Below are 144,179 nucleotides of genomic sequence, written 5' to 3' on the forward strand. Positions count from 1 at the left end.
GAGGCATTCTAGGGTCAAGTAGCAGCCAAAGCTAAAGACCGATACTCTTTTAAAAATAAAATAGGTTTTATTGATATCTTTTATTTTTACATTGCCAAGATTTCTGAATCCATACTCCTTCCCCTTTCCCTTCTAGAGAGCCATCTCTAAAACAAGAGTTTTACTTTACATATAAAGAAAAAAGAGAAAAAAGAAAAAAATCAAAACATTATACATAAATTAGAGATAAGCTTTATATAGTACTTATTAAATGCCAGGAACTATGGTATGTATCATAAACATTATTTGATTTGATACAACATTCCTGCCTGAAAGACAGGTACTATATCTATCCCCATTTTAGAGTTGAGGAAATTGAGGGAGGTAGAAGTTAAATAACCTCCTTAGGGTCACAAAGGCTGAAGTCAGAATTGTCTTCCTGATTTAATACTCTGTTCACAGTGCTACTAGTTGCCTTATCAAAAAAAATCTGACAGGCATAGTTTCACCTCCATGGATTCCTCATTTCCGCAATGCCCTGGAGGGAGAAAGAGCTTCTCGTTTCTCTTTTGGGGAGGTGAAGCTCCTTTATACTTTCCCAATGTTCAGTTTTGATTATTTTGTGGTTGTTATTCCTTCCATTTGTATTGTTACATTCATTGTACATTTTGTTTCCCTGGTTTTGCTGTTTCACTTTGCATCAATTGATGGAAGTCTTTTCATGATTCTCTGAATTTATCACATTTATTATTTCTTACAAGAAATATAATATTCAGCACAGAAATATCCCATTACACTCATATGCCATAATTTCTTTAACCATTTTCAAGGTTATGAATATTTACCTTGTTTCCAGTTCTTTACTGGAAATAGAAATAAAATAAAATAAATATGAATAAAATTTATGTTAATAAAAAGTGTTGTTATAAATATTTTGGTTCATATAGGGATTATTTTTCTACCAATGACATTGCTGGTATCTTTACTTAGCAGTGGAATATCTTTGTGCAAAGATATTGACATAGTCACTCTTGTATAATTTCAAATTGATTTTCAGAATGGGTATACAAAATTTCATCAATAATACATTGGGTGGGTGGGGGACTGACTTTCATATCCCCTCCATCATAGACTGTTCCTGTAGTTTGCAATATTCTGGGTAGGGTGAAATTCCAGGAGTATTTTAATTTGAATTTCTGTTATTATTCGTGATTTGGAACATTTTAAAAATTTTGTTATAGTTTACAATTCTACTTTTCAGAATGATTTCTTGAAATATTTCAACCACATGCCTATATATGTTTTATACTTTATATATTTTTAAATTTATATTAATTGCCTAGGTACGTTAGATTCATAGGTATATTTGATTCAAAGATATAAGACCAAATCTATTTTTTTTAGGTTTTTGTAAGTCAAATGGGGTTAAGTGGCTTGCCCAAAGCCACACAGCTAGGTAATTATTAAGTGTCTGAGACCGGATTTGAACCCAGGTACTCCTGACTCCAAGGCTGGTGCTTTATCCACTGTGCCACCTAGCTGCCCCCAAATCTATTTTCAATAGACACCCGAACAAGAGAATTGAAGAAATCATTCTCAAAAGAAGAAATGATTACTTCCCTTCTTATCCTAAATGCAAAGCTTTTCAATTTTATGTAATCCAACTATCTGCTTTATTTTTTGTAACTGACTTTATTTCTTGTTTGTTTGGAGATTTATCTCCTGCTCATAGAAGGAAAAGCATATATAATTTGCTTTTCTTCTAAATCTCATAATCCTTAATCCATTCCATAGTTATATATTCCTTTCCATAGTTTATAATTGTTATTGTTGTTTAGTCCTTTCAGTTGTGTCTGATTCTTCAGGAGGATTTGGGCTTTTCTTGGCAAGATTACTGTAGTGCTTTGCCATTTCCTTCACCAGTTCATTTTATAGATGAGAAACTGAGGCAGACAGGGTGAAGCGACTTGCCTAGGGTCTAGCAGGTATAAAGCATCTGAGTTCAGATAGGAACTTCTACTCCAAGCCCAGCACTCCATCCACTGAACCACCTGACTGCCAGTCTACACATTGATTTGAGCTTTATTTCTTCAGATTGCTTTCCAGTTTTCTCAGCAGTTCTTATCAAATGGTAAGTTCTTTCCTAATTAATTTGTGATTCCAGGTTTATTGAACACTCGACTACTGAATTCTATTTCTGATTCTTATTTTTTGAACCTTACTCTTCAGGTATGTAGGTGACACAGTGGACACAGCACTGGACCTGGAGGCAGGAATACCCGAGTTCAAATTTGTCCTCTGATACTTATTGGCCATGTGACCCTGGGCAAGTCGCTTCACCCTGTCTGCCTCAGTTTCCTCATCTGTAAAATGAGCTGGAGAAGGAAATGGCACTTCACTCCAGTACCTTTGGCAAGAAAACCCCAAATGAGGTCACAAGGAGTTGGACACTACTGAAATGACAGAACAGTGGACAAATCAACAAATCATACTCTTAATGAATATTGTTAAATTAAATGGACTATGTGGGAAAGGTGGTGAACTCTAGATAATGAGTCCTTTTTCCCTGTTTTTGAGGACATAAAGTTAATGCTATAAGTTTTAAAGACTGTCTAGGTCCTTGGTAAAGTAAGGTTCACCCTCTGACTTCCCTAGAGACCCCAAGTTTTTTCCCCCCTTTTTATAGGTAAGAAATCAACCCTTGCATAAACTCTGGCATAAAATGGATACCCACCAGAAAGGAAATTAAATGGTTTTCCCCTCGTGTTTATGGACTTGAGTATGAGTATTTCATGGTTTCTAATTTTCATTTAAGTTAAATAAGCCTGTTTTATACTTAATTCATTGTTAGATTTAATGCTTACATGGTAGCTGAGAGCCCTTTTTACCTTCATGACAGACTTAGACTTAAGCTAAATGTTTGTTGTTCTCATGTGAGACCCTTTGTGGATGGAGAATACCCGGAAGAAAACCAAGGTTGGGGCATAAGCCAAAGATGGAACAATTTGTGAGATGCTCCCAAAGTTGAACCTTGTCTATGTAATTTCAGAACTGCAACTCTAGACTGGGGTGAAAGCTGAAAAGGGAAAGGCTAATTAAATTATCCTTCATCCCTAACTACTCTTTTTAGACTAGAATTATTTGGCACAGTTATGTTAGAGCTATCTGAAATTCTGTACATATTACTAAGAGAAATTCCTCTAATGATTTTAAATTGCACATATATGGAAGACCTGAATAGTGAGATAAAATAAGCAGACACTTAAAAGCTCTGCTGTCCTTGGATTTATAGAGGCATGTTATAAAAGATGGATTTTGCTTTTAAGGGCCTGCCAGTAATCAGAAGAGCCAAGAATAGACCTTGAAGTTATTTATCTGAGGTCATGGCCTACCCTGCTGTTCTGGGTTTCAACAAACAGCCCCAAAATGACCTTTGAAAATGAACAACATTTACAAATGTTCATCCTTTTCTGTTTTTCTCTGAAAACCATTACTCAAGGTATACTTCATTGGGAAAGCACTGAAAACAAGGTTGGACTTCCTGAAGTTTTAAGGGTTTTTTAAAATGCTTAACCTTGAAATTGAACTTGAAAACCACAAATTTGGAAGCAGAATCAGACTGTATTTCTCTAAATCCACTTTTCCTATAGCTTTCTTCTTTCCTGGTCACCATTCGCACAAAGCAGAGAATTAAATTTCAAGAAGAAAATCAAATTCAGAAAAAACCATGTGAACATATTAAGGTGATTTCTCCTTAGAGAAAGATGACTTCAAGATGGTCACATTAGTTTACACACATACACCCACACATACAAGTATGATCCTGACATATCTGACTTTAAAAGGATGTGGGATAATTTAGGATTCAGCTCTTGTTTATGGAAGAACTGCCAGAGATTTAAAGAATGTTTTAAAATATTATGAAAAATCTGTAAATAATTCTGTCAAAGCAAGATGGCAAAAAAATTTAAAGCATAGTTTATGGACTTTTACTATCAGAGTAGAATAAACAAGTATTTTATATCTGTTTTTTTCTATCTGATCCCTACTATTTGCTGAAAGCTGAAGAATAATTCAGACTCCAGTAATGAAACATCATGTCTCTTGGAATTGTGGGAATATTGGGGATGGGGGATACCACCAAATAGGCCAAATGGATTAATAGCTATGAGAAGACTGACTAATATGATTAGATAAAGGACCCGTACCTTGGGACTGAACTTCCTTATTAAGCTCAGTCTTGTGTTATGGGACCAGCTAGATATAGTTAACCAGTCAAATTTGTCATTAGTCACCATGCCTAAGCAACAAAGTACAGAGGGGCCTGGGGAGGAGAGTTACAAAACACAATAAACTTCCTTAGGGAGTGGGTCCAGGGATTTTGGAGTTTTTCCGTTCATGTTAGGAAAAGCAGCAGGAGAGTAGATGGCAAGATGGCCAAGGGATGCCGCTAGATAGAGGATAGGCACAATGTCTATAATTTCATTGGCATAAGGAATTTGAAAATCCCTTCTGCTAAATTCTTGGCAATTTATCATCTTGGGGACTTTTCTAGAGGTGTCCTTTAAACTCCGTCTCAGTGGTCTCAATGGTGGAATGGGAATAATAACAGTACCTACCTCATAAAATAGCTGTGAGGACAAAATGAGATATTATTTATAAATGCTTAGCACATAGCAGATGTTCTATAAATGCTTATTCTCTCCCACTGAGAGGGAGTAGAACAACCAAGATATGTTAGAGGCAATAGTTGAATCTAGTTCTTCCTGACTCTGAGGCCAACTCTCTGTCCACTATTCTCTTTCCTCCCTGAGTTAAATATATAACAATAAATACTAGGGAATTTTGATGGGGAAGTTAAATATATATCAATAAATACAAGATAAATTTGATGGGGAAGGCAATAGTATATTGCGAGGGAAGAGATTAGTAAAGACTTTAAATCGAATTCTACTCTTGACTGAATGTCAAGAAAACTGGACACACTAGGAGATGGAGGGGAGGAGAGAGTGTGTTCCAGGCCTTGCGGTCAGTGAGGGGAAAACTATGGAAAAGGAAGGTTATAAAAAAGGTTATAAAAGGAAGGTTATAAAAAAAGCAGGTTATACCTGAGCAGCTGTAACAAAGACAATTTGACTAGACCATGGAATATATGAGGGGGAGCAATGTACAAAATTGGAAAGGGCATTTGAATTTAGATTGTGAAGAACGTTAAATACCAAACAGAGTTTATATTTGATCCTAGAGGGAAAAGGAAGCCATTGGAGTTTACTGTATATGATATATGACCAAGCTCACATCCTTTGAAGGGATGGTTCTAGGACCTTGACATCTATACCTACCCTCTCTCTCTCTCTGTCTCTCTCTCTCTCTCTCTCTCACACACACACACACACACACACACACACACACACACACACACACACACACACCCTCTTACCCAAAGCACTGAAGTAAAAAAAAAGAAGTTGGATTTAGGACTACAGGGATCCTAGGAGACATTAAGAGGCCCACCTCCACCATCATTGTATTGAACCCTTCCCATGTGGCATCATTGACTTGGGCCCTTCACTTTTATGTTCTACAATATGTGTTTTGCAAATGGTTCTTTTGCTAAATCTAATTTGCTGGCAATGTACTGTGTAAACAGTCTTCCTTCCTCCCCTACTTTATTTGAGTTATCACCAGTTCTCAATTTTATTTCTTTAGGCAAAATACATTCAATTTTCCTAATCTTTCCTTTAAAATTTAATTCTTAACTCCCAGAACTACTGTGGCTCTATATATAGAACAGAGAGAGGGTGAGGGAGAAGATTGCAAGAACTCTCCAATTATATAGAGCAATGCAGGAGTGAGCTTTTTACTGTAATTCATAGTATAGAATTCACAATGATACCTCCATCTATGCCCCACCCTTTCCACAAAATACTTCCTCAAATGCTTCAACTCACACTGGTCTCTCTAAACTATGTTGCTCATAAACTGCCTCTACCACTCAAACTGGACCATGCCTTTTGATTTCCTGATTTTATACTTTATGATTGTTTTTAGATCGATTTTTTAGGCCCTTTTCAATCAAATCATAATCTCCACAAGAACAGGTAATGGGTCTCTTATTTCTATAACATTGTATATTTAGAACTAGAAGGGACTTTAAAGATTATTGAGTCCAATCCCTTTATTTTATAGGTGAGGTGAATGAAAAGTGACATGTTTTGCTTCAGATGACATAGGGAGTAAGTGACAGGGCCATAACTTGAATGCAGCACTATTGACTCCAAACTCGATTTACCTCATTCTTTTTATTCCTCATTCTGCTGGGTACTGTTACGATGCTTAATTAAATTTTAAAATTATTTCAAAACAAAAGCATCCTATGTCATTGGAATGGATGCAGTGGATTAGCTGACAAAGACCAGTGGGACCAAAATTTCCAATTACTTAATCACATTATCCTTGCTCGAGACTTTTTTGAAATATTAATACTTTATTAAAACTATGGTAGTATTTTAGGTTAATTGCATTTATGCTATATTTAGTCAACTGCTCTTAAATGTAGAAGAAGGATTAAATTTCCTTGGCCCCACAGGGCAAAACAAGGAGCTGGGAGAGAAATAGAGAAGCACATTTAGGCCTAAATTTAGTCAGTTTTATATTAGAAAAAACAAGCAAATTTCTAGAAGTTAGAGGGTTTCTCAGTAGTAGAATGGACAGCTTCAGGAGATTGATAGAGGGCTTCAAATTTAGGTTACTTGATTACTTGTTGATTGAATATGTACTTAGATCTAGAGATGAAAGGAGCTTCAAAGACAACTTAGTCCAGTCCCCTTATTAAATAAGAGAGGAAATTGAAGCCCAGGAGGGTTGTGACTTATTTGCCCAATGCAGTTTATCTAGTAAGTGCTAGAGGCAGAATTTAAAGCCAGATCTCCTAACTTTACAGGTATACTTGGGGGATGCATGATTAGAAGCAATTTTCTAGAAAATATATGGAGATTCTAGTATTCATTTAATTCAGCTAGTCAATCGAATGCGATCTTAACTGGCATTAAGAAAGGATAACTGGGGGCAGCTAGGTGGCGTAGTGGATAAAGCACCGGCCCTGGAGTCAGGAGTACCTGGGTTCAAATCCAGTCTCAGACACTTAAAAATTACCTAGCTGTGTGGCCTTGGGCAAGCCACTTAACCCTGTTTGCCTTGCAAAAACCTAAAAAAAAAAAGGATAATTGGAAATGAGAAGCTATTGTCCTTGTTTTCTACCTTGCTAAGACTACACCTGTAGTTAGGAATATCATAAGACATTTAAAAATTATGGAACATTCAGAAAAAGATAACTAAGTTGATGAAGAATTTGAACTAGATGTCATATGATCCTTAGTTGAAGGAGATGGGTATGTTTAATATGTAAAACATTTAGGGGTCACAAAATAGATGTATACAAGCATTTGGAAATTTATCCTATGAAAGAAAGTTTGTATCTTTTCCATTTTGCCCCAGAGGGTAGAACCAGGAACAATGGGATGAACTTGCAAATGAGCAAATTTTGATAAAGCCAGGGAAAAAATAAGAACTGCCCATGGTACAACAGTAGGTAGTGGGTTTCACTAAAGTAGAGTTCTTCAAATGGGACTGGATAAATATTTGTCAGGCATACTGGATCAAAGTATATACATCTACATACATACATATTTATATATATACACACACACACACACACACATATATATGTGTATATATACATATACACATATATATGAGAGGGGTGGACTAGTTTGGAATTCTGTGTTTTTTTCCCCACTGATTTTTCTCTCAACCAATTATACACACAAACCTTGCTATGATGTTGTTCATGTGGCCTACACCCTGGGAATTCCAAACCTGGATACGATGCATTGTGGGAGTTGCTTCTTTTTTGTACTTGAATAACTTAACTCCTTAGTGTTGGGTCCTGGATGGTTCCTCCTTAAACTGAATTGAGAATCACACTCCAGAACTCAAAGAGACCAACCTGGATGGTGAGAGGTAATATGAAAATCAATTAATCTGAGAATGCTTAGCTTGATGAAGAAATGACTTAGAAGAAACAAGATAGTTGTCTTCCTGTATTGGAAGGGATTAAACTTGGTCTGCTTGACTCCAGTTATTACAAAATATTACAAAATAGCTGAAAGAAGCCACACAGTATGGAAATGTATAGAAGGGCTATAATTTGAATTTTTAAAAAATATTCAAATTGAGGACATCACATTTGAATTTGAGAGGTGGATGTGTGTGTGTATATGTGCAAACAAAATGATCTTTTCACATTTACAGTGTAAAGAACTATCCTGTGATTGAATGTTGGGGGAAGGAGTGAGATAGATTGGAGAATACAATTGAATCTGCAGTGTAATCAAGTATCAGATTTCATGCTTTATGCCAATTATACTGATAATGATGATGACAGCTATCCTTGTTTGATGATATATATATATATATACATATATATATATATATATCCCTGTTTTTCAATACTGAATAGGTATTTCAGAAATGTTTATTGAACTGAATCGTTATCTATGAACCTCAGTTTCCTTATCTTATTGAGTTACCTATGAAGAAAGCAGTTCATAATCCTTAAGACATTCTAAAAATATGGGTTAATGTGTTATTATTGTTTTTGGCCTGACACTGTCAGTTTTAGGACCTAAAGAAACTCCTCCCTCTGCACCTTCATTTTCCCCTCGTGTCACTAGGAGCATTCTCCTCCTGCTTGCTCTTCTCCCAAAAGAGCATTCTCAGAGTCACTATTCCTATTTTACTTGAGTATAGAAACTTGGGGGTAATGAACTATTTAGAAAGATGTATGATCGGGATTGGACCCAGGTCATAATACCTGCCTGGGGTCAAGAGTTGGTTAGGAATAGGGGTGAGTAAGTACAACAATCCCTTGTACACAATAGTAGTTCCTCAATGTTAGAATTGTTAAGTGAAGGGTTTGGAAGAGGTGATCTTTAAGATCTCTCAGTTTTAAAATTCTAAAGTCCTTTTATTCTGTCTCTCAATAAGACCTGATGAAACACATGAATTAATTGTAAAAGATTTTCTTAGTAAAGGTCAATATTTGCCCTAGGAAGGACTGTCCTAGTCAGTACTGGGAAGTAGGTAATGCTTTTGTTTGGGCATCCCTCTCTTTTCCCTTATCTCTAACACTTAGCCTGGATACCCCATCACTATTTAGGCTTACTCTTCCTGGTCTGCTATTCATTTTTCTCAGAACACCCAAACCTGGATCAAGAGGTCAATCAATGCCTTACCCTTACCAAATGACTGTGAAAGTAAAACATTCATTAATCACTTTTTTTAGGTTTTTGCAAGGCAATGGTGTTAAAAGGCTTGCCCAAGGCCACACAGCTAGGTAATTATTAAGTGTCTGAGGCTGGATTTGAACTCAGGTCCTCCTGACTCCAGGGCTGGTGCTCTATCCACTGCACCACCTAGCTGCCCCCATTAATCACTTTTTGATGTTCAGTTGTTTTAATGCTGTCTGACTCCTCATGAGTCAGACCATTTGTGGTTTTCTTGGCAAAGACAATGTAGTCGGTTTTTCATTTCCTTCTCTGTCTCATTTTATAGGTGAGAAAGCTGAGGCTAAAAAGGGTTAAGTGACTTGCTGTGCTCACAAAGCTAATAAATATCTGAGCCTTGATTAGAACTCAGGACTTCTGATCCCAGATCCTCCATCTATTCACTGTACCATTTAGCTGCCAACTAAGTATTTAGTATATGTTAACTCCTGTGCTAAATACTAAGGGAAAGAATTTGGAAGGAGATCTCTGCCCTCAAGGAAATCACATTCTAATGAAAGAGATCACACATATAGGGAAGTAGAGGCTGGGGAAGACCTGGAAAGTTATTAAATTGATGAATGGAACAGTAATGTAATCAATGGACACACCATTTCCTATGGTTGTTAGAGAACTGGCCTCAGAACCAAAATGACCTAGGAAGCTCCTAGATTTCTGGAGTTGTAGTGTTGATGTGATCATAATTCTTAGAAGAGGTGAAGATCAGAGGATGGGTCCATGTGGCTGGGTGTTCCCTTGAGAGAACCGAATCTCTTGACTTTTCCCACGCACTGTTTCTCAGGACTCAGTAGAAACAATGGATCTCATGTTGCCTAGAGGATTCCGGCATTTTTCCTACACATGAGGGTAATAAATTGCCAATTGGGTATAGCATACATTCCTAAAATGTAGGAAAACACTATGTTCACTATATTTCCCAGAATGCTGTAGGCTGAAAGTGCAAGATAGAAAGTGGTAAATCAGAGATGCCAGGTAAAGGAACTGTGAAGAAGGAAGAAGTTAGTGGAACTATGAGGACAGAAAGAGAAGAATCACTGTCCTCTGACTTGGGTATAACATTGGCTTGTTAAAGCTGGAATCCTGTAGAGTTGGGGTAGCTATTATCCCTTCCCCACTACCATATATATATATATATATATATATATATATATATATATATATATATGTAAAGAGAGAGAGAGAGAGACATAAAAGATCACATAGTAGGTTTATATATATATATATATATATATATATATATATATATATGTATATAGATGATAATGACTTTTGCTCTTGATGAATACCAGGAAGGTGGTGCCATGACAAGCAAGGATTTGAGTGATAGGGTGCTGTGCGAGGTCACAGCCTCACTTTCTTTTCCAGAAACATATGTTTCCAGGGGACAGATTTGGGCAACTGGGTGGCACTGGCCCTAGAGTCAGGAGGACTTGAGTTCAAATTTGACCTCAGACATGTGACACTTACTAGCTGTGTGACTTTGGACAAGTCATTTAACCCTGATTGCCTCTCATCCAGTCATCTCTCCAATCATTCTGATTCATGTGTATATATGCATATATGTGCATATTATCTAAATAGATTTAGATGTGTTTTCTCCAGATAGAATGTAAGCTCCATGACAGCGGGGCGATTTCATTTTTATTGTATCCTTAGCATCTGACCCAGTACACATGGTAGGAGTTTAATGATTGGTGGCAGCAATAGCAGGAGCAGCTATGAAAGATAGCTGCAGGGGTCGCTAGGTGGCACAGTGGATAGAGCACTGGCCTTGGAGTCAGGAGTAACTGAGTTCAAATCCGGCTTCAGACACTTAATAATTACCTAGCCGTGTGGCCTTGGGCAAGCCACTTAACCCCCTTGCCATGCAAAAAAAAACTAAAAAAAAAAGATAGCTGCAGAAGCAATGACAGCTTCTCAAAGGTGACCTAGATGGCCTATGGGGATGTAGACCCTCCATTTGCCATGGCCTCTTGCATTCAGGTTGCTGAGACTTTCCTATTAAAGCTATAAACTTGTTCTTTGCTACCTGACTCAGGTCAGAATACTATTTATGTCCCTGTCTTATTTTGTTTATTTATAATAAAATCTATTTAAGCACTCAAATGCTTATTGGTTACCTTAGATGTTGGAAGGTGAGCTGACTCATACATACTAGTTTTGAGCCAAATTCAGATATCTCCAGGGGAAACTTTAGGTGGGGACAAACATGAACCATTTAGAGATATTTTTACTAAAACACCTTCAAGATGGAACCTTTCTGTTTGTCCTTAAGAGAATACACTCAGAAATTAATCCCACTGAGGGACTAGAGAAGGATCTCTAATCAGGAGTCTTTGAGGATCATATGTGTTTTGCAACTGTATCTTCATAGAAGATCTGTTTTATGTTGTCTCACTTCAGATTCCTTCCAAAAATGGGAATCTCAGAAGCTGAAGAGAGGCAGGGTCATGACAGACAGGTGGGAGGATAGCTTGGTGATTTACCCATCAAATTTTATCATCTAGGAGAAGGCCAATTCTAACTGTGAATGGAACTAGACTTTGGGAGTAAGGTTCTGATTTGTTTATAGGGGCAGAAAACAGAACAATTCGACATTCTGACCTCTGAGCAGAAGGATTAATAAATTTTATTGTCTTAACTTTAAAGGGATAGACTGTTATAAGAGTACAGTTTTCAAAGAGTATTCTTTGCAACAACCTTATGATATTGGGAAGCTGAATACTCTTTTTCCCCATTTGAAAGATTGGAAGACTGAAACTCAAAGAGATCTAAGTGACTTGGTTTATGGTCATGCAGCTAGTAGATATTGGATGTAGGATTTGAAAGCAAATTTCAAGTGATCCCTTAGATAAGCACTGTCCAGTGCTTACAACATTGTGGGCATTCAATGCAAAATTAAACAACCACAGATCATGAAACAGACTTGTCCAAACAGATGTCTGTGATGGGCTTGCCTTCACAAAGTTGGCTGGTTTCCTTGGACACAGCCCATAATGCCAGAACAGGATACAGAATTTCTAGGAAGTATGAAAATTCAATTCAAATCAACTCCATTGCACACCACTCTAATGGCCTCTTACAGACTGCCCTCTGCAGTGATTAGCTTCTGGGAAAGTTTATTGGCCATGGTACTTAAGAACTATTTGGATACTGCATGGAAAATTTTTGCCCAAATGTGATTTGTTTGGTGATGTGGACAAAAAGCCAATGATGACATTCATGTCACAGAAGCTAGGAGCTAGGGCGGCTCTTCAATGTCATCTAGTTTGATCTGACAGTAGCCTCCTAGTTCAATCTTTCCGCCTCTTCTTCCTTCCACTCCTTTTTATGTGAAGTCTTCCCCATTGGATGTCAGTTTCTTGAGAGCTGGAACAATCTTTCTTTTCCCTTGTATTTGTATCTCCAGTACTCCTCCAGTGTTTGCCAATTCGATCCCAGTTTGCCTCCTACTTGTCCAAGACATCATCCTACAACATACTCAATAGTCATTGAGCCTATCCTTGGAAATCTCCAATGAAGTGGTACCGTTGCCTTGCAGGGCAGCCATTCTCTTTTTGAATAGTTCTAATTGTTAAGAGTTTATTCCTAATATTGAACCAAAATTTGCCTTTCAGTAATGTCTACCCATTGCTTTTAGTTCTGTCTCCATGGACAAAGAACAAATCTATTCCCTTTTCTACCAAACAGACCATCAATCGCTTCTCTTTTCTTGGCGTATCATCCAGTCTTCTGACTATCCGGGTTGCCTCTTCTAGAATGCTCTACTTTTTCTTTTTTTTTTTAAAAATATTATATAAATATTTTCCTTGTTTTCTGATTATATACAATAGTTGTTTCTATCTATCAGTTTTGTAAGGTTTTGGATTTTACAATTTTACAATCCTTCCCTCCCACCCCCCTCCCCACAGAAAGCAGTCTGATAATCTTTACATTGTCTCCATGATATGCATTGATCAAAATTGAATGCGTTAATAGAAAGAAAGAACATATCTTTTAGGGAGAAGAAATACAATATTAGAGATGTCCTCTAGTTTTTCAACAGCTTCAATAGATTCTTCAGCAGAATGGAATAGAGTATTCCATATGCAATCTTATTGGGGCAGGCACAATATAAGGGGAGAAGTATTGCCACATTCATTCAGCACACTATACCTTTGATCCTCAATCATGTTAGCCTTTGGGCATGCTATGTCACACCATTGATTAAGAGTGAGCTTTTAGTCATTAAAATTCAATTTTAAAATTAGAAACTGTTATCTAGTCATATCTCCCCATCATGTATTTATAAAATTGATTTTTGGAACCTGAATAGGACTTCATATTTGTACCTATCAATCACTTTCACTTTATTTGATTCAGTCCACTTTCCAAGTTTGGGGAAATATTTTCAGATACAAAGTCCATTATCTAGTGCATTAGCTATTCCTTCTCTTACTGCTCAATTATCTGCATATGGTTTATCTACTTTGTGAGGCATTTGTGACCAATAATGAATCTTAATTCATCACTACCTTGCCTTTCAACACATTTATGATTTCTTATCATTTGGTGTGTGCTCAGGAAATGTTAACTGTTTCTTTTATTAAATTATTATAAATTTTGTTTGGATCTGTTATTTTGTCAGCATGATTAACTCCTGTATTGTAAATTGACTCTAATGATGTAAATTAACCAACTGCCTTCAGAATCCCAAAGTTATCTTGGAGCACATTGAGAGATTCAGTGGCCTCCCATGGTTACCCATCTATGGATTAGAGATAGATATTGAATTCATGTTTTTTTTTAATTTCAAGGACAATCCTCTCTTCATCATGCTACATGGCTTCTTCAATGTATTAGTCAAAATCAAATATACGGAAAAAAACTAAATTTGCTAGTACTTAAAAAAATATTCAGTCCAAAGAGGACATTGGTATGCAAATCAGGAGATATGACATCTAATCCCACTCTTGAACACATCATTTCCCCTCTCTTGGAATTTAGTTTCCTCATTTGTAAAAGAAAATAGGAGACTGTAATCAGTGACTTCCAAAATCATTTCCATCTTTAGCATGTTATGGATGGCTTTTTGGATCATCCAAGGTTTAGAATTATCCATAACACTGTTCTTCCGCCAGTTATTCAGATTATAACAGAGATAGAGTTCATGAGAGACAAAAAGGTATAGTGTATGAAGTATTAGTCTGGAAGTCAGGAAGATGTGGGTTTAACTTCTCTGTCTTTTACTAGCTGAGTCTCTATAAGCCTGTCACAATTTCTTAGGGTCTTCCTTTACTTATTTGTAAAGATAGATATTAATAAAATTGTCTTAACTGGCATGGTATAAACATACAAAATGAGGGCATAGAGTAGATGATTTCTGAAGTCCCTTATATTTCTAAAACTATAATCCTCTGCAACATCAGTTTCATTGATCTTGCTAAGGAAATAAAAATGTTATTACTGTGTCTTGGAGACAGAATAAAATTTCAGGGGAGTTTAATTGTCATCTGGAGAGAACTAACTGTCATGGTGAGAGAGACTGAAGAGATTTTTTGAGATAGTCGAGTTTTGCTCTTATCTTGTAAAGACGATATTCTGAAGAGAATTCTTGAGAGATTTTTGTCATTCTGAGATAACTCTGGTTTGTGTGTGGGGGGAAAGTCAGCAGCTGCAGTCAGTGGTCAGAGGTGACTCTGCCTATGATCTTTCTCAAGTTGTTTAAATACTGGAATATATCTGATGGTTTATTACACTGTTATAAATCATAGAAGTAGTAACATTGATATATATATATATAACATTGATATATATATATCAATGTTACTACTTCTATTATATATATATATATACATATATATATATATATATTTAAGTCTGTGGGGGAGTGGGAAAAAGTGAGATAAAGAGGGGAGACAGAGACAGATAGAGAGGGTGGGGGGAGAGGGAGGGAAATGGAGAGAGAGAGAGAGAGAGAGAGAGAGAGAGAGAGAGAACACTGTGGTTCATTTATAGGTTGTGGACTCAGAGTTAATGAAGAGATTCTACATTCTTACCAATCAATATCAGACTAGAGTCTTTGACTATCACAGAACCCAGAATGAGTATTAATAAGGAAGTCAGAGAGAAGTTAGAAAGTTAACATGTTATTAGCAGTATAGTGTACCACACAGCCCACCAGAACACAGAAGGCTTCATTCTCTACAGCTAATATGTAAGGTGCTTTGTAAACTTTAAAGCATTCTATAACATGAGCTGTGGAGTTTTCAACCCATGGGGCAAGTCATAATCAAAGTCACTCTCAGATGACCAAGTAAATTCTTCACTCTCACAGAACTATACAACATAATTTGAGCTCTTGAAGCTAAAATTTATCTTAATGGGATTAGAACAAGCCATTTTTCTTTTTTAAAAGGCAATAGATGTGCCTTTAATGGCAGATATGGGAAAACCAGTGGATGACTCCGCTAGTGATCACCTACGTCCCCTTGAACAAGTCAGTCTTGGTCATCCCTGGGGCTCCTCTGATAATGAAATAGTGTGGGGCATTGGAATAGGAGCTGGTTCAAATTCTATCCATTTTTAATAAATTAAAAATAATAATTAAATTAAATGAATAATTAAGTTATTATTTAATTTCTTTTTTGTTGTTTTAGTTTCCAACTTGGGAATTGAATCAGCTAAGTCCTGAAGCTGAAATTCTCATGATGAGATCCTGTGTCTACGAGTCAACTCTGTCCTATAATGCTCCTGTCCTGTGTTACTAGAAAGGCTGTGTTGCCGAAGAGTCAGCAACTGCAGTCAGTGGTTAAGGCTGATTCTGCCCATAAGCTTTCTCAAATTGTTAAAGTGTTGAAATATGGAAACATATCTGTATTTACTTATTGCACTGTTAAAATCATACAACCAGTAACACTGATATTTATTTAGGTCTATATGGGAGGGAAAGGGGGGGAAGTGAGGGGGGGGAGAGAGAGAGACAGAGACAGAGGAAGGGAGGGAAGGAATAATGCAATGTCTTTAAATCTATCAAGGTTTCCATTGTACTATAATTTCTGCCTTTTAATGTGAACTATTGTTACTGCTTTGGGTACTGATGGGTGATGGGTGAAGGATGGGATGGATGCTTAATAATGTGATGTTCCCCCCCCCCCCCAGAGATGTTGAGATGCTAATATATATATATATATATGTATATATATATATATGTATACATGTATATATATATGTGTATGTATATATGTATATAAACCCAATCCTCAAATATATAAGTAACTAGTGCAGGGGGTGGGGGGAAATCCCATTTTTTTTAGTTATAGAGCAGACAAGAGGCAAGGAGCAGGCAGATTAATGTGGGCTTTAAAACCTCATAGAATGGGTTTTAATTTTCCAGAACAACATGCATTTCCTATTTCCTTGACACTGTACCCTACCACGCCAAAAAGATGTGTCTTCTAACTGCAGGCCCCTGCCTGGAGCAGTCTGAAGTAATTAGTACAATCTTCCATCTGTTTGGTTATTAGTGTGAGGGAATATAAGGACAGCTGAGATTCCAAATTGAGGCCCTAGGGGTTAGGGAGGGTTCTGAATTTGCTCTCCTAAGAGCAAGGCCTTTTGGATCTCAGCAGGAAGCCCCTCTTAGAAGTGATTACATGGAGTGGCACAAAATTTGAAGCCATCCAACAATAAGAAATTTCATCTGGGGGCCCCAGGCTAGCTCAGTTGCTTTGCCTCCTCCTGGGATCCCACCCATCCTTTTGAGGTTTTTAAACAAACTTGCTTCAGGTCTCCATGATCTCCCCCCCACCCCCAGCTAATTGCTTCCTTCCAAGCGAAAGTTCGCATTTGCAAATAATCCTCTAATAAGGGATGGATCACCAGCATCTGATGGCTCTGCCAGGAGTCACCTATGTCATCTGGAGCAAGTCAGTCTTTTTCATCTCTGAACCTCAATTTCCTTCTCTGATAATGAAAGGGTGGTGCATTAGAATAGGAAGTGCTTCAGATTCTATCTTTGTGATGTGTGTGGGCAAATCATCTCAGTTTCCTCATCTGTAAAATGAAGAAAGTTCGTATAGATGGTCTCCAAAATTATTTTCTGATGTAGACCAGTGATCATATGAATAGCTGGGACTACAGACCATCCAGTTTTAAATCTGATGATGTCATGAACAACGATATTGTCTTTACTAAACCATCCCCCATCACAGCTCAAACTGCATAGTCTTTTTTCACAGTGAGGCATCAGACAGGGAGACATGTGCTCATCAAAAGTTAACACAGTGGAATGAATCCTGGATTTGGAGTCTGAAGACCTGGGCTCAAATAACAGTTACATGATCTGTGTGACATTCAGGAAGTCACTTTTCTCTAGGCTTATTTCCTCAACTGTAAAATGAGGGTATAAAATAGAAAATCTCTAATATCCTGTTTAGCTCACAAATCTATGATTCACAAAGGTTCATGGACTCTTCCACAAGAATTTTGTTGACAATAAATGGGTCATTGCTTTAATCATTATTATTTTGTTTGATCAATATATGAAACTGGTTAGATTAGGGGTTCTTAACATATTTTTGCATCATGTACCCCTATGATGAAGGATGTGGGCCCTTCTCAGAATACTGTTTTTAAATGCACATCCATGTCACATATACACACACACAGACACAAATTATATATATATATATATATGTATATATATATATACATATATATATATATATGATACAAAGGATTGCAAAAAATCAATTATGTTTAAATACAATCATTAAAGGAAAAAAAACAAAGTCATGAAATCTAGGTTAAGAATTTGGAAAATTGTTGTATTTAATTAACACTCCTTCCTTCCTTCCTTCCTTCCTTCCTTCCTTCCTTCCTTCCTTCCTTCCTTCCTTCCTTCCTTCCTTCCTTCCTTCCTTCCTTCCCTCCCTCCCTCCCTCCTTCCTTCCTTCCTTTCCTTCCTCCCTCCCTTTATTCCTTTGTTTTCTTTATCTGCACATAGTGTATCACACCCTTACCTGCCAATGCTGTGCCAAAAGGAATATAAATTTTGATCTCTGAAACCTGTCAAGACATTTTAGGGTTTAAAGACCCCAAATCACTCTGAATCTCATTAACTGGTCAACAAATAGGTCCAAGGCCAAACCTTAGTCATTATTTGGGTCCTGATTGGCTCAATGATGACTTTTGTCTTTCATTTTTGAAGAAGACCATGACATCAGGGGAGGTGATGCCATGACAAGCACATGAATTGGATTGGAGTGAGGGGGTGCTGTGCTGAATCACCAGCCTCACTTTCTCCTTGAGAGCTCTCAGGGTCCAGTGGCCAGATAGGAATCAGGGTGAATTGAGATGGCCCTAGAGTTGAGGCAGTCAGGGTTAAGTGACTTGCCCAAGGTCACACAGGCAGTTAGTGGCAAGTATCTGAGACTGGATTTGAACTCCCGTCTTCCTGACTCTAAGGCCAGTGCTCTAGCCCCTTCAATATCTAGTGAATGTCAATAACAATTGTTTCAGTTTTCACCCCTGAAGGTTCCCCTCTCAGACTGATATTTTTTGACTTGATCAAAAAGGTCATTTTGGTATAGATCATTGAGTGGGCATTGCCTCAAGGAAGCTGCGGCTTGTTAAAGAACCTTGCTTAAAAAGACCAACATCTCCCTCTAAATCCAGGGCCAACTCCAGTCTTCATGATCCATTTCTGATCATTGGTTTTAAATGGCTCTGAAGACGTGCGGCTGCTTACTTTGCACCAATCTCCCTCACTTAAATCCAATTCACTTGTTTGTCCTGGCACCACCTTCCAGATGTCATGATCCTCTTGGAGACTGAAGGACAAACAACAATATATCATCCCATTCTAGGACTTCAGCTCTGTCTACGTAGTCCTTGTGAACAAGGTAGAAAGTCAAATGGATTATTGCCGGCCCTAAAAGAATCTTTGATATTTTTAATCTGCTCAGATTAATTAACTAGATCCATGTAGGTTTAGATGTAGTTAAATAAATGGAGATATAGATAAATAAAATTACTTAAGGGCTGGACCCAGCTTATATTGACTTGAAAAACCAATTGTGAAATTTTCAATATGATTATTGATGGCTTGGTATTATAAATGAAAGTTAGGTATATTGTTTTCTTGATTATCTAAATTTAAGAAAGTGATAAAATATTAATAATGAAGATTAACATTAAAACTGAAACATGGAAACATATCTGTATTTACTTATTACACTGTTAAAATCATACAACTAGTAATACTGATATTTATTTAGGTCTATATGGGAGGGAAAGGGGGGAAGTGAGGGGGGAGAGAGACACAGAGACAGAGACAGAGGAAGGGAGGGAAGGAGGGAAGGAATGATGCAATGTCTTTAAATCTATCAAGGTTTCCATTGTACTATAATCCCTGCCTTTTAATGTGAACTACTGTTACTGCTTTGGGTACTGATGGGTGATGGGTGAAGGATGGGACGGATGCTTAATCATGTGATGTTATTTGTATAGTTACCCTCCCTCCCCTCCCACATCATTTGCCAGCACACTTTTAGGCACATCACATCAATGCTGGCTTCCAAATAATCCCATGAGATTTTTTTTTTAATCACAAATTTAGGAACTCCCTGGTCCCGATGTACTTTTTTTTTTATAGCTATGCTCAGAGTAGAGGTCCCTTCTTTCTAATGAGCAGAAGAGAAGATAAGGGAGGTTTAAATGTCATTCATTCTTTCTGAAGGTGATTTCTAGGTGATAACTGATTCTGTTTTTGGGAATCATATTTTTATAAAAATGATGGATGTTATAGAACACCAACATCTTCTATACACATAAATCATTGTTGAGGCATTTTATATAGAATCAGGGAATTTCTGAGTTGAATCCTTAGACTAGTATTCAGAGCCCCATCATAATCTGACTCCTTACTTTTCTAGTCTTATTTCTCTATTACTTCCTTTCACATATTCACATTTCTCTCACATATCCACATATTCTCTGTTCCAGTCCCAACTGGTTTACTGTTTCTCAGGCTGAGAAACCTATGAGCCTTTGTGTCTTTGCATAGGTGGCCCTCAATTTGAGGGATACATGCTTGGGGTGCCATCCCTTCTCATCTCCACTCCACAGGCTCCCTAGTTCTCTTCAAAACACAGTTCTCGTGCTGTCCATTAGTTTAAGCCTTCATTGCCTCTCTTCTGGATCTTTTCAGTAGCCTCTTAATTAGTGTTCCTGTTCCTGTCTCAAACCTCTCCCCACTCAAGTTTATCTCATCTCAACTATCAAACAGACATTCCTGTGGCAGAGGTCTGACTATGTCATGAACTTTCAATAAACTCCAGTTTATCACCTCTAGGATTAATTGTTATTTCTTCTTCATCTCACTCCTTTATTGTTTCTTCTACTGGCTGTTTTAAATTATGCAGTTATTAATATAGTCTCTCATGGATATAGCATAAAAATGAGCAAATATATATATATATATATATATATATATATATATTTGGGGCACATTTTTTTAAATCAATAGTGTTATATGATAAAAAAAAAAGCTAGGAGACTACTGTTATAACCAATCATTTTACTTTGGGTGGAAGCTTTTGTATAATATGCTTGAGAGATGGTCACAGATTTTCTCATCTTGAACTTCCAAGATAGGGCACTAGATCCATCATAAGTTAAACTGCTATTCTACTGGATAACTCTATTTGCTAGAAAACATTTCTGAGTATATGGCTAGTTTAAGTGTGGGGTTGACTTCTTTGTAATTCTCATTCACTTGGTTTTGTAGGTAACTATTTTTTAATAATTTTATTTATTTATGACAATGAGGTTTAAATAACTTGCCCAAGGTCACACAGCTGGGCAATTATTAAGAGACTGTGGCTGAACTTGAACTCAGGTCCTCCTTACTCCAGAGTCAGTGCTATATCTACTGCATCGCCTAGCTGCTCCTTGTATGTAACTATTGAGAGCAAGTCTACTAAATTTTTAACATGGAAATCCTTGGGATATTTAGGGAGGAAGCATGATTCAGTTGAAAAAATGTTGACAGAAACTGGGCAAATCATTTAACTTCTATGTATCTCAATTTTCTCATCTCTTAAATGGGCAGATTGAAAAAAGTTCTTTCTGGAGTCTTTAATAGCTTTTACACTTGTGATTCTGTCCTTATGCAGGATGACAGATCCCAGAATTGGGAGATGATCACTTATTACACTGTAACTAGAAATGCTTCCCCATCTTTTCTTTTGGCAGAGAGAATTATGAAAGATTGTCCTAGGGTGTTGGCAACCTTAGATAATTTAAATGCAAATTAAACATGCAAATTAAAATCATGAAGGGCAATGTTGTGTAGTGGATAGAATCAGCTTAGGAGTCAAGAAAGACATAGCCTGTGGATCTGTTTCTGACATATTGGCTCTATGATGTTGATCAAGTCACCTATCCTCAGTTTCCCAGGCAACAATATAAGTTGAAGAACCACTGAGGATCTGTAATGGTTTGAGACTTTCTTTACCAGAATTACAGGGTTGAACAAGAAAAGAAATTCATACCATCTTCTTTCCATTTATATTTTATGTTGAAGCTAAAAATGTGTATGAGCCATGGACCATGGTTATGGGATGAAAATAGTCTTGCAATGGTGTAAAATCACTCCCTTGTGCTCCATGCATCTGCTTCTAGCTAAATGCTAAATTGGTTCATTGGTAGTTTGATGGATTTAAAGTCAGGAAGACCTGCATTTGACTCTTGCTACATCAATTATTAGCTGTGACAATGAACAAGTCTCTACCTGTAAAATGGGTATAATATTATGAATAGTACTTACCTCACATTGGTGTTGAAAAGCTAAAATATTTTCACTAAGCATATAGTGTAAGATGTATCTATTATCCATCAATCAAGATTCAGAAAAAACCAAAATAACAAACCAAGATAGAGGAGTAAAGGCAAAGGTTCAAGATTTCCCCCAAACCACTCCAAATACCTTTTAATAGTGATTCTAACCAAATTTTAGAGTGGCAGAACCCACAAAAAGACCAAGTGAAACCATTTTCCAGCTTAGGAAACCTTGGAAGATTGGCAGGAAGAGTCTCCTGCACTGGGGTCAGAGAAGAGTGCCACTCAGGTCACCTTGGAACAAACTGGCCCCAGTCATTCAGGAGCAGGAAACTGAGTGAATGGTTCAGTAGCAGTCATGGTGCTCTCCAGAACTCTCAGCTCGGGGATCACCAAGGACAACTTGGAAGGTCAGCAGGAAATCTCCACCACACCAGGGTGAGGTTGGAGCATAGTCCAGTGCAGACCTCATCAGTACAGATCTGACAGATTAGAAGCAGACCTCAGGAGTCATTAAATCATCATCAGCTCCCTCTGGAGCTCTTAGTCCACAGACAATAAGGGGCTGGAAGAACATTATAGGGGTCTCTTTGCTATCCCTGAGGCAGGACTCCGTTGTTTTGTCCATACTCAGATCTGGGTCACAGTTTTGGATCCCAGTTCAATAAAGAGGAGCATTTCTCCAACAGAGATTATTGCCACAGTAGAACAAGGATTCTCCTCAGAGTTTGTGTAGTTTGCAGTCACCCACAGAACAGAGCACAGGACAAGAGAGTGGACATAACCTCTCATAAGACCTTAGGAGAATTGAAAACTTAAAAGTTTCAAACAGTGCATCCCCTCACCCTGAAAGCAGAGTCCCACCTTAATAAAGCATTAAAATCAAGTTATAGACTAGGGAATTGAGCAAGAGAACAAAAAATAAAATCTAACTATAGACAGAAGATAAAAATACACTTAGAATAAATAACAAAGTCAAAGTATCTACATGCAAAGCCTCAGAAAAATATGAAATGGGCTCAGGCTGTGGAAGAGGTCAAGAAAAAAATTTGAAAATCAAGTAAAGGAGTTAGAGGAAGGAAATGAGAGGGAAAAGCAGCTTGGTGAAAGGAGATACCAAAAATACTGAAGAAAATAACATCTTAAAAAACCAGACTGGGCCAAATAGAAAAACAGGTTCACTGAGGAGAAGATTAACTTAAAAAGCAGAATTGTTAAAATGAAAAAGGAGATACAAAAGCTCACTGAAGAAAATAATTCCTTAAAATTTAGAATGGAACAAAGAGAGCTGATATCTTGTGAAAAATCAAGAAACAATAAAACACAGCCAAAAGAATGAAAAACTAGAAAAAAATGTGAAATATGTCATTGGAAAACAGATCCAGAGAGAGAGAATTTAAAAATTATTGGACTATATGAAAAAGCCTAGATATCATTTTTCAAGAAATTATCCAAGAAAATTGCCTTGATATCCTAGAAGCAGAGGGTAAAATAGAAAATTGAAAGAGTCCACAAATCATCTCCTGAAAGAGATCTTAAAGTGAAAACTGCTAGGAATATTAGTGAAATTTCAGGAGAAAACATTGCATGCATCCTGAAAGAAACAATTCAAATGTCACACAGAGGCACAGTTTCAGCAATTTCTGCATTAAGGAATTGTGTGATCTGGAATATGATATTCTAGAAGGTGAAAGAGCTTGGATTATAACCAAGAATCAACTACCCAGCAAAACTGAATACACTCTTTCAGGGAAAAGATGGACAATCAATGAAATAGGGGTCTTTTAAACTTTCCTGATGAAATGACCAGAGCTGAACAGAAAATGTGATCTTCAAATACAAGACTCAAGGGATGCATAAGAAAATAAAAAGGAAAAGCAAATCACAAGGGACTTAATGATGTTGAACTGAACTGATTATATGCCTACATAGGAAGCTGATACTGACAACTCAAATGAGCTTTCTCATTTATTAGGGCAGTTAGAAGGAATATATATATATATATATATATATATATATATATATATATATACATACATACATACATATATATATATATTTATATATATATGGCACAGGTGGAAGTTGAATTTGAAGGGATAATATATTAAAAAGATGGAATTAATGAATGTGAAAAGAATGTGAGGAGAAAGGGAAAGGGGGGAGGTAGAATGGGTTAAATTATTTCACATAAAAGAAGAAAGAAAAAAGCTTTTTTAGGAGTTGGGGGTGGTGAATAAGCCTTACTCTCATTGGAATTGACTCAGAGAGGGAATTAAATGTACTCATCTGGATAGAGAAATCTGTCTAGAAAGAGGAGAAAGGGATGGAAGAAGGGACTGGGGAGAGGATAAGTGACAGAAGGGAAGGAAAGTTGTAGGAGAGGGTAGACAGATGCAAAACACTTCTGAGGAGGGAATGAGTGAAAGGAAAAAGAGAATAGAATAAATGGGGAGGGTGGGAATAGGATAGAGGGAAATACAGTCAGCAATTGTAACTCTGGGGAAAATATTGAAAATATTCAATAAAAACCACACTTCTCAGACACAAAGAATTGAATCAAATTTGTAAAAAATAAGAGCCATTTCCCATATGATGAATTATCAAGAGATATGAACAGTTTTCAGATAAGGATATCAATGCTATCTATTTAAATCATTTTTAAATGTCCTCACTATTGAAAGGAGAAATAAAATTCTGAGGTACTACTTTATACATACTGGATTGGCTCAAGGGGATGTAGGGAAGATGAGACATTAATGCCCTGTTAGAAGAGTTGTGAAAGAATTCAACAATTCTGTAGGGCAATTTGGAACTATGCCTAAAGGGTTATAAAACTATGCCCACCCTTTGATCTAGCAATGCCAGTACCATATCTATATTCCAGAAGAGACAAAAAGAGAAAGGAAAAAGACCTATATATAAAAGGATATTTATAGTAGTTCTTTTCCTGTGGTAAGGAACTGGAAATTGAGGAGATGCCCAGCAGTTGGGGAATGGCTGAATAAGTCATCGTATGAAGATGAAATACTATTCTATTATAAGAAATGATAAACAGGATGCTCTCAGAAAAAAAAAAGACTTGCATGAGTGGATTCAATGGTAACTGTATACAAAGCAATAACAATTTTGTAGGATGATCAACTATAAATGACTTACCTTTTCTCAGCAATACCATGACATAAGACAACTGTGAAAGACTTATAAAGAATACCAAACATCTCAAAGATAGAGCTGATGGTGTCTGAATATAGATTTAAGCATACTTTCTAAAAATATTTTTCTTGAGGTTTCTTGTTTTTTGGAAGGGAGTTGTATTTACTTTTACAATATGACTATTGTGGTAATGTTTTTCATGATTACACAATTTTAACCTACATCAAATGACTTGTTTTCTCAATAAGGGGGATTGGGGTGGGAGGAAGGGAAAGAATTTGGAGCTCAAGCTTTTTAAAAATGAATGTTGAAGATTGTTTTTGCATATAACTGGGGAAAATGAAATATTTGGATACAGAAAAAAACATTTTTGTACTTCTCTCATTAACTATGGCTGTCTGTCTGTAGCATTTTGAAAAATTTAAAAGAGCTGTTCAAATGACAGTTGTTATCAATTTTATTAACTGAAAGTGAACTTCTTTCCTATTTTCAAGATTCTCTGGGATGCCATAGCTGAGGTCATGTAATTGTAGTCTCAAATGCCCATCAGTACTGAACCTTTTCAGAATCATACTGAGAGTATGCATTGTCCATGATCTTTTCTCTCTCTCTTTTTTTAGGGTTTTTTTTGCAAGGCAAATGGGGTTAAGTGGGTTGCCAAGGCCACACAGCTAAGCAATTATTAAGTGTCTGAGGCTGGATTTGAACTCAGGTACTCCTGACTCCAGGGCTGGTGCTCTATCCATTGCACCACCTAGCTGCCCCCATGATCTTTTCTCATTAAACAAATTGATGGTTTAGGTACCCAGTTCTCCTATTTTACCGAAAGTCAACTGAGCAGTCCCTCCCCAAGAAGGGTGCAAAATTAACTTGTGAACAGCTGACTCAAGTCCAAGATGGGAAGATTTCATGGAAAACCCATTGTGTTTGATAGCTTAAAGCCATTTAGGGTTTGGGAAGAAAATTTTGCTAGAAGTTTATTAATTGATCATATTTTCCTTTGCTCTACTCTTGATGATGATGTGAGCTCTGATGTAAACTTCACAAGAAGTAAGGGCTGTTTTATTCTTTTTTTGGTCTTTGTATTTCCAGTGTACAATGCCTGGCAGTGGATCAATGCTTGTTGAATATTGTGGAATGAATGTTAAGGATTCTAGGACTATGTAAAGGTAATAGCTGATCATAATTTTATAACTTATCTCAAGAGGCGGTATAGGAAGGAAAAATAAGTGCATCATCAAGAATTTATCGAAATCAATGGATAAGAGAGCCACGTATGCCCACACCTGATGGTTACAGGAAAACAACTTTTACTTTTCAGGGTAAATCCCTTTGGGCATTTGTTGGGCTGAATGGATCCCAGCATGGCAATTCTTATACTCTAGATTTCTCATATTTTTATATGTAGAATTTTCTGAAATTTAAAAATGAACTATCACCCAATAAATTGAAGTCTATAAAGATCTGAGGTTATGGAATATCCAGAGGACAATGGAAGCACACCAAGAAGGCAAGAATAGGCTGCAATACATTTCAAACTAGAATTTATAAAAGATAAAGCATATAATGAAAGAAGTGCATGATTGAAAAAAGATGAAACAGTCTTACCCTAAGGATTCTTATTAGACACTATATATATATTCAACCTCAAGATAATATGAGGGAAGTCCCTTGCCCCTTTGGTAGACCTCCTCTTGGTTAAGTTATTGGAGTATATAGAAAAGAATAACATAACATGGACAGTAGTGGATACATTGCACTGTGATTTGCATGATTGGAAAGAATATCTACCTTGATGAAATCCACACTGATCTATAGACATAGAGAAAATTTTTAAGCAATAATATACTATATGTCCCAAGAATCTTAATGCAGTTCAAAGCTTTTAAAATTTAAAACAGTGCTAAGATATTTGGGACATCCTATATTAATATATTTTATCAGTTCTGGAAATATAATGAACATTATTAGTGACTCTTGATGGAACTTCTATATAATTACAGGTCAAATCCCCTGGAAAGGGCCTTATTCATGCTATTGGATTTGAATTTTGTTGTTTTATATTAATTTTTCTTTTAATTAGTAATTCTTTCATTTGTAAATCCTGGGGAATCTACGAGATTTGAGATCTTTTGGGAATTTATTACCCTGTAGCTATCCAGGGTGCTGAATTAATCACCTGAGTAAGCTTTAAAGTAAAGTAGTTCCATCAGAAACTTAGTATGTTATTACATGTCACAGGTGACAAAGAAATTAGCTGTTCTATTTCCTTTAGACAACTATAAATAATGAATGATAGGCGCAAGTTCGGCGTGGATATTTGAGGGCTTTTTCACAGGCTTGATCAAACAAAGTAGTTTCTACACTGATTAAAGACAAGGTCTTTTGTTAAGAACATAGAACTGTGTTTGTTTCAGGTCAAGAGTCATTATGGTAGTCAAGAAATAAACTATTATTGAATCAACTAAGATATAGCAGAACAACTTTTCAGCATCCATTTGCTAAAGGAAATTTATTGTTTTCCCAAGGAGTGTTGCAAAGGGCGGCTATTTTAAGATCCTGGAAAATAGGCCAACAGAGCACATTTAAGCATTGGATTGTAGAATGCAGTTTTAAAGGTATGAAATGAGGTTAAGATGTGAGAATTATCTTTTTTTCCTTTTTCTCAGCCCCTCCTTTGTTCCTTCACTCTTAATTATATACTGGTAAATCTATTCCTGAGCTCATTCTTAAGCTCATAGGATCACACATTTAGAACTGAACACTGGTGAGCATCTAATCCAACCTCATCCTCTTACATATTAGGAAATGGAGACCCTTATGAAGTTAAGTGACTTAACTAAGGTCTCAGGTCCCAGGTACTCTCTGCCCATATCCATTGCTTTTAATTGAAAACTAAAATTGAACATGGAAATTTGGAAAGATCCAAAATCATCAATGAATTGTCCTGTGCCTTGACTTCTTTGTTGTTATTTTTGTAAGGTAATGCAGTTAAGTGACTTAGCAAAGGTCACACAGCTAAGTAAATATTATCTGAGGTAAAATTTGAACTCAGGTCCTGGAACAGGGCTGGTGCTCTATCCACTGTGTCACCTAGCTGTCCCTTGACTTTTATAAGATTGCTCTAGGAAGTTTCCTAAGTCAGTAGAAATTAGCTTACCAATTTACTATAAAAATCTTCCAGCAATAGATATCTCTATGCCCATTAGATAATCACTTTATCATCATAGAATTCACTTCTAAATTCAATAGAAATGGGACTGTTAGCTACATTTTCAATTTGCCATGGTATTCCCTGCTTCATGCAGGTGAGCAGATAGTTCTTCTGCTTGGTCAGTCTTCCAATCTATCATCTATCTATCATCTATCTATGAGATTGTGTATTAATATACATACATACATACATACATACATACATACACACATACTTCTTATTCATATTTGTATTATACTTGTTAGTGTCTAGAAGTTCTTTTTATACTAGTCTGTCAGCAATCTAGAATTTCACATTCAGGGACTCTCATTTTTCATCTTTGTATTCCAAGTTCTGATTATCTATCATTATTCAGTCATGCCTGACTCTTTCCGACCCCATTTGGAGTTTACTTGGCAAATATACTGGAGTGGTTTGCCATTTCCTTCTCCAGTTCATTTTATAGATGAGGAAATGGAGGCAAACTAGGGTAAGTGACTTGCCCAGGATCACACAGCCAGTAAATGTCTGAGGTACATTTGAACTCAGGAAGATAAATCTTTCTGACTCCAGGCTAAACATTCTATGCCATGTGACACCTAATTGTTCACTGACTATTTAGAATGTGCTTAATAAATGTTTGCTGATGAATTCTGCATCACTGGTCTGTGTTTATTTTGGAGTCCAACCTTTTTTAAAGAGGGATCATGAGAATCTTAGGAAAACCTGTTCCTTTTCAAGCTATACTTTGAGGGCTCTCCTCCACAAATGAATAAACCACATCACACTAATCCTCTCCATTGTCAGATACCAGCTTACTTACAAATTGCAGGTCAATATACTCCAGTGCCACCTTTAATGTGGAATTTATGATTATTTGGCCAGATTTCATGACCAATTTTGTATCAGTCTTGGGGAAGGAATGATATTAAGCTTGGCTTTGTATGTCCTCCCTCTTCCCTCCACTTCCCTTGAGATATGGTACTATTTTGGTCTATTGTTTTATTATTAAGTGGTTTTATGTAGAGTAGAACAGATAGCAGTAGAGGGGAAATTGAAGGTTAGAATTAAAATTCAGATGGATGCAAAATAAACTTTTGATCTGGATGTTATATATTATTAACACACAAGGTCTTTGAGGGGAGATGGAGAAAGGGACTGCAAAACTTGGATAAAGTCTCAAAGCAAAATGGAATAAACTCCTTAGTAATGTTCAAATAGAAAATGACTGTATTCCAGAGCAAAAAGGTCATTCTGATGCTTTTGTGCAAAGGTATAAGGACATGACAAGAGGAAGCAGTAGAGGGAGAAGAAATATACTCCACAGAGGTCACGCATAGAAAAATGGCACCAAGTAAAGATGAAGAAGTGGCCTGTCTTGAACCCATGTATATAGGGATTTTCCAATCCCCATGAGACAGCCTCAACTATGGGATTCTGAAAGTTCTTATTTATGCATGGTAGGCTGGCAAGGCTGAATATAGAATGAGGGTTTTTTCATTTTATCCATCTGCTTTGTAAGGAAACAGACGTAGCAATGTAAGAGAATTGAATTCTGGAATACTATAAAATCATCATGACTTTAACGATGTAGGGGAGTTTGGAAAAAATCCACAATACTTTTAGCACTATAGAAATAAGAAAGAGGTGGGGAAAACTAGACTTTTACAATAAGGAAAAGCAAAAACACTCCAAAACCATCTGGGTATGGCCCTGTTTTGTAGAAAGTAGTGGGGTAGTGGCGAGGTAGTCCATTCCAAAAGATTTTCTTTGCTCCCTCTATTTTTATCAGCCTTCCTACCCCGCCCCACTCACATGAGGCACTTTCTTTGAATAGGGGTAGGTGGGAAGAATGTAGATAAAAAGGAAGGGAAAGATGTCTGGACAGCAACTGGAGGATATCCTTTGGAGACTGAAAAAGTCTTTCTGAAATTTGAGATGGTTTAGGAAAGATAGTCATTTGGCAAGCATGGTATTTGTCTTAAAAGAACTTCTTCCAATTAGCCCCCTTTGAGCCCCTGTAAATTAAGTATAAAAAAATGGGTATTTGACCCTGAAAATTTGCTATGTCCCCTTTTAAAGAAGGGTTGGCATTGAAGCTCTCCAATAAGTGTTTTATTCCAATTTCAGAAACAGTAGCAAAATAATGAAAATGGTCTGGAAGGTTATTACAGAACAGACATTAATAAGAGGTAGTGGGGTATAAAGGATAGAGGACCTGTCTTGGAATCAGCAGGATATGAGCTCAAATCTTACTTTGGACACATAGGAGCTGCCAGGACATGACCAAGTCACAACCTTTTAAGATCCCCTGTACTATAAAAGGCATGTTACACAGGAGTTGTTAGTCATCATTTTCATATGGAGTATTTCCTACATAGATCAAATTACAGCTCCAGAACCCACAATAATTTTAAAAAACCCTTCATACTTCTACAGTACATTACAGTTGGCAAGGCACTTTCTTTACAATGACTCTGTGATGTAGTTGGAACAGACATTATTATTCCGACTTTATAGATGAGGAAGCTGAGGTTCTGAGAAAACAAGTTAGTTGACTACAATCACAGATTAAGAGATGGAAGTGACTCTAGAATGTATTGTCTGCTAATTAAATCTAGAGCTCATTCCACTACTAGGAAAATCCTTCCTGTGGTATTTCTAAGAAATAAATAAACAACATCAACAAAACAAAGGAAAAAATCACTTACATGTTGCTCTGCTTGATAGATCATCCCTATGATGAGGAATTTCCATCAGTCAACTAAATGAAACAAATAATCAGCATCTGAATCCTCCATTTGCTCTGATATTCAGGCCACTTGTATGATTTGATATAACATGTGCTACTAATCAAATGGGCAAATGTAGGAACATCTGTTCTAAGAAACTGCTCCAAAAATATCTTTGTCAAAACAGGTTGACTGTAAGTTGATGCCCTGAGGGCAGTAGAAAGAAAAGGGGGGAAAACTGAAATCAGGAGGTGATCTACAATGATCACCACAATGGTTAAGATGCCTTAACCTTCATTATCCTACAAAAACAGGTACGATGAGTAATTTCCCTAGATGTCTAACTTATCAAGTTGCATTAGGTATTTCTGAGGAATATTACATTGGGAAAACACACATACCCACACACCCACACCCACACCCACACTTTGACGTCTTACTGTCGCCTAGGAGAAAACTTTGATGGTATTTTTCTCTTGTGTCTATGCTGGCCTGGCAAAGTGCATTATTTTTAAAAAAGCATTCCAAAAGCACCGCATCTGGGATCCTCTAGAATCTCTACAAATACATTTTTTGGGGTTGATAATGATTTTAAATTATTGCCGATTTTTAAATTTGTTTTCATGATTAATTCAACAGGCAATTTAAAAGGTCTGGCTAGGCATGTGGAGAATATAAATGACATTCCATGCCCTCATGGAGCTTATATTATCCTGTAGGAAACATCCTTGTCCACTGATAAGCAAATGGAAAAACACATACAAAGTAATTGGGCAAATTCAAGGTATTAAAAAATCACTTGAAACTGGGTTGAGGGTGGTGTTCAAGAAAGACTTCTATAGGAATCAACAATGAGCTAAGCCTGGATGGGTGTTGGAAATTCTCTGAAAAGAAGGGGAGGAAAATATTCCATGTAATAATTAGGAAATATGTTGCCAGTTTTTATTGCTTGAAATTTATCTGAGTGGAACTGAAATAGTTTCATCAATGAAAGGCAACCTTGTGTTATTAGAGTTGCGAATCCCAAACTTCTGAATTAGTGAAGGTTTCCTGAGCAGTTGGGAAAAGGACACCTGTTGCTTCAGAGACAGTCTGATAACAATGGAAAGGATGGAAGTAAGAGCTGGGTTCTCATCAAGTCCAGTGACCTCAGGGAAGTCATTTCCCCTTGCTGGACCTCAGTTTCCTTATCAGTAAGATGAGAGGATTAGATTGGCTGCTGTTTCATGTCCCTTTTAGCTTTAACATCCCATGATAGACAGATATCTGAATGGTCACTTTGCTAAGTAAAGAATAATATAAGGGAAACTTGACTTACCAAGAAAGTGGATGGGATGCCAGAGAGCTTGTCTATCTAAAGCTGCTCCCCCAGGCTGCTCCATCCATTTGCTCTGATGTAACCATTCTAAGTGAGAATCTTGGAGACATTCCAAAATTATCACCGTTTCAGTATCTCAATCATAGCCCTGAGATCAAAGAGACTTTAGCAGTCACCTACTCCAAATATTCCCACCCTCACGCTGCTACCTATTTTTATAGATGAAGAAGCTGAGGCCAAAAGAGATGAAGTGACTTGCCCACAGTCACATAGGAGCCAAGATTTGAAATCGGATTCACTGATGCTAACCAGTGGACCTTGACTTCTTGCTGATTTGTTCTCATATATATATCTTTGTCTTTATCGTTGTCATAGGAACTGTTCTTTTTTTTTTTTTAAGGTTTTTGCAAGGCAAATGGGGTTAAGTGGCTTGCCCAAGGCCACACAGCTAGGTAATTATTAAGTGTCTGAGACTGGATTTGAACCCAGGTACTCCTGACTCCAAGGTTGGTACTCTATCCACTATGCGACCTAGCTGCCCCATAGGGACAGTTCTAAAAAAAAGGCCAATAAGGTTTCTTCACTTACTCTTTTCCCATACTGCCTCCACACCCTCCTCATTTCTAATAGAACAATGTCTTTCCTTCCAGGAATTCCATTTTGGAATGTTTCTAGCTTACTCCATGGACTACACCAGAAGTCTCCCCTTTCCCTCTCTCTTCACAGAAATGTATTTCCCCTTGGTTCCATTCCACAATCTCATCATTTATTGGACAAGAGATTTTGTTCTACAGTGGCAGCCACCTAAGAAGAGTTTTCTTTCCTTTATTTTTGTTCTTAGTCTCATATTCACGTGTTCTTTTGCCTCTTGAGATCTCTTTGCCCCAAAAGTGTCCTTGTACTTGAGTAGTCACTGGTATACTTTTTCCCCCTATTTTTAATTTATTGGCACCATGTACCCACTATAATCCTGTAGAGTGCTATTCTACTGACTATTTTCAGCTGTCTGATTTTTAAAAAAAAATTATCAGTGGAAAATGGTATGGCTAGATCTCTATTGGAAACTTATGTGTTTTAGCAGATGGTTTCAGTTTGAATCACAGAGATCTGACCATGTAAATCAACATGTTACAATAGAAAACACAAAGACATTTGGGCATATTTATGTCGTTCTTTTTGTTTTATAATTTTAGAGACAACTAGTCTCTTATGTATTAATCAATAAAAAAGACCATAAAAACAAAAGCCCCTATGAAAAACTCAGTTTACAACCCCAAAAATTTCAAAAAGGGAATGTATTGCTTTCGATATATTTTACTTTTAAAGAGGTGATATTTAAAATATTTAAATTAATATTTAAGATGTGAAGGTACATGGGATTTAATGATATGCCTTTTTATAGTAGAATGCAAGCTTCTTGAGGGCAAGGACTATTTCATTTTTGTCTCTGAATGCCCCAGAGCTTGGCACATAGTAGCTATTCAAATAAATGCTTCCTAAATTGTTAAATTTTATGCCACTTGACCTCTTTTACATTTGATTCTCAATAGGATTGCTTACAATGGAAAAATTCTTTTAATTAAACCTACTCATTTAAATAGAGATTTCTTCTGTAAAAGAAAAAACATATTTTGGTTTTCACTATAACAAACCACTATTTTGTACCTGAATTTTTGTTGATTTGATTAAAAAAAAAACCTCACAGACATTTACTAGATAGAGAGGTGGTTTGGAGTCAGGAAGACAGGCTTAAGTTTTGTTTGTTAGTTTTTTGTTTTTTTTGCAAGGCAATGGAATTTAATGACTTGCCCAAGCTCACACAACCAAGTACATTTTAATTGAAGCCTGTTTTGAACTAAGGTCCTCCTGACTCCAAGGTCAGTACTCTATCCACTGAACCACCTGGTTGACCCAGTGTTCAACATTTGTGCAGGTCATTTGTCTAACTGCCTCAGTAGGTTCAGTTATGGATTTGTCATGGTACAGTGGAAAGAAAATAGGCATGGAAATCAGTGGACCTGAGTTCAAATTATGTATCTATTTATTATCTCATAATAGTAATTTACTTAACCTTTTGGGCAAGTTATTTAACTTGCCTGGGCCTCAGTGGTTATAAAATGAAGGACTTGGATTTGATAGCCTTTAAAATATCTGCTAGTTTTATAATGTTGGCCTTTATATATTTTTCTTGATCTGGACATACAATATTTTGCATGCCTGATTGGTTTTGTGGCAGGAATTATTTTTAAAAAGATAAAGCTAAATGGAGCTGAGCTTCTGCATCTTTGAGGGGGGTTTCAAGGAATTTTCCCTTTTGCAGTTCATTGTAAACCATCTTTTTATTATACTATTATAGAAATGCTTGTTTTATTCCATAAATTAAAAATGAAATTTTTTAAAAAAGCATGTAATCTCCCTGAAGGTAGGAAAATTTTTTTGTTTTTGTCTTTGTATTCTTAGAACAGTCACTACTTGAAAGTGAAGTTCCTTAAGAAATGTCAGAGAACCAGGTTCGAATACTGCCTCTGATGGTTATTCCCTCTGTGATCTTGAGCAAATCCCTAAATATTCTTGATCCCTAAATTCCTCCTAAATGAGAGCATTTGACCAGATGTGAGGGCCTTTCCAACTCTAGAAACATTTGATGACTGGAATTGCCCCATGTCTCTAGTAGCTAGTAATAAATAGCTAACAAACCTGTGAGATTTGCAAAGTACTGTGTGTGTGTGTGTGTGTGTGTGTGTGTGTGTGTGTGTGTGTGATCTCATGTGATTCTCACAACAACCCCGTGAGGTAGGTGTTGTTTTTATGATTGTTATTGTTATTATTGTTCCTGGGGGTGGGGGTGTCACAAAACTAGCAAGTCTTTGAGGTTCTGAGGACTTGAACTTGTGTCTTCCTGAATCCAAGTCCCTTAGAATTCTTTCCATTACATCAAAGTTAAAATCCATTTTTTTTGCAATTGCATTGGTGGGTAGGTGGGAAAAGTTTCCCAGCAAAGGAAATCATAGCTTCTTGGCCTATTCATGGAAAGCATCCCCAGTACAACTCGCGATAAGTTATAAAGGATCCATTATCGCAACTGTTCTAAAAAAATCAGAACAAAACTAATTTATTATAGTTCTGTCTTCATTATATACCACACATTTGGTGGATTAAACACAACAAAATTCTGGTCTTTTTAAAAGTGTCTACTAAATATAATAAAAAGAATAAGATAACAATTAACATGTAGTTTGTTACATTAAAAAATTGATATACATATTTCTATTGCCTGTTAGCTTGACCTAAGCCTCTTAAACTATTACAAAAAAGAGATAGATAGAGATAGATAGATAGAGAGAGAGAGAGAAAAAGAGAGAGAGAGAGAGAGAGAGAGAGAGAGAGAGAGAGAGAGAGAGAGAGAGAGAGAAAAGGCATTGTTCAAAGTCAAAACATTCAAAGTTCAGTTGATACAACATTACAGTACAGTCAACTAACATCATTCAACAAAGGTAGCAAGTCTAGTCTTGGCTTCTTGGGTGAAGAGTCTATAGACCAGACTTCTACAAATGATTCAACACAGCTTCAAAACCGCATGTTAGTTTTTTGCAGGACACTGTACTCTCTACTGATGGCTTCAGAAGAAGGGGGGGTCATGCAATCGGTAGAATCACAGGGGAACCCCGACCTGTCTTGAATAATTTTATTGAGTACTGTAGTTAGAACAGCATTATTAAGTTTAGCACAACAACTAAAACAAAATAAAATAATCATAATATAATAATAATAAAAACCAAACACAAACTGGAAGCTTGGAGAAGCCGCCACTTGTGTCAAACCATGGCGATACGCTATACTAAAAAATTTGGAAATATCCACCCGTCCTCACCACTCTGCCACAAACTAGCAAAGTCAAAAAATACAAAAGTCTTCAAACTTTGTTACTTTTGCAGAATAAAGCAAAAACGTCTTTGTGCTCCTTACTACCAGAAGCGAAATATCCACTGAGTTACCACATGTAATAGCTTCTGGATGTGTCAACTTGAGTTGGCTTGGTTTCTGCAGAACCATCTTTGTCTTTTTCACTGTCACCATCCCAAAGGTTAATGAGTGGAGGATACAGCTCATTCAGAGGAATGGAAGAGGTTTTTTGCATATATTTTTTTAATGAATGGTGGTAATTTTTCCTCTTAAACCTTTTGGCTACATAAACTGCTATAGAGGCCAGGCTAATCACTGCAAACATTGACCCCATGACGGCTGCCAGGGCAGTACTGGTTTCCTGATCTGAAATGTCAAGTGCAAAAGCGGCATTCTTTGTGGTGACATTAACACAAGACTTTTGTGTTTGTTGATGGATGTTGGACACTGTGAGACACACTTCATAATCAGTGGATGGTTGCAGGTGTGTTAAGTTGTATTCATGAACATCAACAGGGACCCTGGCAGTGTACGTGATGTGGGGGTTATCGATTTTCATTGTGGCAGATGACCATTTTAAGTTTGAAGTCATGACATTGGAATTAACTTTCCAGGAGACTAAGATGGAATGAGATTCTGTCTGCTTAACATAGATTTTCAACACCTGAGTACCATCCAAAAGGGTTCCATTGACCCTTATTGTAGCTACTCGTGTATCTGCTCCTTCTACATTTTGGGCAACACAAGTATATCTCCCTGAGTCTTCTATCTGTATACTAGTGATTTCCAAAGTGCCTTCATTGCTCAGCTTATACTTGTCTGAAAGAGTTTCTACTGTTATTTTATTTCCAAGTGGTGTTACCCAGTAAATTTCGGGCTCAGGTTCTGCCATGGCTCGACAATCTAGGAATACCGTCATGCCAATGTCCATGTTCAAGTGATTTGGAAATGTGTCATGAGAAATCATAGGGAGGCACTGTTCACTTGAGTCCTGAATTAAAACTTCCTTTACTTGCTGCCCCCTATATTCAGGTGGCATGGCACAAAACATGGACAGGGGCTCCATGAATCGGATATTAGTTTTGTTGGAGTTAACCCAGTGGATGACACAGTCACACCTCAGAGGATTGCTGTGAATGCTGATCTCACGCAAGTTAGGGAGAGATTCCACTGTTTTTTGGTAAACAGCATTCAAGGCATTGTTGTTGAGCATCAGACTTTCAAGAGCAGGGACATTGCGAAAAGCTAAGCGGTGAATATAAGACAATTTGGGATTATTGGTGGCTTCGAGTTTCGTAAGCTCAGGAAGATTGTCCAGTGCATAGCGATCCACTGATACCAGTTCCCCCATGTTGTTGATGCCAAGTTCTTTCAACCTTAGCATATTTCTAAAATCCCCTTCTTGGATTTTGTGAATTGGGTTTTTATTGAGGTCTAGAAATTTCAAGTTTGGAACTTTCTGAAGGGCAAGCTGAGGGACAGTGACTAATTTATTGTCATAAAAAGAAAGACTTTCAAGGCTGTCCAAGCCCACTAAGGCATTTCCAGGGATGTCAGTGAGATACATTCCTGCCAAAACCAAGCTGCGTAAATTGGAGAGGGGCTTAAAATTCATATCTAATATGCCAATCACCGGATTTTCCCCAATCATCAGAATTTCCAGGTTAGGTGTTGAATCAAACCAGCGACTATCGATCACTTTCAATTTGTTGGAATTGAGGTGGAGCCTCAGAAGATTCTTCAGGCCGGAAAAGGCATTCGCAGAAATGCTACTGATCTGGTTATGGTTGATGTAGAGTTCTTGCAAGTTGTTGAGGTCCTGTAGACAGTAATCAGTCATCTCTGTGATCTGATTTTCCTCCAGATGAAGGGTAGTAAGCTGGGTGAGATTGGCCAGCCCCACTTCCCGGATGCTTGTGAAGTTGTTCTGTGAAAAATCCAACTCTGTCAAGTTGAAAAGCTGCTGAAGCTCATCGGAGGTCTTGGCAATGTTGTTACTCTGTAAGAGGAGGACTTGCGTGTCGCCTGAAAGGTTGCTGGGGATTCTTGTTAATCGAAGGTCATTGCAGTCCACTGTTGTGGCCTCTCTGTATGTGGATTGTGGGGTGAACCATGGTCTGATTTCACACACGCAAAGTTGTGGACATTCATTACTCTGAATGGAAGACTCAGTTAATGAATTCATTAGCAATTCCAGCACCAAATGGCAAACCACTAAGGCAAAGCGAATTCTAGCCATGCTGGTTGGGTGGGAAGTTCAAGCCTCTGCTGTCTTCCAATTTAATAAATTCCAATCACCACCAAAAGAGATCCAGGAGAGCAAGCACAAAATGCAAACATTCAAGCAAAGTTTTCGTTGGGATGCGTAGCTATCCAGCGTCTAAAGGGCGATTTTCTGAGTTTTCAAAGGGCAGGAAGTGATTGGGAGTCTTTCAACAGTGCCTCTCAATTCCAGGCTCGGGCACAAAGCTCCACGGCGTGAATTAGTTCAGCCAAATCAATGTCTGGAGACGTGCCTGAAAAGCAGATGAGGAGAGATGTTATGTTCCTTCCACATGCTCTCTACATTACAGTCTTTTCTTCTTTTACTCAAAAGACACCATCATTCTCAAATCTAATAATGGAATATTCCAAATCCATTTAAAGGAGCTAAACAAGATTGGAAATTGTAGGGCACTCCACTAATGCACAACCTATATTACTGTATCCACACTATTTTTAGATGTACTTTACTTCATCAGTGAAATTAGAATTCTTTGTACTATTTCTGGGTGAATTCACTTAAAAAAGAATCCCAAGAACAACACAACAGCAAACAGAAAGGTTTGGAAAGGAATGATATTCTCATTTCTTTAAAGGATTGATGACCTCAGAAAATAAGAACTCAATACATTTTTTTCTAAGTGCCGAAAGAATTCACATCTCATTTTCAATAAAATCACTAAAATTCAGGAAAAAAATTTATTTGTTTTACTTGGTAGTACCATTTGTAAGTTTTCCTGCCAAAATCATTTGATCAGTATTATGCTTTATTTTCTTTTTTCATATTCATTTAAAAAAATTTCAGTTCCAAATTATTTCCCTCACTCTAGGCCCCCTCACCTCTCCACTAAGAAGGCAAGCAATATGGTACCCATTATGCAAGTGAAATAATGCAAAACAATTCTATAGTATGTGCTTATATTTTCAATTCATTTAATGTATACATGTTCTATATTCCCAGGTGAATGTAAGATTCTTGAAGGTATCCTCTAGGATTACCCCTATGGAGTCTGGTCCACAGTAGGTACTTAATAAATGCTTACTGAATTGAATTATTTATACTTTTCAGCTCATCTCACCTTCACAAAAGAGCAGTTTTAAAGTATAATTTTATTGGTCTATATAAACAATTTTATTTAGCTCAAAAACTAGTATATTTATGAATTTTTCCTCATATACATATATTCACACATAAATGTGTATGCATAATATACATAAAACTTCAAAACTATATGTGGTTTTTGTAAGATATTGTTTATTGATTCAGAAGGGAGGTCATGCTATTGGTAAAATTGATATTTCTGTGTATGCATGTACATGTATATTTAAATAATTATGTGTTCTATACACACACACACAACTCCATTAATCTCATGGAAATATTACCTGCTTGAGTCATACTTTTTTATTTTAAACAAATAATAGTTGACTAGAGAAGTGAGAAAGGAATCCACACAGAAATGTATTTCTTAGCTGGTAATAGGAATGACTACACTATTCTAAGTGTTACATTTTAATGAAGTATAATCAGAGTTTACCCAACTTTCCAATAATTGTAAATTCTTATATGGATGTACAAATTGGAGGTGCTTGTAAGGACAAGTATTTAAACTAAAAGGAAAGACTTTCTAATATGTCATACCCCTTCTCCTCCAATGCCCTCTATCATCATTAAGTGTTTCAATAGTATGTATGCTCCTGCAGATAGAAAACATGGTAGCTTTCACTTCATCCACAGGGATATAAAAAGGAATTTCCATTTAAATTTGATCAAACCTAAGATGGCAAAAAAGGAAATGACATGGGACCAAACTGAATCCCACTCATTCATTTCTGCCTTTATTGGACATTGCCTCTGATTTCTATATGCTTCCGCCCTTCCTAAGTCAACAGTGGCAGTGTCTGGCTCAGACATTTTCAATCACAGCAGTGTTTAACATTTTTTTAAAGGAAAGATGTTCTTTGGAAGTCACTTCCATATTATGTCCAAATCAGTTTTTGCTTGGGGAAGTTCAGATGTTAACAATAAAATGAAAATAGAATGTAATCAAAAAGCAACTTTTGATTGGTTTCCCACACCCCAGTCCACTTGAATGCCTGTTCCCCCTTTGAATGATGGTCTGTGCATCAGCATTTACAATAGCATGGAAGAAGATGGCAGATGACTAATAAAACATGAAGCTTCATTTTCTTTTGTGAAACTGTACTGCTGTGCTAAGTCAGGAAATGGAATATTAAAAACAGTCACTTATAAAATATATAAGTGAAGTTTTTCTCAGATAGGAGTACGTGTGTGTGTGTGTGTGTGTGTGTGTGTGTGTGTGTCTATGTGTGCGTGAACACATCAACAGTGGTTTTGTTTTATAAATATACAAAATAAGCTCCTCTGCTGAAAGTCCAGACCCAAAAAAAGTCAGCTGTATGAAGGAGCAGGAGATAATTCAGGTTGTTAGCTAGTTCAGGGTTCTGTACCTAATAGAAATTCAAGTTCAATTTTAAATTAACTGGGTATTTATTAAGTGCTTACCACATCTAAGCACTTGGCTAGGCACAAAGGAAGGAAGGGAGGGAGGGAGGAGGAGAGGAAAGACATTAAAATCTATTAATCATTTACTCTCTGCCAGGTATTCACTAAACGCTTCGCAGATATCTCATTTGATCTTCACAATAATTCTGGGAAGTGGGTGCTTATCACAGTTTTCCCCATTTTACAGATGAGGAAACCAAGGTATACAGAGGAGTAAATAATCTGTTTGGGATTATATACACTATGAAGTGTCTGAGACTCAATTTGAATTCAGGTCTGCCTGACTCTAACGTTAGCTCTATCTATTGAGTCACCTAGATGTCAGGGACAAACAAATTAAACAATGGAAGTCCTCAGTCAATTTTATGTGTAATTCTGCTAGCTATTTTGTACAACCATTCCTACAAAACTTCTAATTAAATAAAATATTTAAATTAAATGTGTGGATATCTAAGTTAAATAAGTTAAAATATTAAAATTATTTTTATATTTATTTCATATATTTATATTTAAAATATTTAAATAATGTTTATTCTATTTTATATATGCATCTCTTTGTCTCTTTCTGTTTCTCTGTCTCTGTCTTTCTCTCTCTCTCTCACTCTGAGATAAAATAATGCAAAAATTTGGTCAATGAAATTCTCCCACTGAAAACACAGTACATGGTTTTACTAAGCTCTAATATTATTGCTTTCATTTAATTATCCCAGAGGTCCATTTCTGCTTCCTTTCAGAGTTTTCACATGACAGGTACAAATGGCTATTAAAAAAGTCACTGATTCCATAATTTCCACCACAGGATTCTATATCAACCTTAATTCAAGATTAAGGAAATCTATAGGCTGCCTTTCCTTCCTCTCCCTCCCCCCATCTGTGATACGATTTCACCTAATGCTGGGGCACTATTAACATTTTTAAGGAGAAAAACTGAGAAGAAAAAATGTTATTCAGGTCATGTTCTGAATCCAAGAAGTCAAACTTAGTGGACTTCCAGCAAAAAATGCAGCTCTTTTCTTCCATGGAGATGGAAGAGACTTTTGGGAAGTGTCCCCATTCCATCGGAAACAATATGATTTGAGATAATAATATTAAAATGTTTAGCTTTCTCTATGAATTATGCATGCCTGTTTTTAAAGACACATCTAGTATGTTGGATTTCATTTAAAATACCAAGGTAATCTTTCCTCTTCTCCCCTCCTGCTCACTTCTAGAACACAAGCTGTTGCTATGAGATAGTAATGGATGCGCAGAGTACCCGAGTTCCAAGAGTCTCTATACTGTTCCTCCTATATCAACGTTAGGTGGTACAGAGAATGAAGTGCTGGGCCTAGAGTCAGGAAGACTCCTCTTCAGAATTCAAATCTGACCTCAGACACTTATTGGCTGTGTGACCCTGATCACTTAATACTATTTCCCTCAGTTTCCTCATCTGAAAAATAAGTTGGAGAAGAAAATGGTAAACCATTCTGATGTCTAAGCTAAGAAAACTTCAAATGGGGCCATGAAGACTTGGTCAGGTCTTAAATGACTGAAGAACAACTTCCCGTGTAGTGTTAGCAAGACTTCAGATCCCTGTAAAATTAGGGGGCTTTCACTAGAGGCTCTCCAAAGTCCCTTCTACCTAAAACTATGATCCACATTCCTTATAAAGATACTATGGGCTCAGAGAATAACATTTTATTAAATGTGGATGTGTCCAAATGCAAACATACTCCATTAAATTGAATTGCAAGAAGCAGTTTATTCTTTCCCTTTCCCACTTTCTTATCTGTCTATCAATCTAAATTAATTTTAATCAGTGCCTTTTCACTGTCCAATTCTTAAGCCTGTACACATATAAGTGTCTTCTTGTAAACTGTGTATAATTAAACTTTAGAAACCTGAGATTGTAAGCAATTAGATATAATATTTTGATAGTTAAAGATAATAAATATAATACAATTATCTTTTCCACATCATGGGGTTTAGAAGTATAGTGTCCCATAATCTGGAAATTCCATGTAAAATATTTTGGCCTTCTCTTCATACCAGTGCAGAAGTCTGATTTTTAAATTTTTATGGGGTATTTAGAGCACCTTATTGTCAAATTTGGGTGAAATATTTGGTCATAGGCTCCTTGTTGTCTGTTGGACTTCATGTATCATTTGTGGCTTCCACTAAGCTTCCTTTAAATTTGCTTCTTCTTTTTTTTTTTTAAGTTTTTGCAAGGCAATGGGGTTAAATGGCTTGCCTGGGGCCACACAGCTAGGTAATTAAGTGTCTTAGGCTGGATTTGAACTCAGGTCCTCCTGACTCCAGGGCCAGTGCTCTATCTACTGTACAGCTAGCCGTCCCTAAATTCACTTTGAATTTCTTATGCTGACCCACAACATATTGAAGTCATGATGGGAGAAGTTCAATGTGGAAGAGATAACCGCACTAAAATCTTGGGTAACTATCCCATGCGCTCATACAACCTTTGCTTATTTGGGATCCTCAGACAAATGACAAATAGCAATCTGTGGAGGAAAAGGGCCAACTGTTTTATCTGTAAAGGAAAAGAGAATGTCAGTATGTCCATGGTGAGTTAAGTCAGTCAACAAGTTTTTGTTAAGTACTCACCGTGCACTCTTCTAAGCAGAGTGCAAAACTAGTAAAAACACAGAGTTCTTGACATCAAGAGGCTTCCATTTTAACAGGGGATACAATGTGGAAATATCTAGGTACAGTCGAGATATATACAGCACAAATGGCACATTACCTTTGTCTACCCCTGAACAAAAATCTCCTTTGCAATATGCCTGATAAGTGGTTGTCCAATTTCTACTTGAAGACCACTGATGTGAGAACCTACGACTCCTTCTGCAGTGGCGCCTTCCATTTGTGGGTGGCTAGAAGCATCAGGAGATGCTTACTTACTGTTCTTAGCTCTGTCATCATGGGAGCCAAGCAGGATAAACAAAGGGACAGAAGGATCCAGGGAATGTGCCATTTCATGCATGTACCTTCATTCACTTGATCTACACTTGGTGACTTTTCCAAAATTATTCCTTTAGTTTACTTTCCAGCCCCAAAGTTCCTGAAAGATATACTGTGGCTTCTCCAAACCCCTAGGATGCTTGAGGCACCAGCTTACACAGAGTGGGACATTGGGATGTGCTCAGCTCCACTCTTGCAATCTCACTTTGTTGCATTTCTAGAAGAGAAACTTGTTTCTTGGTTGCTCCTTTGAAGATAGTGTAGCCAAATTCTTCCAGACTGGATGAACTCCTAGAGGGGCTACACTGCAGAGATTTTTGCCAATGGAGACTGAACTATAGGATTGAAAACCAAGATGATTCTGAGAAAAAGCCCATTAAATATTAATTTCTCTAGAGTTGTGACATCACAATACTCCTCTAATGTCTCAAAGCCTAGCAGTTTCTATCTCATTGAAAAGGCTTTGGCCATGGTCTTGGTGATGGTCTGTGACTACTGTGGAGGACCTGACTAGCTAAGAGGTCAGACAGACTCAGTTATCATGAGGTAGATCACTCAGGACTAATTTTTGGATGCAATTGTATGATTTCACTTGTGTGGAGAAACTCCCATGTAGAAACTCACTCAGCATCAAAAGAATGGAGTATGGGCAATGAGAGGTTTGCCTCAGGGTTTCTTTGCCTTGAGGGAGGATTTGAACTGAGGCTTTTTTGACTCTGAGACCCATCTTCTATTTCCTGTCAATCTAAATTGATGACAATACAAAATGGCCATCAGTCCTTGTAGTCCCCTTTTGTCTTCCCAGTGATGGTGGGGCAATGGAAAGCAAGCAAAAACAAACCAGAAATGGGAGCAAGGATGATTAGCATTGCATGGGATTGAGATCACCTACCAAACTGTATTTAATTTTTACTACTCTGAAAAATGAGATAATTCTGTAGTGACCAAGGAGCAATTATAGTACCATAGAAACTAAATCATATTTATTCAGGCAAGAGTAACAGGTGGAAAAATATTACAATCTGTCAAGATCATAGATCTATCTACTGACCGAGGTATATTTATAACTTGTTTTCAGTGTTACAGAGGTGAATCTTTATAGGAATGTCTTCCATAGCATTTATTTCATGGGCTCATTGTCAATATTCTTGGATATATGGCTACAACGGAGGCATGTCATTGGTTTATTTGACAAACTTTTATTAAGCAACTATAATATTATATTGGACATATACTCAGTAGAGATAAGACAAAGCACCTGCCTTCATGAGCTTAAAATCTAGGAGGGGGATAAGATATGAAACACAGAATATTTTCAGTGCATTAGAAGCATAAGGATGACAATCTTACTGACCAAGAACATCAGCACAGCCTTTATGGAGGAGACAGAATTTAAATAGAATATTTAAAAATGACTCATCAGCATGAAAGAGTGGATAAAAAACTAGTCCTGAAGCCAGAAAGATTTGAGCTTACCTTTGATATAATGATTGTGTGACCCTTGGGCAAATCAATTAACTTTTCAAAACTTTTCAATGTCCCATGCGTATCTCTAAGACTATAGGAGTAAAGAAGGTACTTTCTTGTTTTGGGAAAGACAGTGCCCAATATCAATAAAAAAATAGGCTTAGTATTCATTTATCCCCTATTAAAAGATGAGTAGAACTCAATAAAGAGGATGAGGGAGGTTGCTACAGCTTTTGGAAAGAGTCTGGCAGGAGTCTAAAGGAATGAATGTAAATGTATGTATGGTATTCAGAGAATAGTACCTTCAGTGGGAAATTAAAGTACATATATGGGCATAATGTGATATAAAGTTGGAAAGGTCTGGTGGCACCACATTGGGGAAGGATGGCCAACTAGCAAGTGAACCAAATTTGAGTATGGGTAACGTTTTGCTTAGATACCAGACTCACTTTCTCCTCTGGAGTGATCTGGGCCCAGTGGCCAGATATCAATAAGACTGACTGGAAATGGCCCTGGAAGTGAGGCAATCTGAGTTAAGTGACTTGCTCATGGTCACAAAACTTGTGTTAAATATCTGAGGTCACATTTGAACTCAGGTCCTGACTTCCAGGCTGATGTTCTGTTCACTGAACCTCCTAGCATTTGTGTAGCACTGAGTAGATAAAATGGAAAATTTCATCAGAGCCCAGTTATAAACATATTATGCATGAAAAGATATTTCTGGAGGCTTATAAAGGATGAACCGAACTGAGGAGAGTGTGAAATAGAGGGAAACTTGGTGAGAAGTCTATTGGGATAATTCAAGTGGATGCTGAGAAGGATGGTTATGGTGAAAATAGAAGAGTGCAGAGAGATGTTATGCAGTCAAAACTGTGTTCAGAAAGAGGGTGGAGTCAGAAGCCACCCCCAGTGTCTTTATGATCCTTATAATCCATTAACCTACAGAATCTTGACTTTCTGCTGAGTATACCTAGGAGTCACCTTTCACTCTTCATCCTCCCTCATAGCATCCCAGGACCTTCTCTATTCAATCTGTTACCAGATCTCTCATCCATCAACTTCTCTCCACTGATAACATCACTATCCTAATTTTCAGGCCCTCATCCCTTTTCCTTGAGCTATTACAATAGCCTCCTCACTGTTCCTTTTGACAAAGCTGCCACATTTATATTCTCAATTTCAAGTCTGACCTAATTGTTGCCCTGCTCAGTAAGCTTCAGTGACTCATGATTTTGAGGATAAAATACAAACTTCTCTTTTCAAACTTTCATAATCTGGCTATAAATCATATTTCTAGTCTTATTCTACATTAGTCCCCTTTATTAATTCTATATTCCTATTATTTCAGACTACTAACTATTGCCCATTCAAGCCCTCTATTAAAATCCAGTCACTTCCTAGCTTTATGATCCTGGGAAAGTCCTGCAACCATTCTCAACCTTGATTTCCTCATCTGTAAAAAATAATGTTTACCTTACAGAAATGTTGTAATGAGAGAAGAGAACATAAAATATATTTTTCAAGATTTAAAATGTTATTACAAATTTATCATCATCATCATTACAATTACTGTTATTAGGATTCCCATTCCTCTGTCTTTTCTCAGTATCTGCACAAAGGATCTGCCTTCCTAGGCTCTCTCTTTCCTCACCTCTGTGTCTTGGGACTAACAGCTCTTTCACGTCAGTGACACCTCTCTCAAGAAACCTTCTTTGATTACCTAAGTTGTAAGTAATTTCCCCCAAATTATTTTGTGTCCATTTAAAAATTGTACTCATTAGTGCTTATGCCTATACCTTCTTCTCTACCTGAATCTAGCAGGATGTAAACTCTGTTCATTTATGTCTTTATATCCTCACATTCCTGGCTTATAGCAGATTTTTAATACTGCCTGTTGAGTTAAATAGAGAGAAAAATGGAAGGGGGCAAATAAATTAATAATAACTCACTGAGCTATCATAAACTTTCCCTTGGTGCCAAGAAATATTGTTTCCCCATAAAAAAATCTTTTGAAAAATGTTTTTGTTGGATTCTTTTTCTTACTCTTAACTGTTTTCTAACTCTCATCTTTCTCTTGCTAATCACTTCTAGCCAATAATACTCCTGGTTCACCTATTGTAGCAAGCTAAACTAAGCACTGTTTGGGTTAGTGAATGCAGTGAGAGACAGCATGCAAGGAGGAAGCTATAATAGCTTCCATGAGGCATTATGAATAAAACAAAGTTTATATCCTTCCAAGGACATAATAAAAACAGTGTGTGCCCATAGGCAAGTCCTAAAACTCATTTGCATAACGAAATGTTCCTGAGAGCCCATATTATTTATCAGTAGGCAAAGCAGCATGGGATAGTGGGCCAAACAAAGAATGAGGACACATTGGGTTAGGGATTCCTGATTTTGGCCTGACCACACAAAGCTTTCAGTGTAACCTTGAGAAAATAACTCAACTTGATGTCTTCATTTCTTTACACTCTAAGGGATCTAAGGAAATCAATCTATCCTCTCCTCTCCTCCAATGGTGTTTTAATCATCTTTAAATGGTAGCTGCCCTTTTGGTGGTGAGGGTTATTTTGGGTAAAGGAGATGAAATCTCAGATTTGTGAATTAAATATAATTCAAGAAGTATTTATTAATGCTAATTTACTATGTGCCAGCAACTGGACTATTAGGAATAAAAAGACAAAAAATATGCCCCCAAGGAGCTTATATTTTATTAGAGAAAAATTCTCATCTCTTACTATTGCCTCAGTTTACAGGCCACTGGGCAAAAAAGATAATATGACTATAAATTTAAATCAAGAATTGTTTTAAAAATATGAAGATTACTTGATAATAATGTTTAAAAATTCATACAAGCCATTTTGAGAAAATCTAAGTTTGAAAATCCTCAATTATGTTCTTAAGAACTGGAGACTACTGGGAAGCAAATTTTTCCACTACACATAAAATAGTATTTCAATCTTTACATGCAATTTTCCAGGAGCAATGCTATTGTATAAATGAGGGAGATCTATAGAGATAATGAAATTCTGAGTAACTTTTAAAGCAGCTTTTCATATAATCACAGGACAACAAAGTACCTTCCTCTGGAGATCTTTAAGAGACAAAGAGTAGACAATCTTCTCTGGGATGGCATGAACAGAACCTTGTCAATGGAATAGGTGAAGTGATATAAAACAAAATGTTCAGTGTGGATGAGTTCAGTCCAGGTGCAGTAATGGCTTCCTTGGGAGAAAAGGGAAAGTGGCCACTTTCCAAGTTTTACAATGGGAAATCATAAGAGGGCAGGGTCATTGAGCCACTGGCTAGGCTCTAGGAAAGGTATCAGTTCAAAAACAAGATAAAAAAACAAAAACAACTGATGAATAAAAGTCAGACACTGAAGAGGTTGCATGGTCTGTTTGACAGAACATTGGAGAATGAATCTTGAGGAAATTTTAAATTTCAATGCTATTTCACCTGAAAAATAATTCAAAGGTATCTTAATTGCTCTGTGATATAATTTAGAAACTCTGGATGGTCAATTTTGAAGAGACTTTTGAGATTGCTAGGTTGAATGCTTCTGTTTTTAGGTGAGGTCTTGGGAGACCCAGAGATGATAATGACTAGAGCTAGTTAGTAGCAGAGCTGGGACAAGAATCCTCTGGCCAACAGCATATTACAGTGGGAAAATTAGGAAATTGGGAGTCAGAGAATCTTGGTTCAAATTTGATTCAGTCACCTACTACCTATGTGTCCTTAGGCAAGTCACTTAATGTCTTTAAGCCTCACTTCCTCATCTGTTAAATGAGAGGGATGGGTAATGGGGTGTATGGAAACAGTAGTGGACTAATCATTAGGAATAAAAAGACAAAAACATTTTACCCATATGGACTTGGGCAGGTCACTGGGCATTTCTTGATCTCTTTCCTTATTTGTGAAAGTAGAGAATTGGATTATATCACCTCTAAGGTTTCTTTCACTTCTAAATTATTCTAGTAACACTTATAAATTATTCTAGTAAACTACCTCAGTCAATATGGACAATCATACCATAGGCCTCCTTGCTATACAATTGTATTGTTATTATTCGATCATTTTAGTTGTGCCCAACTTCTTGTGACTCCAATTGGGGTTTTCTTGCCAAAGATAATAGTTGGTCATTTTCTTCTCCAGCTCATTTTACAGTGGGAGGAAACTGAAGCTCACAGGGTTAAGTGATTAGCCCAAAGTCACAGAGCTATAAATGTCTATGGTTGGGTTTGAATTAAAGAAGACTGAGTCTTCCTGACATCAATTCCCAAACAATTGTGTGGGAATCATGTTTATGGGATCATGTTTATATGACCAATTTTTATTTGCACTGTTGTTGGTTATAGACAATATTAGCACTATCAGAAGAATAAGGGCAAATATCCCCCTTTCCTCTAATTTATAGGAGAGAATCGAGATATCAAAAAGACCTATCATAATTATCTAAATGAGTTTAAATGAAATGGAACCAGGAGAAATGTAAAATTTTACATTTAGGCTTAAAAAAAACCCACCAGTCTAGGATGAGTAAGATATGACTAGGCAATAGCTTACTTGACTAAAACATGAAGGTTATTCTTGAAGATTTTTTAAAATTTAATTTTAATTCATTTTGAACTTAAATACACAAAAGAACATTTCCATGTACACCTAAAAAAGGAGATTCACGTAAAACCATGACTTTACATTTTACACTGTTTACTTTTCATTTTCTAAGCTTACCTGAGGGTTATTAATCAACTACAAGCTCAACTTAAGACAACAGAACTGATCCAACCATTCTAAAAGAGCAAATTAGAAATAAAATTGGAACTATGCCCAAAGGACTATAAAACTGCATACCCTTTGATCTGGCAATACCTTTTCTAGGTCTATATCCCAAGGACATCCAAAAGAGGGAAAGAACTTAGTAGTACAAACATATTCATAGCAGCTCTTTTTATAGTAAGAATTGAAACTCAAAGGGATGTCATCATTTGGGGAATTGCTAAACAAGCTGTGGCATATGATTGCAGTGGAATATTATTTTGCTATAAGAAATGAAAAGCAGATTGATTACAGAAAAACCTGGAGAGACTAAAATGAACTGATTTGTAGTGTAGTTAACAGAACCAAAACATTGCACAGAGTAATAGCAATACCATTCAATAAATTGTGAGTGACTTAGCCATTCTCAGGAATACAATGATCCAAGACAATACCAAAGGATTAATAAAGAAGTGTGCTATCTGTCTCCAGAGAAAGAACTGATATTGATTGAATAGACTGAAGTTTGCTATTTTTCACTTCCTTTTTTTCTTTTATTGAAGACATCTTGTACAAAATAATTAATATGGAAATATTTTACCTAATTGTACACTATATAACTTATATCTGCTTATAAACTCAGGGAGGGGAAAGGAAAGGGAGCAATGGAGAAACAGAATTTATTTCAAACTCAAAACTTTAAATATGACAGCAAGTTGAGGAAAACAACCAAAAAAAATTAATACTAATATTGTATGTTTATGTGTGTATGTATGTTGGGGGATGTTAATCTTAAGATTGTAGGATCCAGAATTGGAAGAGATCCTTTAAGTTTAATTCTCAAGTCATTTTATGATTGAAGAAAACTGAGTTTCAAATAATTGAAAGGCAGGGTCAAAACCTCCTACACCCTATTTTCATCAGACCACATATAGGATATTTCATTTGAATAAACTAGGGATGGTTAACCTAGAGAAGAAAGCGTCATCTCCAAGCATCTGAAAGACTGTTGTCAACAGCTACAATTGCTTCTCTTTTTCTTGCAAGCAGTACTAAGAGAAATTTTTTGGGGGGGGGATTGAAGGGAGACAGTTATGGTATTATATAAGGAAAAATTTCCAGTAATTAGAGATATCTAAAAGTAGAATCAGCTCCCCCAGGAGGGTGCAAATTCTGTGTTATAGGAGCTCTCCAAATAGAGGCCAGATGACCATTTAGCAAGAAGGAAGAAAACATGGATGAGTGATTAGGGCACTGGGCTTTCAGACAAGAAGAACTGAATTATAATTCTACCCTAGAAACTTTTTAACTGTATGACCATGAGGAAGTCAGTTAAACTTCCATGTTCATCAGAATCCATACCTGGAAAAGGGAGGTTAATAATGGCACCCAACATTCCAGAGATTTGAAGAACAGATGAAATTTTATACAAACATATACATAAACATATGCACATATAGAACACAGCATTAATATTAAAATTATACTAAATTCAAATAATTATAATTATATTCTAGAAGAAATTTCTGTTCCCTTTTGAAGCCAACATGCAATTAAGCATCATTTGAAGGCATTGTGCTGGACCAACTTAAAGATGGAAAAACATCAGTCTCTACCATCAAGAAGCCAAGAAGCTGAGGTGACCTTGAAGGTCCCTTCTTCCAACAACATTATTCTCCATTTCTCTATTCCTGACAGTGACTGTATCGATCTTTAGACAACTCTTAAGAGAAACAATATTAAGATTCATTGATAATTTTTTGCATGCATATTTTATCTCCATAGCCAAATAATCAATTTTCTCAGTGCAGGGGTCATAGTGTATGTATGCTTCCCCCTCCCATTTCCCCATAATCCTCTGCACGGTGCAATCTTTAGAATTATTACCCACTGAACAGTTGTTAAATGAAGAATTGGTAATTCTTATCTCAGAGGAGATAATAGAACAGGTGTTTGCTATGTGGCAGGGACTATATAATTGGTTAAGTTTTAAAAATGACCTGTGGACCTAGACAGGCAGTCTCCAAACTTCAGGTTGCTTTAATGTGGGAGATACTTACTACCTACTGAAAAGTGACACAGATTCAACAGGACTGAATCCTGTTTGTTAATTTTCATCACTATTTTGAGTGCATAAATCTAGGAGAGTACAATGATTCAAGTGATGGGCATGGTCAGGAAATTTGGGGTTCAAATCTCAACTGTTATTTTTAATCTCTAAAAAGGGGAAATATTTTATTATTTCTTTCTCAATTTTTCATGATGAATTCTTTTTGTAAATCTTAAAAATGTGTATTTTTAATACTGCTTTGGAACAGATATAGTATATAGCACAGTGAATAGGACACTAGAGCTGGAGTTAGGGTAGGCCTGGATTTTAATTCACCTTAGATATTAGATGTATGACCAGTCATTTAACCTCTCTTATACCTCAGTTTCCTCAGATGTAAAATTAAGGATTGGATCTGATGGTCTCTAAGGTTCCCTTTATTCCTAATATCTATAATCATGTTTTTTGATATTATTCATAAATGGTTAAAACAATATCCATTTAACTTTTTCCTTATTTTCTTCATCAAAAAATGGGATAAAGCACCAGCCTTGGAGTCAGGAGTACCTGGGTTCAAATCCGGTCTCAGACACTTAATAATGACCTAGCTGTGTGGCCTTGGGCAAGCTACTTAACCTCATTTGCCTTGCAAAAAAATGGGATTCTCCTCTGTGAATTTGATACTCATAGAGACTGAAAAGAACTCCGAAGGGCATAACTTGGGTTCACCGTATACATAAGACTATTTTAGATTCCAGATGGTGTTCTCTTCCTTCTATAATTGCTCTGTTTTTAATTTTGCATATGAGCATCTCTCCTTCTGTGGTGTCCCCAACTTGTACTCACACTCAAAGGGTGGTTCCTGAGTGAGGGGTAACTAGTGCTGCCACAGATTTTCTGTACCCTGTGGGTCTATACTTCATTTACTATGGATCCTGAGCCTCCAGTGGTATGCTTCTCATTAACAATTAACATATATATATATATATATATATATATATATATATATATATATATATATATATATATAGTATTAGCTCTTAGCAAAGATTTGTATTAAAGAGGTATAGTAAAAATAGTAACTACAAAACACTTCTCTGTATCCTTGGGGCACGCTCTCTCTCTGCCCTTCCTCCTTTCCCTCCCCCATTCACACACATATACACACACACACACACACACACACACACACACACACACACACACACAGGATCTGTAGAAAGAGTATAATAACTTAGAGCAGTACAACAGTAGTAAAGTGTAAGGAGCTCATGCAGCCAAGGCTAATTCAACTCTTCTAATGTTATGAGGATTCAAAGCCCTTTCTCCAAGGGTACCCTCTCTCAACTTGGTACATCTATGCAAGTCAATTTGTTTAGCTGGGTTCCCAAGACTTGTTCCTTTCTATTGTTCACTTTTCAATTGTCAAACCTAATTTCTCTTGAATTCATAGATGGTTTTTCTGTTGCCAAAGGTTCTGCTTCTTCTATCAAGTAAATTCTTCACTGAATCTGTGTCTGTGTGTTTGTGTGTGTGTGTGTGTGTGTGTGTGTGTGTGTGTGTATGTGTGTATGTGTGCACAAATTTTCTTTCAACTGTTCTTGGAACTGATTATTGAATGATGTGTCTCCTACTGGGCAGGTAAGTGCTGTTGCTAGACACCATGGTCCATATTGAGTAAGGTATACAAGACGGGGATGTGGTCTGTGGGACATAACTATTGAAAGACTTAAAGGGTATGGCCTGGGTGGCTAGGTGGAGCAGTGGATAGAGCACCAGCCTTGAAGTCAGGAGTACCTGAGTTCAAATCCGACCTCAGATACTTAATAATTACCTAGCTGTGTGGCCTTGAGCAAGCCACTTAACCCCATTGCCTTAAAAATCTTTTAAAAAAGGAAAGAAAAAAATAAATGGTATGGCCAGTTTTCAATGCATTCAATCACCTTGCCTCTTCTGACCCAGAGATGTGTTCAAGGGATCAGAGGATTTTAACACTTTGTGGCCACATCAGTTCTTTGTCATTCGGGTTTAGATCAACTGAGCTGGGGTGGTGAATCAAATTTCTCCTCCTCATATGCATTCTGTATCTTATGCTTATCTGGATACATATTCCATCTCCCCAGTAGAATGCCAGATCATTGAGGACAAGGGGTCTTTCATTTTTGTCTTTGTATGAGAACCTTTTTAGGTGGTTACCAACTGTTGAATTAAAAGCAATTTCTGTTTTCTAGTGATGGGGTCTGATTGGTCAGTTTATCATTCTTTCTCATCTATTCATACCCATGATAAATATTATGATGCTCAACAGTAAGGCATACATCCCTAATACAGAGTATTACTTTAAGGCTTAAATGGGATCTTGGCTATAAGACTGATATAGAGAATTATGAATGTAGCAGAAACAAATTCTGTAATCTTATAGGCTGTTAAATCTTGTTAAATGGGCGGAGGGTCTTTGCCATTGAGATGTAAATTGACCCCTATTGTTTCATTGTTTAATGTAAACAATTCTGTCTCCTCATTTCCAACCCCCAGTCTTCCACCCTCTACCTGGTTCTGGTCATATAAGGGGGGGGGGGGGGATTTCTCCTTCATCTCACCTTCCCATAAGATGCTGGAATGACCAGAAGTGACATGTTGAATTTAGAGGTCGAGCACCTTGGGACAGGAAGGTGCAGCAACTAGCTTGCCATTGGAAGGTACCTGGCCCAAGGTTCAAGACCACTCCTTGCCCAACCTACCACAGGAGGGTATTTAACAGGAAGCTCTGGCCCTTCTGGGCTTTTCCTCTTCTTGATTCTATCCTCTGATCCTGCAGGATGTCTACATCTCTCTTTCCTTCCTAGACCATGTGCTCCCATGCTAGGCCCTGGTGGTTCACCATGGGCCTCCATGCCAGGTGGCTAGGGCTGGTCTCTCTCTCTCTCTCTCTCTCTCTCTCTCTCTCTCTCTCTCTCTCCTCTCTTACTTTCACTCAAACTTCACCTAGACCACTCTTAAAGTGGTTACTGCTTTTCTAGGAGTTTTAACCTGCATATTTAAAATAATTTTCTATAATTAAAATCCTGAGCGGTTTTAACTTCCCAGAGAGCATGCAAGTTCTTTTGCTTTTCAGTGGTCCCCAAATTCCTATGCTTATCTGGTAGCCCCCCAAAATCCCAGCAGCAACAAGACCACTTAGTAAACTACAAAATACTATATACATGTCTTATTATTATACAATATGGATGCATGGTGAGTCTGAAGCACTAGAAAAGAATAGAACAATATAATATCAGGAAGGGGATTTTTGACTTCATACCAGTCAATCAACTATTTATTAAATCATTAGTATTTGCCAGGCATTGGGGATAAAATGACAGAGATGAAACACTGCTACTACCTTTAAGGAACCTGCATTTAAATAGGAGAAAAACATGCATTGAACTGTGCAAGATACAAGAGGTGGAAGTAAAGATGAGGGAGGTGGATTAGGTGGTATCTAATCTTTCAGATCTAGATCTGTGCTCCTATGAACCCTACTGACTTGATTCAGTTACAGTTCATGGTCTCATAGAAACAGATGAAAATTTAGAATGACTAGCAGTCCTATGTTTAAAAAAAATAATTAAACCAAAACTCTCTCTAAATATTACGTAATTAGGTTAGGGGCTGGGAATGTAGGTAGCACAATGATTAGAGTACCAGACCTATAGTCAGGAAGATCTGAGTTCAAATCCAGACATCAGATGCACACTAGTTATATGAGCCTGGGCAAATCACTTAACTCTGTTTATCACAGTTTTCATATCTGAAAAATGAATTAGAGAAGGAAATGGTAAAACATCTTTTTCCTTACCATGAAACCTCAAATGGGATCCTGAAGAAACAACAGGACTAACGATGACTGAACAACAGCAGGGTAAGTGCATTGCACTACTTGGATCAGTTAACTACATACAGACAGACACAGACACACATAGACATAGACATTCACACATACAGACACACACAAACACACACAAAACACATATAGATACACACAAACACACACAGACACAGACACACACACTACCACCACCACCACCACCACCTGAAACTGTAAATTTTACTGTGACTATTTGGTTAAACCATTCACTTAAAAAGTAAATGCTCACTATGAACCACATATTGTTTTGTGTGCTGGGGATGCAAAAATAAAAATGAAAATTTTTGCACAAAAGGAATTTACTTTCCTGTGGGGTGAAACAATATGCACCCCAAAGATAGTATGGGATGGTAGAAAAAAGACCTGGATTTGGATTCAGAGGACCTCCCTTTCAAGCCTAGGTCTGCAACTTTCTATATGATCATCAAGTCACAACCTCCCAGGGTCTCAGTTTCCTCATTTATAAAATGAAGACTTAAGACTTTGGGAGTCTGGTGAAGCCAATGGGACCTTTTTCTTGGTATAATGCTTGTTGCCTCCATTCACAGTGAAAGGAAATGCTAAATTTCCATCTGAAGTTATTGAAGATAAAGTTTTATTTTTTTTTTCCCCATCAGTGATAGTAGGGAAAGAAGTTGGAGGATTGGGGAAGCTAAAACTTCCTGGTGATTTTTTTTATAAATGTATAAAATAAGCTAAGACTTTTTCCTGGAAAAGACAGAATCACTCCATTTCCCAGAAAGGGTGTTGCAGAATCTTTGGGACATCTTGAATTCTTTGGAGCCTGGGGAGTTAATTTTCATTATGTTTTATGAGATGTATGGACTCTAGGGTTCACAGAAGTTAAAAAAATGTGATGCCTAAGCACATGACTAGATGTTGTCTCCCTTGAGGAAGAAATCATGAGAGGATATTCGAATCTACAATATGTGGTACCTCTCTGAGTATCACATAGTTAGTTGCTTTTTAGTTATTTTTTCTCCTTGGAAGCACATTTTCAGCCTGTATTTAAAGAGATGATGCCATTAACAAAGAAGGGGGAAAAGCATCACATTTGCTATAATGATACAGTGCTAATTAAATCTTTGCATCCCACTTAGAATTTTAATCTTGGAGTTTAATGGGGACCCTTTAAAGGAATTCTCTTAAGTATTGCATGAAGGTCCCTGGTTACCAGAGTGGGTTACTAGGCCCCCTTCCCCCAAAAAACCAAATCCACATGTTTGATATTTACAATAACTTTGACATTTCAATTTTAAAATTCATATAACCAAGCCATTTTTTTCTTTGTGATATTACCATGGGTACAAAGATATTGTAAAGAAAACATAGGTAACGGATAAGAAATGACAAGCAGGCTTAAATCCTTGGCACAAGGAAGGAAGCATTGTTTGCAAACAAGTTTCCTATTTTACAATGCTTCATCCAGAACTTTGAAGATGCTAATCATAATCTTTGAGTATGAACCAAAATTGGCCATCGCTTTTTAATTGATTGGGCTCTTGAAAGTAAGATTTATGCTGTACATGTTGGGAAGGTGTCTCAAAACACAGTTAACAAAGCCCATTTGAAATTTTAGTGAATTGTACATTCTTTACTCTTGTCCAAGCCATCTCCTTTAAGTATGCCTCACTATTTTCCTAACATTAAATACATTTCTAGAAACCTGAGGATTTGATCACAGAATTTTAATGTTGAAAAGGATACCCTCCAGGCATTAGGTCCATCTTACGTTTACAAAGTGTATTCCTATAACGACATACTTGACAAGAAGTTGTTATTCAACGTTTGCTTGGAGACTTCCAATGTGAGAGGAAACCATTAGATCTCATTTTATTTTGGGGAAGCTATATGTTTTAGGAATTTTTTTTTATCATCTATATTTATGTGATTTTGTTTTAGCCTTTATGGACCAAACAGATTTAAATCTTGTAGTTCTTCTGTATTTGTAGTCTTTTACCTGTTACCTGGTCTGAATGCTCCCTTAAAATATTGACTAGACCAAGGGTTCTTAAAGTCTGGTTACTCAGAATCATGTTTTAAATGTATAAAATAAAATACACAGGATTTTAATGGAAATCAATTACATTGAAATAAAGATTTATTTTTCCCTTTTCCACCTTCATAGACCCAATGAAATATATCTATGGAACTGTGGGTGTCTTTCAAGTACAAGTCAAGGGGATTCACTTAATTTTCCCTCTAGTGCCTTGCTTAGGAATATCAAGAAATCTGGGTCTATCTTGAATAATGATGCCATGCCTATTTTCTAGAATCATCTTCTATTTTAAGAAAAAAGAAAGTTAGTTGGTTGAAGACTTTATACAAAGGGGAGCCTTTGTCAGACTATGTGTCTCAATTTATGGTTCAAAAAATGTAGTCATCATAGTTATTTGACCCTTTCAAGCTTTGAACTCTTTATATAACTATAAATACCCTCATGTTAAAGACATTACCAAAGAATGGATGTAGGCTCCAAAATCTGACTTATTGTATTGCTTTAGTAAAAGCTCAGCCTGAGGCTCCTAGCTAATTTTTTTTAAGAAAGGAATCATATGGTGGGATTTAGAGCATTGGATTAAGCTTGATTGGGGAGTAATAAACTGATGATCTATGGTCAGAAATTTAGAGTTGGAGAGAGCCTTAGAGATCATTCTAACTTCCTCATTTTATAGGTGAGAAAAATGGTAGAAATGAATGTGTTCACAGCAGGAATAAAAGAAATAGCACATTTACAAATATGATCTTAGATCCTCAAAATAACCCTACAAGGAAAATATTATTATTATTATTCCCATTTTACAGCTAAGGAAACTGAGACAAATAGAAGTTAAGTGATTTGTCTAGGGTCATATAGATGATAAGTGTTTAAGGCTTATTTGAACTGAGTTCTTTCTGACCCCATGCCAAAAGGTCTATCCAATGAATCACCTAGCTGCCTCTAGGTTCCTAGGTCACAAATTCAGAAACAGTCAGAGCTGGCTTTGAATGTTGGTCTTTTTATTTCAAAGTAACACATTGTTCACTGTATCATGATGCTTCCTAGTAAGTAAGGTGTGTATATGTATGTGTGTGTGTATATATATATGTATATATATATATATACATATATATATACTATATATGTATTTATGTATGTATATATATCATATATTTCTGTAACAAATTAAAATGGAGTTTCAGAAAGATTTTCTTCTTCACATAGCTAGAAAATGTAGGCCTCCCCATCTCTAAGTTCACAGATATTCCAAAGTCAATTCCTCCAATCCTTATATTTTATAGAGGAGGAAAACAGGTCAAAAAAAGCTAAGTGAGTCTTTAATTCCCACACATATAGGATCATTTGATTTTAGATCAAGCGTTGGAAGGGACTCCAGAGGCCATCTAATTCAAGACCCTCATCTTACAGATGAAGAGATAGACCCAGAAAAGTTCAGTAACTTCCTTAAAGTGATTTTGGCAGTAAGTAACTAAAACAAGATTTAAATTCTGATTCTAAATAATGTGCTATTTCTGCTATGTCACACTGTCTTTGGTCTAATGCATAAGTTCCCATTTTCCACAATTTTGAGTTGGCTTAAAGTTCGCCAGCCTCTTGTAGGTCCATGAGTCTTGACAGATGGGCCATCAAGGGCAAAAACAACAGCAAGAAGACTGACCCTGGTTAGGCACTTTCTCCCATGGGGAATAAGCACAAAGACGTACAGAAAATGGGGGCAAAAGAACAACCCAACATTAAGTTTATGCTATACTCCCTTAGGTTCTGGGCTGTAAGAAATAAAGGGTTTAGGTTACTAAGTTAACAAGATAAATTTGAATACCTGTCTCCTGTGCTATTCAATATGGATGCCACACTTGATAAATCAAAAGCTCTTCAGAAAAAGCTACATTTCTAATCGATGAATCCCAGTAAAAGAGCATTTCATCCAATGGTTCTTGTAAAATGCATGATTTATTAGTGAGATATATTTCAGTCTTCAAAATCAGCCAGAACGCTTTTTATTTAAACCTTGGGACAAATTCACACAGTGGATAGAAAATGAAATGCTTTCATTCACAATCCCAGGCTGAGTAAAATAGGGTTGACACTGCAGAATATAGGGCCTGTTTATCAAGCCAGATGCTGAACTCCAACACTGCCGTCTTTGTTACTATATTATAAATTAGTAGTTCATCGGGGTTAACATTTCACATAGGAAAAACACAAATGTTAAACACTACAAAAATACCACTCTCAAGTGATGTGTATAGGAGAACTGCAGTGAATGGGGAGGAGGTATGATGCTGGGATTCCAATCAGAAATATACCTGATTTCACAGGGTTCTGAGATTAGGAGGTGAAAGGAATCTCTGAGTTTCTCAATCAGCAAAAGAAGAGGAAAGAGAAAATACCAGAGATGAAGAGACACAGCTGGAGGGAATGTCATGGGCTATCTCATTTAATCCCTCATTTTTCGGAATGAGAAACAAAAAAATAAGAGGAGTTAAGCAACTTATCCAAGGTCACAAAGAGACACTGGAGGCAAAACTGGAATCCAGGTCCTCTGACTCGAGTCAGTTCCCTTTCCACTGATCCACTGTTTTCAGATGTTTATTAGATGGATGGACCTAGGTCACAAGTTCTATTAGCCTCAGTTTCCTAATATGTAAGATAAGGTTCATATAAGATAATATATGGAGAGTGCTTTGCAAATCCTTAAAATGCTCTATAAATGTCAGCTACTTCTATTACTATCACTACCATCTATAGCAATAATACTAACATTTAGATGATGCGTACGGTTTGCCAAGCACTTTACAGATATTAACTCATTTGATCTTTTTTAACAACCCTGAGAGGTGGGTACTATTATTTTATATATTTTACTGTTGAGGAAACTGAGGCAGACTTGCCCAGATTACACAACTATTAAGTGACATGAGAATGGATTTGAACTCTGATAGGTCTTCTTGCCTCTAGATCTATCTGTACCTTTTTTATTGATAAAAAGGACAACATCCTGTGATTTGTCCAAGCTTAAACCTCTGGGATGCAAGACTGTCTCTATTACATTTTTTTCCCTCTAAACATGAATCAACTTTTATAAGGAGACTGTGATGTTCATACATTACTTTGAGTAATGGCAAGATGCATACCAGGTAGTTTAGTTGCCTCAACGAGTAATGTTCTCTATTTATGGATTTTATGCCTGTACCATATAATTACAAGATATTTAGCTGGAAAGCCCATGTTTAAACAAATGAAGCAGACAAATCTTATTGCAGAGAAATTAGTACTTTTGAAAATCTGAAAAATTATAACTTTATTTCAATATCCAGAACAAACTACTCACTTAGTGATTCTTATAAAAGTATAGGGGAATGACTAACATCATGTTAGATGAAAAATCTATTTAAAATCTTTTTTTTTCTCTACTAGATAAACCTTATAGAAATAATAGGGATGAACTTGGAGGCAATCGTTAAAACAAAGGTAGTTTCTAATGATTAAAGTTTCATATAATGGTTTTCAAGGGTGAAGTTTTTTTCTGGGGGATCAAAGGGGTTAAGTGACTTGTTCAAGGTCACACAGCTGGTAAATGTCAAGCGTCTGAGGCCAGATTTGAAGTCAGGTCCCCTGACTCGGGGATCAGTGCTCTATCCACTGCGCCATCTAGCTCCCCATCCCCCTAGAACTAAGAAACTCTAGAAATTGGTTAATTAACAAGCATATATTAAGTACATCCTATTGGTATCTAGGTATAATGGCTAGAACTCTGGGCCTGGAATTAGGAAGATCTGAGTTCAAATCTGCCCTTGGACACTAGCTAGTATAACTTTGGGCAACTCATTTGACCTCTTTTTGCTTTAGTTTCCTCAACTATAAAATGAGGACAATGAGGATTGCTGGGTGGATCAAAAGACATATTTGTCATAAAATATTAGCACATTATTGTTGTGGTTTAGTCCTGTTCAACTCTGTCTCTTCATAGATCATGACACACTAAAACTTCAATAATCTCCATGGAATTTTCTTGGCAAAGATCCTGGAGTGGTTCTCCATTTCCTTCTCCAAAGTATTAAGACAAACAGAGGTTAAGTGATTTGCCTGGGGTCATAAAGTTAATGTGTGTCCAGGGTTGAATTTGAACTCAAGTCTTCCTAACTGCAGGTCCAGTGCTCTCTCCACTGAGCATCTATGTGCAAAGTGCTATTTTTATTGTTGTTACTATTATTCTGTGGCAAGGAACTGCCCAGGGAGTTCACAGTGAGCCAATTCCCATGTTATGAACAAAGAAATGGAAGCCCAGGGAGGTGGACACTGGAAAGTATCAAGTTATCATCCAAGTTAAAAAAGGCTAAATACTCTTGCCCCCAAATCCTGTGCTTTCATTCCTTGGGTAGGCTCCTTCCTAAATTCCCTTCCCTGGTCTATCCAGATTCTCAGCTTTAGCATTGGGAGAGAAAGAGATGAAGGCTGCCAAGAAACCATTTCACCTTTTTTTCATACAGCTGCCAATCAGTTAACCCTGGTGACTCACATTGCCAGGGCTAGAGTGATTTGGTCTTAGTAAGTCAAACAAGGATGGCATTTGCACCTTGACAATCATTTGTACATCATCTTGTGGCTCCACCTGCTTTTAGGTCCTAGAGACATAAATGGCTTAGCAGTGCTCTCTCCAGTTCACTATCTCATCTCTAACTTGGATTATTCTCTTACCTCTCCAAGGGTCAAGTAAATCCAATGCTTCTGCCTGGCAAAGCTTCATCACTGGAGCTGAGTCAATGGATGCTGTACTTCTAATGTGGTCCCCAGGGCATCAGCTGTGGCTCTGAAGTTTTTTCCAGAAGCAAATTTCCCTTAGGGATCCCTGAGGGGCCAGGGCAGTTGCCTATGGAAATCTTAAGTGGTACTATTCTGATCATTCTGATATACTCGGTCCTAAGTATAATGTCACTCAGCAGATGAGGCGTGAGCATCCTTATGCAAACAAATCCCACCATTCTCTTGGTTACTGTTAGATGAAGGAAAAAATGGCTTAAGAGTACTGGACAAAAAGAAATAGATGTCAGGTTCCCAAGCTTGGTAGGCTCCTGAGATCTGTGACACAGATATCCCTAAGGAAAAAAGGGGCAGGACTAAGAATAAGGCTCTTGGTATTCATTGGGCTCAAATTCTGCATAGCTTGGTAGCACAATCTAACATACAAAACACCCTCAGACACACTCACACACACACACACACACACACACACACAAACACGAGGAAATATAAACAGTGGCAAGCAATCAGCATCTATCACCCCCATTGTTATGCCCAACTGCTCAAAAGCCATTTTGAAACCCAAGAGACTGACTTCTTCTCATCTGACTTTTTCTTATTCCTTAAGGACAATTAGATGTGTAAGAAAAGTACACTGGTTCAGACTATAAATATTCCAACTTTTTATACAGATTGTGGATGACCCTGATATGGGACAGAAATTGGTGGCTTCCTCAAGACTTCTGGCAGCAGTAGCTGCCTTCCTAAATGACAACAGTCCAGATCTATTGCTACCGCCCTTGCTTTCCTTATTAGAGCAGCACGGTGGACTCTCAGCTGAAAAGGAATCAGCAACATATTCCTTACTATCATGTGGGCTCTTTTGTGTAAAGCACAGAAAGTCAACAATGAATTCTTGATATTCATCATTGGTTAAGTTTCTTCCATAAACATAGTAAAATGAAAAGGTTATAGGGCTATAGGGTCAGAAGACCTTAGTTTAATTCCTGTCTCTCACCCTTCCTACTTTTGTGAACTCAAACAAATCTTTTAGCTTCCATGATCCTCAGTCTCCTCATCAATAAAGTAAAGGAATGAGAAATATAATGCCTTTGAAATCTCTTCCAGCTCCATCTCTATGTTCCTGTCATAGAGCTTAGGGGCAGCTCAGTAGTGCAGTGTATAGAAAACCAGGCCTGGAGCCAGAAAGATCTGAGTTCAAATCTAACCTGAGACATTTACTAGCTATGACCCTGACCAAAACACTTGAACCATATTTGCCTCAGTTCCTCACACATAACAAAGGAATGCACTGGAGAAGGAAATGGCAAATCCCTCTAGTATCTTTGCCAAGAAAACCCCATGGACAAAGTCTGTGCAATCTTGTAGACTCAGACATAACTGAACAACAATCATAGAAGTTATTGTCTCCATTCCCATGAAGAGTCTTAGAGTATCGGTGTTTTATAATCCGGGGTGGACAAAGAATTTCTAGTACAAGTTCAACTACTGCCTTTCCAACTTGGAAATTCTAATTTGGAAATTGGATTTCCTTAACCTAGAAAGGAGAAATATAAAAGAATATTTAAGAAATCAAATAATTTTTGACATAATGTGTTGTGGAGGTGAGAATACAAAACTGGGTATCAGGTGGCCTGGGTTCTCATCCTGATTCTGTTACTTGGCAGTATGATTTCACCTGCCTAGGTTTTTGCTTCCTTCCTGTAAAGTGAGAGTGCTGGAGGAAGGGATCCTTACAGGTCCCCTAAAGCTCTGACAATCCATGGTTGATTCTTCTTTGAAGATTTGAAGACACGCACACAACACCATGAGAAATGTATTTTCCTTCCTTATTTGAGATAAAATTAGAGAATGTGGGACTTAAGTTTGGGTAGAGGAATTTCATTTAAAATCAACAAACTTCTTTGAAGTAAGAATTGAGGAACATTGAAAAGACTAACAAAAAACTTACAAAACTGTGATACTTGGAATTTAAAGAAAAGAGGTAATTTTGCCATAGAAGACTTAGTTTATAAAGGCAACAGATTAAACCAGAGAATTCCTTAAGGGTCCCATCAGACCCCCTCACCTGTTAAAATTAGGGGAGAAATCAACAACTAACATTTATATACTGGTTGCTGTTTACAAAGAATTTTTTAACAGACTTGAAGTCTTTTGATGCCAATCCTTACCTCTTACAGGTTAAGTCCCTTGCTCAAAATCACACAGCTAATAAGATGATCCTAGATTTGATCTGAATACCAGATGAACTCTCTTTTCTCAATGTCAGTCTATAACCTAAGGAAAAATTTGAACTTTCTTGTAGTTTTTTCCCCCACAGGCTCAGGTCTTCCCATCATTAATATAATTAATTACCCAATGAAAAACTATTGATGTCAGATATTTTGCTTTACTTTTTAGTACATTAGGGGAGAAACAACATTCTTCTAAGGAATACAGCTAAGTTTGATGACATGGACAGATTTTCTCCAGCTGGGAAGAATGTACCATAGCATAAAGAGAAGATGATTCTAGAAACCAAATGGAATGAAGGCAGAAAAAGAATTCTTAAAGGTGAAGAAGTAAGGACAATTTTTTTCCTTTTTTTAAAGAAAAAAATTAATTACTCAACATCATGGAATTACAAAAATTGAAATTCACATATTAAAGGTTAGAAAATGAAAAAACCAAGAAAATAAGATGAAAAAGCCCATATATGATTTTTTCATATTTATTTTTTAATTTTTGTCTCAACAAGGAAGGTGGTATACCTAATAGTAAAATCAATTAATTATAATCATGTTTTCTATAGTTTTAATTCTTTCCCTAATATGTCCATATGAAGTAATTACTTTGTAATTATTAGCATGATTAAACATTAAACAAAAGCTAAATCTTATTTTGACAATCTGAATCTGCCTATGAGGCCTATTTTTATTACTTTACTTTAGGTACTACAAGGCCTTCTGCAGAACATTTGTACTCCAAGTGTAGGATTTCCATGCTATATTAATAAAATGTCATATTGTATCAGTTACCATGAGATCTTCCAATTATTCAGGAGTACAATGTTCTGGGGTACAAATAAACCAATAAAAATATTCACAATGGAAGGCACTGAAAATTTCAGTAGAGGGAATCTGTTAATATCAAGCTATAGATTTGGAAGCCAACCAGTTCAAATTCCATTAAGAAGCATCATGTTTGTTTTGACTTCCAGATAAAATTACATTATAGTTTATATTGATGAGAAGAGTTATTTTCACTAATACAATGGCAAACATATTTCACATCTCACTTTGGAGTATTTGATGGTTCTCTGCCATGAATAACATCACCTACTTTTTTTTTATTAAATAATAATCTGAGTAAATTGCTTATTTTTTTTAAAGATATCACATCAAAGTGTCCCATCTCTTTAAAATGGGGCACTTTACTTTTATTCTAGATTCAGTGATATTTCTTTAGTGAATAAACTAAATGGAAGATTAAAGATGGCTTAAACTTTAGGCTAAGAAAAGATCAGAAATAAATCTATGTTCACATGAAAACAAGACCTTAAAATTGAGAGACAGATATATGTAGAGGTGACTGCTTCATTAGAAAATAAGTTCTTAGTAATCAAGGTAAAAGATATTCTAGAATTTGAGGACAAATGACTATAACCATTAACTTGACCAATAAATCATTAAAGGTGCATGATGTGGTAGGAAAAGTGTTAGACTTGATAGATATGAATGTAAATGGCACCTCAGCTGGACACTTATTAGCTAATTTTACCTGGAAAGCAAATGACTTGATGTCCCTAAACCTGTATTTTCATTTTAAAAATGGGGTATAGGGGGCGGCTAGGTGGCCCAGTGGATAGAGCACTAGCCCTGGAGTCAGGAGTACCTGAGTTCAAATCTGGCCTCCAATGCTTAATAATGACCTAGCTGTGTGGCCTTGGGCAAGCCACTTAACCCCATTGCCTTGCAAAAACCTAAAAAAAAAAATGGGGCATAGAATTGCCTCTAACACTCCATCTCACTGGGCTGTTGATCAAAACAGCTAGGCCATGTAAAGCTCTTTGCAAAACTTTAAAGAACCATAGAAATGTTAGTCATTAAGCTATGTGGTTCAACTCATTTTACAGATGTGGAAACTGAGTATTACTTGCTCAGGGTTCCACAACTACATAATGACAGAACAAAAAGTAAAATAATTCCTCATTCCAAATCCAATTTCCATGGCTTTTTAATAATAAATACAAGATATATTTTTCTATAATAATCTGACAGTTTTTGTTTCGGGGAACTCACAGTGAGGAAACCCTTTCTTTACCAATGTAAGTCCATACCTGCTATGCAAATTATAATCTTAGAGAATGGTTTAGAGCAGAGGCATTGAACATGCAACTCAGCCCACAACATTCCCAAGTGTAGCCAAAACCATCTTAAAATGCTGCTTTTAGCTGGCTTCAATGTGTTGATGTATTAATGGAAAAAAAGTGGTTTTCTAAGTTAATAGGTGACTTGCAGGGATCCTTATGTACCTGCAGTACTTGGCAAAAATTTTGACCCTCTTTAGTGATTAAACTGTTGAATGTGACACTAATGATTTAGAGGGTATCTTGTACAGGTTAACTGTGCCAGTATACATCAGAAATAGGGCTTAAACCCCGATTAATTCAAAAGTATGACTTCTTTCTGTTCCATCACATTACCTCTATTATTGTGTTAACAGAGACATGCTCATGCCACCTTTCTGGAAATATAATTTTTCTTTCGATTCATGTCAATCTCTTAGAATGACCAACTTGACTTTAAGTTTCTTTCTTAAGTCATTTTCCTTTGAACAATTGGATCCTGAATGCATTTGGTTTTCTTTCCCATTGGATAGTTCATCTGGCCCAGGGCAAGCCTGCAGGCATCTTCCAAAGAGGGTATGGTAAGGAGGAATTCAACTTATATATATATATCTTTCATATATCTGTGAACCTGTGCCTACACTGGGCTAGGTACATTACAAATAATATCTCATACGATCTTCAGAGCAACCCCATGAGTTCAGTGCTGTTATGACCTTCATTTTATAGTTGAGGAAACTGAGGCAAACAGCTATTATGAGACTTACTCAAAGTCTTAGAGCTAGTTAATGTCTGAGGTAGAATTTGAATCAAGATTTCCCTTCCTTCAGGCCCAAGCACTTTACCACTGTGCCAATCACTAATTCTGATATATAAGAGATATGGCAGACTGGGCTGAATCTAGATCATATTGCATACTTAAATTTCTAACAGCAGCTTATTTTCTTATAATTTATCATTTTCTATTCAAAGTAGACTATATACAATTTCAATTAGCTGGAGTTTTCTTGGATACTGAGTTCTAGTTAATGGAAATTTTAATATAATTGTTTCTATAGGTAAAATCAAGTGAAATTTGGGGATTTCTTAATGCTGTTGTTTTCCCTCCATGTTAGTATTTATGTATATGAAACTAATAAACTGATGCTATAAGGGCTTAACTTGCCAATGATCTGAGGTCCATAAAGCCAACACTGTACATTAGTAGGGCATAGTTTGGACTATGCAGTTTAGATCTTGTGGAATCAAACGGTTCAAAAACATAACAGCTGAGAACATTAAAATGACAGAAGGCGCTCTAAGTCACAGTTTATCCTATTTTCTCTCTATTTCACATTTTTACAAAACTAAAAGGAAAGCCAACCATTCTAGCCAGGGTCCAATGCTATGTGTGATGTGGAGTCAAGGACAGAAGCATGACCTTGGGTGGGTCATTACACAGCTCTGGGCTGGTCTCAGGATCCTCTGCTGCAAAGCAAGAGGATGTGTCCCAGAAGGCCACTTGATTACCTTCCAACTCTGTCTAAGATCCTATGATTGAATATGTTAAGAAACCCTTTTCTTGGCTTTATTGCTTTCTGTGCTCATTTTGTGATGTCAGTCTTATTTCTCAAACTATCCCCTAGTATTGGGAATGTCCTAATCAGGAAAGGATTAAGTTGTTGACAAGAAAAATTTAAACCAAAATAAAGTGAAACTTCTTGATAACTGGCGTTGGGGACAGAACTGTCTAGCTCTGTTTTGACTTTGCTTAATTACAGCATTATTAGAACTGTAGAATCTGTGAATTAGGGTTTGTAATATATAGAACTGTGAAGGATGCATACATACACATGTATGACATACCCATATATGCATAAATCTTCGTATATACACACACATATTCATTATCTATGATTTTTGAGGTTTTCTATAGAAATCATATATAACACCTAGACTATCTATCTATCTATCTATAAACAATAAATGTTTTTATGGAATACATATATACAAAATAGAGTATAAACATGTACAGTTATGTACATATATGTGGAAATATGTTTACTGTCCACACAATGCATAGTCTAGATATATATATATGTATAATCTAGCTATAAAAACTAATCATAATGAATATATATTTATATGATTGTATAGATCATCATATTTAATGTTTATATATAATTAATTATACAGGTAATTCTATTTATAAAATTTATAGATAATCTATGATATATATTATATATTCTACATTTATGACTGTCAAGGTTTTATTTATGTACAGTGTTATACATACTTTATACATATGCATTATCTATGATTATCTAGATCCATATATCATATATTTTATACATATATGTATACATGTATGTAACACACACATTTGCATGCCCACAAAGCCTGTTGGTAAAATGGAAAGAAGGCTAAATTTGAAGTCAGAATATAAGGTTCAAACTCCACTTCTGTTGTTTATTACCTGGGTGACCCATCTCTGGCCTTTAATTTCCTTATCTGTGAAATGGAAGAGGGAACAGTTTTTGCACCAGACGATCTTGAGGATCCCTTCTAGCTCTAAATCTCTAATCTAAGTATGTAGGGAAACGTAATATTTTATTGTGAAAAAATGCTGGTTAAAAAGACATAAATTCTGGTTTAATTCTCTATTTTTTCTTCTTTGGCAGTATATCAACTAACTCAAGACCTCACAGAAACAGAGGACTCTCTTAGGGGCTGCTATTAAGTGATTCGATGCCTTGAGTATGGTTTTGGGGGGGGGGGGGTCAGGAGTACCTGAGTTCAAATCTGGCCTCAGGCATTTAATAATTACCTAGCCGTGTGACTTTGGGCAAACCACTTAACCCCATTGCCTTGAAAAGACAAAAACAAAAACAAAACAAAGACAAATTTGCCCTGAGAAACGTATTAGCTGTATGACCTTTGGCAAATCAATTAACTTCTGTCTGCTTCAGTTTCCTTAATTATAAACCAGGGATAATAATAACATCCATTTCACAGAATTATAAGGGTCAAATGAGACAATATTTGTAAAAATATCCCCATCCCTGGAATGTAAACCCTCTTTATCATTTTATCTTGTAATTTATTTCCTTTATGCCTAAACTCAAATACACCTTCCCCAGAAAGTCTTTCCTGATTGCTCCGTCTACTAGTGCCTCCATGTCTATTCATATATTGTTATATATACACTTATATATGTTTATAAGTATGTTCACACACATATATGTATACCCATGTTTGTGGACTTATCTATGAATATGCATATATCGCTCCCTTGACTTAACTAAAAGATGGTTGAGAGAAGGGTTTCTTACATTTTTATTTTTGTAACCCTGTACCTAGTACCAGAGTGGGTGATTAAAATGTTTTTTTTTGGTTGAAAACATAGTATTTTCTTATTATATAAATACTACTATTCACTCTCCTTGGATCTTAAATAATTTCTTTTAAAATTCCTTTGGGACACCTCTACTTAACTTCTATCATTTGCCATTTCAAAAGGAAATGCCAGGATCTAGACACGATAAAGCAATAAGGATCTAATACATCTTGCTTGGTATCATGTCTCTGTTCAAAAGTCCTTCAATTGCTCCCTAATAGTTTCACATTCAGTCAAGATTAGGGCAGTGAGGTGGCTCAGGGGGTAGAGAAATAAGCCTGAACAGGAAGACCTGAGTTCAAATTTGTCCTTAGATACTTATTAGTAGTGACTCTGGGCAAGTCATTTAACTTCTGTCTGTAAAATGAAGCTAACAACAGCACACCAGGCGATTTCGGGATTAAATGAGATAATAATTATGAGCTGTTAGGACAGTGACTGGCACATTGTACCATAAATGTCTGCTTTTGTTATTAATCTCTTGAAGCATTTTGCCATGTATTCAAATTGTAAATTTGATATTTTGTTTCTAACTTTTTTGGGAGGGGATCATCAGTCTAGAAATGGTACATACCAAGATTCATCTTAAAGACATTTCGGCCTGTTCCTGCTACTGCTAAGATATAAGGAGAAAAATTTAAGAGAAAATGTTGAAACCCTTTACTAGTCTATCCTTCATTGAGATCATCTCTAATCTGTCACATATGTGTCTTTTATTCATGGTTGTTTGAATGTTGTCTTCCCCACTAGATCATAAGCTCACTGAGCGAGGGGACTGTTTTTGGATTTCTCTGTATTCTCAGTGATTGGCATGGTGTCTATGGGTTCTTAATAAATGTTGGTTAATTTGATTTAAATTTTTAGAATTATTTAGAAAATATTTGTGAATTTATTAGTTCATTTGAATGTTCCCTTTTATTGGAAACTACATTTCAATTTATTTTAACTCGCTTAGACCAAACTCATTCTTATATGCAAAACACTAGGTTAGGTGTAAGTGGAGAAGTTCAGGGATAGAGGCAAAGACTGTCTTGCTTATCCAGTCTCTGAACAATTTGTTAGGGCATTATCACAGACTCATAGGAACAAAGAATTAGAACTAGTACACAGAGGTCTTTTAGTCCAACTTCAGTATGTACAGATAATGGAAACTCAGGCTTAAATCAGTTCAGTGATCGCCACACAGATGGGGCCATATATAAAAATAACTTTGATTTGAGGCAGCTAGATGGTACTGTGCTTAGAGTCAAAGTCCGGAGGATCTGAGTTCAAATTCAATCTCAGACACCTGATATTTATTAGTTGTGTGACCTTGGGCAAGTCATTTAACTCCATTGCCCCACAAAAACTGAAAAAACAAGCAAAAATCTATGATATCTTATATGTGCATGAGAAGATGGCTCGGGACAGAAATCAGAGAAGGCAGAAACCAGAACTTCATAGGTTAAAAAAAAAGATGAGTAGGAGTCAAAGTTTTGGAGTCAGGGAATCAGAGGAGAATCCCAAATACAGGAAACGACATGAAGAAAAACTCAAGTATGGATGGAGTTGCATGGGGATAAGGATGGGGGTGCTCCAGATTGTGGAAAGGAACAAACATTTATTAATCACCAAACAGATGGCAAACATCATGTTACATTATTTTTACAACAATTATCTCATTTGATCTTTATAATCTTGGGAGGTAGGTGGTGTTATCATGCCCATTTTACAACTGAGAATGTGGAGGCTAGGTGACTTGTCCAGGGTCACACAGCTAGTGAATATCTGATGCTGATTTTGAATTCAGGTCTTCCTGACTCCAAGCCAGGTGCTCTATGTGCTGTCAGATTACATGGAGAGAAGCCTGGAAAGTTTACAGAGCCTTGAATGACAAGCTAAAGAGTCTTCGACTCTCTTTGACAGGATCCTGGACAAGAAAATGATAACAAAACAGGATGTTCTTATATTCAGTATTCTTCCTGGTATAACTTTTCTTTAGACACTGATATTCCTTTCTGAAATTGCAAATGATACTATAGGAACTTGGCTGTTTTGTCCCATAAAGTATTTAGTGTTTTCTCCTGAGGAAAGGGAATTGTTCCATATAAAAAGTAAATGAGCTCTTTTCCAATCTCAAAAATAAACCTGTGAAATAAAATAGAGGTAATAATGAGAAATGTAATTATATAATTAGTGTTCTTAGAGTTTTCTTTTCACTCTCTAAGACCATAATTTATTGAGGAGTTGCCAATCAACAATGACCAAGAAGTTCCCTATGACAATGAAATTCCCACTCCCTACCATTAAAAAAAAGACCATTTGCTTCTCTGCAAATGTTAAAGATGATAATCTCGGGGAAAATGGTATTTGTTTCTATCTTTTCCCTGTTTAATGAAAAAATAAACTTTAAGATTTATATATTCAAAACCACTTTTAAGGAAGAGCTACATAAATGAATTTGAAGTATCATGACAATGGATAGAAAAAATGTAATTTAAATTACTTGGCTGAGATGTGATTGAAAAAAGTGCTCTATTACTTAAATGATTCCTTCAAAAAATTTAAAGGGTGATTCAATAACATTATCGGTTATAAGAATAATAAATGGATTCCAAAGTTAATAGTGATAAAATGACATGCTAGTCTATTTTATAGAACTATATCTTAATAATAGAATCATGGAAATTCAGAGATGGAAGGGACCTTAGAGATTACCCAGATTCATAAAGAAATTGTAGTAAAATGACTTGCCCAAGGTCATAGAATAAGTTCATCAGAGCTGGAGATAACCTTGAGGTTTGCTGACTCCTGTTCCAGGGTGCTTTTGACTCAGTTTTTTTTGTTTTATTTATACAAGGCCCTTTCCCCATAAATCTTAAAACATCTTATATTGAGCCAGTCTTCTGGTGCATTTATGTATTATGGTCATGATTACTCCTTAGTAATTCACATTCAAAAGATTCAAATTAGTTTAAAGCTAGTCCATATATATAATGAAGATATTTTTGATACACTATAATAACAGCAACAACAAATAGAATCCTATTCTGTTTAAGAATTGCAAAATACTTTAATATATTGTCTAATTCAATCCTCCTCACATAGACTTAAAAAATAGATGTTATCATTATTCCCATTTTGCAGATGAGGAAATTGAAGATAAAAAAATTAAATGATTTTCCCAAGGTGACATAAAGTATTTAACGTTTCTAAGCCTCAGTTTCTTTCACCGTAAAAATGACAGGATTCAAGCTCAGGTCTTCCTGACTCCAAGTCCAATGTTCTAGTCATTTTATCACCCCTAAGTTTTCCTCATTACTGAGAATGAGTTTGCCATGATCTATTCATTTTACCTGGTACTTTGAAACCCAGTGCCACCATAATTCTATGTGATGACTAACTAACTGAGTTTTCTGACCATGTGGTCTCAGAGGCCTTTTGATGGGAGATTGAGGCCAGGGATCTGAGCCTCCTTAGCATTGTGTTCTCAGCCCCTGACCTAGTCGACTTTAGAAACTCAAGTTAATTGCTATGTCATTTAAATAGACATTTAATTGCTTCAGGTGAGTTCAGTGTTCTGAAAGATTTAAGACAGATTCCCAAAGTACCATGCCATTGCTGAAGCTTTGGAGTATTACAGTTTATTATCTTGGAATTACAAAAATATGGGAATTAAAAGAATATGGAGAGGCCATCTTAATTTAATTTCTCAACACATCTAATATCAATCCTCTGATCTCGAATATGGAGACTAGTGAATGAAATTAACTCTGAAGTTCCTTCCTGCTCTGAAAATCTATGATCTTCCAAGCTAAGCAGAAAGTCACTTTTATTATCTGAGATAAATAAAAATCTAACTCACTTTAAAACTACCCAGAGACAGTTATTTTGCACCTTCACTAGGTAATTCCTTGTGATTAAAGCAGCTTATTTTCATCTCTGGTGCTTTGCACACAGCAACCTTTAAATCTTGTAGCAAAAATATTAATATATTCCATTAGGAAGATATGGAAGCTGAGGCATAATGTGGTTATGTCTTGCCCAAAGAAATGAATCTAGTCAGCAGTAGTTCCAAGACTTGAATTCAGGTCTTCTAATGCCAAGTTCAGGCTTTTTCTTTTTTCTTTTCTTTTTTTTAGTTTTTGCAAGGCAAATGGGGTTCAGTGGCTTGCCCAAGGCCACACAGCTAGGTAATTATTAAGTGTCTGAGACCGGATTTGAACCCAGGTACTCCTGACTCCAAGGCCAGTGCTTTATCCACTACGCCACCTAGCCGCTCCTGTTCAGGCTTTTTCAGTGACATTATGAATCACTCTTAAATATCAAGGAATATTTCCTTTATAGCTAAGCTTATGCCTTGCTACTATTTCATCTTTCTCTCTCCTTAATGGAGAATAAAAAAGAGATGTCAGCATTCATATGAGGCAAGAAAAAGAAAGCTATTTAGTTCCTTTCCACTCCGCCCCCCCCCCCCCCCCCCCCCCCCGCCCCCTCTTCCTTTCTTTATCTTCTGCACTGGCCAACCTAATGAATGTATTCTCCTATCCAGAGCATTCAAGTTAATTAACAGTGAGTTAAGGGTTGACTCTGTTAAATAGACTTTTATATCTTCTAGGGAGCTTTTGGGTAGTCCAGGAGCACAGGGATGGAATGTTCCCTTTGGAGAGAGGAAATCCTGGATTTAAATCATGTCTTTGACACATACTAGGAGGGTGTCTCTGGCCAAGGTACTTAACTTTTCCAAATCTCCATTTCTTTCACCAGAAAATAATAGTGGCACCTGCTTCCCAGAGCTGCTGTGATGAGCAATTGAGCTAACATATGTACAAAACTTTGAAAATTTTAAAGTGCTATGTAAATGCTAGCTGTTATTATAGATCCCACTCTGACATTTAGAATTCAGCACGTCTCTATTTGTCATCAGTGAGGGCTTGGGAGTCAAATCACCCAAAAACCAAATTAAAATCCTCTGTTTCACAGACGTATTTCCCTAACAGAGATGGGGATGGGGCATGGTGGGAACAGAGCTGAATTTAGATTGAGAAAACTGAATGATCGCTGACTCCCTGTGTGACTCTGATGAGGTCATGCTCTCTCTGGGTCTTGGCTTCTTCTATAAAAAAGCAGATAAAAATACCTGCCCTATGTCCATCACAAGGTTGCTGAAAAGATCTGAATTAAATGCTGCAAGCATTTGTCAAACTGTTGATTGCTATATAAACTCTTTTGCTTAACAAGCTATTTCCAATCAGCCACCTTACTAATAGATGCCTTTGATCTCAATAGGGATCAGGTAGGAGTTTAGTGAGATCATTCCTCCTGGGTAAATCACCTGAAGTGATTGGGGGGACAGGAACAGGTCAGTTGAGATTTCTTTGTTTTTCACATAGCTTTTCATATAACATAACATAGTTACTTTTATATGTCATATAGACATGTGGTGAGTGTATATAGGCACACACACATGAAAGCATGCATGTATGATGCATACACACTGCCAATAACACTAGGATGTATTTGAGATGAACCTTGAACCAATATCTTCATGACTTTGAGATCAGTTCTCTTATTGATGTCATGCTATCTTTCAGATATATACATGTATATACATATATACACAGTATCTATAAACATCCATGTAACATACATATAGAGAGGTAGAGATAGATAGAAAACAGCATTAGAGTTATATGATATCCTTTTCCCTTCCAGCTTATAGATGAAATATAGCAGGTAAGAACAATCAAAACTTTTGAAAGTTATAATGTTGAAAGTATCTACCTTCTCATGAATCCTTCCAAAACATTTCTACTACAGAAAAATTTAAGTTTTTCTTTTGTTTAGAAACAGCCATTTTGCAGATAAGGCAAACTAAAGTCCTAAGAGTGGAAGGGACAGGCTGAAGGTCATAGGCTGATGCACTAGTGCCAGAACGGGAAACAAAGCATGGGATAGAAGTTCACAGATTTCAAGCCATGTTAACTCCCTACCAGGAGTTGATTATAGTGATTATTTTGAAAGCAAATTAAGACTTATGACTATCGTGAAATAACTCAGGTCAATGATATTCTTTATTACTCTGCTAACAATTTTTTTCCTAGAGGGGAAAATTATAGACATGGAACCAATTAAGCAACCTGTCTTCCTTGGTAAACGTTCTTCCCCCCCCCTCCCCCGGAAGATTCTCTCTTTGGGTTTATTGTTCAGTGGAAGGAGAGGATGCTTTGTCTCTTAGGCACTATTGTGATAGGTGCTGCATTAATTCTTCCCACTTTCCTAATTTGAATTTTAAAAGGCTATGTTATTCCAGAAAGGGCAGTTATAAATATGAAGTCAAATATTTAAAAAATGAACTTTCAATGAATAGTATCCTGAGGCTAAACACCTCTATAGATGACCCCTTGGAAATTTTAGTTAACCAGAGCCTTATGATTAACCTTTATTGGTCTCTATATTTCCACTGTTAGTTTATCTTTCTTTTATCAAATTTTTCTACTCCTATATGAAAGGTAACAAAATTACATGCCCCCACAAACTTTAAATAGATTCTCTTGAGTGTGAGGTCCACAAAATGTCTGCCACAAAAAAATAAAAATTAAAAAAAAAACCCTTTAGAAGGCTGTAGTGTCACACGTGTATTGTTGGTGTAACTATGGTAACCTACAAATGCCACCAGTGTGTCCATTTCATACACAAATGAGGGGACAGCTGTGGAGTCCACATGTCTGCCAATAGAATAATAGATGTGAACAGGGATGGCCTGGGTCAGAAAATTACAACTCATTTATATTAATCAGAGCTTTCACATAGCATCCAAGGCTCTGAGCTATAAAATGAAAATGGAAAGGAACATAACATTACGAGGATAATTTTTAGGCAATAGCATTCAAAATAAGCATCCTCAGCAGATGCAGGAACATTTTATTAGAGTGTTCCAAAGTCAAAGTTTCCGAGACCCTACATAGATACCAAGTTGCATCATTTCATTTTCTGGGTCTGGCTTTTTGCATTTATCGCAGAAGTGACTTTTAAGTGTATTAAATCCATTCACTCCTTTACAAATTAAACCTTGATGTTAGTCACATTATATTGAAAGTTCCATTTCCAGAAATGTTTGATCATCATCTCTGAATATTAGATCTGGAAGACGACCTTTGAGATAATTTAGTTCAATCTCTTCATTTCTCTAATTTATAGGGTTCAATGATGCTCCCAAGGTCATACAGCTAAGCAGGGGCATTTCCAGGACTACATAGAAGATTCCTGGCTTCCAGAACAATGTACTTTCTTACTAACATCTGGTATTTAGAAAATTTTAAGCTAATATCTCAGATCTTTTCAAAGAGCTTTAGAAAACTATTTTAAAAATTAAATTCATTATTTTAATAAATAATAAATATAGGAAGAAACATGAAAAATTATCTAGCAATACCTCAACCCCAAATTCCTGAAAAATTATTATTTAGATATGGAGAAAACAGTCCAAGAAAAAACAATTATCTGAGAATAACTTGTGTACTACAAGTTACAAGAGACAAGAGCAAGTACACTGACAAATTACTTTCAATCAGAAAATATACAAAGAAATGAAGAGACAACAACTTTTGCTATCATTAGAGTGGGACAATTTTTTCCCCCTGAGTCCCTAGAGTAATTGTTTTAAGCATTAGACTTAAATGGTATCATCTTTCTTTGCTGCTTTGAAGCAAACATATTTAGCTTTGCATGATTTTAACTGCTTAAATGTGATTTCAACTTCATATGCTAAACCTTGCCCTAAATAAATATTAATCAAAGTTCTATTCACTAGTTAAAGATGGTTCCATTGTTTCTGGGAGCTAAAATATGATTCTAAAATGGAATGTTTTATCTCCAGATTGGCTTACCCCAAAAATAGATGTTCAGTACCATTTTTAAAAATGTTAAATACAATATTTGAACAACCATATATTAAATTTCAAAATGAATCAGAGAAAGCCTATTATTTCATGACTTGAAAATGTAATTTGAAGACTGCTTTATGAAAGACTAAAGAAATGAATTTCATGCCTTATAATTTACCATATTTTTCTTCATGACCATAAGATTCTTCATTGGCATTTATAATCAACAAAGTTATTCTAGCAGTCAACTCTCTGAAACAGCAGAAATTTTTTTTTTTTAATCAGATTTAAGGGCCTTTTTTGGTGGGGAAAGTGAAAGTTTAAATCCTGGCACATGTGCGTGTGACCATAGGCAAACTACTTCATCTCTCTGGGTCTCAATATCCTCAGCTGCAAAATGATTAATTTGAATTCACTGCTCCCTAAGGTCCCTTTGAAATCCTTATCTTAGAATAAGAATTCTCAACTTATGCTCCGTGAACTTGTTTATTGTTAATATTTGATAACTGTCCATCAATATTATGGTTTCCTTTGTAATCCCATGCATTTTATTTTTTTTTATTTTTTATTTTTAGATTTTTTTTGCAAGGCAAATGGGGTTAAGTGGCTTGCCCAAGGCCACACAGCTAGGTAATTATTAAGTGTCTGAAACCAGATTTGAACCCAGGTACTCCTGACTCCAAGGCCAGTGCTTTATCCACTACGCCACCTAGCCGCCCCTAATCCCATGCATTTTAAATGAATATTCTGAACAGATTTGTCAAGAGATTCTTGACACAATAAAATTTAAGATTTGGCTGCTGTTAAACAAGTCAGTGTTAATTACAAAGCTAATGAGGTTAAAAAAATGACTAGTTTTAACAACATAAGGATAAAGACTAGGTTTGTAGTGGTCTCAATTCTGTCTATCTCCTTGATTTTTCAGAATCCCTGGCATGAGTATTACTATCTGTAATTAAGATTCAGAAGTAGGGTCAGTGGATGGATCTAATTTCATGAATCCCCTTTTAATTCTTTAGGGTGTGTGTTTTTTTTTTTAACATTATCTTACCTTTAACTACTTACAAAGTTCAAATTTTCAAACTTTTTAAAATTTAATTACATCTATTGAAGAAATGCATTCTAGAAATAGGTTAATAATAACTGCTTGTATTTTTAAAGCATTTTATATCTAGAGCTCATTTGATTCTCACAACACAGTCACAAGGTAGGTGGCATTAGAATCCTCATTACACAGATAAGGAAAATGAAGTTTGTCTAGAGTCACATGACTATTGTAAGCATGAAATTTGAAGTCAAGTCTTCCTTGCTTCAAGTACAGTAACATTACTTAGTTGCTTTGTAAGGCTGAATCACAGAAGCAGGTTTCCATTTAAATTAAGGGGTTTGGATCATTTTTAAAGCCACTAAAATTATTTCACAAACATCTCCATTTTTTGGTATTCAATCAAAAATAGTTTAGAAAGGTCAAGATCATTTTGTCTATGTTTTCAGTCAATAGGGAAGCAGACTTTCAATTTTCCACATCAACAATAGGGTCCTATTATAACTATATTATGATAATTTATTATCTTATTATAAATATTTTAAAATTATAAATGGTAGTTCTAAGATACCACCCACCCCAAATGTATACTTTCTCTGATGATATAGCATTTTTGGACTATTAACTTCTTCAGGTTTATATTTGATTTAGTTTATTTTTTTTCCCCTGAGAGAATGCTGTCTTATGGGTAAAAGTCACTGAACCAGCACAAAATAATTTAAGGAAACATGTAGAAGAGCAGACTAACATCTGTTGTTTTTTTCCCCCCCTCATAACACTGAACCCTCCAACACAATGCTGTCTTCTTTTTTTTTTTATGTCCCTTTCAATGAAGCTATAGAATAGTGAAGCAAACCCCTTCTTGGGGAACAGAATAGGTTCTTTTACTCTTGGACACTGTTTGAGATTCAACAAAGGAAGAGGCAACTGGTGCTGGCACATTACTAGGTGTATTCACTCAGCCTCACGTGTAGCCCACGCTGCAAACCCATTGTGTCCGACATTACACAATACAAGGAGGTGAACAGTGCACCAAGTGTTGTCTATCAAGCTAATGTTAGCAAAGATGGAAGGAAGCTCTTTCTTTGTTGTCCCTCTGAATTACATTATTCTTACAAACTTCTATAATCTATGATTCTTACACCTAGACACATACAACGGTCAAGGGCCATGAAAGGGTGGTAGTTTACAGATTGGGCACATTCAGCAAACATTAAGTTCCTATAAGTTCTGGGGAAACCTATTCTTTAGGGACTTGCGGACTATTGGGGTATGTGAATGATGGTCAGGGAAAATATAGCACTGACACACACATAGCAATTTCGAACTGGATGAACTGTTAATAACTGGGGTGTGGGGAGGCAGTAGTGCAATCAGGAAAGGCCCCCTATAGGAAGAACCTGGCAAATAGACAAAAACTGTGCTTTAGAGGAAGCTAGAGGTGAGATTTGAAATTCTTTGAGCCAGATGGTTGAGGTTTCCAGGGAGATCACCAACAATGTTAATAACTATACAAAACAGGCATCTTTCCATCTCTGTGTCTGTCTTTCTTTCTGTCCAGTGTTTATGTAGGATGTAGCCCACCCTAAATGTTATTTTTTTTTTCAAGAAACCTCTTTTGATCTATCTCACCCTGAATGCTCAATTTTTCTTCTAATGAATGATCACTTCATTCCCAGGACCCGGGACAGTGCCTTACACATAACATTTATTAAAATACCTGTAGAAGACATTTTACTGATCTGAAAAAGGAATGTTGATGAAACCTCTTCCCATCATCAAAGGAAGCTTTAAAGTGCACACTGCTTCATCAAAAAAATCTATATTTACCGATCCAGCAAGTAATGTCTGAATATTACACAAGATAAAAACAAACAGCCAGGTAGGGAGTGTGAGCTTTACTTTGGAGCTTGTGATACAAAAACACTCAAAGAATTTGGCTCCTGAATAAAGGTGACAGCAAACCATACAATTTCCACACAGAAAAACTCACACTGCGCCTTTATTCCCTTTTCTTAAGGACCATTGTTGACTGAAGACTCCTTGTCTTTTAAAATTCCTTCATGTGAATGGATGAGGCAAGACATCTGCCAGGATACACTCACATTTGCATGCAAATCAGAGACCTAGGGACACACATGCTCCTCGGTAGCCAAATATCACTTTTACTCTTATATTTATGGTGTTCAAACTTAGTTCCTGAACTTTCTGGTCTCACAATGCACTAATTCTTTAAAAAAAAAAAGATACAAAATAACCGGTGAAGGAGCTCTCCATCAGAGAGATGATATGAAATCATGGGAAGAGAATGGAATATAATTTCCTTAGGAAAAGGAAAAGCTTTCTTTTTTTTCTAGAAAATTACATGGGAAAAGTTATTTGAGCAGAGTAGTTCCAGCCATTGAACTATTATAGAAATGAGCAAAAGAAATGTTTCTTTCAAAGTCTTGCCTTTCTGTATCAGGTGAATTTGGACTATTCTATTGTGATAGAAGCAGAATCTGGGGCTGCACTGTTAACCCTTGATTGGAGAGCTGATCACCGAGTCAGTTCAAGGCACTAGACTAGCCACCAACCCCATCCCCCCTCCCCAAATTGAGCCAATAGATGGTAGCATTTCTAGCATTTCTCGTGGAGCTCTCTCTCTCTCTCTCTCTCTCTCTCTCTCTCTCTCTCTCTCTCCTCTCTCTCTCTCTCTCAGAAGGTAGAGTCATTTTTCTACCCAATCGAACCCAGACAAACAGTTCTTTCGAGAAGAGACTGGAGAGAAGAGAAAGGAGGGGATGCTCATTTCGCTCCTTGGCATTCTCCTCTTGGGGCACTTGCTGGCAAACTTTCCTCCCTGACTTCCCTGATGGAGTGGGCTTGGCAGGAGCGATCCTGCAGCTCCCTGAGAAGATGCTTCCCTAACATCCCGGGCATCCTCAGCCTCCAGTCTCCCCAGCTGCCTTCTGGGGGTTCGGCGAATAGGAACTAAAGAGCAAAATGCCTTCCGACGTGTCTGCCGCGATCCTGATCGCTTTCGGGGCCCAGAACCTCTTCCTGCCTCCTCTCCTCGCCTTCCCCCATCTTGTCCTCATGACCTCCTCCTCCTCCTCCTCCTCCTCCTCCTCCTCCTCCTCCTCCTCCTCCTCCTCCTCCTCCTCCTCCTCCTCCTCCTCCTCCAACGCCGGCGTTTCCTCCCTCCTCCATCAGTCCCTTTCCTTCTCCTCGCTTCATTTCTTAGGACTTTGACGGAATTGCCCTCCTCGGCATCTTTGCCTTTCTTTTCTCCATCCCTGCCGCCTCCCCCCATCCCGTCATCCCCCTTTTCTCCCCATCCTCTCCCCCATCCCTGAAGCCCGGTCCTCCTCTTCCCTGTCCCCCCCCCCCCGGTTCTGCCCCCCTCGCACCGCTCTCCTGGGCTTCGCCGCCCCCCACATTCTCCCTCTCTCTAGACCCCCTCCCTCCCCCTCGGCAGGACCCGGGTCCCCCGAGCCAAGTTTCCCGCGACTTCCCTCCCGGGGTCCCCGACCCCCGAGGGGCCACGGCACTTACCGGGGAGGCCGGAGCCGGTGCGGGGCGTGCGCGGAGGCCGGCGGGGGGCACGGCGCGGGGCCCGGGGGGCCGGGGGGCGGCGGGGCTACGAGGGGGGGCGCCCACACATTCAACAGCCCGCGGCAGCGGGGCTCCCGGAGCCGCGGGGACCGGGCTGGCGGGGGGTGGGGCGCCGGGGCTCCGCGGCCGCAGCTGCTGCCTCCCCCCGCCTGACTTCGGTGACGGCCAAGTGCAGCCGCAGGCTCCCGCGGGGGAGCGGCTGCCCTGGGGGAGTGGCCGGGGCTGCCCTGGCCGGCGCTGGCACCGGGCTGGCACCGGGCTGGCCCCGCTCTGCCCGCCGCCGCGCGCGCTCGCTCTGCCTCTCTCTCCTCTCTCTCCTCTTGCCTCCCTCTCCCTGTGCCCCTCTCCCTCTCCCTGTGCCCCTCTCCCTCTCTCTCTCTCTCTCTCTCTCTCTCTCTCTCTCCTCTCTCTCCCTCTCTCTCTCTCTCTCTCTCTCTCCCTCTCCCTCTCCCTGTGCCCCTCTCCCTCTCCCTGTGCCCCTCTCCCTCTCTCTCTCTCTCTCTCTCTCTCTCTCTCTCTCTCTCTCTCTCTCTCTCTCTCCCTCTCTCTCTCTCTCTCTCTCTCTCCCCGCTTTGTGCTGCCCGCAGCCAGCGTGCACCTGGTGTAAGCAAAACAGGTCAGCTGACGGGCTGCCGCCTGATTGGCTGCCCCGCCGCTCCCCTCCCTCCGCCTCTGCCCCCCAGGCCCCCGCCCCTCCCCCTCCCGGCCCCCGCGCCCCCCGCACCTCCCCGCCGGCTCCCACCGGAGACCCGGGCAGGGCACCATCTGTGCCCAGGGGCCGCTAACAAAGGGAGCGCACCCGCCTGGCCCTGCCTGCGGAGGGCCGGCCGAGCTCGGCCGCCCGTGGGCTCCCACCGGGGGGCTCCGACCCGGGGGGACCGGCTGCTGGGGCGGGGGGAGGCGGAGGACACTTGGCCCTTTCTTAGCCAGGGATGGGCAGTAATAGGGAGCAAGAAGGAGGCAGACACACACACACACACACACAGAGAGAGAGAGAGAGAGAGAGAGAGAGAGAGAGAGAGAGAGAGAGATCAATGTTCCTGGGGAAGACCTCTTTGGCTCAGCTGGAAAGATGCATTGTTTAAAAAAAATACACAAAACACTGAAAGATGTAGACAACATCCTTAGATATAGACACACGTGCCTGGACACAGGCCCCCACACACGCACCCCCACATGTACATGCACGGCTGTGCCTATGTCTACATAGAGATCTCTATCACTAGCCAGATGCTACAGATATAGTTCTGGACAGACAGACAGAGACGCACATGTAGCTGGATAGCTAGGCAGACACGGAGGCAGAAAAGGGCAGAGAAATGTCACCGAGGAGCCTGGCAGGTGATGTTAAAATAGGACCCTCCTTTTGGTCTTATAACCCTATAAGGTAAACATACAGACTCCCCCATATCAGTGAGACCATGCGTATCGGGAGAGAATGGACACACAATGTATACATTATGGACGTTTGTTTATTTCTTGTTCAATTAGCAAAGATTTGAATCCAGATCTCTTGACTTGAAAGCCGATGCGATTTCACCGTGCTCTGCCTTTCCAATGGTTATTTAATGATTTGAAAACAGGACAAGCTGTTTTCGGTATACAGAAGAGAGTGGCAGATGCTGCTTGCTGGAACTGGAGATTAAATAAAAGGGTTGGAAGTAGTGGTGATGGAGATGAGGTTGAAAGCGATGATGATGATGATGATGATGGTCCTTCATTTTTGAAGAAGATCATGTTGATAGGGAGGTGATGCCAAACATGTGCATTGGATTTGAGGGTGTGTGTGTGTGTGTGCTGTGCTATCTCCTCCAAAGCCATCTGGGTTCAGTGGCCAGATAGGAATCAAGACTACCTCAGATCGGGGTGGCTAGGTGGCACAGTGGATTAAAGCACCAGCCCTGGAGTCAGGGGTACCTGGGTTCAAATCTGGTCTCAGACACTTAATCATTACCTAGCTGTGTGGTCTTGGGCAACCACTTAACCCCGTTTGCCTTGCAAAAAAAAAAAAATCCTAAAAAAAAAGACTACCCCAGAGGATGAAAATGATGATGATGATGATGATATTGATACTAATGTCTTTAGGAAGACCAAACTAAGCAGAAAAGGGGAGGAGTTCCAGGTTCCATCAAAATCAAGGAGCCCATCTGGTCTCTGATATGATGGTGACTAGAAAAGAACAAATAGTATTAAAGGTAAGAGACTGTTTTGAGTAGAACAGAGAGAAATGATAGTAATCTGAATATTAAAGCCTTCTGAAGGCAGAGAAAGAGAGGTAGATTTGAGCTAGAAGATGTGGACTCAAATCCCAACTGGGCCACTTATGTGTCTCCTTGGGCAAGTTATGGAAACTCTTTGGACCTCAGTTTCTTCATCTGGAAAACCAAGAGATTGGCACCAGTGACTATAGAGGTTCCTTTCAACTCTAAATCTATGATCCTATGATTTTAAGGTATTTTATCTTGCCAAAAAGTCAGTTTTCTTATAAAGCAGAACTCCTAACATTTATTGTGCCCGTCTTTCCTAGTGGAAGGCATTGGTCTTGAAATCAGGGTAACTTGGAGATTAAATTCTATTGATGATGATGTTTTTGGTTCTTCACTGTTGACTAAGCCCATGATATCAGGGAGGTGATGCCAAGACAAACAAGTAAATTAAATTTGAGAGGAGGTGGGTCTTGTGCTAAATCACCAATTTCACTTTCTCTTCCAGAGTCAACAGGGTCCAGTGGACAGATATGAATCAGGATGACTGGAGATGACCCTGGATGTAAGGCAATTTGCTTTAAGTGACTTGCCCAAGGTCACACAGCTAGTAAATCTGAAGCCAGATTTGAAATGAGGTCCTTTTGATTCTAGGGTTGATGTTCTATCCACTTCATCACCTAGCTACCCCAGTTTTGATGTAGACTAATTATATGACCTTGGCCAAGTCACTTCATCTTTCAGTGTTCCAAGTTCTTCTCTAAGTCTATAGTTCTAGAATAACTGCTGATCTGGATTGGTAGAGAGAGTTTTATTTGGGGAAGGCTCTTACACAAATTAAGTCCTAAGTCTGGTTCAAAGTAATAGTAATAACTAGAATTTATATGGCACTTCATGGTTTGCAAAGCACCGCATGTAAATTATTTAATCCTTACAAAGATCCTATAAGGTAGAGGCTACTTTTATCTCCATTTTACAGATGAGGACACTGACATTAAGAGATTCAATAAATTTCCCAGTCTCATAGAAGTGTCAGCTTGGGTACAAATTCAGTTCTTTCTATGAATTCAGTGCATTATTTCTTACCTCAAAAAAAGTATCTGCCTCACAGGATGGTTATGAAGATCAAATGTGATCATGTGTGCAGAATGCTCTGGAAATGCTAGTCACTCTTATTAATAAAGAGCTGTAGCCCACACTAGCAGAAAAGGGGAGGGGTTCCAGGTTGCATCAAAATCAAGGAGCCCACCTGGTCTCTGACATGATGGTGACTAGAAAAGCACAAACAGTATTCAAGGTAAGAGACTGTTTTCAGTAGAGCAGGGAGAAATGATAAGAAGATGATGGATACAAGTTGAATCCAATACTGATTAGTGACATGGTTTCAAAAATGATTTCCTCATCTGCTTCCCTGCCTCCAAGGAATATAGACAAATGTCAAAGGATAAGATAGAGTCAATGGGACAGGAGAGGAAAAAAAAAAGGCAAGCTGAAGCTTGGCAGATTTTTTAGCATCCTTCCAACTCCAGCTTCTATTATATAAAAGGAAATGGGAGACCTAATTTCTCTAACGCTCCATTCGTTATTTTTTCCCCACCAACCTGTGCCATGAAAAAAAAAAAAAACTTATTCTCAAAAAGTGAGAAGCTAGGAGGGAAGGCCTTCCAGGCATCAGGAAATACAGGGCCTGCAGGTGGGAAATTCAATGTGCTTCAGGCAGAATAGTTGGCAGAGGACTTTGACTGAACTGGAGAGTGCGTCAAGATTAGTACATAATATGAAGAGAGACTTGTAAGGTAGACGGGTGTCAGATTTTAGAGATCCTTAAATACCAAGGATTTTGTCTTTTTTTTCCTTGGAAGGGTAGTGTTTTAAGATTATAGAACTGGGGGAAAAGAACCTCAGATATCATCTAGTTCAAAATTCTTATCTTATAAATGAGAAAAATGAGATATGGAGTTTAAGAGTTGACCAAGATCACTCAGATATTAGGATTTTAATCTAGGTCAACTGAATCAAGAACTTTTTTACTATATATATACTGCCTTCATCTCTCTTTTAAAAAATTATTCACTATTAGGGTGAGGGGAAAGTACTAAAGGTTAATATTATTGTGATGTGGTTGGTGGGATTAGATTACACATTAGTATTGTCTATAGAAATTTCTGATTTAGGAACTCCCATTGGAATTATATTATGTAAAAATATAATTATAAGGTATCTGAACTGTCCTCTGGAAATGTTTTAATTGGTGACATGCAACTCATTCATATGAAAAATAAAAATATATTATATGGAATTTGAGAGAGTGAGGATATTGGGATGATCATCAAAAGCTGCTCAGTATTTTGAGGATGTAAGTTTATCATTTCTTGAGAAACTACAATCAAAGAAGCTGGAAACCTAGCTACTTTTAATTGAAATCTAGATATGAGAATTCTCAAGATACACTGAATGAGCCTCATTACAGTTACATACATATATTTTTAAAAGTCCGCAGTAACTGTGAATCTCTGAGGTTGTAATGGCTTGATAATTGAAAATCATGTTACAGTTATGACTGTGGGTAACTTTCATTTTAAGCATTTACTTACCTTGAAAATCCTTCCTAATTTGCAGAGGATTAGTTTTTTTTTTTTAAATTGACACTATCACTGTAATGGAATATTGTCATCTTGATACCACAAATGAATTTATTTTATGACCTTGCTTGAAGTTTCTGCAATAAAAAATATTGACCTTTCTATAGAAATCTAAGAATTCCAAAAGCGGTCAGTGTATGAACATATAAATGGGTTAATTTAAAACTTAACACCAAATAGAGGTCAGAGAAAAGGAGCTGAGAACAGGATTCATAGCATTTAGTCCTAAAATCTAAGAGCTGGAAGATATCTCAAAGATCATTGAGTTCAGGAATTCTTAACATGGTGTCCAAAGTCTTAAAAACAATTAATCACAATTTCAATATAGTTTCTTTTGTAATTCCATCTATTAATTATATATTTGGAAACCTTATTCTGAGAAGGGACCCATAATCTTCCCCAGACTGACAAAGGCATCTATGGCACCAAATTGCTTAAGAACCTCTTATCCATGTCAATCTTTTCATATTCTGATGAAGAAGGAGGATAAGAGAAGGAAGAAGAGGAGGTAAAGGAGGAGAAGGAAGAGGAAGAAAAGAAGAAGAAAAAAGAAGAAACCAGAACCTTACTGAGCATGCTTTTAGTAACCCTACCTTATCCTTTAATATTTTTATCCAACTATGAAAGTATTTTCATTTTGTATATCCCTCAGCAGTCTATATGACATCAAATATAAAATAATAATAGTAGGGTAATGAATACTCCTAGAACCATTTCTATCTGTACTCCATAAAAAGGTGAGAATGATGACATAATAAGTACAATAATTGATGATGATGATTGTCATCTATGAGCATATGATAAACAGGACATAAACCTGCAGAATTACTTTTGGAATAAACAAACATTATTGAGAAACTGAAAAAGCTGTCATAGGTAGATATCATTAGATTTTTAGGACATAATAAAAAAAATTTATATCAGATGGGTCCTATGATGTGACAAAAGTACTAGAATGGAATCAAAAGGCCCTTCATGGGAAACATTGATATCCATAAACTCAGACAACTCTGTGTTTATAAAGAGAATTGGACAAATGGCTGAATCGTGGAGATCTGTTCATGTAAACTGAATGGATTATGATAGAAAGCCAGGAAGAACAGAGAACCATTGGGAATTATATAAGGGCTACTTGCAAGGAGCCTGAACTTAGTGATTGATGAAAGTTTTGCAAGCAAACTGTTAAAGTGGTACAACACATCACTGTAGGCTGTAAATGTTTTAGTTCTTACCTGGCAAGACATGACCTCATGGCTCCTATATTCTATGAAGTTCATTCTCTGTCATGGACTGACAGATGACAAATCTTCATATTACAAATACAAAATTCAAATATCCCAGTTGACTCAATCAGTGACCTACTGCAGTTATACTTCACAGGCCAAACTTTTGCCCACAGTATCTTGAATTTAACGAGCCACCAGAACTCAAGAATAACATTTTTAGTAGATGTTGCTAGTTGTGGCTAATCCTCTACTTTCATAATCTTCAAATTACAAAGAATAAAATATTTTCAAAACATAAAGAGCTAGCAAAGGATGTCAAAATCACTTAGGAACTGTACCAAGCTTGCTTCCATTGAGGTGACATGATGAGCTTATATTTTAATGTGTGTGTGTGTGTGTGTGTGTGTGTGCATGTGTGCCTGCATGGGAGCTTGTGTGTGTTTGGTCATTTCAATCATGTTTGATCCTCAACGATCCTGACTGGCATTTTCTTGGCAAAGATATTGGAATAATTTGCCATTTATTTTTACTTCTCATTTTATAGATGAGGAAATTGAAGCAAAGAGGGTTAAATGGCTTGCCCATGGTCACACAGAAAGGAAGTGTCTGAGGAGACATTTGAACTCACAAAGTTGTCTTTCTGACTCCAGTCCTGGCAATCCATCCACTCTGCTACATAGCTGTAATTCAATTACAAAATGCAGCTATTGTATCAACCTCAGAAATTGAATCTGTTGAATATTGCATGCGAAAGAATAGTAGCAGTATAATGGTTCTAGAACCATTTCGGCCTGAACACTATCACAAAAGACTGAGATAACAACAACAATAATAAACAATATAAATTATGTATTATACACATACACATATTATACACACACACACACATGATTGCATGAATAGCTTTAAGGGTATAAATATGTTTTGTATACATTATAGCTTTAACCTTTACAGTAACCCTGAGAGGTAAGTTAATACAAATATGAATGTTTCCATTTTGTATGTAAGAAACCTGAGACACAGAGAGGCTGATTCAGAGAGAAATTCAAAATAGAATGATCAGACCTTTGTTTCATGCCAAACATCTAGGGAGATTTTTTTTGTCTCCTATCACTCTCATCCCATTATTCTCTTATAACTAGCAGCCTTCTGCCAGCCCTGTGCCATGACTGCCATCTTGTTGGTAGCCATCTCATTGTGCCCCATTCTGAGGACTTGACTGGCCAGCTTATTGAACCATAAGTTTCTTCTCAATATATATACATCTCGAGGTCAAGGGAGTGATTCCCACTATTGCTTTTTCTGGCTTTTTACTTGTACAAAGCCATGGGATGTGCCATGGTAATGATGGCATTTTCGGAGGGATATCAGGCTGTCTTTCCTTCAGTACAACTTTATCTTATTAAGACAAAGAGGGATTCAAATGAAAGCTACCTGTGGTCTGTTGTGTGGTGATAAAGACTGGAATCCCACAACTTTTTTTAAATCAATCAATTAATTAATTAATTCATCGATTCATTTATTTATTTATTTAATTTCATTTTGTTTTGGTGAATTAGGTTTAAGTGACTTTCCCAGGGTCACACAACTAGTAAGGGAAAAATGTCTGAGGCTGGATTCATTTCCTTACCCTGAAGGTGAGCCTTTCTGTATCTGGCCATAACAACTTCTCTAGTAGGAATATAAGGGTATTTCTGGAACACTCCCCTTCCACCAAGGGACTTTGTGTTTCAAATCCCATGGTCTTTTCTTTAGGTCATCCCCACACTCCCCATCCTGTCCAACGGTCCTTACCCCAGGCATTAGAATAGTTATTATATATAAATCTAGGTGAAGTGAATTGCTCAAGGTAAAATAATAAATTACATCAAATTACATCATAATGAGAAGTTGGCTTTCTTGATTTCCAATGTTCTTTCTGTGATATTATGCTTGTACTCACCAATGTTCTTACTTTTCACCCTACTTTTGAGACAAGATTTTTTAAATAAAAAATCTCTTTTGTTTTTGTTGTTAAAGAATGTGATTAGAATGTTAGCTTGTTCAACGTGTCCTGTTTTTCAGTCTAAAAGAATAGTCAAATCACATACAAAAAATGTGAGGAAGGTGGACTTTATTTCTTTGTTGAAGGAATATATTTCATAAGAATTATTTGTAAATGAGAGCAAAAGAAATCTATTTCCCTACTATTCCCACTTCACTTTGACCTGTATACTATTAAATATCATTTGTCATAAGGTAGGCTATTCGAATTCTGTTATAGAATTGACTATATTATAAACAATATGTGTATATATATATGTATATATGTATATATGTTCATATATATCACCTCTGGCTTAAGGAGACAGAAGTTATTAGTTGATCCCAAAGCATTCATTTTTGGCGTCTACATTCACCTGGATTAGTGGTAAATTCTTTTCTTTAGATTGTTTGCAAGGTTCTGGGCACTGACCATACAGTTACATTAGACAAGACTCCTAAATGCAGGTTTGGAGAAATGCTTTGCTTTCCCCTCACATTTCATCCAGCAGCCTCTTTTCCTGTCATTTCTGTCTCCATTTTACCTGTACTTCATTTTATTTTGTAATAGAAACACTCATATTTTTCATCCTTGAGCATCTTAATAGTCCCTTATGGGTAAAATATTACCCATCTTCCATTTCTATGGACAACTAAGTGCTCACCTACCAGTTCTTACCAGGATATGTATGGATCCCTAGGAAACCTCTCTCTCTCTCTCTCTCTCTCTCTCTCTCATTTTAGTACTCCATCCCCCAAACCTTCACCTCTCATTTTAAATTAGATGTGTAGAGTGTACAAGGTGCAGGATACCTGACCAAATTAGCCAGGAGTCATGGTTTCAAAAGGGGATTTAGCTTATTTTTTTTCCTGTTAGTGATTTGAAAACTCAAATTGTGTGATGCCACAAATGGGAGATATACCTGTGGCATGGGCTGGTACCTGGAAATGAGGATAGGATTCAGTTCCATTCAATTACTACTGAAAGATCCATTTACTATGCAGAAACATGGAGTTTCAGAACTGTAATGCACCTGAGAGATCATCTTATAACCCAACCTAGTCATTTTAAAGATGAGGAAACTACCTTGAGATGAGATGAGATAATATATGTTAAGTGCTTTGCAAATGCTAAAGCTTTGGATAAAAGCTAGCTCATCATGATCATGCCATTTCCCAGTCTCATCCGCATCCCCATCCCCATCATTATGTAGCACAGCTAATTAGAGTGGAGTTAGGGCTAAAACTCAGGTAGTCTAGCTTCCCATCCAGAGCTCTTTTCACTATACCAGCTGCTTCTGATCAATACTAGATAAGGGGAGGCTTACAATGGAGGCATGCCATCTCAGATGAGATAATGATAATAATAATAATAGATGACATCACTCTTTCTCTTCTCTCTCTTCATAGATATACATGCATGTAATACACATATATGTATTCATATATAAACACACATATATATGTGTATATAAATATGAGAGTTTTCAAAATTCTTTATAAAAATTATTGAATATTATCCTCATAACGATCCTGGGAAATAGGTGCTATTATTATCATTATTATTATTATCATTATTTTAAATTTGCAGATGAGGAAACAGGCAGATAGAGGTGATAAGGTTAAGAGGCTTGCCCAGGGTCACACAGTTATTAAGCATCTGAGCTTTGAACTCAGGTCTAGTGCTATATCTACTATGCTACCTAAAATATAAAGAAAGTTCTTTGTACACTTGGTTGTTGTTGTCATTTCAATCATGCTCAAATCTTTGTAACCCCATTTGGGTTTTACATGGCCAAAATACTGGAGTGTTTTGAAAGTTCCTTTTCCAGTTGACAGATGAGGAAATGATGCAAACAGGGTTAAATGACTTGTCTAGGGTCACCCAGCTACTAAGTGTCTGAGGTCAGATTTGAACTCAGGAAGGTGAGTATTTCTGACTCTAAGCCTTGCACCATCCATTGTGCTACCCAACTGCTCTTTGCAAATCTTATTAAAGATTAAATATATGTGGGTGCAGTTAGGTGGTACAATTGATAGAACACCAACACTGGAGTCAGGAGGAACTGAGTTCAAATCCAGCCGCAGACATTTAATATTACCTAGCTGTGTGACCTTGGGCAAGTCACTTAATCCTATTACAAAATACAAAAATACAAAAAAAGAAATATTTTGAGATAGTATAAATATTATTAGCCCTATTTTCAAATATAGAGGCTAGAATTCAGAGGATTTATGTGACCCAGTCCCAAGTCTATTAAGTGTTAGAGTCATAGCTTTGAATTCAGAGTTCAGTATTCTTTTTACTACTCCATATTGTCTCTGTGATTTCATTGCTTAATTTAACTTCTTTAAGATCAGACTTAAATAAATCTCTTTGGCATAAGATTCTTCAGAGGATCTTAAAGTTCAAAAATCAGATTTTGAAATGATTATCCTTTGTCTTCATAGAGTTCTATTACAGATAGTTTATGGAAATTTAGGGACAAATTAGGTCTTTGAAGAGCTCCAATATTCTCTAAACAACTTAGCAATGACATAATAATACATCAGAAGGAATGATGATAGAGAAATCAAAGATATCCAGCTGTAAACTCTTCCATCTAGTCTAGAACCGCTCAAAAAACATGTCAGAATCTTGTGGAAGCCCTGAGCAGAGATAATATAGAATAGGTGTAGGCAAGATGCAAGGCTGGCAGCAGGACCCTGGAGCTCCAGACACAATGAGAGAAAGGTCAGAACAGTATCCAGACACTTTGTAGTCTCGGCAGCAGTGAGATACTGGACCTAACATGTTCTAGGCAGGGGATTCAAACCCAGGATCTAGGCACCTTGACCTTGAAGTACAAGATGAAATTTAAACAATTCCAGAAGAAGATAAGACATATGTCTAACTATCATACCCAGGATCAAACAGGGTCTACTCATACCATTTAAGAATATAGGAATTCAATTTCATCCAATCTAACAAGCTCCCAACCTGAAACTGAAACTAGAGGTTTGAGTACAAAGAAGAAAATGCCTAACAGAATGAAGAAATAAATAAACACCTTGGCCTGCAAGTAGTCCAAGGGAATAAATATAGAAAAAGAAAGTAACTTCCAAATAAATCCAAGTAGAGTTGCAGAGTAAAGACTATGCTGCCCATAAATGCTACAAGAGTACACTAAAGAAATGAAATAAGAGATAGAAAATAGAATAACTAGAGAGGGAAAAAAAACATCAGGGAGGGTTAATCTCTTATAATAGATGGTGCTAAACCTTATGAAAGAATTGAATGTCATGAAAATTAGATTAGGTCAAACAATAAACAAGCAAAAAAACCACAATGGGGCAACAAATATTAAAGCAAAAGCAAAATACTGTAAAAAATAAAATGTAAGTGATAATATACCAAAAACATTTGACCTCGAAAATAGATCAAATTAAGAATCATCAGACTCTATTAAAAATTATGACAAAATAAATAAAAGCTTGGATACAATATTCTAAGAAATAATGAAGGAAAAGAGCCAAGATCTCTTAGAAGCAGATTATAAATGAAAATAAGGAGAAAAACACACAAATCTTTCCTAAAGGAAACTCTTTAAAGGGAACTTCCAGGAACATCATAGCCCAAACCCCAAATGTCTAGATTGAAGAAAAAAAATACTGCAAGTAGCCAAAATGAGCAAGTTCATATACTAAGCAATTGTAGTTCAGACTTAATAACTGTAATAATAAAGAAGAAAAGTTTGGAATACACCAATGCAAAAAGAAAAAAGATACAATTTTTAAATCAAGAATGGTATTCAATAAATCCGACAGGTAAACTATTCCATGATTTCCTACCTTACTTATAATACTGTTTTTTTATGTCTAGATCCTGTATCCATTTTAATTTTATCTTGGTAAAGGGTGTGAGGTGTTAGTCTAATCCAAGTTTGCCATACTAACTTGCAATTTTCACAACAGTTTTTATTGAAGAGAGAGTTTTTATCCCAATAGTTGGACTCTTTGGATTTATGTATATGATGGAACACTATTGTTCAATTAGAAACCAGGAGGGATGGGAATTCAGGGAAGCCTGGAAGGATTTGCATGAACTGATGCTGAGCAAAATGAGCAGAACCAGAAGAACATTGAACATTCTAACAGCACCATGGGTGTGGTGATCAACCTTAATGGACTTGCTCATACAAACAGGGCAACAATCAGGCACAAATTTGGGATATCTGCGATGGAGAATGCCATCTGTATCCTGAGAAAGAACTGTGGAGTTTGAACAAAGACCAAAGACTATTACCTTTAATTTAAAAAAAAATTATCTCATGTAATTCTGCTATATCTCGTATTTATGTTTCTTCCTTAAAGATATGATTTCTCTCTCATCATATTCAACTTATTTTAATGCATACCATGAAAACAATGTAAAAACTAACAGACTATGTTCTGTGAGGGGTGGGGGGAGGGAAGCAAGATTAGGGGAAAAATTGTAAAATTCAAAAATAAATAAAATCTTAAAAAAAAGAGTGGTATTCAGTGAATCTCTAAGTGTTCTAATCAAAAGAATTAGAACTGTGCAGATATTGAAATAGAAACCAAAGTATTAAGATAAAAAAAGATACATAGATTTGATCAATGGGAAGATAATATATGAAGATAAATTGTTTATTTGCTAATTGGAAGAAAAGTTAAGATTCTTTCAGAACCTTCACATTTCTATGGGTCATAGAGAAAATTATATGAAACAACCCAGGAATGATTTTGTTTTGTTTGTTAGGATCTTAAGAGAAGAAGTAAATAAACACTATGGAATATTTTGGGGAGGAAAGGGGTAAAAAGAGCAGAGAACCCCTTCATAATATGACACATAGAATGAAGAATAGATAAACATGGAAGAAGGGGTTGGAATGGGTATCCCATTAGTCTCACTTTTATCTGAATTGGAAAAAGAAAGACTGAATACCTAGAGAGTATGATATAGAAGTACATTAAACTTATTGCAGAAACAAGCAGTGACAAGAATAGGGGAGAAAAAGATTTAGGGTTAAAGAGTTAGGTTCAAGAGAGAGTGTAAAATAGGTTAGATAAAAGCAATAAGCAAAACGAACTAATTTTGCAGAAGGGAGTGTGAAGAGAGGCGTAAAAGGAAAGGAAGAAACAGTAGAAACCTGTGATCAGGAACAGAAAATGAAGAAGAGAGGAGGGACAACGGAGCAGAAACATATCTTGAAGGGAAGCTCTTTTCACCCATCTTCTTTTGTAAAGGAGAGAAAGGAGAAATACAGGAAAAATACAGAATGACAGAACTGAGGGAAATATATAATTAACAAGCATAGCAGTGGATGTACATAGAGTGAACTCACTGATGGAAAGAAAAGGATAGCAGACTAGATTAGGAAGCAAAACCCTACAACATGCTGTTCCCAAAAAATATAAGAAGCATAAAGATTCACATAAAGCCAAAATGAGAGGCAGGAACAGATCTATAATATTTTAGGTGCACTAACAGCAAAAGCAAGAGTAGTATACATAATTTCAGACAAAATTGTAGTAAAAGGACCCATCATAAAACAGACATAAACAGGGAAATTGCATTGTGCTTAAACCCATCAAAGTTGATGAATCAATAACAATAATTGATACATATCCACCTAACTGAATAATATCCAAATTCTTAAAAGGTAAGCTAAATGAATTGCAGAGAGAGTAAAAAATATTAGAGATTTCATTGTACCTTTTCAGTCAGAAAATCTAACAAAAAGATAAACAGAAACAATTTAAGGAACTTATAAGCATTTTTAAAAAATAGAGATGATATGTCTCTAGTAGGAAAAAGAAAGGTGGTTGCATACTTCCCAGTCATGTCTGGCACCTTTACAAAGAATGTCTGTTCATGCATTGGAGCATAAAAATATCACAAACAAATGTAGCAAAACAGAAGGACTAGGGGTGGCTAGGTGGTGTAGTAGTAAAAGCACCGGCCTTGGAGTCAAGAGTACCTGGGTTCAAATCCGGTCTCAGACACTTAATAATTACCTAGCTGTGTGACCTTGGGCAAGCCACTTAACCCCATTTGCCTTGCAAAAAAATAAACCTTAAAAAAAACAGGACTAAAAGAATCCTTTACAGATTTCAGTTTATTAAAGATACATTAAATAAAGAGTTTTGAAAAATGAATTAAAATTTAGTTGGAAATAAAATAATTTAAACCTATAGAACTTGTAATGCAAAGAACCTTTCTGAAACAAAAGAAATTCCATCAAATAAGTGCCTGAAATGAGAAAATAGACACAGCTTTTTGGGATATAGCTAAAGCAATTCATAGGCAAAAAAGTATGTCTCTAAATACAAATATCAACAAAAGAAAAAAGGAACAAATCAATGAATTGAGTAAACATCTAAAACACTAGAAAAGTAATAAATTAAAAATCTTTAAATACCAAAATAGAAATTCGAAAAAATCAAAGAAGAGATTAGTAAATTTAAAAGCAAAGACAAAAACAGACATTTCATTGATAAAATTAAGAGCATTAAATCATTAACATAAACAATTATCTAGTTAAAAAAGAATCAGTAAGGGGTGGCTAGGTGGCACAGTGGATAGAGCACCTGCCATGGAGTTGGGAGTGCCTGAATTCAAATCTGGTCTCAGACACTTAATAATTACCTAGCTGTGTGGCCTTGGGCAAATGACTTAATCCCATTGCCTTGCAAAAAATAAAAAATAAAAAAAAAAAACTAAAAAAAAAGAATGAGTAAAATGATTAAAAAGAAAACCCATATAATTCACGCAAAAATGAAAAGCATTCAAAACAAATGAAGAGAAAACAAGGGAAATTATCAATACTATTTTGCCCAATCAATAAAACTGATAACTCAGATGAAATGGGTGAATACTTTCAAAATACAAATTGTTCCAAGTAACAATAAAAATAGATTATTTAACCCAATAATAGAAAAAATTGAAATGTCATAAATAAATTTCCCAAAGTGGGGAAAAACTTGCAGGAAGACCAGATGAATTTTCATGTGAATTTTTATCAAGCATTTAAAGAACAATTAATTAGTATTTAACTGTTAAAGAAAAATAAAAGGATTGTACCTTCCAAATTACTTTTATCACAATCTTGATACCTAAACCAGAAGAAAAAAAGAAAAGAAATAATGCTAACCATCAATATCTCTAATGAAAAATGATGCAAAAATATTAAATAAAATTTTAGTAGAGATACTTAAGAAACAAAGTAAAAAGTTACACTATGAAGTTTAATTTACATTGGGAATAAATGGTTGGTTCAGTATAAAGAAAGCAATATTAATAACAAAATAAAGGCCACAAGATTATAACAATAGATTCTGAGAATTCTTTTAACAAAATGTAATATTTTTTCTTTTAAAAAATTACAAATAAATAGACAATATGGTAGTCTGGAGCAAATGTTATATGTAAAGGAGAAAAGTTAGAAGTCTTTCCAATAAGATCCAGATCAAAAAGAATACTTATCACTTGCCACTACTATTTAACATAGTTTAAAAAAAGAGAAAACAAAATTTTTATTTACTATCTGGAGAACCCTAAAAATATTAACTAAAATTGATTGTAACAGTGTCTTCATTCACAAATTTCCAAGGTATAAAATAAATGCCCATATATAATCTAGGATATTGGCATGCAAGTCAAAAACCCCAGCAGAAAGAGAAAGAAAAAATAATTTAAAAATAACTACAGAATATATAAAATATTGTTTAGCCTATCTAGTAAGACTCACTTAGGAACTATATAAACAGATTTGGAAAACGTTTACTGTAATTAAAATAGCCCTTAATAAACTAGAGAAGTTTTAATTTCTTATGTGTATGGGTTGTGCCAGTTGAATAAAAATGTCGATACTACCTAAACAAATGGACTTACTTGGTGTCCTACCAATCAAACTAATAAAGAATTATTCTAGAAAGCTAGAAAATATGATAATGATTTACATCTGTGAGAATAAAAATCTCAAGTTAAATGTTAAAAAGTAGGAAAGAAGTAGGCCTGGCAATACCAGAATTCAAGTTACACTATGAAGCAGTAGTTATCCCAACCATTTGTACTGGTTCAAAAATAGAGTAACTGATCAGTAAAACAGATGAGTACAAAACATTCAGAAGCAACAAATCCAGTAGTGTAGTGTTCAATAAGCTTAGTGATGCCATCTTACCCCCGCATAAGGACACACGTTTTAAATATAAAATGCTGAGAAAATTGGAAATCTTTCTGACAGAAATTAAGTATAGATCAATATCTTATATTATATATCAAGATAATCTCCAAAAGGATGCATGATCTAAACATTTAAAAAAAATGACATCATAAATATATTGGGAGAGCAAGGAAAAAATAGGAAAAAATGCCCTTCACATCAATGGAGAGAAGAATTTATGATCAAATAAAAGATAGAGAGGATCATAGAAGATATCAATTACATAAAATTAAAGAGTTTTGCATAACTAAAACTAATGAAATTAAAATTTAATGCAGGAATTACCTGATTTTAAAATCAGAAATAGTTAATTTGGTAAAAAAAACTTTGAAATAAATTTCTCTGATAAAGTTCATATTCATGATGTAAAAAATGATATATTTATTTATAAAACTAAGCCTCATTGTCCAAAAGATAAATGACCGAGGATATTAACAGGAAATTTCAAGAAAGACATTCAAGCTATCAAAAATGAAATGGAAAAGATACTCCAAATCTATTGCTGCTGCTGCTGCTCTTGCTACTGCTACTACTACTACTACTGTGACTACTATTATTATTACTATTACAGCTACTACTGCTATTAACACTACTACTACTACTACTACTACTACTACTACTACTACTGCTGCTGCTGCTGCTGCTGCTGCTGCTATTACTACTGTTACTGTTACTGCTATGGTTACTGTTACTACTACCACCACTACTACTACTACTGGATCTACTGCAACATTCCAGACCAAAAGACCCCTCCCCAGAGGTTTCTCTCTTACCTACATTGCCTTTTGCTATTATAATGTAAGTTCTTTGATAGCAGGAATGATCTTGGTTTATCAGTTTGTATCTTAAGTACTTAGCATTAGGCTTGGTCTATAGTAAGCGCTGAATAAAATCATTTTTATTTATTCATTTATTAATTCAAGAAAACTCAGTTACCTCTTGGTTTGGGATGTATACTCAAGACAGTATATCTTGGTTATGTCACATTTTTATGCTTCAAATCCTTTTGACTCTCCTTTGTCTATTAAAACTCATCTCCTTATCTTGGTTTTAGACTCTCCCTTCTGAACCCCACCCAACTTTCCAGTAGCTTCCAACCCATTCTTCAAGGTCTGGCTCGAATTCCATTTCCTCCCTGAAACCTTCCCTGATCACCTCTACTCATAGTCATCTCTCCTTTCTATGCAGCCTTATTTCCATATTCCTTTTCTGACAGGTAAGATGTTGGCAACATCTCTTGCCCTTCGAGAGTCTATATCTTATTTCTATATAATTGTTTTCACATTGTCCTCTCCATCAGATTTTGGGCTTCTTGGAGGGAAGGAGAAGACTTCCCTTTTTTAGCATCTGAGTCATTAGGTACAGAATAAGATTATCTCTCTCCATCAGGTTAGGAAAATATTCATGATTCTAGTTTCATGGCAGTGTATATGTTAGAGAATAAATTCTTAGAAGCAGGAATAATTTGAGTTTTCCAGGGACTAGTGATGCCCTATGTAATATCTCTGGATGTCTGTTTAGCATCTGACTATATTTGCATTCTACTTTATCCATTGTTATAAAAATATTATCCCAAACTGAATACATGAAAGAGATCCAGTTGTCTTCTGAAATAGCTCTTTCTGGACTGTGATCAGACTTTTTAGGGGAATGAAATGTTATTTTGCTAAATCATTCTCCACCATATTATTGTCTTTTGTTTGACAACTGATGTGTTAGACATTTCTATCTGTGTTCTAACACATACCATATAGGAAAATAAATTAATCTACTGTTCCATCTAAGGTATTGTATCTTATTCTTTTCCAGGAAAAATGTCATCAAGAAGCAGTAGACTCAGTTATAGTTACTAATAAGTTACTAACTTGTTATGGGACCTTAGGTAAGTGTCTTACCCTCTCTAGGCTTCCATATTTTATTTGTAAAATGGAAGTATCTAACTCAGTGATCCCAAGGGTCTTTCCAGTTGTACAAAACTATGATTAGGTATAGCCATTGTAGAATTTTAACTCAATCACCATTAGGGGAAGTTAAGTGATGTAATGGATAAGGTGCAGGCTTGGAGTAAGGAAGACTTGAGTTCAAATTTGGCCCCAAACACTTACTAATATGAAACCCTGGGTAAGTCACTTAAACCTTGTTTCCTTAGTTTCCTATTAAATGGACAAAATGAAAATAACACCTACCTCTCGGGATGAAAAAAGATAGTAATTGTAACTACAGCATAGCAAACTCTCTATAAATATTAGCTCATTGTTATTGGGCTGTTAATTGTCGCAGTAGATAAAGCAACAGGTCTGGAGTCAAAGAAGAGATGAGTTCAAATTTCACTTCAGTTATTTACTATGAGTGTGACCCTGAGCATGTTACTTAACCTTTCTTGACTTGGTTTGCTCATTAATAAATGAGAGGTGGAAATGGAAAGCCACTTTAGTATCTTTACCAAGAATACCCCAAATTGGGTCAATAGAGAGTTGGGAATTACTGAACCTATTGTTGGTGTTTTTGTTGTGATCATTGTCAATAATATAATTTAATGTGATACAGATGATAGAATTTCATAGACTTTCAGGATTGGAAAGGACGTCTGAAGCCATCTAGTTCAACCATACCTGGACAAGAATTCTCTTTTTACTATATGAATTGAAAATATCAGTGAGGGAAAACCTACACCTTCCAAAATGATCTGTTCTACTATCAGATATGCTGATCATTAGCAAGTTTTTTTTTTTTGCAAGAAGTCAAAATCTACTTCTTTGCAATACTTATCTTTTCCTCTTATTTCTATCTTCTGGGAACAACAAAGTACAACAAGTTTTACCCCTCATGGTGTCTCTTCACTGGGAGTCAGTGCTATGTAGCTGAAAGCACCAAACTTCAAATTTTGGTATAGGTGTTTGAATCCTACCTTAGCTGATTACTATGCAAGTGGCATTGGACAAATCAGTTAATTTCTCTGAACCTCCTTCTTCTTGGGAAGAAAAGTAGAGGTAAGGGGCAGGATTAGATGATCTTCCTGTGGTTTCTTCCAGTTCCAAAAGATATGATCTTACATTCTTTTAGGTTTTCACAAGGCAATGGGGTTAAGTGACTTGCCCAAGGCCACACAGCTAGGTAATTATTAAGTGTCTGAGACCGGATTTGAACTCAGGTACTCCTGACTCCAGGGCCAGTGCTCTATCCATTTGGCCACCTAGCCAATCTTAATAGCATGTTCTTTCTTTGTTTTTGCTTTTTCAGATAAACACCCAGGTTCCTTCTACCATCAATGAATAGAATTCGAAGTCATATTCTGTGTGCAGAATTTCTAAATGTTTAAATATTTGGGAATATACCAGGCAGTATAATTTGAATTTGAAGATTAGCAAACTGGTGAAACTTGATGGACAGACAAAAAGTCACTTCCAAGGGCTAATAGTGATTTATCCCATGTCAATAACAAAGTATTTTGAGTTTGTTCATTTTGTTCCCTTGGTGATTGTCTGAAGAGGAACAAGAATGGCCAAAATTATTTTTTTAAAAAAGAAGTCATGTATGGTAGTGGAGAAAAATATTTTATTAGGAGTCAAGGGACTCTTGATTTTTTCACTGAATACTAATGTGACCTGCCCCAATCCGGGCTTCAGTTTTCTTCTGGGTAGCATGAGGTTGTTGAATTCATTGCTTTCTCTACCCCCTTTCAGTTTTAAATATCTATAATTCTAGTTATCTTCAAGTTTGGTTAAAGTGAAAGAATTAAAAATATTAGCTTTCCATCTACCTTTCTTTTTTCTTGTGATATTATCAATAACTAAAAATAAATCACACCTGCAGAACTTATGGTTATGTTTCAATTGAATTTTTTGAAATAACTCCTTTGAAAGGAAAAAAGGAAGGAAAAAGAAACTGCATTCAACTAAGCTGATGTATGGAGTTTATTTTCTTTTCAGGAGAATACATTTTGGGCCCTTCAAGAGAAGGATCTTCAAGTTGAGACTACTTGCAGATGTAGTTAAAGGCAAAATGCTGACTGTATTTGGCAGAGGTTCAGATCTGGAAAACTTGAGTACAAAACTGCAAAACTTCAGCCTTACATCATCAAGAGATCCATTTACAGTCTTTCTGTTTCTTACTAGAAATGCAATTTCTGCTTTTTGTCAGAGTATCCAAATGATATGAGGAACTCAAAGAGGTGCCTTATGCTTAGTTGAATATATTTAAATTCAGATCTGTCCCTTGAGTACAGCAAATTAGGATAACCCTTCTGGACCCTGTGTGGACCCTGTGTGGGAGATCTCTGTCTTCTCATTCCCCACTGATAGGTAATGATTTTGGGAAGCAACCATTCTGGGATGGGATGAATGGGCTAAGCAAGGCCAACAATCTTAGGGAGACATACATCATTTCTTTACCCGTTGGAACCTGGATCCCTATTTCTCATGGCGGTCTCTAAACTTCCTTAGTTTTACATCTATAATCCTATGAATTCATGAATGAATCTATGCCCTGTAAATAAGGAAGGGGTCAGGAAGGGGGAACAGACTGGATGGATTTTGATTTCTAAGCAAAATTGTATCACTTGCTATTAAAAGGATGGTCAGTGACCTTCTAGAAAAGGAAACAGTGATCACGTAGTCGTCATGAATTGATTTGGACAGTCTTGCTAATTCCTTGCTTTTATCATATGACCAGTCCATCTTTTTTTAAATAGTGACCCATTTCTTTGACAATGTCATTTACTATGGTTCTTCATAGCTCCTGTTCATACCTGCCATGTTCTTCTTTATTTTTCTTTAAGTGTTATTCATGGTTTTCTTTTTTGTTTGTTTGTTTGTTATTGCAAGGCAATGGGGTTAAGTGACTTACCCGAGGTCACACAACTAGGCAATTATTAAATGTCTGAGGTCACATTTGAACTCAGGTCCTCCTGACTCCAGGGCCAGTGCTCTGTCCATGGTGTGACCTAAGTGCACCGGTATTCACGTTTAATTCTGTAGATACTGTGTATCTGTACTGTGGATAAAAGTACAAAAAAGTTCATTTACATGCTTTTCTGCATTTTAAACTGCTAGTCTTTCTACAGTAGTGTTATACCTGTGAATGAGTCAAGTAAGTTAAGATCTTAGCCACATCCTTCTACAACCTCCCAGAAAATCATTGCTTTTTAATCACTTTATCCCTGTTCTCCTTCCCCTGTGTAAATCCAGGGGCAGAAAAAGCTGGCACTGAAGGGGACAGATGTGTAATGTATAATGCTAAGTAGGCAGAAATGCTTCTGTTTGTGTGATCCGGAAAACACTTGAAATGTCAAACCTAGCTGTATGAGGCCTACAGTGCAGAAACAAAAACAAATCAACCACAGAAAACTGGAAATTACTCACATGCATATAAGCCTCTTTATAATTGCTAATTTTGGTTCCCTTAGAAGTAAACATAGGTTAGCCAGACTGCTCATTCAGGCGATTATAGCATGCTTTACAGATAGATGTCAGGAAAGGAAGCATTTCAAGCCTGAATCTTTTCCATTATTATGTTTACTAATTCTTCCATCCACTATTGCATCAGGAAGCCTAAATAATTTGAGTAATGATAATAACTAGTATTCATACAATCCTTTAAGCATTTTACAAATAAACCTTTTCATCTTCACAACACTTATTGGTTTATTATTCCCTCTTTACAGATGAAGAAACTGAGGCAGACATAGGTTTAATTTCCTCCTCTCTCAATTGGTAAATGTCTGAGGCTGGATGTGAACTCTAGCTATTGGGCAACCTAGCTACCTAGGTACCTAAGTGATGCTAAAATGCCTAGCAAGCATCTGCAATGTGCAGGTGTGTGATGGCTTCCAAGATTAAAGTTTTTCTCCTGATGTTTGAATCAACTAAGCTATAGAAGCATATTGCTAAATAAACTAAAAGTTCTGAGATAATGATTTGCTCTTTCCTTTGAGTTCTGCTTGGATGCTTGTTTGTATAATTTTGCTAAAATTTACACACACAGATTTGTTGTTGCTAGCCTTAAAAAGAAATCATTCTCCTATTTGATGTTAAAAAGATTACTTTAGGATGTTGTTGCATCTCTGGATTGCAATTATCTATTCCAAATGGACTTTGTATGTGTTTATGTCATGACAAAATCTGAACAAAGACAAATGTCTAAGCAAAGGAAGAAAAAGAAAGAAATTTGTGGATTGAGGTTGTGTTTATATTTCATGTTGTGGTCTTCTGGGTTGTTAGGATAACTATCCCAAGTTCAAGAAATACTGTTAGATATAAATTAAATCCCTCATTTTGCAGATAAGAAAATTGAAGCAAGGAAAGTTGAAGTGACTTGTCCAGGTTAATATGACTAAGAAGCATTTTTGGCTGAATTTGAACTCAAGTCTTCCAAACATTAGAACAGGTGGTCTATCATAGACTCTATATCTACACACCTGTGCCCAAACCTGTCATCTCTGCCAATCAGTACCCTAAGGAGTCTCATTTGTTAGGGATCTGGTGAAAATTTCCCACAAGGTGAAATCAAACTAAACACATGCACTCCAGTTTCCAGAAGGCATAAATAAACATGTGGGCAAAAAGCAAATAATGGATATGACTTATTTTAATTTTTTTAAAAAGTAATTTTGTTGGAAGAGGGATGCTTACCTGTGATTTAATTGGTATTTGGTACTAACATATTAAATGACTCACCCATTTTCTCAGAACCAGTGTGGTGAAGAGGCTATTATTTGAACACAAGGCTTTCTGATTCAAAGGCTGCTCTTTCTACCTCCTGGGCCAAGCTTTTTCTCTAGCCTTTATCTAACTACTTTAAAAAACGGAGTCATTCTGGGATTACAAAGCCTGTTTTGGTAATGAAATAAGAGATGATATTTATAGAGGGTTTTTAGGTTTACAAAGGGCTTCCCTCACATCTACCCTGTGGAGCAGCATTATCTCCAGATAATAGATCAAAAAAGAGATGTCTCAGAGAGATTTGAGTGAAAGCCTGGTCTTCTGGCATCAACCTCACCCCTCTTCACCCACCCCTACCACTATATTTTTTGCAAGGAAATGACTTGGTAATCAAGAGAAGAAAAAAATGGTTCCTTACCAAATAACTCAAAGGAGAAAGAATTAGAATCAGAAGTATTCATTCTAGAGCATCAGTTTAGAGATAAGGAATAATTTTAGAGGTAAGGAAAATGAAGTCCAGTTTTGCTGGTATACCAAGCATCACACAGGTAAAAAGAACAAAAGTAGAATTTGAACCCAGGTTCTTTGACTCCAGAGTCAATGTACTGGAGTTCTGTTTTGAGGTTCCTCTACCTCCTTTCCCCAACCTCACCCCTGTCCAGAGTAGTGACTGATAATCAACACTGCGTAACCAAGGGACTTGTCTGCTTCCCAGCAGAGATCCTACGAGGTTAATTGGGAGCCAACAAGGAAAACCAGAGCTTAAAGGAAGAAGCATTACCTCCACATCTTTGCCAGAGGGACCAAGGAAGCCTGCTAGTCTTCTGTTCTCCCATGATCCCTCTTCTGACCAGTTTCTTTCACAGTTTGTACCCCGAAGAACAGTGACCAACAGCCCTGCCTTGTCCTTTACCTTGGAGCCCCTTGAGAATGTCTGCTGAGCTCATCTCTGGTATTTTAGAGCTCTCTAAACTCGCCATCCCCCTTCCCTGAAAGATGATTTTTTAGCTGGATAATTCCTCACTCTAGCTTGAGTGGAATCAATTAGGACTGATTTTATCTAATATATTTATACATTATTTGAAAGTAGGCATTCTTTGGGAAATTGTCCAGACTTACAATTCAGTTTCACAGAGTTGGAGGGATATGACAGGTCAGCTGATCCAAACGTCTCATTAAAAAAATAAGGATCAGAGAAAGAAAATAATGGGGTCAAATTCATCTGGCTGTGTTCATGCTAAAACTGGGACTAGCACCCGCATCACCTGTTTACTAGTGCAATGGATGTCTGTTTGTACCTGTCTACTTCTTAATGACATTTGAGCTTTCTTGGGAGTGGGTAAAATGTTAAGTAGATTAGAATAAGTTAAGGGATGATCTCATCAGGCTGGGTAAGTGGCCAGAAAAGTCAGAGAAAGCCTTGAAATATGGATGAGTATCATGCAATATGTCTAGGGGAAAACAAACCACAAAATACTTTTAGAAAAAGGAGCTCTGAGCAATCTGGTGAAAGAAGTAGGAATAGGCCTGCTTCCTATAGCAGTCATCATGAAAGACTAACCAGACTCCAGATATCAGGTGGAAAGTTCTGGGATAAAGGCTATGAGAGACTGAGAGAATCAAAAGATATTGGAAATCATAATTTTCTCAGTTGCAGAATAGGATGATCATATTTGAACTTTCCAACTCACACTGATGCTTTAAGGAAAAGTGCTTTGTAAACTTTGTAAAAAAAAGATCATAGAAATGTGTTATTTTAAGAAATGCATAATGTAAAACATTGTCATTATGATTTATTACATTATGACACCATAATAGAATAAAGATTTATTATGAGAATCAGCATAGCATAAGTGATATTAAGTGATCCATAGATTTGGAATGTTGTTTTCATTCATGCCCAATTCTTCCTGATCTCATTTAGGGATTTTTTGGCAAAGATATTAGAGTTGTGTGTCCTTTCCTCCAGTTCATTTTACAGATGAGGAAACTGAGGCAAACAGAGTTAAATGACTTGCCTAGGGTTACACAGTAGTAAGTGTTTCAGGACAGATTTGAATTCAGGAAGAGGAGTCTTCCTGCCTCCAGGTCTTATTCTCTATCTACTGATGATCTGAGTACAAATCCAGAGGGTTCCATGTATTGAATGTGTGATGTTGTACCATCAATCAATCAACAAGCCTTAATTAAAGGGCCACTCTATTACCAGGCACTGGAGAAATCACTTAAATTTCTCATTTCCCTAGGGTACTTTCCAGGATTATAAATTACCAAACAGGTACTACTCTTCATTTGTAGAAGGAGTTTATTCACTGGGAATTTCCTATGCCCATGTAATGTAAGATCTTGAGTATAAAGACTGGTTATAATCTCATCATTATCTAACATTATTTTACAGTAATCTAACACAATGTCTTCCTGATATAAAAACATAATATTTTATCCCTTACCCATTTGTCAATAAATGGAAATTGGAAAAGTAGCAAATTTAGGCCAGAAATCAAGATAAACTCTCTGGACTTTAGGTTTGTACCAAAGTGGAATGGAATGCTTCAATAGGTAGCAAGTTCCCCCTCACCAGGACTCTTGAAGTAGAGACTAATTAATTGCTTATCATTAGAATTATTTAAGACATTTCAATATAGATATATACTGGATGACTACTTCTTAGGATGTTCTAGATGGTGGGATATGTGACCTTGGAAGACCCTTCTAACTAAGATTCTGTGTTTTTATGCTTACCCGTATATTGAATCACCCTATAAGTCTTCCTGAATTTCCATAGCATCTACTGATTAGAACCTTTATTTGATATTTCACTTTGTGACAGATCTTATTAAGGTCTTTCTTAGATCTTGGTTCCTGATTTTTTATTTTTAAGGTGTTTACATTTTGTTTCCTAGACTAAATTAGATACTTCTGGAGTGGGTTCATATTTTAGAGTTTGTTGTATACACATAGCCTGTCACAATACTTTGCCTAAAATAAGCATTCCATTACTGTTTAGTAATGAATTGGTTTGGGACAGTTTCCCATCCTTTCTCATTCACGGCTAACATTTTAAAGCCTGGATCCCCAAATCACTCAACAAACTAGAAGTATGGGCCAAATTTATGTAAGTACCATGTTCAATTTAACTGCTGTGATATTACAAAGTTACTATGGGAAAAATATAATATTTGTGACACTTTTCTAATAAAAATGAGAGATTTGGAAAGAAAGGAGGGATTGATAGAGACCTTGATATTTTTCATTCCAAAGGCAATTATAGTGGAAGCAATTGAATGATGAAAAGGATGGGCGTTGGGTAGGAAGAAACAAACAACTTAAGTGTATTTTACTTGCCACATTCCCCAAATGTGTTTATGCTGCTAAATTTTCTGAACTTCTGAAAGGAGCCATTTTCCTAAGAAATATGACTCCCTGGAGTACTAGACAGCTTTCAGTCTGACTTCTATAGGAAGGTTAGAAAAGTCTGCTCCCATTGACTATTTATGAGATGGGTCTTCACACTGTCAAATGACCAAAGGCGTCTTTGCTTTTAAGATCTTGCAAATGAGAAAAGGATCATTATTTTTTAATGTAAAGAGGATGATTGTTAGTTCTACAGTACAATATACAATCTCTGCTGTCATATTCATCAAGGAATGGACATTAATGTTATTCATTTAAGAAAGAAGTAAATCTGAGGCTATATTTACAAGCATAATATTTAACATGAAAGCAATATTTATTGGAAGTAAGTCAACTGTTTTGTTGAAGAACATGATTCGATTAAAAATATTTTTCTCTTTTTGTGAATCCTTTTGTTCTAGACTTATTGGCACATTTTTCCCCCAAGTAAAATGGACATCTAAGGAAATCCATTAGCTTTACTTTTGTCTTCAATCAAGAAAGTAGCTTTCCTGTCTTTGCTAAGGTTCACTTCATCTGAAGTGAATTTTCCAATGATCTTTATTCAAAATCGAGCAGCTAATCGCAAGGTAACTAGTGTATTTGGTAACTGGGAATAGTGTGTATGGAAAATATGAAGAAATAGGTTGTTCTATTACTTAACCGGAAACAACTCAACTGCAATTAGGTCCTTTTGAGGAGAAAACCATCATCCTATGACACATTTGAAAATTCATTCTTAATGATCCTCTGTGGTTCAGGTTCAAGGTGAGTCCAGAAATGTATCATCTTTGATACAATTTCATATTTCCAGAGATGATTTCTACACAAAGTTACTGTAGATAAAAGTTTACCAGAACTGGTCAGGTTTATCATAGGATGAATTTGTCTAATTTGAAATGATTTTCATCTTCTGAATACTGTTGTATCCTACTCAACCATTTATTCCCTTTGCCTTCCTTCAGGGAGTCATTTTTTATCTTTTATATCTTTTATCACTTCTTTATTCATTTAAAAGATTATTTTATCGAGAATTTATGCATGGCAAAAGTTCACATGGTGTTCCCAAGAAGCAATACTCTCGAGATCTCTCTAAAGGACTTTGGTATCAATTATGAGACAAATTTAAAGATGTTCTCTTTCTGAATGCCCATATGAACTATTCGGACCCACTCTGTGTAGAGCCTTGTGGGCTTGCATTGTTAATGCTCAGGCATTATACCATGTTCCCAACATTGTGTTATCATTTTGTTTCTCTTCAAACACAAAAGATAAACGTCAACAACATTCATTCAACAAGGATGCCAAACTGGAAAGAGGACAAGACATCTCAGTTCTAGACCTAGCACCACTACTAAATACAGCTAAGTCCCAATTAGTATGAATAATGAATCCTCTGAAGTTGTTTTACATTTCAATATTTGTACTATTAAAAGTTATAATTTCTTAAACTACATAATTAGTTATAGGTTGATAGAAATATGCACCGTGAATGTGAATAATGTGATCACTTCATAGGATTAATTATTTGCCCTATTTAGGACTTATTTTTAACTATGGTGACCTTGGTGCTGGGCCTCATTTTTATTCCATGTAATATGAGTGTGTTGGTTAAAATCGAAGCAGGTTTACGTTTGATGCAAGGAAAGATTTTCCATCATCAAACATTTTAATAGACCACCAGTCCAGGAAGTAGTGCATCACTCACTAGAGTTCTTCAAGCAGAGGTTGGATGATCTCTCCTTTGTAAAGGGGATTCTTGTGGAGGTGGAGGCTGGATTAAACAGTCCAAGGGCCCTTCTACTCTCTGAGTCTTCAATTCTGTGATTCTCACCCCACAGCAGTAGGAAATAGTGAATATAGAGGGGCTTGGAGACTAGCTTACATTAAGTAAATCACTTTGTCTACCTGACTTAGTACCATTGTGTCTGAAGTGAGGAAATTAGACAAGATTATCTTTAAGACATCTTCTAGCTTTAAATGTATGTAATAACATTTACATAGTTCTGTGACAGGTATTGTGTTCAGTGCTTTACAATTACCTCATTTGATACAAAAATTATGGGAGGTAGATGCTAGTATTATGCCAACTTGGCAAATGAGGAAACTGAGGTGGACAGAAGTTAACATGATTTTAACTATTTGAAGCCAATTTGAACTTAGATTTTTCCAACTCCAGGACCACTATTCTATCTACTACATTATAGCATCTTTTAAAAAAAATTTTAGAGTTGTTGTATTTTTAATTTATAAAATAAAATAAACATTTACATAATAATATTATAATAAAATATAGTAAATATAGCACAGTATAGTATATAATATAATAATGAATAAAATTAATATAATATAATAATATGACATGATATAACATTAATATAAGATAACATGAAAATGCAAATCTGTTATTCATAACTCACTATTCCTTTAAATATATAACTTTATTATGTAATTTCTTTTTTTTATCCAACTTCTTCCTCCTCCTCAGAGATGTCTACCTTTAGACACTAGAAATGCACAATTCAACGCCATTTGCAGTTGTCCCAACAGTAATGGTAAAGAGAAACAATTAGGAATGAGAGAAAGGATGTGTCCATGTGTCCTAAAGAGACTGAGGGTCAGCTTGTTGGTGATGGAACAGCTAGGTGGCAAAGGGGCAACTAGGTGGTGCGGTGGATACAGTACTGGCCCTGGAGCCAGGAGGATCTGAGTTCAAATCTGGTCTCAGATATTTAATATGTGCCCAGTTGTGTGACCTTAGGCAAGCCACTTAACCCCATTGCCTTAAATGAGTAAAAAAAAAAAAAAGTTGGGGGGAGACTGAGAACAACTTTCATGAAGGACATTCTTTCAAAAAATCATCTCCATGCAGTATATTCCAGGTTGTTACTAAATTTACCAATCAGTAAAATGAGAACATCATTATTCTTTATCTATATTACAGGTTGTTATGATGATAAAATGATATAATGTGCAGATGTGTATAATGTGTATATATGCAGATATAGAACACTTTCTATACCTTAAAGTACTTTGAAACTATGATGATAATAATAATAATAATAGCATTTCTTTTACAGAGATGTTATGAGGATCCTATGAGATAATGTGTATATATGTGTATACACATACCACTTCATAAACCTTAAAATACAATACAAATGTAAATTATTATAATTATGTTTATTACTCTTAGTCATACTGTTTGCAATTTTTGAAAATAGTCTTTTTAAAATATTTAGAAATATTAAAGAATATTTCCAAAATAGCCTTAACATGGACTGATAGTAAGAACTCTGGAGTTGGCACTAGGAAGAACTGGTTTCTTTCATCATTGGGGAGCATGGTATATTATGATCCCAAGCATCCTTGCTCTGAAGGCAAATCATTAGCTTCAAATCCTGCCCCAACACTTTCTGCCTGTGTTGCCATCAGCAAGTTACTTACCTTTCTTGGATCTTTGTTTCCTCAGTTGTAAAATGGAGGCAGTGGAATCTGAAGTCATTTTCAGACTTAAATCTATGCCCGTGCAAGTTATGTGACATTAGTCAAGCCTTGGACTCCTCAGGTTTAGGGTAATTATAATTAGCCAGGATTGTGGGTGGCCCATAAAGTATTTTGGGAAATTGGCAACTCTCTGTAAATGTAATTATTACTTCCACTTCCATGCAAACCTTTATCTTGATTTCATAGTCAAAGATTTGTTGAGCAAAGTATTCATTAAGTCATTTATTTTGAAATACCTTATTTTGGGTGACATTTCTTATTTATTTGTGAATGAATATGTGCATTTGTTGTCTTTTCCCATTAGCCTGAAAACTCCCTGAAGTAAGCATTTTTTCTTTTCTTATTTGAATCCCCAACACCTAACATAGCTCCTGGCCACTTAATAAACATTTTATAGTATATTGTATAGTAATATATGTGTATACACACATACATACATATATATATATTATTTGTCTGTATGCAAACCCAATTATCCATATCCCATCATATACTTATACACCTCAAATTATTCATCCATAAAATATGTGAGAGGAGAGAAGTGGACTCATGCATAAAATAATAGTGAAAATAGAATGGTCAAACTCTGAGTACTTTAAATACCAATAATAGTACAAGAGACTAGATAATGAAACAAATATCACCCTTCTTGCTAGAGTGGCAGTATAGCGTCAGAATATTGCATCCATTGCCAAAAGTGATCCTATTAATGGTAAGTATAATGAAGTGTTTCTCTTTTAGTCATTGCTGGTAAGATTCTTGCCAGAATCCTTCTCAGTATGTTAATACTTCACCTGGAAAATAGTCACCACCCTGAGAGCCAGTATGGCTTCAGACCAGCATGAGGACCAGTCGATATGGTGTTTGTTGCTCAACAATTCCAAGAAAAATGCCAGAAGCAGAGCAGAGATCTGAAGACAACATTAGTAGCTCTAACAAACACATTTTATACTGTCAGTCATGAGGGTTTATGGAAAATTATGTCAAAATTTGGTTGCCCAGAGAAGTTCATCAATATTGTGCATCAGTTTCATGACAGTGTGCTTATCCAGGTTCTGGATAGTGGTCGATGTCCTTGTGATTTCCTGGATACCAGTAGAGTGAAATAGGGTTGTGTCCTTGCTCCCATGTTTGTTAGCATGATGTTTTCAGCCATATTATCAAATTCCTTCACTGAATATAAACATGACCTCAAGGTCAGCTATTGCACTGATGGTAAATTCTTCAGTTTGAAAAGGCTACAAGCCAAGACCAAAGTGAATGGAGAGTTGATGCAGGTGATTGTGCCCTCAGTGCAGCCCCTGAAGCTGAGATGCAACAAAAAATGGAACAATTTTTCTCTGCTTGGGCTGATTTTGGCTTAACAATTAACACCAAGAAAACATGGGTGCTCCATCAGCCAGCACCTCCCCATCCATATGTGGAACCTCCACTTTAGCAAATGGAGAAGTTTTGAGTACTGTGAATATGCTCACTTGCCTTGGCAGTATCCTTTGCCAAGGAGGTACACATTGGCAATGAGGTTGATACATGCATTGCCAGAAATATCTCAGTACTTGGGAGGCTCTGAAAGAAAGTATGGGAGAGAAGAGGTGTTATACTGAATACCAAACTGAAGTTCTCAAGAGTTGTGCTGACCTCATTGCTATCTGCCTATGAAACTTGAACAATCTACCAGTGCCATGTTGGGAAACTGAATCGCTTCCATTTAAATTGTCTTAGGAAGATTCTGAAGATCACCTGGCAGGAGAAGACACTAGACCCTGAGGTCCTTTCTCAAGCTAAACTCCTAACTTTATTTAACATTACTCCAGAGGATACAACTATGATGGGCTGGTCATGTTTTTAGAATGCCAGATGTATGCTTTGCCAAAAAATATTATTTTATGGAGAACTCACACAAGTGCTCATGATGGGGTCAGAAGTACTATTAGGACAACCTGAAGATCTCTCTTAAGAACTTGAGAATTGATTTTACATCATGGGAGACATTGGCAACGGACCACCCAGCATGGCATGCCCTCATTAGAGAGGGTGCTGTGCTCTATGAAGCAGCTCAAAGGAAATGCAACATACATAAGTTTAGAATAATTACCTCAGGCGTTCATATGAATGATTTGTGCCCTACCTGTGATAGTGCATTCCAAGCTCATATTGGTCTGATCAGCGATAATTGAACACACTGTAATTTGTCTCAAACATAATGATGTCATTTTGGTCTTCTATAATGAAGGACAAAAAAACTAACCAACCAGCCATAATGAAAATCTCTCTTGAATCTAAAACCAAAGCATATCAGAGCTTTTCAGGATATTAGAAACCACCAAGCCTAGCCTCCCCATTTAGAGATGAAGAAATAGATGGTTTGAAGTGAATTTTTGCCCAAATACAATTTTCCATAGTAGGGCATAGGTGAGAATCCTGGATTCCTGTCTCCTGTTTTCTTAAATTTGATTTTTTTTTGCAAAATACTTTATAAATAATTTTATTGATACCTCTGCCATTTCTAGCAATATCTATTCTACCTCAACCTTTCATCAAAATTGAATCCTTCCTTATAAGAAAGCAAAATGAAATAGAAGTAAGCAAAAAAGAGCCAATACTGTATGCAAAATTGCCTGCTTCCAAGAGGCTTGATGTTTGTTTCATTCTTTGTTCTTCAGGGCCACCATTTTTTAAAAATTACTTGAGTTTGGTTTCCTCATCTTTGGACTTTCCTCTTCTTGTCATAATCATTGCTTAAGTTGTTATTCTGGACCTCTGTATCAGACTAATCTCTCCAACTTTCTCATAATTCTTCACCTTATTTCTTCTTGCACAGTTGTGCATTCCATCTCCTTTGAACAACTCTAGGCTGTGTTCAACTCTTCCCTCCTTGAGGAGTAGCCATTTTTTTCACTTCTTTTCATCAAAATAAGTGCTACTGGGAATATTTTGGGTATGCAACAGAAATTAGTTCTTGTCTTGAATCTCTTTGAGGCAAACCTGCTCTAATGGAATTGATGAACCAAATTGCAAAGCATGAAAACTTCAGTCATTTTCCAATATAATTACAAATTTTAGAATACTTTTATTGCTCGATATGTTTTATTAGTTTAAATTAGGATTTGGGAAATTATAGTCCATGGAGTATATACAAAAAATAAGTCAGTGGACAGGATGTGGCCCATGGGAGGGAGTTTGCTGACACTACAATCTACAATCTACATTTCCTCATATTGAGAAAAATTATACTCCTAAACTCCAGTGTATCTATGACCTTAGTGGTGTGCATGTTATCTTAGTGATACAGACCTTAACCCAATTGATATATCAGCCCTATATGTTTTATTCTTATCCTCCCACAAATTCACCAATGAAGTTTACCCAAGATGCTTTAAGAGTTTTTACTTGAGCTCTTCCAGAGTGCATAAACCCACCATACTTTGCCATACCAAAAATTAGAATAGTTTTAAAGTAGTCATTCAATCATGTCAGTTACTCCATAAACAGCAAAAGTATCATAAAATTAATTGTACAAATACATAACAAAGAACCATTAAAGTATTCTTTCCTAGTCAATCTTTGGACAAAGAAACTTGGAAATGGTGTGCCATTTGGGGATGTTAGATTCAAGTACCTCATTTGTCAAATTAGTATATTATTAATTGACTTTACTGAAGAATATTACATCTTTCCTTTTTTCAGCCCTTTTCTCTGTCTCTTTCCACCCCTCCCTTTTCCCTCCCCCTCCCCCTCATATAGACCTTGAAGGTTGGGAAAGTTTTACTCTTGTCATTGTATCCTCAGCGTGGTGTGCAATGATCAGCACATAGCGGTCATTATACTGAAGTGCTGCAGTGGCTAGGAACACTGGATCTGAGGCCAAGAAGTCCTGGGTTCCAAATCTTGTCTCAGATGTTTACTAGTTTTAGGAACTCGGGTAAGTGATTTAACCTTTCTGAGCCTGTTTCCTCACTCAAAAAAGACAGATTATGATGATCTACCTTACATGGCTGTTGTTAGGACCTTGTCAGATAATATATGCAAAACACTTGGCAATTAAACTACTATATACACAATTATTCATTAATAATAATAGAAGTGATCATTTAATTGCTTGACTTTATTAATCATGAGCATGATAGGAATTTTCCAGCTTGCCTATTCCTAAAAAAATTAAAACCGATTCAGCTAGGTGTCACAGTGGATAGAGCACTAGATGTGGAGTGAGGAGGACCTGTGTTCAAATCCAACCTCAGACACTTAATGATTCTCTATGGGCAAGTCACTTAACCTCATTGCCTTAAATAAAAAAAAATTAAAACCAACTCCCTGATATTAGAATTAATGTATGATACCATAGTGGTTGAAAGGTAGAGTCATCAAAAGGAACGGAGGAAGCAAAATTATCAAAGGGGGTCATCGACTGGGAAATTTATCTGTTACCCATGATTATAAATCACTCAGAAGTGCTAAGTACTGGAATCTCATTCAGGGCTATGCCAGCTAATACCACAAGAAGGTCTTAGTCTGTTTTATTATAAAGCCATCTGTCAATCAATACCAACTGTCCCCCCTTTTATATGCAATTTGGGGTGGTATGAAGTAGGGGATAATGAAAAATAATGGGATGGAATTAGCCAAATGTACATTTAAAGTGTATGAAGGCAAAATGTTAGAAGGGTGAGGAGCTATTAGGCAGTGAAAGGCTCATTGCTTGATTCATTTACAATGAGATTAAGCAGAGCACTAGAAACACAGGCATAAGGAACAATCGAGCTTTGGCAGGAAGATGGATGGGATGACTGAGCATATCTTCTCCATCTCTAACTTTCCCATTTCTATGGCATAGGACATTAGTTCATCACACACAGTCCTTGGAATATTATTTGCTTAGGGAAAATGACTAAGTGGTTAGCAATTAAAAAAATACAGCCTCCTCCAATGTACAAGGATGGCTTGTGTTCAGAACTCATTTTTACTGTTGGCTGGCTCCACTGACCCCTACCCCCCACGCCAGTCTCCAGAAGGTTCTGGTAGAGTGAATTCAAGGAAAGTTTTCAATCCAACTTTTATTTATCTTCCACATTTGAAGCTGCCAGTGACCACATCAGAAAGTGGACCACCTAATTTTCCTTAAATCAAATCATTTGACTTGAGTTGGGGGTAGGGGAGAAAACTCACACAAGATTTTTTCACTTGGACCTTTGCCAGACATTTGATGCCATTATTTTCTATGTCTGGTCATTAACTATCATTCTCCACTTCTCTATAAAACCACTGAGTTATCCATCTGGAAGGTTTCTGGCAACTGAACTGATATAATGCCAGCTATTTGAACGGTGGGAGAGAAAAACGAATTTCAGAGTCATTGAACATCAATGAAAACTAATTTCTTCCTATCCTTTCCTTATATATTTGGCTTGTAACATCATTAAATATCACCTTATGTTCTTCTCTGGCCCCATTATTCATGGTCAGCTGAGGTGAAGGTTTACCTTTGTGTGATTGACTATGTGGGAAGAATGGCAGCTTCATGGAATTATTATTTAACTGTGGGCTTTTCTGTATATTACTTCACAGGAATATTTCTCTCTTCAGTAAATAAAGTGGAATACTAAATGTTGCTGTCTGAGTTTGGCTTCATTTGTTACGCTTGCCCATGGTCCCCACAGTCCCCACTGAATGAGCGAATGACATTTCATTGTGAAACTTGGCTGTGTGTAATTTATTACTTCAAGATGGCTTTGGTCTTTTAAAAGCATTTGTCAAGGATTAGGAATCTGAGCTAGATTTTAGGGACTCATCCTATCCATGTGGAGGTCCCAGACTAAAAGACTAATATCCATGGTCTTGGCAGAGGATAGTGTCTCCATTAGATACTGCCATGTGGCAGCAACTGGATCTCAGAATTGTTTCTACTCTTTCCTCACTTGTAATTTTCTCTCTTAGTTCAACTGATATTCAATCTCTGTGAGTTTCCCAAACAAAGAGGAGCAATTATGGGTTCTGATTAAAAAGCCTTTCCAACCGTGATGTGTGCACATGAAGATAAACATTTATCTGCAACTGTTCTCCTCCTACCCACAGGGGCTTAATCTCCGCTTTGGTTTGGGCTGCACCAATATTTGCCCTGAATCTGCTTTCTTCAGGAAGGGTGATTTCAGGATCTGCAAAAGAAGATAAGGGATGAAGGAGACTCTGGATTTTGAGGTGGGGGAGCTGGTCAGCAGTCCTCAACAGATAAGGCTCTGTGTGATTCCCCTGTATTGGTGAAGAGGAACTGTCCAAGGAAATGATTTTTTTCATCCTTTGTTCTCATTTGGATGGGGGGATGTGGTTGTCTAGGCTAGAGTCAACCTCGATATCATGTTTCCATGAACACCTGTTGGGTCACAGATCAAATGACAAAAAGCAACAACATCCTTCTGGGGATGTCCCTAGAGCACCATTCATGAGTTCATGGAACTGGTCAAGTGGTCTCAGTCTGTCTACATTCCTATCATAACCCCTTGCTATCCCAAGTCTTAGCACATCCAAGGGACTAATCTTCATTTAAGCTCAGTACTTTTCTTGTAAAGCTAAAAATTTTAGAAAGAAAATTGGTCATTTCCCCCTAACACCCAACATAGTAGTAGTAGTAGTAGTAGTAGTAGTAGTAGTAGTAGTAGTAGTATAGTCAATTCTGAAATATTTCTGCCATTTAGTGGAGAAGAGTGATGGGTTATCCTAAACTATGAATGGTTCACAAATCACTCAATTTGCCTATGACCCCTCTCCAACCTTGACATTTCTATTGGTCTTTTGGAACATAGCTGAAGGTCAGTAGAGGAAGCTTCTTTTATCTGTGAGAGATTCGCTCTCTTATCATTGGTGTTTTTTATTATTATGTTTGTCCATCATTCTCAAGGAAGACCATGAAATCAGGGGGCGGTGACATGACAAACATCTGAATTGGATTTGAGTGAGAGGGTGCAGTGACCTCACTTTCTCCTCCAGAGTCATCTGGGTCCAGTGGTCAGATAGGAATCAGGATGACTGGAGATGGCCCTGGATGGGAGGCAATTAGAGTTAAGTGACTTGCCTGAAGTCACATAGTTAGATGGTGCAGTGGGAGAGTATCTTCCCTGTAGTCAAGAGGAAGTTCAAAAAATGTATATGTATGTGTATAATGCATATGAGCATATATGTACATATATATTTGTATATATATATATATGAGATGTCTATAATAATGAAATATATGAAAGTATTTATAGTTTTTATTCCTAATAGAATTCATTAGAATTCATGTCCCTTAAGGGAAGGATCAGTTTTTCAGCAAAACTGATGCTAAATAAATGTTTGTTGAATTGAACTGTCACCAATACTTCTTCCCAATTACGCACACCCGTCTCTACCACTCTTATTGCTGCTGTTATAAAGAGTTTCAAAATTATACCTAAGTTCAAATTCTGGCTATGTAATTTACTACCTGTGTGACAGGCCATTAACCTTACTTCTGTGGGTCTCAGTTCCTTCATTTGTAGAGTGGGAGAATTGAATATGTTAAGGGTTCCTTCCAGGTCTAGAACCATGAGCCATCATAGAAATGATAATAGGATCCTATCAATAGAGAGCTTTAAGGTTTGGGAAAATTTATCCTTACAGCAATTCTACGAGGTAGGTAGGGCAAACATTATTATTTTGGGGGGCAACTAGGTGGAGCAGTGGATAAAGCTCTGGTCTTGGAGTCAGGATGGGAGTTCAAATTCAGCATCAGACACTGGATACTAGCTGTGTGACCCTGAGCAAGTCACTTAACCCTGATTGCCTCACATCCAGGGTCATCTCCAATCGTCCTGATTCCTATCTAACCCCTGGGCCCAGATTATTCTGGAGGAGAAAGTGAGGCTGGTGACTTAGCACAGCATCCCTTTCATTAAAATTCAATTCATGTACTTGTCCTGGCATCACCTCCCTGATGTCATGGTCTCCTTTGAAAATGGAGGGCAAATAATATTTATTTTTTAGGTGAGGAAAGTGAGGTTCTGAGAGGTTCTGACTTGTCTGCTATCACAGAAATGATAAGTAGTTCATGTAGCATTTAAAAGCAGATCTTTTGATCCATGTTTTTCTTAAATCAACCATCTCATTTCTTACAGCATAGTAGTATTTCATCACAATAATATACTACAATTTGTTTAGTTATTTCCAAATTTATGGATATCCCCTCAATTTCCAGATCTTTGAGGACTGCCATAAATATTTTAGAACATACAAGATATCTTTCTTTTTCCTGATCACCTAGAGAAATATTGGTATTGCTGGATCAGATTATTCTCTACATAATCTTTTTTTTTTATGGATCAGGAAAGATGATTAGAAAGCTTATCTCTCTAAGAATTCAAGTGGTAGGAAATTGGTCAGTCATCTTTGGGGGTTCTTGATCTTTCATAGTCTGTGGTCATCTTTGGCAGTTTGTTGAAGCCTTTTAAGAATAATGTTTTCATATACATAAATAAAATCTATAGGATTACAAAGGAAACCTATTTTTTTAAAAAAAATATTCTCTATCTATCTATCTAGCTAGCTAGCTAGCTAGCTATCTGTCTGATCTATCTCCATCTGATTATCTGTCTCTCTGTCTTTATGTTGATCAGAATCCAACTATTCAGTTATCTATCTAAACAAATTCATGGACTTTAGGTTAGGAATCCCCTTTCTTGGCTAATGAAGTCACAGATCAGGATCAAAAATACATTAGGCTCTAAGGCTCAGAATGTTAAACGATTCGTACAAGTCTAATGACTAGGAAGTGATAGAGTGAGGGACTTGAACTCTGCATTCTTTACCTAAAATCCCATGACCTTTTCATAGCAGATTTATGAAATGAGGACAAATGAGCAGTGTTTATCAGCCTTGAAAGAAATAATTTATATCAACATGTTATTTCATCTGAAACAAAAGAGGGATCTCAAGCAAATAATATTGACTGGCCTTGTTTTGCAGGAATTTTAGAAATTTTGAATTTTAAAGACCCTGCCTCTGCTCATGCTGGCTTGTCTGATGTCTGAACATCAAAGTTCTTGAAGAGTTGTGGGAGGGGGCATGTAATCCTGTTGTGTAAGGGCTTGAGGAAAGCAATAATCATTTCTCGCTTCACCCCAGCTTTGTTATAAAAGTGTATGATGGTCTTTTCACCTTTCTTGGACCTCCACAGCTCTGCAGCTGTAGGGGTGTTGTAGAAATGAATTTTCAACTGCTTTTGAAACCTTGAAATGAAAGATGTGCAAAGGAATGATCACAAGCATATGTGATGTTAGAATTGGAAGCAGCCGTGCTTTGTGCTCATAGATTCACAGTATCTTAGAGTGGGAAGAGACCTCACAGGCCAGCCAGACAGTCTGTACCAGAACAAAAATCCCCTCTGCAATATGCCTGGCAAGTGCTAATTTAGTGTTGGCTTAAAGACCCGGAATAAGGGGGAATCCACTTCCTATCCAACCCATTTTCTCTTTGGGTAGCTTTAATTGGTAGCATTTTTTTCCCCTGACGTCAAAACTAAATCTGTCTCTTTCAAACTTTCATTCATTTTCCTTAGATCTACCCTTTGTGGCCCAGGAGAACAAATTATATCCATATAATAGCCTGGAAAATATATATCAACTTACCCATCAGCCCCCCCCCCCCCCCACCTTTGCCAAGTTAAACTTCTCCATGTTCATTGACTGATCCTGCTATGGGATGATCTGGACATTCTCCACCATTTTGATTATTCTTCTAAGGAGGCTCTACTGTTTATAAGGCATTTAATCTCGTGGGTCTCAGTTTCCTTATCTATAAAATGAGTATGTTACACTATATGACCTCTAAGATTGCTTGCAACTCCTAGATCTATGATCTTATGAAGAATTATAATAACACATTGATCCTATCTTTTAAGATTTGCAAAGTTTTGCCTTCCTAGCAAGCTTTGAGGCAGATAATGCAATTTTTATTCAGTTTTTCAGATGAAAACCCCAAAGCTTTGAAGGATTGTCATGACAGTTAGTTTAGAGGCTACCTTTGTTTCTTTTCCTTTTGCTTTCTGGGTCCTTTTTCTCCCTTAATCACTTTTTCTCAATATTTCTAGCCCAGGAAACTAACAAGTACATTTCTCTTTGAGGGTCTTTTTGTCTCTTTTCTTATCTATTTGTTTGCCTATTACCTCTCTAACTGACCATCTTTTCTGCCATTTAAAAAAATTTTCCCTTTGTCTTCTTCATGTGATCAGATAGGAAGATGGATAGCCAATAAAAAGTTATTGGCAGACTAATAATAATGATAATAATAGTGATGATAACAATAACATTAATAATTTAGATTTATAAAGTGCCTTACGATTATTGTCTCATCTTATTTTCACAACAATTCTGGAGGATTGATACTATTATCATCCCCATTTTATAGATGAGAGAAAAGAGACAAATAGTGTTTAAATGACTCGCTCAGGGTCACACAACCAGGAAGTGTCTCAAGAAGGGGGTGACTGACAGAAGCTTTATGAACCTTCTTTGTTGGGGAATTTTAAGTGGAAGAGGGAAGATTTTATTTACTCTAAAATCCCATTCTTTGGATCTTACTATTCTTCTATCTGTAGTCTTGGGTGTGTGTGTGTGTGTGTGTGTGTGTGTGTGTGTGTGTGTGTGTGTGTGTGTTTTAAGAACCCTGCTCTAGATACTTCTTTATGCTACCTTTATCTGACTGAAGATAGATTACACAGTATAAAGAATCATCAAATTTTAAAGCTGGAAGGGACCTTAGAGATCATCTAATTCTTCTCTCCTCACCCAATTTCCAGGGGAGGCAGCTGCAGCCCAGAGCAGGAAAGTGAGTAGCCTTAGGTTGCTCAGCTCACTAATGGCAGAGCCACTATTTTATTTGATATAGATCGTGGTACCTGCTAGCCCTTTTTTTCCTGTTACACTTCACTGTTCTACTAAATAATGATGGCCTGCCCTGGGAACACAATGTAAAACATAAGAGAATCAAGTCCACAAGAAACAGACCTTTGCAAGGTTTAGTTTAATGATGAAAAACCCATTCTATTCAACTCGGCAGGGTCTGAAATTTACTGAGAGTCAATCTCTTCCCCATAGAATACAACTGGAGATGTCTGGAACAATCCATTTTTATATATACTCTAAAGTAGTGAAATTTTTTTATAAAGATGATTTAAGACACCATTAATATGATAATGTTTCATATTCAGGACACATCTATCTACAAGGCCTGTCCTTTTGAAAGCTTAAGCCAGTTTGTAATTAAACACACTTCAGAAATATTGCTTTAATTTATCATGGAGCATCACTTGATTTGAAACTTTGACAAGTGCTCCCTTCCCCTTCCTACCTTTTATCTCCCAGCCTGACCAAAGAAATATTTCGTGGAAACTTGTCCTTTCTTTAAAAAGTCTTTAAAATAACGCTCTCCAAATTATTGAATATGTATGTTCCATCTCATGTTGATTGCTTTAGATTTATAGAAATTTAGAGTTGAAAGGACCTTAGAAGTTATCTAATCTAATCCATTCATTTTTTTCAGATGAGACTATTGAGTCTTAAGAGGTGATTTCTATTTGATTAGTCTGTATAGAGCCTCCAATTGTTTTTCCCTTATTATTTCTTCTAGAGTATGAAAAATGAAATGATCATTGAGGCTAGGTAAGTATTTATCTTCCCTGCTTTTGTTGGTCGAAAGAGAGTGTCAGATGATATTCATGTATTTGAAGTCCCCCACCATTATAGAACAGGCTAGATCAGAGGAGTCAAATTCAACTCCTGCAAAACTAACTGAAGTTCATTAAAATGGAGTGCAGAAATATTTAACAAAATATATGAAATTATAATACTACACTGATAATGTTAATTTATAGTTTTCTAAGTCAATATACAGCTCATAGGCATCAATTTCTAATTTAGTTTGATCATTGGACTAGATAGTCTATTCTATTCTAAATCTGTGATTCTATTAATGACTACTTCATGCTTTCTAATTCTTAAGTTTTCCATCTATTTCTTCCTATTGTATAAGTGGGACATTATATACTCTCATGGTAATTTAGTTTCTTACCCTCTTTCCATTGATCCTCCTTCAAATATTCACCATCATGAATTTTTACTGACTCTGCTTCTCAAATTTCTGCCCTAGTCTAACTTTGCATGTAAAATGCTACTTCTCACCTCCCATAACCCATGAATTTGTATTCTAGAGAAAGAGCTAGAAAACTAAATCACTCTTCCATAATGACAAAAATAGTCATCTAATTTTACCACTTAAAAGGCATGTATCAATGGTGGCAAACCTTTCCAGTGTGTACAACTACAAGTTGACTAGGGATGGCAATATAATTTATGACTATTAACTTAAAAGTCATTGATTTCATTAGTATAATTAGCAAATTTTAGAGATTTATATTCAAGGTTATGGACCCTCATGAACCTTGCAATGCTTTTTTCTTTTCATGCATAAAATTCACAGCAACCAGAAGTCAGTTCAATCAATGGATAATCATTTAATTAACTGCCCACTATGTACCAGGCCCTGTGATAAGTGATATAGAGTAAAAGAGTAGTCCCTGCCCTCAAAGAGTTTGCAGTCTAATAAGGGAGTCATTAAGTATACAAACACACAAACACACGCACACAGTTATATATATTAACACAAAGTATTAACATAAAATAACTGTCAATAGTCCATGGAATCAAGAAAGGTCCAGCCCTTAGAACTTGCACACATGTTCCCTTACTGGGTAGTTCATAAAAGAATCATACAATATTTCTTTTTGGTTTTACTATAACATGTAAAGACTTCTGAGACTATTTTTGGCCATGGTGGTCTGAGGAGCTGGTCCTATGTGTTTATTTAAGATAACAGTCTCTGGTCTTTTTCCTTTTCCTTCCAATCAACAAGATGTTTGTTGTGAAATTCTGAGAGAGAGAGAGAGAGAGAGAGAGAGAGAGAGAGAGAGAGAGAGAGAGATCACTCTCATATGTCCCAGGGAATATAATACTTTTTTTTAATATTTATTCTTTCCTGAACTTAGGTGAATAAAAGTCTGTAGACAGAAAGGCTTAGATTATGAACTTGTGATTTTGTAAAAGTCAGAAGAGCCATCAGAGATCACCTCCGCAATCAGAGTTGGTAGTAGAGACTCCCCCAGGACTGGCAACAGCTGTAACTCAATTTGGGGAATAATCAAACCCTTAGAATTTACCTCCTTGATTGAGCCGAGCAATGAATTGAACCATCAGAGGAGACATTGCACCCTTCAGGGAGCCAGCCCAATTGAGCAAGGAAGTAACTCAGAGGGGATCCTATAGAATTAAAAAAATAAAATAAAAAAATTCTCATTATGTACCTTCTCCACATCCTCTTTCCTTCCCCATTCTCCACTGTCTTACTGCTAGGGGTTCACCCATTGAACCAGTGATGAAGATAGAACTATCTTCCATAGTCATGTACAGAAGAAATAACAGAAAAAATGTTTTTGATCCAATTCAATAAATATTTGGCAAAATGTGATAGACAATGAGGATCTAAAGACCAAGTGATTGATAATCTCTGCCTGTAGGATGCTTACATTCTTTTCAGTTAGCACATTGACTAATTGCAAAGTGTAGAAATAACAACGAATGGGACTGAGCAACATTAAGCCAAGGAGTCTTCCAATTGACACAATTGACCAAAGGGAACATGTTCTGCAGAGGATGGGGAATAATGTCTGAGAGGACACAAATCATGTCAACCCAGATTTGGCACCCTCTTGCACTTTGATAATGAAAGAAGTTTCTGCATCGTTCCTCAACAAACATTTAGTGCTTCATAACAAGCACTCTGAAATATGCAGAATGCAAAGATAAAATGAAACAGTATCTGTCATCAAGGAATTTATATTTTCTTTGGAGGAAATAGCACATACATAAAATTGTTAAAAACAGATTATAAAATTGATATAAAGTGGTTTAAGGGAATAGAGTATGGAACACTGATAAGTGGGTAAATCAAGAAAAGCCCCTGAAGGAAGTAATGCTCAGGTTGGAAGTGAGGATTATGAAAGGGAGGAAGGACAACATTTGATGGGGAACAGCCAGTATGAATAGATTGCAGAATTTGTGAAGAAGATTAACGTTAAATAAATCTGGAAAGACAAGTTGGATCCAGACTATGAAATACATTAAATACCAAAGCAAGGAGTTTTTATTTTACTCTAGTCTCAGTAGCAAACATCCCTTGCATCTGGAAATGAAAGGTGAGGAGCCATTATTTAATATTTCTTTCTGACTCACTGGGTCGAACTTGTGATCTAGGTTTTCCTCTGGTTTCTCATTTCATCAGACGTGTAATTTCTATTAAAAATGTATATTTCTTCTTCTTCCTTTTACTTTTATGAAGCATTTACCTTACAGAGAGTGGTTGATGCTGAATTAAATATAAAAAAGAAATCATTTGTAGGATTACATTTATATTTCTTGACACATTTTCATCTGTTTTAAATGATAAGTTGGAAAATTCAAGTGGTTCAGTCATCTAGGTTGCCATTTTTGTGTTGCATAGATGATTTTCTTTCATTGAGTAATGGTATAAGTGGTTGATTCTGAAATGACAGGGTAATCATACCTTCCAAACTAACCTTTGAAAGAGAATACTGAGTTCTGTGTCTCCTGACTTGTAGCTACCATTAATAAAATTATATTCTGTTATAAATAATACTCTCCTTAGATGGAGTTGAGCGGTACAGTAGAGAAAGTAAGGAAGGAAGAGTAAAGAAGTAAGAAAAGATTATGATGATGTTCATTTTTCAAAGAAAGATATATATTATTATACTTAATAACTATATATCAAGTGCCTTCTTTGTGGGCTTATATCCTGATCATACCCATACATTATTTTTTTATTTTTATGCATTTATATAATGTTTATTTTATTTTGATTTTTTTACAATTTCCCCCCCCCAATCTTGCTTCCCTCCACCCACCCCCCACTCCCCACAGAAGGCAGTCTGTTAGTCTTTACATTGTTTCCATGGTATACATTGATCTAAGTTGAATGTTGTGAGAGAGAAATCATATCCCTAAGGAAGAACGTATTATGCCTGATTGTTGCACTAATGGAATGAGCAAGTCCGTCAAGGTTGGTCATCACCCCCATGTTACTGTTAGGGCGCACAATGTTCCTCTGGTTCTGCTCATCTTGCTCAGCATCAGTCCATGCAAATCTTTCCGGGCTTCCCTGAATTCCCATCCCTCCTGGTTTCTAATAGAACAATAGTGTTCCATCACATACATATACCACAGTTTGTTAAGCCATTCCCCAATTGAAGGATTTACTTAATTTCTAATTCTTTGCCACCACAAACAGAGCTGCTATGAATATTTTTGTACAAGTGATGTTGTTTTAATACATTACTGAAATATTTTTGTTTAAGAGTAATCATAATACCCCCCTAAAATATATAGACCCTCATGAGAAATAAAGTAAAGAGAAAAAAAATGTGTTACAGTCTGTGTTCTGATACCATCAGCTCTGTCTCGGGTGGATCACATTCTTTATGATAAGTCCATCATAAAAGTTACTTCCATATTTTTGCACTGTTTCTGTTGCTGATTATAAATACCTCCATCCATTCCTCCCCACTACCATATATTAAATTTTCTTTCTCCTTTCACTCTGTCCCTCTTCTAAAATGTGCTGTAGGGTGGCTGAGTAGAGCAGCAGACTGATCACTGGCCTTGGGACCAAGAGGCCCCGAGGACACATACCACCCCTGAGACCCAGCAACCATTTGGACCCTTGGTCTCAGACACGTCATCCAATCCCAGCCCCTTGCAAGAAGTAAAAAAGAAAATGTGTTATATCTGACTGTTCTTTCCTATGATCTACCCTCTTCTCTATCACCCACAACCCCCCTTCCCCCTTCCCCCCTTCTTTCCTTTTTACTCTAGATGTCTATACCCTATTGAGTGTGTATGCTGTTTCTTCTCTGAGACATTTCTGATGAGAGTGGTCGTTCCCTCATCCCCCCTCATCTTCTCCCCTCCAATGTCATTTCAAAAGCTCATTGTAAAAAGAAGAAAAAATATCTTTTATATGAAATATCTTAGCTTATTCCACCTCTCCTTTCTCTTACTCCCAGTGCATTTCCCTTTTAGCCATTGAGTCCATTTTTTACAATATATTGTATCTTCAGATTCAGCTCATTCCTGTGCTTCATCTATAAAAGCTCATTCTACATGCTCTAATAAATGAGAAGTATCAAATGGTACTATCAGTATCTTTTTTTTTCTATGCAGGAATACATGCACTTCATCATCATTAAGTCCCTTATATTTTACCCTTCTCCATTCTTTATGCTTCACTTGAGTTCTGTATTTTAAGGTCAAACTTTCTGTTCAGTCCTGGTCATTTCAACAGGAACATTTGAAATTCCCCTGGTTCATTGAAAGTCCATCTTTTCCTCTGGAAGAGGATGTTCAGTTTTCCTGGGTAGTTGATTCTCAGTTGCATTCCAAGCTCTTTTGCCTTCTGGAATATTATATTCCAAGCCCTATGAGCCCTTGATGTATCCTGACTGCAGCTCCATGATATTCTAATTGTGTCCTTCTGGCTGCTTGTAATATTTTCTCTTTGGCTTAAGAGTTTTGGAACTTGGTTATAATATTCCTGGGGGTTGTTTTTTATCTCTTTCTGGGGGAGATTAGTGGATTCTCTCAATTTCTATTTTGCCCTCTGCTTCTAGGATATCTGGGCAATTTTCCTGTAGAGAGTCTTTAAAACATAAGGTCAAGGCTCTTTTCCTGATCATGACTCTGAGGTATCCCAATAATTTTTAAATTATCTTTTCTGAATCTGTTTTCCATATCATTTTTTTCAATGAGTTGTTTCACATTTTATTCTAATTTTTCATTTTTTAGGTGTTGAAGTATTATGTCTGCACTTCTCATAAAGTCATCAGCTTCCTTTAGCTCCATTCTACATCTGAAGATGTGTTTTCCTCAGAGAGCTTTCTTATCTCTTTTTCCATCTGTCCAATTCTGCTTTTTAAAAGCATTCTTCTCCTTATAAGCTTTTTGAACTGTTTTATCCATTTGACCTAATCTGGTTTTTAACATGTTATTTTCTTCAGCAGTTTTTTGGATCTCCTTTTCTAAGCTGCTTACTTCTTTTTCATGTTTTTCCTGCATCTCTCTCATTTCTTTCCCCAATTTTTTCTATTTCCCTTGATTTTCAAAAGCTTTTTTGAGTTCTGTTATAGCCTGAGTCCAATTTCCATTTTTCATGGAGTCTTTAGATGCAGGTGCTTGTACTTCCTCATCTTCAGATTGAGGAGGATTCTTGGGATCATAGACAATGTATTTCTCAATGGCCTTCCTCTCTTTTGCTTTGTGTACTCATTTCTCCAGCATGTGCCTGGTTTGGGGGTAATTCCTGAGCTTTTGAAGATAATTGGGACACCCACGTTGGAGTCCCACTGGGACCTTTTTTCCTCCAAGGGCATATGCTCTCTTGCCTGAGCTTTGATATATATATTACCACAAACACTCCCCTCTGCCCTGGAGCTGTGAGGAGGAGCCCTGCAATCTTAGTTTTAAGGCCAAACTGCAACCTGGATCTGAGTGTGGGCAAACAGCAGAGTCCTGCCCCAGGGAGAGAAGAGAGATTTCTGCAGTATCCCCTGACCCCTTTACCATCTGTGAGTTGTGCTCTGGAGGTGCTGACTGATTTCTCCTGGCTGCAGGTTCTGTGGCTGGTGCTCCTTACTCCACACTCATTCTGGTGTAGCAGAGTTATCTTGGACTGGGAAAATGGATCACTCAGTCTTTCTGTGGCTTCTGCCCCTTTAAATTTTGGCTAGAGTCATAATTTGTTGGTTTTTGGAGTTTTGGGGTAAGGAGTTTCTGGGAAATGCTGCCTTCATGCTGCCATATTGGCTCAGCCCCCACATCTATACTTTAAAGAAATACTTGTCCTCAGTATGGGAAAATCATTATATGCAAAGAAATTGAATCCTGGGTTTGGTGAAGTGAAAAGTGTATTGAATTTGAAATTAATAGACCTGAGTTTAAATATTAACCTTGCTATTTACTTCTCATGTTGGGTAAGTTACTTAATTCTCTTAGTTCTCAATTCATTTAACTATAAAATGAGGATATCAGACTAAGTGACCTCTGAATATATTGCCTTTTTTTCCTTTCTTTTGATTCAGCCAAGTGTTTCAGTGGAGAGCATGTGAGATCTGATGGAAGAAAATGCTAAATTCAAATCCTGCCTCAGATAGTTACCAGCTATTTGAACCTGGGTGGGTCTCTTAACCTTATTTGATGATAATAATAGCATCAACTTCCTGGAGTTATTTCAAAGATAAAATAAGATAAAATTTGTAAAATGCTTTCCAAACCCTTAAATCTCTTTAGAAATGGTATTATTGTTCTTCTGAAGTTTAAGTCATTTTTGAACAAGCTAAAGTTGGAGCTTATCTTACTCTAGCACTGCTGAGTCCCTTTCTGGACTCCCTCAATCTTCCCCAGGTGAGCACTGGAGGAGCAGGAGACAAGGAGATAAGTTCTCCCTTTACACCAAGATTTCCAAGGTCTCCAAGTACTCCCAGGTCTCCATTTATTTACCAAAATACCAAAGCTTAAATACCTCCCCAGTTTCTAATCCACTCCCACACCCGTGGTACTTAGTAAAACAAGGCTCTGGTGCTCAAGGACCTCAGGTGATGATAGTATATAGTGTTCCCACACACAATAGTTCCTAACATAGCACCTACGTAGGTTGAAACCATTTGAAGGGCAATAATTGTAAAGAATTTATGCAAAAGTTATTAAAGTTAGTTATTAAAGGCCAACAATTATTAATTCATTCAATGTGTATTTGTTGTCTATCACAGATCATATTCACGTGATAGTCTTAGTTTAGCAAAATGCCATTCATACACTATTTCATTTAATTCTCAAAGCAATCATGAGAATTAGGTGGTATCATATCTTAATAATCATCATCATCTTCATATAATAATCCATATGTAATAGTATTACCTAGAAGTGGTATATGAATTTAAGATTTATGACCTGTGTTACACATATTGTTTCATTTGATCCTCATCCTGGGGATAATGTGCTATTTAAATTCCCATATTGCAGATGAGGAATCTGAGATTAAGAGAAGTTAAATGACTTGCCCAAGGGCATACAGCTAACTGGTATTTTAAATCAGCTCTAAATGATTCAAAATATAGAATTTTATGTACTTCTGTATCAGCACTGTGGAAAGTGATGAAAATACAAAAACAATTGTAGCAAAACTGTGCGCATCCATGGAGAGTATATAAATTTCTTGAACCAAAGGAAACAAAAATTACAAAAACAACTCTAGAGATATTTGATCATGAGGGAAGGTGTAATAACATATGCCTTTGGGAGGAAAACCTTTGAGTTAAGACCAGGAAGATGACTCATAGAACAAAAAGTAAGTTCAGATGCTAGAAATAATAGGATATCATGATAGGACAGATGATAGGACATGAATGATACCCAGAAAATAGACACAATGTCATTTCTATCACAATCAGAAACTTTTGGGATAGGGCATGAAAGAAAGTGATGGGATTTCATGTAGGTAGGTAACTGTTTGGGGCGGTTACTAGAGTCCTGAACCTGAAGCTAGGAACACCTGAGTTCAAAACTTTTCTCACACTTTAACTAGATGTGTGACTTGGACAAGTCATAGACTCTCTTACTTCAGTTTTCTCATCTGCAAATTTTGGATAGTAATAGCATCTTGGTGAGAATCAAATGAGGTAACCTTAGAAAATTTTAAAGAGTCATCTAAATTCTATCTACTAGTATTTTGACCATATATATATATATACCTTAATTTGACAGCTTAGTAGAAGGTGACTATTTATGATGGCAAGCAAGGAGAAACTTTGGTAGGTTCTATCTAGGAATTTAGTATTTTGACCATATATATCTTAATTTGACAGAACCTTCAGCTTAGTAGAAGGTGACTATTTATGATGGCAAGCAAGGAAAAACTTTGGTAGGTTCTATCTAGGAATTTAGTATTTTGACCATATATATCTTAATTTGACAGAACCTTCAGCTTAGTAGAAGGTGACTATTTATGATGGCAAGCAAGGAGAAACTTTGGTAGGTTCTATCTAGGAATTTCCTCTCTTACTATTTCCATTCTCTACCTGCCCGCCTTATTTTGCCCAAAGGGAAGAGAGAGGATGGTTATTAATAGGAAAAATAGCATGTGTACAATTAGGGGGTATAGAAATTCCTTGCTTTAAATTGACATGGTGCTATAAATATTTTAGAACATATAGGCTCTTTTCAATTTTCCCATAATCATTTTAGGAAACAGACTTACTACTGGTGTTGCTGGGCCATGTAGTATATGATTATGATGAAATGCTACTATGCAATAAGAAATGAGCTCAATGACCATAGAAAACTATGGATAAGCTTGCAGAAAAAATGAAGAGTGAAATGAACAGAATCAAGAAAACATTGAATACAGCAACGATAATATTGTTATAAGTTCAACTTTGAGTGACTAAGTCATTTTGACCACTATAAATGTCCAACTGACAAAGGACATGTGGAGGAAGATGCTATATACATCCAGAGAAAGAATTGATAAATAGATAAATAGTTGCATATATAGAAAGATTTTACACATGTTTACATACATTTGTATCTAATGGTAACCATCTCTAGAGTGGTGAGGAGAGGAGGAAAATGGGGAAAAAAAGAAAGTTACACAATAACCTTAGCATATATATGTAGACATTTACATATATTTAAAAGGAATCAAAATTTGTTCATAATAGATTTGCAGTTTCATATGCATCTTTTTTCTATTGTACTCTATTATACAAATTCTTATTTTATTAAGTTCAGAAAAATAAATTTAAAAAATTAATAGAAAAAATAAAATGGAATGTTGGAATGGAGGAGGGTAGGTTACAGAGTCCAGACATTTGGGTTTGAATCTTGACTATAAGAGTCACTAAGTATTAAGCACCAGAAAATCAATGAACTTTTCTCAGCTGCAGTTTTCTCATCTATAAATGAAATTTGCTTTACTTTCAAGGGGTTGTTATTACAAATTTTAGAGCACTTTGGAAGTCTAATTTCTTACCATTATTAATTTCCTCCAACCTTGCCATGACATCCTTTGTGCAATGGATAAAGTATTGGCTCTGGAATCAGGAAGACTTGATTTCAAATCCTACCGCAGATACTTACTCACTGTGGGATTTGGGGCAAGTCATTTAACTTCTATATGTTTCAGTTTCTTCATCTGTAAAATGAGGCTAATAATAGCACTATTTCTGAGGGTAGTTGTGAGAATAAATGAGATAATGGTGAAGTACACTGTAAACCTTAAAGTGATATATAAAAGCTGCCTATTATTATCATTATCATCATCATTTGTCATGCAATTATTTCCATTCCCATCACCACCTGCACCACTATGGTGACTACTAATAGTACTAGTTAGTACTACCACTGCTGCTGCTACTTCTACTATACTCTATTACTACTTCAATGGCTACTACTACTACTACTACTACTACTACTACTACTACTACTACTGCTACCACTGCTACCACTGCTACTACTGCTGCTACTGCTGCTACTACTACTACTGCTACTACTACTGCTACATTTAATTACTACAATGATTACTACTACTATGAATTCTACTATTACTACATCTAACCCTTGACTAGTCTAGTTTTTTTGACTAAATATTTTCACTACAATTGACAACAATGGTTCTTTTATTTCCTTAGCAGTTGATTTTATTTTCATTTGAAAAAGAAATTCAGTTGTGAATGAAAAAATAAACAACAACCAATAATGCACAAAAATGCCTCTAATAGATGCATAAATAACATTTGGACACACCTACTCAGATATGATGCAAATTACCTTTAGCTTAGAAATGGGAATTAAGGGTTGGCTAGGTGACACAGTGGATAAAGCACCACCCCTGGAGTCAGGAGTGCCTGGGTTCAAATCCAGTTTCAGACACTTGATAATTACCTAGCCATGTGGCCTTGGGCAAGTCACTTAATCCCATTTGCCTTGCAAATACCTAAAAAAAAGAAATGGGAATTAATTTGTACTTCCTAGAAACTCTACTTAAGATGTAGAACTGATATACAGAAAAATTACTTTTCTAAAAATAAATTCCATCTATCTTCTTTATATTGCTAATCCTCTCTCTGTGGCACTTGGTCGCTCTTTTTAAATATTTTTGTATTAACATTGAAATTATCCATCTGGGTGGCTTTGGCGTCTGCTTGAGTATGAGAGTCTGTTCTGATCTGTCTTCATTAACTAAGGTTCTTTTTCTGCTTGGAAGCTATTAAGAAAGATCACACCCAAAGTTTATAGAAATCATGTAAATTTGCTGAATGTGCTCTCTTAATCACATGCAAATAGTTGTGAGTTTTTTGGCATTAAGTGGAAAGGAATACAGCCATGTCTGGCATGATAAGAGAATGGGTGTGTCCCAGGGTGCTAATTCTCTTGTTGGGAATGTTTCCTCTCTGCAATGTCCAAAATTTTTTTTCTTACTTTTTTTTTTTCAATCTGTAGTGCAGCAAGATGTATAGCAGTGTGATTCTGGGTAAAACACTTAACCCTATTTACCCAGTTCCTCTTCTGCAAAATCTTCTGCCACACACCTCTACTGATATAATGGCCTCTGCATATACTGATATAATAGTCTCCTCTGAACTCTTTCCTCCCATTTTGAATAGAATTAATTGCCCCAGAAATGAAATTTCTATTTCCAACTCAAAAGCTGACCAAATTCCCATTGGTAAACACTGCTTTAGAAAGAACTCATTCCAATATAACACTTCTTCGTGAATTAGGAATACCAGATTTGAGTGTAGCTCTGAACTACCTGGATTACTCCAAGTGAGGCAATTATCCTCCCTTATTGAAGTCAATGACATTGGCAATACCAAGGGATTAGACCATGTGACTACTAGTGATCCTTCTGTCTCTGATTTCTGGTCATTCTATGGTTCAGAACACCAAGATACAGTCTCAGTTCTTAATATGGATAGGTGCTATGGTATATGATCTATCCATCCATCTATCTATCTATCTATCTATCTATCTATCTATCTATCTATCTATCTATCCGTCTGTCCATCTGTCCATCTGTCCATCTATCCATTCGTCCATCCATCATCTATCTATCTATCTATCTATCCATCTATCTATCTATCTATCTATCTATCTATCTATCTATCTATCTATCTATCTATCTATCTGAATGGCATGTAACTCCTGCCTTCAAGGAGTTTACAATCTAGTTACAATTCAGTTTGATAAATATTTCAAGTCATTTAGAATACAAAAATGAAAACCTTTATAGTCACTACCTTCAAGGAGTTAAACAATAATTAGGGAAGATGACATGTAATAAGAAAAAATTGATACAAAGTAGAATTTAATGACAGTCCAAAAAAATTCAGGACTTAGATCAATAGTTAATAAACATTTTTAAGCTCCTATTATGTACCAGACACTGTGTCAAACACTGTGGATACAAAGAAGAAAAAGAAAGAACTTATGATTGGAGAGAGATCACTTTATCCCAAGAATTTTCAACATTTCCTTTTTTATGTCTTATTTTTATTTTTTTTTTCAATTACATACAAAGGTAGTTTAAAACATTCTTCCTTTTGTATGCTTTTCCACATTTTTCTACTGGTCTCCTTCCCTTCCCCTTCCCCATGCAGCAAACAATTTACTGAAAGTTGCATATGTACAGTCTCAACATTCACTTTTTTTTTAGGTTTTTGTAAGGCAAATAGGGTTAAGTGGCTTGCCCAAGACCACACAGCTAGGTAATTATTAAGTGTCTGGGGTTGGATTTGAACCCAGGTGCTCCTGACTCCAGGGCCAGTGCTTTATCCACTGTGCCACCTAGCTGCCCTCAACATTTACTTTTATAAGATTTTGAATTCCTAACTTTTCCATTCCCTCTTTCTCCTCCCCCTTCTAGATTAGTCATCTAGTAATACATGTATACTCATATTAATCATATCTCTACATGTTGGGAAAGAAGAATTAGAAAAAAAATAGAAAAAACACAGGAAAGAAAAAACAAAACCAACCACCCAATCCCTTCCCAAATAGTCTGTTCTGACCCCATTGGTTCTTTATCTGGATGTGGATGGCATTTTTTATCATGAGTCTTTTGGAATTGTCTTTGATCACTGTATTGCTGAGAAAAACCAAGTCACACAACTTGTTCTTTGTACAATGTTATCCTCATTCTGCTTACTTCTCAGAATCAGTTCACATTAAGTCTTTCTAAGGTTTTCTGAAACCTTCCTTGAGTCACTCAAAAATAAAATATAAAATACAACTAAAGTACAAAGGAGCTAAGTCGAAGGGAGAAATTCATGATAGAGACATAAAATAAGCACTATAGAGAGGTAGCTTATACTACAATGAGAGCTAGGAGTGTTGAGTTGGACTTCTGCTTCAGTCAATCAATAACTATGTGACGTTGACCAAGTCACTTCATCGCTGTCTCAGTTTTCCTATCTGTAAAATGAAGGTTGTAGTTTAGAAATTGAAAACGTTATGAAGGAAAAGAATTGTTTCATAACATTTTAAAAGTATAAATGTTTAATAATTCCTTTATATGATACATGCATACCCTGTCTGTCTATCCATTTTTAAAATCACCCCATCAGTACTAATTCACACAGTGTGCATTATTTTGTAATATTTGTCCAACAAGAAAGAATAAAAAGAATCAAATAATAACAACTGATTCATAACAGACTTGTTAAAATGATCACATTTCACCTATAAACTGGAGAGAGGAATTTCAAGAACTCCCACAACTTTCTCCTTTAACCACAATAAATTTGTCAGACTAGCTATTTGTTCTTCCTGATCCTAGTCCTAAGGGATAAAGTATGATGGTCCCAAACTTTGGGAAAAGGGGAAACCTGGGATTATAAATATAGTGCTTAGAGGGAGCTGAATAATCAAGTAGTTCAGCAATCTCATTTAACATAAAAGGAAACTGAAAACCAGGATATTTGAAGGATTTGCCTAGGGTGAGATAGGTAGTACATATCAGAAGAGGGATTTGAACGCAGGTCTTCTGGGTCCAGGCTAGTGCTTTTCCACACTATTCTACTGCCTTTTCTGGGTTGAATGGAATCAATAGACTGAAGAGAAGAAATCCAAATGGGGACACTTCAGAAAAGGCTTTGCATTCTGATCTGGGTTCTTTTAATCTCCCAGAATCTCTTAAAGAACAATGGGGGATGGGGCATCAGAATGATATAATAGAATGTTAACTGCATTTGGAGACAGGTCTGAAGTTCAAATCCTGACTCTTCCACTTCCTGTGTAACTTTTTAGATAAGTCACTTAAACTCTCTCGGCTTTGGTCTTCTCTTCTATAAAATGAATTAATTGATCCAGATGATGTTTGAGGTTCCTTTCAACTCTAAATTTTTGATCCCAGGAGGTCCCTAAGGGACTGGTTGCTGACTTAGTATCCAAAACAAATCAATCTACAAGCTGTTCCTCCCAGCCTCAGTTCATCATCCAATTCAATGGGCTACAAGTCTAGTTTTACATTTCTGCTGCCACAAAGCTAAGCTTATTGGACAAAAATTTCATATGGAGAAAGACCACAGGTAATTTAATTCTTGTGAAATGTCTAAAAATAGCATCATTTGTAGCAATGTCTGGCCCCTTTTTATCATTTTAATTCTGAAACAAAGAAACACATAATGAAGGACTTAGGATAATTGTGAGTTTTTACATTGTTTCATAACTTTCTGTGACCAGGTGGCCAGTCTAATGATGAAGAATAAGATATATGGTGATTCACAAGCCAATACAAAGACATACAGTGGAAATAAAAAATAGAAGTAAGTATATTATTCAATTGTGACCTATGTAACAGAGATGGAGTAGGAGAGTGAACAGCTTTGTTCTCTATTCCTCTTTACTTCCCCCCCAAACCATGGATTCAGATCCTAGATGAGTTTCCCAGTATACATTCTTCTTTCTTCTCAGAAGTTGCAATTCTACACACACACACACACACACACACACACACACATATACTGCATTATATGCAAATATACATAAATGCATATCTACATATGTGCACATACATGGTTATGTATATATGTGTGTATCCTCCCCCACACCCAAGCAGAACCCACAGAGACAGGGCTCTTACAAATTATTTTAGTGTTAAATCTTTCTTTTCTCTGGGAATTCTCTCCCCTCAATTATCTCCTTTTAGCAGCATTTCCAAGAAGTAGACCTTATCGGCAAATGTGGATAACTCTGCTTATAAAGAGAGATTAAACATTTAAAACAAAGTAAGGTAAACATACTTTCCTTCAAACCAGAGGGTAAGGACTCAGTCTTCCAGAGGCTTTCTGGAAGGGAAAAGGAACATACAGAATTAAAGCTCTGGGATCGTATTCCATGGGATTTCAGCACATAACTTTTGTCCCAATACTTCTTGTATTTTATCAATATGAGAACCTTGCTCCATGAGTCTTGGCACCATTCTTTGGGAAGGCTCCCTCTGCCCACATTTTAGCCCTCTCAGCTCCAAGGTGCTTCTTAGCCTCCTCTCTCTAGCTCTGTGTTTCCCCAAATTTATCACATTCTATCTCTGAATGAATTCTTGTCTAGGCTCTTCTCTCCTATTCTGTCCTGTCCTGTCCTTTCTTTACATTATTTTAAGCTTATCCAATTTCCAATTTGTGGTCTAGCAGCATTCTTTAATTAATGCCATCACTCTCATATTTTTGGGAATCTTTGCATCTGATGATGAAGTTTCTAAAGACGAGTGTGTATATACTTGTAGGTGAAGCATCTTTTGACTACATAAAATTGTAGCCCTGTGGCCTGGACTTTTGCTGAGCTGAGCTTCTCGTGATGGGATATTGGGGGGGGGGAATCAATAAGAAAGATTTATCTTGCAAAATAACAGAATGCTTTGAAAAATGCTTTGCAACCAGAGATCAGTGGGGAATATCTAATGGAACATACATTAACAGCCTTCTTCTTTTTTTTTTTTGTCGGCTTTGTATGAAGTCATTTATAAAGGTCTAGCAAGTTGAAAAAGGATTTTAAAGAGCTTTAAAATATATTAAAGTTGATTAATTTAAAAAAATCAGCATGGAGGATGATAGTTGTTTTGAGCCCATACACTTTATGGTATGTATTAAATATATCTGACCACAGACTTGCATAATTATTTTGTTTTTAACATTACACTAAAGTCATTTTCCATTCTATACATGTTGAAAACTTTAAATCTAAAAAATGAAGATACTTTTTACATGAGAGGAAAATGGATAGACTGAAATATAATAAATAATGATAATCTTCTATTTAAAGACATCTTAAGTGCATGCATAGTTTTGAATGGAAGAAAATTTGACAGGTAATAGTATTAAGAGAAAATAAACATGAAACAGTGCCAAATCAAGGCTAGCTTTGATATGTCTGACATTTTTGTTTTTTTTCCTCCTGTGGCACTATTCTCAGATAACAACCCCCAGAAAGGAATAACAGCCTCTAGGTCAAAGCCCTTTAGCATAGCTTTACCCCAATCCATCTGGGTTCCCTTATGGGTCCAGCAAGAAGAAAGTCCCTTGCAGTTTCTATTTTCCACCTTTAGACTAATGGGCAGATCTTTGTCTTATCATGGAGAGAGAGCTGAGGGTGTCTTTGATAAAGGATTGCTCATTTCTACTAATGACTCCTAATTATTAGCCCCCTGGTATGTTTAGAAATAGGAAATAATGAGTGTGGATGCTTAAACTAACTAATAAAATTCCTTCAAATATTAAAAAGGAAAAAAAGAAGGATCTCTCTCCAGTTCACCTTCCTGCATGGTATGATAGCACTTTGACTAGTGGAAATCAGAAAATTCATTAATTTATTCCATTTAATAAGCATTTATTAAGGTTCTACTCTGAATAAGGGTCTCTTCCAAGAAGAGTTTTAACTTAGAATTCTAGTTCAGGGTCAAATCACTAACTAAAAGAAGTTATGACCTGCTCTCAAAGTATAAGACTAGCTGCTTTAGTTCTGATGAAAACCCCACTCTTAATTCTCAGGACACTTGGTGATGTAGGAAGGCAGATCTCAGGAAAGGGGTGGAACACTTAGGGATCCAGTCACAAGATTTGGATCAAAAGAGGACCTGAAGGGTAGAGCCAATGGATGTGGTTTCAGCAGAAGACAACGAGGTGTGTGGTTTTCAGGATAGAAGACAGCAGAATGGAAGAAGCATGCTTAGAGTTCATAAGATCATACATTAGAGGTGGAGGTGACTTTAGAGGCCTTTGAGTGCAACCCCTAACTTCAAATATGGGAAAATTGAGCTATATAGACTTGGGTCAAACAACTGTTGGTACTTTGAGACAAAATCCCACATTAACTACAGTGCTGATGATAACTTCTGGGGACTTGAAGTAAGGGGTAGAGGATGTTAGCTAGATTTCTAATGAAGCTTATTAAATAACTGTCATACAAAGGCTATAATGCTAGGCTAAAAATATAACTTCCACCAAAAATATCAATTATTCCATTTGACAGTCTATTTTATCATCTTCATCCCCTCATAGCTGGGGCCATGTGCAAAAGGATATGAAAACATGTTCTCTCCCTCAAGGGAACCCTTCCAAGGTAAAGGGAAGCCAGATGTATGCAGAAAGGATTATTTTTATTTTATTTTATTTTGGTTTATTTATTTTATATTATTACAATAATCTTGTTATAAGAGTAAATATACCCCCCCCCCAGAAGATGAGAAACCTCAAGAATAGTGAGAGAGAAAAAAATGTACTTCAGTCTGTGTTCAGATTCCAATGGTTTTGTCTCTGGGGTTAAGTTGCTTTCTTTATCATAAGTCCACCAGAGAAGTTGCTTCAATAATTTTCCCCACAATTGCTATTACTAGCTGTATTTCCCTCCACTGTATTTCTCCCCACTCTCATTTATTCAATTCTCTCTCTCCTTTCAGCCTATCCCTATCCAAAAGTGTGTTGTATCTGACTACCCTCTCCCACAATCTTCCCTCTCTTCTGCCACCAATTCCCCCCTTCCCTCCCTCCATTCCCCCTTATTCCATCCCTTTTCTTCTCATTTTTCTCTAGGGTAAGACAGATTTCTATACCCTATTAAGTGTCTGTTATTTCTTCTCTGAGCCATTTCTGATGAGACTGAAGCCTCACTAATTTCCCCTCGCCTTCTCCCACTCCACTCCATTGAAAAAGCTTTTTCTTCACTCTTATGTGAAATATCTTAGCCCTTCTTCCTCTCCTTTATCTTCCTCCCAGTATTTTCCTTTATCACCCACTGACTCCAATAATATACAATATTATATTATTATATTCTGCTCCTTCCTGTGTCCTGTCTATATATGCTCCTTCTAACTGCTCTTATGTATAAGAAAGTTCATATGAGTTATCAATATTTTCTTCCCATGCAGGAATATGAACAGTTCAATATCATTAAGTTCCTCATAAGTAAGTCCTTCTCTTCCACCCCCTCTATACTTCACCAGAGTCCTGTACTTGGAGATCAAACCTTCCGTTTAGCTCTGGTTGTTTCAATAGGAAAGTTTGAAAGTTCCCTGTTTCACTGAAAGTCCATTTTTCCCCAAAAGAGAATGTTTGGTTTTGCAAGGTACTTGATTCTTGGGAGTAAATCCAGATCTTTTGCCTTCTGGAATACCATATTCCAATCCCTATGAGCCCTTAATGTAGATTCTGCCAGATTCTGTGTAATCCTCACTATGGAGTCATGGTAGTTGAATTGTTTGTTTCTGGAAGCTTTTAGTATTTTCTCTTTGACTTGGGATTTTTGGACAGAAAGGGTTATTTATAAGGATCTGGGGTAATCCAGGGAAAGTGACAAATCCTGGAGTCTTAGAAGTCTTCAGAGATTGGGAAAGTTCTTATTGAACATGTTGAGTTGGTCCTGAAGTGAAAGCAGAATTTACACATGAAAAGAAGGGAAGGAAGGACATTGCAGGCAGGGGAGACTACAGGTCCAATGATATTAATGCAGGCAGCAGGTAGGTGACATCATTGTCTCAGAGCACTGGGTCTGGAGTCTTAGTGTGCCCTTGACACTTATCAGTTATGTGATCCTGAACCTTAATCCATTGGAGAAGGAGATGGCAAACTACTCTGGTATCTTTGCCAAGCCAACCCCATGAACAGTATGGTCCATGGGGACATGAAGAGTCAGACATGATTAAACAACACAGATTACCTTCACATAATGTTTTTAGGTTATAAAAGGATTTTTAAATATGAATTCACTTAGGCATTCTCAGGACTATTTAAGCAATTTGTGTGAAATTGGTAGTATGATAAGATTATTCTCATTTCCTAGAAGAGAAAAAAGACTAACATTTTTAGATGGCCACACAGCAAGTTTTAGGGCCAGGGTTTGAGTTCAGGTCCTCTGATTCCAAGTTCACCATTTTATCCCCTATATTAATTATATCATTTTGTGCAAGTGGGGGTATGCACAGTATATAACCATCCATTGTGGTTGACATTTATATAATATTTTAAGGTGTGCATTAAGCAAACCTTGCCCAGAGCAGAAAAAGAGATACTGTATGTTACTCTGGGATTTGAAATTATGGGGTTCAATTAACTCAAGATCTTGAATTCTAGGCTTGACTGGGAAGCCAGTGAAAGCTAATGAACAATTTCATGAAGTGGGCATAGTCTGCTTCAGAACCAATCGGGGATTCAACTTTATGGGACTCAATTCTAACAATGATTTTCAGGTGACTGAATCATTTGTAACCTTTTAACAAGAGGACTTAGTGAAAAATAGGCTGGCCTTTTCAAAGGAGAATGGAAATAATC

At 36.7% G+C, this 144,179-nt stretch overlaps 1 protein-coding gene across 1 annotated transcript; it reads right to left on the bottom strand.

Moving 5' to 3' along the window:
- Positions 1-31,633: 31,633 nt before the first annotated feature.
- Positions 31,634-83,367, bottom strand: LRRN1 (leucine rich repeat neuronal 1). The gene is made up of 2 exons (XM_074198686.1): positions 83,293-83,367; positions 31,634-38,966 (listed from the first exon to the last, which is right to left on the bottom strand). The coding sequence occupies exon 2, from the start codon at positions 38,687-38,689 to the stop codon at positions 36,539-36,541; it is 2,151 nt and encodes a 716-aa protein (XP_074054787.1). The 5' UTR covers positions 38,690-38,966; positions 83,293-83,367; the 3' UTR covers positions 31,634-36,538.
- Between the last annotated feature and the right edge of the window lie 60,812 nt (positions 83,368-144,179).

The sequence above is a fragment of the Macrotis lagotis genome, chromosome 8 (assembly GCF_037893015.1).
Source record: "Macrotis lagotis isolate mMagLag1 chromosome 8, bilby.v1.9.chrom.fasta, whole genome shotgun sequence".
Lineage (NCBI taxonomy): Eukaryota > Metazoa > Chordata > Mammalia > Peramelemorphia > Peramelidae > Macrotis > Macrotis lagotis.

Coding starts and splice junctions, on each gene's coding strand:
- LRRN1 (XM_074198686.1), bottom strand. CDS start 38,689: ATGGCTAGAATTCGCTTTGCCTTAGTGGTTTGCCATTTGGTGCTGGAA.